Source organism: Strongylocentrotus purpuratus, unplaced genomic scaffold (assembly GCF_000002235.5).
Source record: "Strongylocentrotus purpuratus isolate Spur 01 unplaced genomic scaffold, Spur_5.0 spur5_scaffold_21, whole genome shotgun sequence".
Classification (NCBI taxonomy): domain Eukaryota; kingdom Metazoa; phylum Echinodermata; class Echinoidea; order Camarodonta; family Strongylocentrotidae; genus Strongylocentrotus; species Strongylocentrotus purpuratus.
The window spans coordinates 25,757,661-25,894,486 of record NW_022145607.1 but is presented as its reverse complement, the minus strand read 5'-3'; the positions used below and the strand labels follow the sequence as shown (position 1 = coordinate 25,894,486).

The 136,826-nt window shown below is 38.3% G+C and overlaps 6 protein-coding genes across 6 annotated transcripts; 2 read left to right on the top strand and 4 right to left on the bottom strand.

Annotated features, from left to right (window-relative positions):
- The first annotated feature begins 10,505 nt into the window (after nt 1-10,505).
- On the top strand, nt 10,506-17,780 carry LOC115928339 (cleavage stimulation factor subunit 2 tau variant-like). The gene is given in 9 exon segments (XM_030995501.1): nt 10,506-10,670; nt 10,673-10,810; nt 11,448-11,479; nt 12,376-12,483; nt 13,235-13,354; nt 13,913-14,966; nt 15,387-15,649; nt 16,190-16,258; nt 16,941-17,780. Coding segments are annotated over 9 exon segments (2,055 nt in total). The 5' UTR covers nt 10,506-10,528; the 3' UTR covers nt 17,070-17,780.
- Nucleotides 17,781-19,508: 1,728 nt separating this feature from the next.
- LOC591458 (bifunctional peptidase and arginyl-hydroxylase JMJD5) lies at nt 19,509-31,822 on the bottom strand. The gene is made up of 7 exons (XM_030995500.1): nt 31,596-31,822; nt 27,878-28,008; nt 27,377-27,508; nt 26,882-26,960; nt 25,957-26,179; nt 25,099-25,210; nt 19,509-20,958 (listed from the first exon to the last, which is right to left on the bottom strand). Exons 1-7 carry the CDS (start codon nt 31,705-31,707, stop codon nt 20,680-20,682), a joined length of 1,068 nt encoding a protein of 355 aa, XP_030851360.1. The 5' UTR covers nt 31,708-31,822; the 3' UTR covers nt 19,509-20,679.
- Nucleotides 31,823-49,910: 18,088 nt separating this feature from the next.
- On the top strand, nt 49,911-58,459 carry LOC581857 (UDP-glucuronosyltransferase 2B1). Its single transcript, XM_781836.5, has 4 exons — nt 49,911-50,880; nt 56,921-57,152; nt 57,757-57,976; nt 58,116-58,459. Exons 1-4 carry the CDS (start codon nt 49,978-49,980, stop codon nt 58,387-58,389), a joined length of 1,629 nt encoding a protein of 542 aa, XP_786929.5. The 5' UTR covers nt 49,911-49,977; the 3' UTR covers nt 58,390-58,459.
- Nucleotides 58,460-72,228: 13,769 nt separating this feature from the next.
- Nucleotides 72,229-74,387, bottom strand: LOC115928337 (UDP-glucuronosyltransferase 2B1-like). The gene is made up of 3 exons (XM_030995498.1): nt 74,335-74,387; nt 73,139-73,358; nt 72,229-72,999 (listed from the first exon to the last, which is right to left on the bottom strand). The coding sequence occupies exons 1-3, from the start codon at nt 74,363-74,365 to the stop codon at nt 72,726-72,728; spliced, it is 525 nt and encodes a 174-aa protein (XP_030851358.1). The 5' UTR covers nt 74,366-74,387; the 3' UTR covers nt 72,229-72,725.
- A 510-nt stretch (nt 74,388-74,897) lies between these two features.
- LOC115927918 (UDP-glucuronosyltransferase 1-6-like) lies at nt 74,898-75,737 on the bottom strand. The gene has a single exon (XM_030994270.1). The coding sequence runs from the start codon at nt 75,735-75,737 to the stop codon at nt 74,898-74,900; it is 840 nt and encodes a 279-aa protein (XP_030850130.1).
- Nucleotides 75,738-77,815: 2,078 nt separating this feature from the next.
- Nucleotides 77,816-105,115, bottom strand: LOC762955 (sialin). Its single transcript, XM_030994269.1, has 10 exons — nt 105,088-105,115; nt 102,400-102,641; nt 95,286-95,522; nt 94,369-94,456; nt 93,628-93,714; nt 92,250-92,371; nt 85,336-85,491; nt 84,524-84,656; nt 83,826-84,070; nt 77,816-79,150 (listed from the first exon to the last, which is right to left on the bottom strand). The coding sequence occupies exons 1-10, from the start codon at nt 105,113-105,115 to the stop codon at nt 78,908-78,910; spliced, it is 1,581 nt and encodes a 526-aa protein (XP_030850129.1). The 3' UTR covers nt 77,816-78,907.
- Between the last annotated feature and the right edge of the window lie 31,711 nt (nt 105,116-136,826).

Here is a 136,826-nt window from a genome sequence, read left to right as displayed (position 1 = left end):
CCATGAAAACGATAGATTTGTCGATCTGGATCTGGATATAATAGTCTGATATTGATGACCTCAACTTGAGCATCTACATGGGTCTACATGAACTTGTGTTAAAGAAGTGATTAGGAATTCTTTTGTTACAATTTTTCTTGTGGTCACAAACTTAAGTTTGATTGCCTTTCTCCTTTTATTTATCAGTTTGCAGCATCATCGAACACAATGACCAGTGAATCAGAAGATGACGTAGATGTAACTAGAGAGCTCTTTCACAATGGACAACAGAAGTGCTACGTGACTTTCTACAAGGAGGACTCAAACTTGTAAACCGAGGAGTCATTATTTTAATGGGTGTTCTCTGCCGGCTGCCTTGACGCTGGGGTAGCTTTTCAGCCATCCGAGGTTAAGACTGAGAGGAACTGGACAATGATGATAGGGGAGGACGGGGGGGGGGGGGGGGGGGGGGTAGGAAATGCAGAACTGGCCTACTATGTATGTACCTACTTGGATAAGGACCCTCCATCACTAGAGGGAAAAATAATGAGAGACTTCAAAGAGGGAAGGCATATAGTTATTTTGCCTTGTGAAAAATTAGATTTAGCCCCTAAAAAAGCGTTCTTCGGGTATCAAATGATGACAGGTGAAACCTCACAATTGTAGAATTATTATCTGTAATGTGATTTCCAAACCATGTGACAGCCAATGGTGTATGTTGTAAAGGTATTGTAAAAGGCATTGGTTTAACACCAGGCCCCCCCCCCCCCCCCCCACTCCGAGAACAGACGGACCCCATGCGTGTTACCAAAATGTCCGGTAGAGGGGTACTTTTCGTGTGACAAAGTCCGGCCCCAAGAATTGTACAAAAAGGGGTGTATTAACTTTTCACCCGGAGATTTCTTTAAAAGGGGTATTTTTTGGACTCCTGAGAAATTATTCTGAATTTAGGGGGTACATTGAGCATTTTTCATGATTTAGGGGAGTCTCCAAGGCAGGAAAAGCCCGCGAAAGGGGGGTCGGAAATGTTGGCGGTCCTCAGATAGGGGGTGCTTTCAAAAAGAGGGAACAAGCATATGCGTACCTAAATGACACTGAGTGGGGGGGGGGGCCGGGGTTTAACATGTTTAATTCGAGATTGACGTATGGCCCTACCGCGCTAGCAGTGTCTGCGATATGGTGTATTAATACTGAAGCCCTAACAAAATTGCGCTTCAAAATGATCAAGAAGTGCCTCAAAAAAGTAAAAATCTTTGACCCCTTTTACCATACTCGTTTTCCCCAATAGACTTGTAGTGTTATGAAAAGGGTTTGACAAACACAAAATTTGGTTTCGATTTCCAATCGTAAATATCTTGATAATCAGACAGGTGATCGGATTGTAAAAGTCATTGAGTTCTTGACTGACCTAAAATTATCATTGCAGCATGAGCTAAATCCAGGATTTTGTTTCAGAATCTGAGATAATGTTACCGGATCCCTTTAAATGCGTTTGCATTAAAGGTGGTACCCCCCGCCCCCAGGATTTTGTTTCAGAATCTGAGATAATGTTACCGATCCCTTTAAATGCGTTTGCATTAAAGGTGGTACCCCCCCCCCCCCAAACTCAGTGGTTATTTAGGGTACCCACATGCGTGTTCCCAGCACCCCCCCCCTTTTTTTTTTTAGCATAAGTCCCCTGTGTTAAGTCAATACGGGTAGATTTTGTTTCTTTGTTATACAAGCCTTTTCAGCACCCCCCCCCCCCCCCCCTTCTCAGCAAAAGTCCAGTGTGTGTAAGTCAATACGGGCAGATCTTTTTCATTGCAAAACTCCAGAGAATCCAAAACTCTGCTGCCAGGCTCTGTTCACTTTGATGTACATGTACGGTATATGTATTGTAATTTGTAGGTTTATTCACACTTTTTTTTTTTGTTTAATAGTAATTGTTTATCAGTCTATTTTTGTTTGTTATAGCGCTTAGAGATTTTGGTGGTAAGCGCTTTAAAAGTAGCATTTTTTTAAATTTTAATTTTTGTAATTTTGTTACGAGCCAGAGATTTTGGGAACACGCATGCGGTACCTTCCGTTCCCTGTTGATATTGATCTCATGGTATATTTATTTTATAAATAAAATCAAACAACACAGTGAGGGTTGTAGATGACTACTAAGCAATCATTACTGTATGTGGACGCTGAGTTGAAGTTATTCATGATTTATTCAAGAGAGGAAGGTCAGACAGACCTGATGTTTAAAATATTTAACAAGAGAAAATTCATAGAAACAGAGAGAGGCATTGAGAGAGATGTCGACGCTTAATGAAAGAGAAAGAGTGATAATAAGGAGAGAGAGAGGGGGAGAGAAAGAGAGAGAGAGATGGAGAGGGGTGGGAGAGATAGACAGGGAGAGCAAGAATTAGGTGTGAAGAGGAAGATCAAGAGAATGAGAGATTAAATTTTACAAATGTACATGTTTCCATGTACCTTTTCTTAATTTATATTATAATGTGAACGATATAGTGATGGTCTTTGCTTAATTTTAGTTTGCATTCTTTCCTCTAGCCTTGTATTCTAATTTTTATTTTAATTTAGTAATGTTGTATAATATAATTTTGATTTCTATCTCTTTCCGTATGTCATAGCCTTGTTCTTGCTCTTGCTCTCCCTTCCTTATGTTAGTTTATCTCTCTCTCTCTGTAATGATAACCCTCTATCAATCTTTTCTTCATCAACTCTTGATTTATTCCTCCTCTTCTCCTTCTCGTTCATCATCACGATCATCATCATCATCTCAAAACTGTATTAATCAATCTACATGTATAAGACTCCTGAGATTGATCAATACAGTTCTTATAATATAAGACCATTATGTACAAACAATAAACCATATGGTCACAATCATTTAATAAACAGTGGTAAGAACAATTATTCCAACTTGATGGGCAACAACGTAATCTCCATTTTCTCCTCCTCGTTCAAATATTGGCTTCTTTTTCATTCTTTACTCGTGTTACTTCTCTATCTCTCTGACTACAGTGTATACTCACAAGAAAGTAGAATCAACGGTTTGACATGAACCAGTCTAGAAAATGAACTAAATTTATTCAAGTATCAAATACATTTTGAATTTTCAGACAGCTTTCTCCCAGGAGATGAAAAAAATGTCTCCCTAACCAGAAACTGGCAAAATAACTAAATGCCTTCCCCTATTTGTAGTCTCTCATTATTCTTCCCTCTAGTGATGGAGGGTCCTTATCCAGTAGCACACAAATGTCTCTATACATAGTAGACGGCCATCTCTGCATGCCTTTCTCCCCCCCCCCCCCCCCCCCCTCCATCCATCGTCCAGTTCCTCTCTACCTCTCTACCTCGGATGGCTGAACAGTACCCCCAGCGTCAGGGCAGAGAACACCCATAAAATAATGACTCCTCAATTTCAAGCTTGAGTCCCCTCCTTGTAGAAAGTCTATCTCTTCTGTTGTCCATAGTGAAATGAGCTCTCTCGTAGCATCTACGTCATCTTCTGATTCATCGGCCATAGTGTTTGATGATGCTGCAACTGATAAATAAAAGGAAAAAGACAATCAAATTTAAGTTTTTAACCTCAAGAATAACGGTAACAAAAGAACCCTCTACGCACTAGATCATGGGGAAACATTTTTGTGCTAAAGGGTGACCCCAAAAAGGTGACCTTACCACCAGCTGAACGAAATATCGGTCTGCCAAATGTTCATATTTTCGGGAAAAAATAGGTGCTCTAACCTAGACCGAAAGCTTCAGTCTCTATAATCGTCGGTTGTTCCACTGAGACTACGTCTGGCTCCACTAGACCTCCAGTTATAGAGACTGAACGATCGCCTATACCATCGTATGTTGAAGATATCACGGCTAGATTTTAGCCGTTAGGCCCCTCCCACAAACATGACAAACTTGCCACGGCCGTATTGTTATGCCCCCAAAATCCCCCAAAATGTCATTTTACCTCGTGTATATCCAATTTTAAATTAGGCCTAGGCTATAATACATTGGTTCCACTTACTAACTTGATTGAAATAATCCGTTTAATGGTCCCTTTTAAGGAAATTATGGGTCAAAATCGCATCCATGTTGAAATCTTGCAAGCCGTGTTAAACTCTCGCTGCCGTCAATCTCATCCCTTCTAGTCTACGCCGAAGGCAAAATGATTATGAAGGAAAAACTGTGCGCATCTCACGTATCGGCACGGCCGGTATTAGATGGGCGCGGCCATTTTGCGCACTAAATTTCACATTTCTGTGCGTGAATACGTTCTTTTTCTCTTCTCATCTCATGCATATTCATTCCCCCTGAACAACTGTCGAATCGATAACCAGGATTTTTTGATTGTACCTCTAGGTTCAGTTAATCAAGCTCGTTCCAAAACTACATTATTTGTCCATATTTGTTTTTGCCAAAATATTCTAAATGCGATCTGAAAATGACCTTATTTGTCACTTTACGACACTTAAAATTCAAGGTTTTTTTTAAGTTGTCATGGCAATAAAATACAATTTTTTTTAATGATCTCATGTATATATTTTGATTGCTCATCATTTTCTCCTCAAATTGATCATTTGGTTTTACAAGTCTCGTTGGGCAGATTTTAAGCTACGAGTCCTCAAATACCCCATTCACAGTGGTTTTGAAATTTGTAGCGGCGTTGTAGCGGAGCTGCGACACCGCCATAACACCGCTACAAATGCATTCACAGTAGAAAAGTTATCCCGCTGCAGCAGCGGGATAAATATCATGTACCCATTCACGCTGCAGCGGGTGATTTTTATTACCTCCGTAACAAACACGTGTATGCATGGCTCATGATCCGCGAGTGACCCCGATATGACCGGAAATACTTCAGCGCGGGGTTTTCGATTGCTTGAAATTGCGCGCGCTAGCTGTACTTTACACACTCTTCCTCATGTAGCTAGCTCGATTTAGCTATGGATCTATCTATACTTTTATCGATCACATTACTTTTTAAAAAACTAGCATTTTTATTGCTTCCAGTCAGAATATTTTAATTTTTTTAAGTGTGAAATATTTTTATTTGGATAATTATAATATCTACATAATAATAAAATCAATTTGAATCCACTGGTTACTTTATTTCTATTTCACTTTATGTTCCTTCCCCATGCTGGAGAAAAGAGGTCAGTGATAGGTAAGTAAACAAATCACACGTGTTTGTCGCGGTGTTATAGCGGAGAGCCTTCACACTGAGTAAACACCGCGACAGCAGCGGGACTGTCCCGCTGCTGTAGCTAGGCGAACCTAGCGATAGTTTGTCGCGGCGTTATCGCGAGGCGGTGTTATCCCGCGATAGTTTATAACGGGTCCGAGCCTTCACACTGAAGACAACACCGCGACAGCAGCGGGACAGTCCCGCTGCTGTCGCGGTGTTTGAGGCCACTGTGAATGGGTAAAAGATAAGGTAATTTTTTTCCAATTTCTCCTAATTTCACACCTTTCACCCGAAATCGTAGTACATTATTGAATATGGAGCAAGATACGAGAATTGATAGTTATCATACAATTTATTATGATATTTCTGATGATTTAATTACCTAGTTTTGCAGATTTATAACGTGAAACAAATACTAAACTGAGTTTGAAAATACAACAAAAGCAGCTGATTTATATATTTAGCGTGTACGCGAACACGTGTAGCCCGCTTCGGTCAGGGTAGTGTAACGCCTCCCTACCGTTGTGTGAACAATCCCACATGCAGATAAATGCGTCTTGCGCACATTTGGAAGCATAAACACAAGTTTTAAAAAATATTAAAAATCGCTCGAATTGAATTTTATCATGACATTTTTAGATTATGTTTCTTTAGAATGTTGTTTTTAGATATGCACATGTCACAAGATTTTTTTTCTATTAGATTAAAAGAAAATCAAATATTTCTTGAGCATGGTCAGGGGAAATTTTTTATCGCCTGATGAGTGATGTGTGTTATACTGAAGCTGAGCCAGGTGTAAACCGAAAGCTTCAGTCTCTATAATCGTCGGCTACACTAGACCTCCGGTTATAGGTCTAGTGGAGCCAGACGTAGTCTCAGTGGAACAACCGACGATTATAGAGACTGAAGCTTTAAGCATAAGTCTCATTTTTACTGTAAATTTGGTTAACTTCTACCTAAAAACACAAGGCAATCAGTCTACTTAAAATGCACACACATTTAAACATACGGGACTAGATCTAGGCCTACATTTACTAAAGTACGTGGACCCCGGCCCACTCTCATTACGTCGTATTATCAGCTTTATTCGTCACAAAAATGAATAAACACAAACTTTGGTTTCTTACCGTACAAATGATACTGGAGTGAAAGAAAATCACTGCAGAATAGCGGATTATGTACAAGATTAAGATGTTGCTTCGATAAGAATCCCGTTGTTTGCAACTGGACAGCTGATCACGGCGAAGGTAAAAATATCCCGGCATGCTTTGCGATGAAACAACCGTGAAGGCACGTATTCTCGACGGCTTTTTTTTTTTTTTATTCTCGACTGCTTTTTTTTTTTTCTCGACTGCTTTTTTTTTTTTTTTTCTCGACTGCTTTTTTTTTTTTTCTCGACTGCTTTTTTTTTTTTTTCTCGACTGCTGCTTTTTTTTTTTTTCTTGACTGCTTTTTTTTTTTTCTCGACTGCTTTTTTTTTTTTTTCTCGACTGCTTTTTTTTCTTTTTCTCGACTGCTTTTTTTTTTTTTCTCGACTGCTTTTTTTTTTTTTTCTCGACTGCTTTTTTTTTTTTTCTCGACTGCTTTTTTTTTTTCTCGACTGCTTTTTTTTTTCTCGACTGCTTTTTTTTTTTTCTCGACTGCTTTTTTGGAAACTCGATTGCTTTTTTGTAAACTCGTTTGCTTTTTTGTAAACTCGATTGCTTTTTTGTAAACTCGACCAATTATGACGGCTGTGGCGTGCCATATAAAGGTACTATGTCCCATTTGCAGGCCAAAAAAATGAAAAAGTTAAATTCCAACTGCATTTGAAAGATAATACTAATTTAGAACTTCCCTAAAAAAGGTGGGGCTAAAATGTCTTCAAGGGGGAAAATAACGAAAGTTAGTTGTCAAATCGACTGGGCTATAGACTCTAGATCTAGAGCCCAAAAGTAATAGTCTTGATTTTCAGACAATTGTACCGAATGGTCATACGTTTTATGCTGCGCAAAGATTCAATCAGTTTAATCTTGGCCATCACAAGAAGTGGGTTATTGATGTAGACAAATGCTCATGTATCCTTTATAACTCTTTTCATGCATGTTATTACCAAAGAAGAAAAAAAACCCAGTCAGTCACTCAATAGTGTCTGACAGTGAAGTCTAGCAAGTAAATGGATTTCCTTGCATAATTTGAATATGAGGACACTGCTAACGTTTGAATTTCACAGATAGGACATAGAGTAAAGGAGCCCGTTTTCGGCCACTTAAGACAAAATCCTATTTTTAGGACTATTTACTTCCTATTTATTATCATTTCTTGTTCAAATCATGAAGCAAATATTATTATTATTTAAACAAAAAAAGAATCCCAGAAAAAATCACGAATTGCCATGACAATATTCATTTCAATTTTCACTGTTTTGGAGCCCGTTATCGGCCGAGCGTTTCAGTTTACGGCCGCATGTACAAAGTCAATAGGAAGCGCTCGCGCGCGCCGTGCGTTTCCGCGCTGATGTACAGCACAAGCGGGCGGAGCAGGTATCCCACGCCGGAGCTCCCTGGTGCTCGCCTGGCCGAAGACAGGCACAGCGGTGATCGGAAGTTGGAATCTGAATTAGACAGAGATACTGTATCGTGTGTGCGTCGCGGTGTGCGGCTGCATTGATTTAATACATGCGATGACATACTTTTGAGCTTGCGACTAGCACAAAATCGGGCTTTAAATCTGAAAAATACTTGAAATAAAGCTCATTTTATGGTACCCATATTTCTTACAGACACGCGTAAGATACTCGATTTTTCAGATTTGGGGTAGCGGGACCGGCGATTACATCGCTAAAATGTGATATTTTAGGATATATTTTCCATTGCAAATGTGGTTCTTCAGTGACACTGGCATGGTATGGTATGTGTGGGATATGTGTTATGCTATTATGCGATGTATTTTAGAGTGATTTTACCTTGCATCCAACCATCGGCCGAAAACTGGAGCTGGCCGATTACGGGCTCCTTTACTCTACATGACATATTCATAATTCCTGCAAAGTTCTACAGCATTTGAGGTTGGCTGCAAAAGGGACATAGTCTAGTACCTTTAAGGCTTATTCAGGGCGAGGTTATAATAAAAAAGAGGTATTAATTATGATGATGGGCTGCCTCATCTATGCTGTGCTCAGGCACAAATCATGGTCATGGAGAGAGAGAGAAAGAAGAAAAGAGGAGAGCTAGAGTCAGAGAAAGGCAAAGAAAGAAGAGGAAGAAAAAGAAAATAAAGGGTAAAGAAGAAGATTGGGGGAAGGCAATAAGGCCCTGCCTCCCCCATCAAAAAAATAAGAGAGAAGGAAGGAAAGAGAAGAAAAAAGGGAAGGAAAAAAAGAGGAAAACGAAAAGAAATGAAGGGAGAAATCAGTTGAAATTTTCCTGCCATCAAGTTGTGGATCGGCGGGGGGAAGGCCCTTGCTTCTCCCCACCCGCCCTCGCCCCCAAAAAAGAGAAAGTAGACTAGAGAAGAGGAGAGCAAAAAGGGAACAAAAAAGAGGAAGAAGAAAAGAAAGATGGGGAGATCATTTGCGTTTAATCCAGTGAAACAAAGCATCAGGGGGGGGGGGGCGAAAGGCACTTGCTTCCCTCCCCGCAAACCTTAATGAGAGAGAAGGAAGGGTTTGTGGGAAAGAGAAAGAGGAGAAAAAGGGGGGAAAGAGAAAGAAGAAACTAAGGCCATAATGTAGGGGAGATCAGTTGCGAATTTCCCTGCCAACAAGGTGTAGATGGGGGGGGGGATTTCTAAATTGATACCGGTGATTTACAAATGTTGCTGAAATGACAAAATTTTCCAAGATTTTTCCTCACATTTTAATAAATTATAATTTTGTATGCGTTTTGTTGGAAAATGACAAATTCCTAATGTTACAGTCAGGAACGAAATATGCCATTAGAGGCCTACATTTATGGCCTAAACAAAAAAGATTTTTTATTGCCCTTTCCGACCGACCCAAAAATCTAAGTTGAAATCTATTGTCGACTTTTTAAAGGTAAAGACCAGTATTGGAAATGCCCCAATTTTAAAAAATGAAATGGAAGCTCTCGTTACCAATCATGTGAAAGAATATGTTTTGACTAATACATGATGATAAAAATTTTGCCGGGAAACCGCCTACTAATTCATATATTTGGTAAATTTGTTTCTCTCATGGTCTGTGAGAGATATAGGGTAGTCCCATATACATCTTTCTGTGTATAGTGCTTGTAACTTTATGAAGAATGGGCCAAATTTCTTATCATTTTGATGATTCCAGAACCTTGCAGATGCTAGATGCTAGATGATCAACCTTTTCTGATCGATTCCACAACGTTTCTTTCACAATGCAATCGCATGACCATAATACTGGTCTTTACCTTTAAAAGAGGTTTTGTTTTTTTAAACCGTTTTTTTTAGCATTCAAAAAGAAGATAAAATTATTTTAAAAAATAAAGATTTCTGACCGACGGACCGACCCATGTTTTGGCATCGAAAGGGCAATACAACCAGTGAAAAAAATACACGAGGGCTCCGGGCGAATTAGCCCCCGAAATGCCCAAAAGAGCCCCCGAAAATCAGAAAAGAGCCCCCATGAATTTGTATAGAGTTCAATGCAAAAACAAATTTTAGAATGTTATTTTCATGTAGGCAAGCTTGAAAAGTAGCCGCAAAAAATAAATACTAATTTTGTCCCTGAATACTACACCTTTTTTTTGTAGGCCTAATGTGATTTACTTGCATAAATTTAATGAAGATCCGAGATGGAGATTAGAGTCGCTAACTTCACGCAGGCACGTGTGACAATGTGAAAATAAATGTTTTCACATACATTTGCAGCAAAACCAAGATTTCGCAATCTCGTCAGAGGTCAGCGTTTTTGTAAAGTAAGGAGTATGTTATGTTATGAAAATAAAATATTATCAACGTAATCATGTTATAGGTGCCTGGTGCCAAGGTGTACTGGCGACAATGCTGTGAGTTTGTGTGTTTAGAGTCGTAATTTAAACCTTCAGGCCTGAACAGAACACTCACCAAAAAAATGCTAAAATTTCAAATCTTAAACTGAGAGTCCTAAAATGCTGCTTAGTGTTTGGAACCATAATTATTGCCTTACGTCAGTTATGGACATGCTTAACAGGGGTGATAGTGAGCACTAAAAAGAAAATAGGTTTTTTGTTTTTCCGTTAAACACGCCCCCCCCCCCCCCCCCCCCCCCCCCCCTTGAGTAAAAATAGGGAAGAAAACAAAAATCAGGTTAAAAAAAAAAAATCTGGATTTTTTTTTTTTTTTTTTTTAATCGGGAAAAAAAATCAGGAAACCAATTTAAATCGGGTTTTTATCAGGCCTGGCTTAAGAGTTTAAGTTTTAATGCTTTTTTTTTCTCAACATCTTTTGACCACAGTGGGGAACATTCCCTATGAGATAACAGAAGAGAAACTGAAGGATATCTTCTCAGAGGTCGGCCCTGTGATCAGCTTCCGTCTCGTCTTCGATCGGGACACTGGCAAACCCAGGGATATGGGTTCTGCGAGTACCAGGACCAAGAGACGGCGCTCTCAGCTATGCGAAACCTGAACGGCTACGAGCTGAGTGGGAGGAGTCTCAGGGTTGATAATGCTACCAGTGAGAAGAACAGGGAGGAGCTTAAAAGTGAGTTTTGCTGAATCACTTTTAGAAAGAACATTTTTATCACCACTGTCCTTTGATTACATGCTTTAGTGAGTGAGTACATTTATTTCTGATCTAGGGGAAAATGCCAGCAAAACACAATGTTTCATTTCAAATAATTGAGGCCTAAAATTGAAAATGATACAATTAATTAAAAAGAGTTACACAGATTAAACAGGATGTATTTCGATTCACAAGAGCATCAGCTTTTACATGTATACTTTAACACAAAGTTACTGCCCTTGTGACTGTAAACCTCCAAACAGACGATACGTTTATAGTCTAGATACTTGTCTTTTGATGTCTGTTTCACAGCTGCTTTAATTCAATTTGATTTGAATTATTTTTTGTATACATTTTTGAAGGATTATTTCTGTGATTGCTAAAGATTTATATTATTTTCATCAGACGTATTTAAAACATATTTAGTCTTGGAAATACATGTACTATCTACTGTACATGTTGTCCAGATATGCCGTTGTTTGAGCTCTCTGTACAATGTAGGTGTTGAAAAATAGGTGTTAGTAGACTCGCTAAAATAATGCATAGTATTTATCATTGAAAGAAAAAAAAAAATTATTTTACTTTGACCGTGTTTCCTCTTTCCATTCTATTTTAGCTGCATTACAGCAGAGTCAGCCACCTCCTGAAGTAAGTACACATTCTGTGATCGGTTTTCATCACCTTATTTTTTTATTAAGGTTCAAAGATTTTATTGATTTTTTCTTAGTCCTGCTCACTCAATAAATAATAAATGAGGATTCCTATTTTATGATCAATTGTTCAGAATAGTTGAAAGATTTAATCTCTTCAGATTTATTTATTACCCAAGCGAGGTAATATGAAATGAATGCAAGTAAAGTCTCATTTATGAGGGCTACAGAGTGTGTTCAGAGACCTTGTATTGTATGCAATATATGATTGCCAGAAAGCTTGTTGAAGGTAGCTCTCTCAGTGGAATGCAATGGCACGTGTGGACTGAATCTGACTTATTAACTCTTGCAGTACCAGAGGTGCAAATATGCACAAAGTAATACACACAATGTCCATAGACCTCCAATCTCTTTGGCACCGTAAGAGTTAAACCTTGTCCTTGTCCTATCTGGGATCTTGCTAGCTAGGGCAGTCATACATTAGCAGGAGTAATTCATACACTTACATATATTGTGTAATCGTGGTGCTGTCGTCCCGGCTTTTATTTTGTGTAAGGACATTGCTTCACTTTATGGCTGCTGGGACAACGGCACCACAGCGCCTAGAAACAATGTATTAGACGCGTTATAAATGTGATCTACCGGGTATTATTATTATTATTATTATATATATATATATACAGAACAAGATAATTGACTATTTATTACCTAGAAACACTTCTTAGCTGGAAAAACTCCCATGGTTTTACATGTCATTTTAATTCGCTAAGTTGCTCAAAAGTACCCTCTTTTACGGGTGGCTCGAGTTAGGGACGGACACAGTTTTTATATTATATTGCTGCTGAGAACTTGTGTTTACCCGAATTTGTAATTGCCTGTCTTTCAACTCGACAGTCCCCCTACGGTGATTCTGTAGCACCCCAGGAAGCCCCAGAAGCCATCTCAAGAGCGGTGGCCAGCCTGCCTCCTGAACAGATGTACGAGGTCATGAAACAAATGAAGGTAACCAAACAAGAAAGCTACATAGTTTGTAAAGGGTTTTTAGTTGTATCTAGTGATCTTTGATGTTTCAACGATTCTTGAATTTCTCATACATGTATTTTATTTTGATACTTTGTTAAAATTTCCTGGGGAAAGGCATCCTGTTGAGTTAACAAAAGAGTACTACTGTAAAAACCATATATTTTTGCAAAATGAGACTTCTTAAAAAGAGGCCTCTTTCAAGGCAACCATCTAAATTTCGCAAATTGCAACAATTTAGTTTCATGTAAGACCTTGATTTAATCATATAATAATAGTTATAAGATATTTCCATACCGCAAATTGCATAATGCGTATAAGTGGTTTAGACAGAAAATAGTTGATGAGTAAAGAAACAGAATTTGCATTTCAAATTACATCAAATCAATTAACATTAAAAGCTTTGCAAATGAAAATAGTACATTTAGTTAGTTAGTATCGTGACAGGAAAGAGTAATGAATCAGATCCACTTGTGAAATTCGCAAGTGTTTCATGCACACTAAAGTCTGCTGTTTCATAGTAAATGACAAGATTAATTGTGCACGGCAACATGATACATAGGCTTGATTAAAAGTCAGCTGTGTTACAGGAAATGACAAGATAGATTGTGCATGGCAACATCGTACAAAGGGTTGATTGCCTGCTGTTTTACTTTGGTAATATAGTATAATAAAACTACCTGTGGTGAATAACAGTCACATTATTATTATTTGTGTCTTCTTTGCATTGTAGATTGTGATTCAGAACAACCCTGTGGAAGCCCGTAACATGTTACTGCAGAATCCTCAACTGGCTTATGCCTTGCTTCAGGCTCAGGTCGTCATGCGCATTGTTGACCCTAACGTTGCCATGGTGAGAGAAAGTTCTGTTAAATTCAATTGTTTTCATTGTTCAACACACGATAATTGACTCTAGAATCACAAGATAGTGATGATGATGATGATGTAACTGATTGTGTTTATGATGATGATAACTGTTGATGATGAATATAATTCATTTTGGTGTATATTTAATTATTGAATGACATGTTGTATTTTTGCACTGTGGGGAAAACCCTGGATTCAGTTTCTGCTGTGACTATCGGCTCACAGTGCATAGCAGGTTCCCAACTGCTTGAACGTGGGTCGGAAAAGGTACAATGTAGATACAACAGTGCCATGTCTAGTGATATTGATGGCAAATATTAAAAGACATTGTAATTTTTACTTTTAGTTGATTTCAAAGAATTGGTTTTAATTAGGATTATTGAGTTCATGTAGGAAGGAGGTAGCATTTGTGTCAAGTAATTTGTTTCAATTTTTATAGCATCTTATATTATTAGTGTTGTGGAAATTGACAGTTTAGTGACCCTGGCAATCGAGAGATCAATGTTGATCACCAATCACTGAATTTATGTGGTTTGTATTTCAGACTTTGCTTCACAGGCAGACAGATGCACCACAACCTCTGATTCCCCCTGAAATGAACCAAGGTCCTGGTCCTCACCCTGGGCAGCACCAAGGCCCAGGACCCCAGGGAAACCAAGGCATGGGTATGGGTGGACCAAGACCGGATCATCAGATGGGCCCGGGTGGTATGAACCAGAGGGGTATGAATCCTAACATGGGTCCAGGAATGAACCAGGGCTCCATGGGACCAAGAGGGATGGGTCCACAGGGCATGGGACACCAGGACATGGGTAGGGGCGGTATGGGCCCTCAGGATAGGAACATGCAGGGAGGTATGCAGAGGGGTGGAATGGGGCCTGGAGATATGAACAGGGGCGGTATGGGCCAAGGAGATATGAACAGGGGCGGTATGGGCCAAGGAGATATGAACAGGGGTGGAATGGGCCCAGGGGATAATATGAACAGGGGTGGTATGGGACCCGGGGATAATATGAACAGGGGCGGTATGGGCCAGGGAGAAACAAACAGGGGTGGCATGGGACCAGGGGAAATGAACAGGGGTGGTATGGGCCAGGGAGAAGCAAACAGGGGTGGTATGGGCCCAGGAGAAGGTAATCGGGGCAATATGGGCCAAAGCGATATGAATCGTGGCGGTATGGGCCCGGGGGACATGGGCCGTGGGGGAATGGGGCCTGGAGACATGAACCGTAGTGGCATGGGCCCAGGGGATATGAACAGGGGTGGTATGGGCCCAGGGGATATGGGCAGGGGCGGCATGGGGCCAGGTGATATGAATCGGGGTGGTATGGGGCCAGGTGATATGAATCGGGGCGGTATGGGCCAGCAAGATACAGGCATGGGAGGTATGGGTCAAGGTCGAGGGCCAGGGATGGGTATGAATGAGATGGGTCGAGGGGGAGGTCCAGACATGAACAGGGGTATGGGTTCCGGACAGCAGGGTCCACAGGGCAGGGTACATGGAGGTATGGACCAGGGCCGAATGAACATGGGTCAAGGAGGAGGAGGACCAGCTGGACCAGGAGGACCTGGAATGAGCCCAAACATGATGAATCAAGGTAAGCTACAGATGCGTTATTGCTTCTCTATTCTCATGGAATCTGTACATTGCATACCTAGCAATGGTGGAGAGGATTTATGAGGCTTCAAACAATTCAGAAGTATTTATCCTAGTAAACACTTTTCTCACTCAAAAAGAAAAAAAAAACAAGAATATTTTGTTGTTATATATTAATGATTCAGGAGTTAATTGATCACTACATGTATGTGAGCTTTCAGAATACCGATTTGGAGTTCCATTAGCGCTCAATTTACTTGAGGACTTGAAAAGTTGAGGGAGCTTTCAAATTACTGCCCCAGGTCCACAGATCCCATTTAACACAATGACTCCTGAATTCCCTTTAATTTCCATAGTCATAACACGGGTAACATTTGGTTTCGAGCTTAAAAGAGACTTGTCACTTTATTTTGTTCTTCAGACATGCAAATGAACCGTGGCGGTATGGGACCAGGCCCAAGAGGCGGTGGACCTCCGGACAGCATGGTCCATGATCCCCGCAGACAGGACCCCAGAGGACCAGGAGCAGCGGGTGGGCCAGGAGGAGGAGGAGGGGTAGGAGGGGGCTTTGAAAGGGGTGAACCTCATGGCATGGGGGGCATGAGGCCCGGTGGTATGGGAGCCGGTGACCCACGCATGACCGACCCCAGAGCAGCAGAAAGGTCACCCATCACAGCATCAACCGTAAGTTGAACCTGCCCAATCAAAGTCATATCTTGTGTCAAATGTTCTGATGTACATTGGTGAATATTCCTGTTATTTAGTATGCACAAACCTCACAGATAGAAGATAGTGAAAGCAAGTCGGAAATGAGGTGGCCCTCTAAATGGATGCCAATTTTTCAGAGGCTTTTATTTTAAATTATAGATCATACTGCATCATCACTTTGACACTGCCTTCTTAACAATCAATATATCGGTCGTTAAAATGAATTCACACTTTGTAATTTATTTCACCTCTTACTGAGTTTGATGATTAGGTTACATTATTCTTTTCTCATCCAATCAGCATTAAACCATGACTGAAGCCGTGGGTTAAAATCTAGGTTTTGACAAATGGAAAGGGAAAGGAGGTATGATAAAGTTGTGATCTTTTGTCCTGAGATGATTTTTCTGATCGTTTTCATTGCTTTTACATAGCCTCAATGTCATAGCTTAGTAAACTACAGTACTAATGTTTATTAACAATTCATTTATTCTCATGTAATTTTTTTTCCTTTTCCAGAATCTTTCGCAGCTTGCCCAGAATATCAACCTATCACAGACTCAGCCTACACAACAAGATCAAGAAAAGGTACAAGTTGTACAATATTTCAGAATATCTGAAGAATCTGAGAGCCATTGAAACATGGAAAGGGGGTGGGGTGGGGGGGGGGGGGCTTTTTTAATATCAACTTTTAGCTGTCCAACTTTGCAAAAAAGCCAGAACATTTCTGACACTTTATTGTAGTGACAATGTAATTTTTTACCAATTATATCTGGGTAGGAAGATTAAAATAAACAACTCCAAGTAAACCACCTCACTGCCTGAATTGCTTACATATGGGTAATTTCAAAATTTTCAGGGGCTTTTCCCTCACCCACCCCTCCATCTTGTATACCTCTGTAGTACCCAATGCAAAAATATGTTGAATAAAAATGAAATTTGCTATTGGTTAATGACCCAGCTAGGACATATTTGTCGGTCTATTTATTTACAAGGAATGTAGCAAGAGATACCTCGCAATGTTTTCTGGATAGATGCAAGTGTAAATAGCATTACAAACTATTTATTGCTGTGAATTCAAATTTTTCATGAACCTCAAATTGTATTTGAATTGTTAATGCCATACGAGACAAGAAACTCAGAAGAAGTTTAATGTTGTATTTCATTATTTGCAGCAGGGCACTCTTACAAATCAGGACCGCTGAAGAAATATTGCAAAGGTTTCTAGTTTTTAAGTGTACTAACATCTTTCTTGTGTGTTAACTTGCAGGCTGCTCTGATCATGCAAGTGTTACAGCTGTCGCCGGAGCAGATCAACCTCCTTCCCGCCGAGCAGAGAGCTAGCATCATGGTTCTCAAGGAGCAGATCTCTCGCAGTCAGGGAGGGGCGCCATCTTAGATCAAACCATCCCTGCTTTACTCACACAATGTCTGAAGTTGTTTTCATTATTAGGAGTAATAAATAAATAATAATAATAGGCATTTTAGTAGCGCCGTCTTTCTTGACAATTCTATTCCGAGGCGCACATGAAAAATAGAAATAATAAGAGGGTTGGGATGAGTATTAAGGTATTGTTATGATTTTATGCAGCTTTTGGAGGGTGGGGATTGTTATTGATGTAACACTGTTCAAACACAGAAAAAATGTGTACCAACTTGTACAGTACACTTTGTATTGAATGAAGGTTGGGAATTACCTACGCCCACTTTGTTTTAGGTATATCATAAATTTCTGACACATACAATATGTTTCTTTTTAGGAAAACATTTCATATGGGTACACTTTTTGTTTAATTTGTTGCTTTTCAGTAGTTGAGTAATTATAAACATGAAGAAGAAAAAAATATTGCACGTTTTGTGTCAGCAGATAGATTCATAAGTTTGAATTTGAATTCACCTCGAGCAGTCTTGTATGTTTATGTTGCAAATATTTTGATGTGGGAAGTCAAAATTTCTGTAATATGTTTTTTGTATTTTTTGCCTGTTTCAGCATACATATATGCATTGCTTTTAAGATAAAGTTGAGTTTTGGTCATGTGATTGCATTGTGAAAGAAACGGTGTAGAATCTATCAGAAAAGGTTGATCATCTATTATATAAGTATTCATGTGTATTGCAAGGTTCTGGAATCATCAAAATGATAAGAAATGTGGCCAAATCTGGGCAAAGTTACAAGCACTGTACAAAGAATGATGTATATGGGACTACACAAGCACGTGGCGAAAAAACCTACCCCCCCCCCCCCCCCCCCGATTTTTACGATGTTCATGTCATATTTAGAATATGAAGGCATTTGAAGAGCCATGCTTTTCAGGGAACATGATTAATCTGATGTTCTTCCACCCTTGCATAATAACAATGATAACGCTCACAAATTATCTTTTTACCTCTTCCCAGAACTCAACCTTCTCTTTAAGGTAGTGTTTGTAAAGAAAGAAGGATCATCCCCCAAATTGGCAGTACCATTTTTGCTTCATTCGTAATACACTGTAGTACATCTTAGTTTGCTTTTATAGAGCTACCATTGCACTACTACTGAAAATATGATAAAATTACAGATTAATGAACTTTTTAACAATGTCCCAATTTAACAAGGCATTGCAAGTCAAAAGATAACTCTCAAAATTGCATCTACAAGTTTGTTTGAAAAAAAAACGTAGAAAAAAGTAGCAGAGAAAACAATTACATTCTAAATACTGATTAAGATGTGTAGGCCTATTGTGATCAGCGGAGTTAAACCATGTCACTTTTTATGATGAATTTGTCAACTTCTGTTCTTGTCATTCCATACTCTGATTGTTAATCTTGAATAAAGGCATATTTTTCTCCTTTAAATTCAACAGCCTTCTGTGTCTATCATTTCAAGAATATATGTGTAGGTGTACACTTCACTTGACCATTTAAAAAATTACATGTACAGGTATGTGAACACAAGGTCTTTACCCTTTTATATAACTTGAATTGAGGCGAAGAGATGTTGCTTTTGTATCCCGTGTTCAAACTTTGTTATTGTTTTTGCTGGTTGTGACGGTGGCGTCTTCATCACCATCATAGTCATCTTTTCAGTCATTATCATCATCATTACCTGTACAGTCTCCATTATCACCAGTGTGGTGACAATCTTCAGCATTATCAAAACCACCAACATCATTACTATCAACATAGCATGTTGATGCATTCTCCAGACTTTCATGTGCCTCATGTGCAATATTCCCCTTGTCCAGCATTAAAGATACTATGTCCCTTTTGCCAACATCAAATTCTGTAGAACTTTGCAGGAATTATGAATATGTCATGTATTTCCTATCTGGAAAATTTAAACATTAGCAGTGTTCCAGTATTCAAATTATGCAAGGAAACCCGTTTACTTTCTAGATTTCACTGTCAGACACTATCGAGTAACTAACTGACTGACATCTTTTTTTCTTTGGTACTTGTAATAACATACATAAAATGAGCATGAGCATTTGTCTACGTCAATAACCCACTACTTGTTATGGCCCAAATTCAACTGATTTAATCTTTGTGCAGCACAAAATCAGACTATTTACATAGGTGATTGCAATAACTCAAGTCAATTCGATAACTAATTGTCTTTCAAATGCTGTTGGAATTCAACCTTTTCATTTTTTGGGCCTGCAAATGGGACATAGTACCTTTAAAGGGGGAATGTTGTCTAGAAGCATTTGGGGAAAGATTTATTTGTAACTTTGAAAATTATATGAGAATATTGAGAGAGAGAGGGTTTTGGATAAATGGGGAAAGAGACCCTGAAGGGTCGGGTTCAAAGTGCTGATTTACTCTATAGAGAAGGTTCAAAGAAATGTGTATGATGGGATTGAAATGCATTAGAGATGTTTGCAATAAATTTATTTCAGATGCTTGTATTTACACAAGTTTAAAGATTATCTGATTACAATAAAAACTTTTGTTTGCCATTAAATCTCTTAATTGCAATACAATGTATATTGCCTTTAATAGTGTGCTTCCTGGCACCATTGAGACAAAATTTTAAGTGAAGAGTTCTTTAACAAATGTTACTCCCCCCCCCCCCCCCCCCCACCCCCTCCCTCTTTTATGCCAGCAGTAGTTGTACATGTATAGTGATACAGAACTTGTATTGCAAATGTTTAATAGTTGGTTTGTTAGAACAGAAGCTTAGAATAGCCACATGTATATACATGTACATGTATTTTATATCACCTCTGTATCCAGCTTGATCGACTAGGTGGTGGTTTTGACCCATAATTTTAATGTTGTCTCTCGGCTCGCTTGTCTACTTCCTCTGTAGTTTTCCACTAGGTTTTGACAAATAAAATCTTGAAAAATAAGCCCTTGATGAGGTTCTTCAATCTCTGTACAGAATAATCCTTAGCTTCTACTTCATCCCTAGTGAGCCCAACTAACTCTGTGCACTCCACATGAAACCATCATGGGCAGCCTTTCTATCATTCCTGAATAATCTCATGACAGTAGCCCCAGATTGCCAAATGCTCATGACGGTCTTGTCTGACCCTTGGAACGTCGCCTGTAAATGTGTGCTCTTCTGCAGTTCTTGCAAGATGCATATGTGGCCATTTAAAATGGAAGCTTTTCTAAATGCAACAACATAGATCTCCAGCTAACGATCACTTGTTCATTTTTGCCTCTATAGAAATCTAATTTCTATACTGACAGGTGCTTACTCGTCCCAACTGAACCTTGATAAACGAAGTTCAAATGTAAAGATGTTCTCTTCTGCAGTTCTTCTAAGACTCCTTCACGAGCATCTTGAAAAGGATGCTCGTGATATGTAGGTCTCTGTATACTCATTGGCCACTAGCATAAAACTGAACTCATTTTTACCAGAGTACAACAGAACTCTTTTATCATCGGTGGATGTTTACTCGACTGAATCTTGGGGCCTGTTGTCCAAGTTGAGGTGTTCTCTTCTGCAGTTTCTGAAAGACTCCTTTAACGACATCCTATGGGTCTCCATTCAATTTTTAGACACTTTCATTTAACCCGACTCATTTCCGCCAGAGTAGACCCCTGATTTTCATGACTGGCGGATGTTTACTAGTCCTGGCTGGACCTACGGGAAGGGAGTCCAACTGAAGGTGATCCAGGACCAGTTTGACTAGTCTGTCCAGCTGGTCCTGTGATGGTTTCTCATGCCATGTCTTGAGGAAGAAGCTCCTGAGGCTGTCTGGGAGGTTCTCAAGGACACGCTGGAAGGACTCAAATGGTCGGTTCTGCTCCACGATGTTGAGAAACCAGTGGGAGTAGGCTTGCCATCTCATGGGTTCCTGATGTCATAAATCAACAAAACACGCAGTCAAAAAATGCTTCAATCATCTCAGTTTCGACATATTGTCACTGTTTTGGTTAAATTTTGGTTGTTCCAATGCTAAAAAAGGAATAGAAGTCCTTTTCATCTGAAATCAGATCAAAATTTTGTTGACTTAAAGGTAATACACAGTTTTGGTATGGGGTCATGAATTTGAGTCAAATGAACATATTGGAAGCATATGCGATCCTACAATATTCAGTGATCGTTGTCGCGGTTGAAATTGAATCTTAAGTTGTGGAATTGTAAATAATAAACTCTTTATGTTGTATAGCTCCCTCTCAAGGTCAAGATATTAGTTAAGCCATAAACAATGTTTCTTGAATAAAATCGACCGATTGGCTATTTCCGTTTGGAAATTAAATATCACAACTACATATTCTGAGATTTTCATGGTCCCAGCTACAACTGTATCATGTAAGCGCTATTTGAAATTTATCAAAATTTACTGGGAGCACCGGTAAATTTTTATATTCAATTTTAATCGAAAGCAGAAGTGTTTTAGGGGCTAAATTTTCTAGTGCTTATAATACATCCACAGAGGCTTCCAAATATATCAAATTTGTAAAGAATCACTATCCAACCAATTTTCAAAATTTCCTAAAAGTTTGTATTACCTTTAAGAAGAAAATAAATGACTTGAGAGATTCCCATAGACTTTACACAGGACCCACTTGGGTTGACAGAGTGAACCTTATTGAATCATATGTAATATTATAATTCAATCTTAGAACCTTGCACGTTTCAGGTTTCAGTTTCAGTTTAATTAAAATCTAAAACATCTCACGTTCTAAGCTCTTAAATTCTCAAAATGAATAAACAGTTTGAGTCAAGTCATGAAATAAAATGAAAATGAGAAATTAATGTCATGACACAACTTTGGTTTATGAATTTTCTTTTTTATTAACTCATATCTTGCCATGAGACTGCTAGCGCGCTATTGTTATAGTGCCGTGTGCACGCGAGCGCGCTATCGATTGATTGCTACCAGGGCTCAAATTAATTTTTTGTCCACGGGGCTCTTCCTCATGAGAAGGCTCACGGGGGCTCTTTTTTATACAAATTTCCATTGAATTGGTACCTATGATAATCCTCAATTATTTGCTATTTCATCATTATCATTTTAATCAGCATTTTCCCTCTTACAAATTTACAAGCTACATAGCTGTTACTGACTTTCATCCCGTGATGACATTCTCTCAATTTCTTCCCGTTCTGCACATTATTTCCTCATTATTCGGAGCGGCGAGGCGATTCTGTTTTTGGTGCTCTTTTTTACAGGCGCGGATCCACGGGCCGATTCTAACGGCCCGGCCCCCCTAGCCTCCCAAACCGGTAAAAATAGGATAATAACGTAAATTTAACCTTAACATAAAAACAAATTTAAAAAAAAAAAAAAGCCCACCCCCCCCCCCCCCCCGACCTGCCAGTGACATAAATGCGGCATCAAAACATGTGTGCTTCTCTGACCGTAATTAAATGCCTAAAACCCCTAAGCTTCCGGGGGCTCCACCCCCTGAACCCCCCACACCAATTTACGCTCGCTACCCTCTACCTGATCGTAAATACTTTAATCCCCCCCCTACTTTGATAAACGTTCCGCGGGGCCTGTGTATATAATATATATGCAATCAACACTGATCTTTATGATGTAGTGCGGTATGGTATGTAATCCCGTATGATTTTGTGCCAAAATAGATTATTGTTTGCTGTTTTGGCTTCAAAAGGGTCCCAATTGGCCAAAAATGATGGGTTTCAAATTTTCAGACCCCTCCTTCATTTCCTGGGGGGTCCATATTGGCGCCAAAATGGCTTATATATAACTCCATCAGTTTCTGATAGCTTGGACCCCAATGAATCCACACCAAAAAACAAAAAAACAAAAAAACAAAATTGGCACAAAAGTCCTACGGGAGCTGTTTCAGTGACAAACCGTATCACACTATCTTCTTCTCCCCTTGCAAACGAGAAAGAAAACAAGGTCATTAAAAGGGATTAAGCGACAAATAATGATTGTGATTCAAATTGATGCGAATATTTGTTTGAATAAGCACTGCTATTCACCAGAATCTTCCTTGTAAAAACAACTTTTACAAATCTCAGCCATGCCTACTGAGTTGAGACGTTCCATTCAATTTAAAATACTCATTAAAGAATACACTTCTCCTAATGTGAAAGTGATCTTACAACACAGTGGCAGAATTGCATGGCTGAGATTCTTAAAAGTTGTTTTTACAAAGAAGATTCTGGTGAAAAGCATTGCTTATTCAAAAAAATCCTTGCATCAATTTGAATCACAATGATCATTTTGTCCCATGATCCTTTTATTAAATAACCTTGTTTTATTTTTTGTTTGCAGGGGGAGAAGATTAGAAGCTATGTCACGTTAAGAATTCACAAAGATCAGTTGTATTATGCGTATATACATATGATAACAGAACAAAATCAGAATGTCATTTTGGAATACCTCTATACAAATACCCGATCTTACTGTGCTGATACCACATTGTCTTTAGCCCATATCAGTATTAGTATGAGCCATTATAAAGTTATTATTCTTTATTCAGTTCAGTATAATGCTTTTTCTCAAAAATAGTTTCGCTATTTTTTTAGGGTTGAGACGGTAAGAAATGGTTTCAAATGTACATAAAACAAACCCTGAACCATTGCATAATGATGGTGGTTCTCTCTCTCTCTCTCTCTCTCTATCTATTGTAATCATGCATTATCATCTACAAAGCAGCAACACAAAACTTAGGGTTACCTGGGACAGGTGAAAGTGAGAGTTTAAAAAAGAAAAAAATTAGTGGTCCTCCTCTCCAGCATCCCCCCGCTTTCATATTCACCGGCCGCCTGAGTCGGCGCAAAAATGTTAAACCTTAAAAGGAGGTCACACGTTGCAGTCCACGTTCTCGTTGTGCAAATCTAAGAGTCCCTAATATTGATGTACTGGTCGAGGTTCACTATTTGCTGGTCATTTGAAATCACCAGATTTCAGCGGGTTTACGCTTTTCACGACGAAAAATTTATCCATGACCATGTTTCTGCCCTTGCGCGATCGCCTCCAGCCCCAGCAGATATGGAGCGGGAGCGTGAACACGTACCGTTACTAACGGCGCAGTAGGCCTATAACCACTGCTGACGGCGGCACTGCACTGCGAGCTGAATTGGTAATAATACTCATAGAACGAGAAATCTTGCACGCTAATCTAAGTTCCATTTCATTGGTTTAAGGTTTGAAAATTGAAACTCAATATTGTGTTAAAGTTATAACAGAAAAAATAATCTTTATTTTATAATTCCACGGGGGCGATTTTTAATTTTGCAATCGCCCCCGGGGGAGATTATGTACCTCACGGGGGCGAATTGCCCATCGCCCCTGTGTATTTTGAGCGCTGATTGCTACGTTCATGCTAGCGAGCTACCGCTTGTCTGCTTTGTGCACGCTAGCACGCACATGTAATAACAAGTATTGTTCATGCCCATTGCACCGTGCTGAGTGCCTTTGCAGCGCTATTGAAAGTACCATCGCGTGCATCAGATTATCGGCTTTCGATTACGTCTACAACAGTCAGATTGGATTTTCTCGAGTAATTTAGCGATTTGTTTTTGATATCATATATCATCATTATGCCTCCCCATCGCAAGAAACGGGTATGCTTCATTGACCCGGATCTGGTGCGAGAGATGCTTATTTACCTCAGCAAAATTACAAATTCATGAAATGATATTGGTATAAATGGAAAGAGGGTGAAATTTCCTACAACTTTCATGTACAATGTTTGTTTATACAACATACGAATGAGAAGTTAGCGTGGATCAAACATAGTAAAGATTTAAAAAACACGCACTTGAACCAACACTAAAATTAACTTGGCACACAGGGGGATTTGTGGCTGGCACAATAGGGATTAGCACTGTGGCACTGGGTGCATTGTATGGGTGGTAGCTTAAGAGTTAATGGAGAATTTTTATTTTATTTTATTTCAAAACAGTGAACTAACTTTATGCAACTTGCAAGATTTTCTTAAAACCTGGGCTAGCCTGAGAATTTGAACACTTTTATGAATATAAAAGACATCAAAATAAAATATCTCACCATGATCTTAGTAAGGTACGTATTATCTCCAGCATCTCCGTAGAAGAAATTGATTGAGATAGTCATCTCTAAAGCTGTTACCTGATGCCACCAGAAAGCAGGGATGAATAACCTAAGGAAACACAAAAATATTTCTATTTATGGATACATTGAGGCTTGAGAAGTTTAATTTGCAGCTAATGTTTTAGTTTTAGCACTTGCCTACTTGCTGTTGGGCAGGTAGATCTATTTGAAAAAGTAATGGGAGTACCTTGAGAGTCAATATGTAGCAAGGACTGAAATTGTTTTAGAAGACAACTTGATTTCAATATTGAAAAAGGACTGCATGCCTTGAAGCATACTCACAAATATATTACTTACTCTTGCTTATGTAATACACAAGGGTTCACTATTAACTTCCCCCACATGACATAATACAAGTTTCCTTTTAATCTGAAATGTTTCTAATGACCTCAAAAGTTTAAAATGTTGAAAAGCATTTTAAGAACAATTTTAAGATCCACATCATTTTAAGACACACATTGTTTAGATGTTAAGGTTTTGTAACAAAACAAGTAAAACAATTAAAAACAAGTAAAACAATTAAAAACAAGTGCATTTCCATACAATAAGTATCTATTCTAACCAAATAACTTGGCAAAGCCATTTTCATTAAACTTTTAAGTAAAATGTCTGATTGTTTTTAACATATTAATATCTTTTGTGAATGTTATGGATTATGCCAACATTGCAAGGCAACATACATGTTCCAGCTTTGGATGCTTTTCATGGAAAATGATTTGTACAAACATGTTTTGATTGCCTTTTAAATAAAATTAACCATTATTGAAAATTAAAATTGAAAATACATGTACTTACATTTCCCCAGCATTCAGTACACACTCGTGACACTGCGCCCCTTTAAACTTTGGGAAGGTTTCTAGATCAGGTGCATCACAGTTGACCTGTGCTTGGATGGTGCGACCTCTTGACCCCAGAGGATTAGGGTACAAAGGTTGAATGTCACAACCATATAGTTTGACCCTCTTAGAACCAGATAAGATGACTAGGAGACCATCGTCTGGATCGAAGTGGCAGAATTCTGTGAGGAATTTGGGGGTAATTCATCATACATGCAGTAAGTCATATTTTATTCAGCTTTATAAACAAAATAAACCAATGTGCTCACATTAATTACATCTTGATATTCAGTAAATGGCAAATGGCAATATTGAGAATAGTTGTGATCTTGCATTAACATAGTCACAGTAGCATTATTTCTGCATAAATAACCTTCATATTGGTCAGTTGTTGGTTCCAAAATTATCAATTTTATGCATCTTGTGCGAATGTAAAATGTTGGTTGCTTATGGTTTATTGAAAAGCAGATAACTATCAATAGAATACGGTAGGTGTTAAATGGGTACCCGGTAGGATGCCAAAGCTAATTTGGTTAGATTAGCAAGTGTGCGCTTGTAAAAATGATGCCTGGCTGGAATGCTCCCCATGGAGTGGAGAATGTGCATACATTGTGTGCGGGTAAGCCTGAATCCGGTGATCGGGGTAATAATATACATCTGTATAAAGCGCTTTGAGAAGGCCTTCACTCCTGAAAAGCGCTTTATAAGAACTACCGGTAGCTATTATTATTATTATTATTTACAAGTTTATCAATCAATCGATTGATAGTTTGGTTGATTGTCAGTTAGTTTGTTGATTGAAGGACTGCTGAATTGATTGAAAGCATGATTTTTTCATTGACTGGAATATCAACAACAAAAAAGCAGTAGGAAAGTACGTTTACCATAATGCCCTTTCATTGCGATCCAGAGATAAGGTCCTCCATGTAGCTTTTCAACATATCCTGGTACATTAATATCAGCCTGGTAAAAAATAAGCAAAGAAGAGAAATTAAGAGCAGAAAAACAAACAAAACTTAAGAAATTATCGCTCTTGACCAGGGGTGCTAGTGAGCACTAAAAATATACAAAAAATCCGGGGGGGGGGGGGGGGAATGGCATCTAACAACATTCCCCCTTCTGAGTAAGAAAATTGGGGGAAAATATGGAAAAATAGAGAAAATAAGGGGAAATCATGAAATAGTGATAAAATCTGGAAGGGAAAAAAAATTTGGGAAACCAATTAAAATTTGGTTATTATCAGGCCTGATCTTGACATAAGAATTATTTGAAGCTCATATTTTCAATTCAAGTAATGATAGATACCAGCCTGAAACCCAGAATATACAAAAGTTCATAGAACATTTTCAGTTTAGGAGATTGGTCCACTTTAAAGTTACCTCTAACTCTGGAAATGTACTGCGAATATTCTGTACTGCCAGGTAAGAACTCCTTGCTCTGCTGTTGTCAGCTCTGATGTCATCGATGTATTCCTTCAGGGGGCTTTCTCTTATGCTGTAGGATTTACCAACCTATCATAAAATGTACACAATGTATATATTAGAACAGAATATTATTTCATAAGTTTGACTACCGGTACAAGTCTGTAATCACTTACGATATACCTGATTGTTTCTTTGTCAGATTTTAGTATGCCAATCAGTAGGCAATAATACAAGCCATGCTTGGTTTTGGCCAGAACAGTGCACCCCCCCCCCCCCCCCCTCCATTAAATCCTCTACTGCTATAAACCTTAAAAGTTACACAATTGTTTGTCAGTTTGTTGCCTAATAAATGTCTTGATGTAGTACAATGTGATGCCACAATTGGTGTGTAGTAATGTATGCCAATTGGTTTGTTCATGGCCCCTCCCCCCACATGAATCCTTTACTAGTACATACCTTATATGATTCCTTGTCAGTTTGTTGCCTAATAAATGCCTTGTTGTGTCCTGCCTTTCTGGTCAGTTCATCCAGCGTCCACTCTGCTGCAGGCCATTTGTCTGCTACATCTGTTATAACTACAGGGACACCTGCAGAGTAGATGTAATGCACAAAGTTAAAGGTAAAGACCAGTATTGGAAACGCCCCAATTTCAATAAATGAAATGGAAGCTCTCATTACCAATCATGTGAAAGAATATGTTTTGACTAATACATGATGATAAAAAATTTACTGGGAAACCGCCTACTAATTCATATATTTGGTAAATTTGTTTCTCGCATGGTCTGTGAGAGATATAGGGTAGTCCCATATACATATTTCTGTGTATAGTGCTTGTAACTTTACGAAGAATGGGCCAAATTTCTTATCATTTTGATGATTCTAGAACCTTGCAGATGCTAGATGCTAGATGATCAACCTTTTCTGATCGATTCTACAACGTTTCTTTCACAATGCAATCGCATGACCATAACTGGTCTTTACCTTTAAGTGGTGGAAATCAAGAGTGAAATATCGTGGAAGAGGTAAGAAAGACAGAGAGAGAGAGCAGGCAGTGGAGATTCATGAATAAGAAGTTATGGCTTATATTATAAACAGCAATAATGTCATTACAAGTCTAAGATATTCAAAGATCACAGTAGCTGATGAAGCTGACAAACCACATCAATGACAAAATTACTGAAAACCCTGCAGAATACAGTAATCGGCAATTCAGAAATACATACAGAGATTGGAGAGCATATGAAGAAGGAAAAACAAGGACAAAAATTAGGAAAGAGAAGAGGATAGATCAAAGGAGGAAAAAAAGTCCATAACGAAGGAGGAAAGGAAAGTTTTAAGGAAAAACAAGAAATATATGACGAAAGAGAAGATGGATTAAAGGTGAAAAAAAAAACATAACGAAAGAGAAGAGGATAGATTGAAGAAGAAGAAGAAAAAATGAAAGAAAAGATAGATTGAAAGAAAAACAAATAAATTCAAGACGAAAAAGAAGAAGATAGATTGAAAGAAAAACAAAGAAATACATAACGAAAGAGAAGTGGATAGATTTAAGGAAAAACAAAGAAATACATAACAAAAGAGAAAAGATAGATCATTGAAGGAGAAACAAAGGGAAAAACAAAGAAATACATAATGAAAGAAGAGGATGGGGAAAAACAAAGCAATATATAACGCGAGTATGTACCGCTCCAGGGGCCCATTCCTCGAAACCGTCATAAGTCTTACTTCTTGACTAAATCAACGTTAGTGAGCTACTTGTCCGCACATGTTTCACTAAGCCCTCTTTGCCAAGATCAACGACAACATCCTGATTAAGTAGCTATGACGCCTCCGACCCCATCATATCTCTGTCATAAATTTTTAGTCGATGGGCAGCGCCATCACATGTCATTTATTGGGTAGACTAGATTTATTTTGCTATGGCTAGCAAAAAAGGACAAGAAATCCTCCAGCTATGATCTTTCTACACATTCACTATTAAAAACAGAAAGTTATCATTTCTTTATATTAGAAAATCTTTTGAAAATATGCCATGTTTATATCTGAAGCTTTTCCCACTTTTACAAACTGATTATACGCGTTTATTTCCGTATCGTAAAATTCTCGGAGGGATGGGTATAATCTGCCACGGCAGGCAAGCCATAGTTTGAAGTGTATTCTTTAGTTTTCAGACCCCATATAGCTTTCGAGATAAATTCTATCTTCAAATGTGTAAAATGAATAGTTTAAAACATATGTTTTTAACGTCTGGAATGTTGTAGTTTTGTCATTTGAATATTGTACTGACGCCTAAAACATTGTACAAAACTTTCATAACTTTGTATTTTTACTAATAATAATAAACGGGTGAATTTTTATAAACTATCAAATGAAAATATCAGGGGGGACCCATCTCAAAACAAAACTGATTCACCGGTCATGAAATGAAATACTCATAATTACATTTTACAAGTAATTCTATGGTATAATTTACTCAAATTTTGAAGTATAATATCTGTTATTTTCTGGTACCATTTTTAATATTTTTAAATCTGAATTCATTTAAATAATAGCAGTTTTCCTAAAATTACTTTATTTTTAATCCGGTGGAATTGTGACAAAGGCTATGTCATTGCTCCTCATCTCACTAATAGTATCGATTTCACGAGACGTCTAGCTAGTAAGCTCTTCGTGAAACGGTTTAGAAAGACATCTCCGTAGTTGGCGGATAAAGTTATGATTGTCTTGTCGTTGGTTTCAAGGTAAAGGCACCCAGCAATCCAAAAATACCACAAAGATTAACGTTACTTGTTAGACTACGTCTCCTCTCGTTCGTACAGTATTTTTGACTGACCTGGCAAAACAGTTGTGTAAAAAAAATATGCGCAGCCCAGCCACATTTTTTAAAATCCTAACCTAGCCATCCTACCGCTGCATTTGATTGGCTCAATATACATGTACATCATGCGCTTGTCATCAATATTCATGATACGCACACACACAGAATCTGATCCGATAATTTATCAAATATGAGATTTCATACAAAAATTACAAGTGCAAAGCTAAGTTTACTTAAAACAAATGACAATGCGAGAAAATTGGGAGGCTAGGCTTACCGTAAAGCTTACACGAATGACTAACCCAGATCATAGAGTAAAGGACCCGGTTTTCGGCCACTTAAGACAAAATCCTATTTTTTGAACTCTTTACTTCCTATTTATTATCATTTCTTGTTCAAATCATGAAGTAAATATTATTATTATTTAAACAAAAAAGAATCCCAGAAAAAAATCACGAATTGCCATGACAACATTCGTTTCAATTTTCACTATTTTGGAGCCGGTTATCGCCATAGCGAACCAGTTTTCGGACGCATGTACAAAGTCAATAAGAAGCGCTCGCGCGCGCCGTGCGTTTCCGCGCTGATGTATAGCACAAGCGGGCGGAGCAGGTATCCCACGCCGGAGATCGGTGATTGGAAGTTGGAATCTGAATTAGACAGACATATTGTGTGTGCGTGGCGGGGTCCGGCTGCATTGATTTAATACATGCGATGAGATACTTTTGAGCTTGCGATCAACACAAAATGGGGCTCTAAATCTGAAAAATACTTGAAATAAAGCTCATTTTATGGTACCTATATTTCTTACATACACGCGTAAGAAACTCAATTTTTCAGATTTGGGTAGCGGGACCGCCAATTACATCGCTAAAATGTGATATTTTAGGATATATTTTCCATTGCAAATGTGGTTCTTCAGTGACTCTGGCATGGTATGGTATGTGTGGGATATGTGATATGCTATTATGTGATGTATTTTAAAGGGATTTTACCATGCATCCAATGGATCGGCCGAAAACTGGAGCTGTCCGAATACCGGCTCCTTTACTCTACGTCGTACATGTACTTGTCCATAATATAGTCATCGTGACATAATCTAGATCTAGTCTAGACCAGTACCAGAATCTGTCCGATTTAATTTTGATCTCCACCACACCGTACCAAGGCAAATATTCATTTATTCAAATATTGATATGCGGCGTAGGATGGCTAGGTTACGTTTAAAAAAAGACGCTAGGCGTACGCGTACAATACAGCAAAACATTGGATCAGACTCAACACGAATATGCGTGATTGGGACTAGCATGACAAGAAATACACGCTAAATGAACTTTAATAATATTAATAACTAACCTTTTCGTAAATGGTTTGCTCTGAAGTTATGATCAGATGGTGCTGATATTCGTGGAATTTGAAAAGTTTCAGAAGCCATGACTATGACTCTACCGTATTTTGATAGATTCATGTAAGATTCATGACGTTTTATGATAAATTCTCTTGCTGATAATCTGTTATTAGTCTTCTCCCAGGCTAGGCGTAAACTTCTATGCTTTTACTGGAGTCCCGCATCTTAATTGCCCTAGCTTGCTTGAGTAAAGTGAGTGTTCATAGCTTCATATAGCCTCCGGCAGGAGAGGGGGCCAAAGAGGTGGCCCAATTCGTGAGTGAACAGCCAGCCGGTGAATAAGCGGAGGGGGAGGGGGGGGGGGACTCTCGAAAATTTGAACAATCGCACCCCCCCCCCCCCCCCCCCCCGTCAGGGGAGGAGGTCCATCTATAAAACAAATAAAACAAAAGTAAAATTAACGTGTTTGTACCTGTTTTTATTCTAAGGGGAGGGGGCTGGGTCCCCCCCCCCCTCCTGGACCCGCCACTGGCCTACGGCTACATCCACAATACAAATGCCTAAACAGATGTAGGTAAATTACGGTTTCCAGCTCTTGTGGTTTTTTAAGGAATTAGAGCCCGACTCAGTATGCCCAGATCGACTTCGATCAGGAGACATAATTCTTCAGCTAGCGGTGGTGGGGGAGGGGGCAGGGGCGGATCCAGCCGGCGGCAGAGGAGGGGGCCCAATTCGTGAGAAATGTTTATTCCCCTGGGTACGCCACTGGGGGGGGGCGCTGAAGAATTGTGTGTCTAGATATTCATGAGCGAGCGCGAGGCGCCCATAAAAAATCCAGACAATTTCGTATCATCATAAAATGTTTTTTTAAATCAAATATTCGGGTACCTCGGCTACCCGAACGACACAGTCTCGTTTCTAAACTTTGCAAGCGAAGTTGAAGCGGGACAGCTATAGCAAAACTCCGAGAGTTATATCGGCCGGGGCACTTCGATTGCTGCCCACTAATAGGAGCTAGCAAATGATGGTTTTACAATTCATTTATATTTTAATCCGCATCCGCCTATTCTCTAGCTCTCTCCTATACTTTCTCTCTCTCTCTCTCTCTCTCTCTCATTCAGTCTCTTCGTTTATCTTACTTCTAATTTCCTCATTTCTCGCAACATAATGAATCCCTCTCTCTATCTCTAATTGTGTATACCCTATTCTTCCTCTATAGGGTATGGGGGGGGGGGCTGGGGCCGATTGAGGTAATAAACTGGTAAAATATATATATAGTAGCATCCCGGGGATTAAAAACGTCTAATTGCAAGATTGAGCCATTCCAGGCCAAACAGAGTTGTTAAATTAAAGTCACAGATGGGCACAGTTTGGATTCCTTCTTGACCAAAAATGCCAATCGAATAATACAGAGACGGATGTGCCTAATTTTTATCCATTTCTCTTGCATTTGGGGAACTCGATTCCTTCCTCTCCTCGTGAGTTTGGCATTTTTATAACGTTATTTCAAATTAAAAAAATGTCAAACTATTGATTTCATGGGAGCAGCCTGCGCCTCGGAAATGTTTTTAACAGAAATAAGGCGCCATTATAAAGGATGCATGTGAATGATCGTCGTTATTATCATCATCCTCATCATCATCACCACCATCATCATTATTCTACCAAATATTACACATAACGACGATGTTTCAAAACGAATAACTCGCAACACAGATAAGAAGATGTTACTTGACTCCATTACCATACAATGCTTACCCGCCCGGCACCCCATCCCCCCCCCCCCCTGGGGAAAAAAGAAGGGGAAAAAAGGGGGGGAAAGAAGGGGAAAAAAAGGAGGAAAAAAAAGAGGGGAAAAAAGAAGGGGGAAAAAAGAAGGGGGAAAAGAGAGAGAGAGAGAGAAGGAAAAGAAGGGAAAGAGTAGAGAAAGGGAAAGAAAGAAGAGGAAGAAGAAAAGAAAAGGGGAAGAAGTGATCGGGGGACGAAAGAGCCTCGCCTCCCAGGCTGTCGCCTCCCCCCCCCCCCCCCCTCCTCTAATAAAAAAAAAAAGAGAGAAGGAAGGAAATATTATTTTTTGTATGCGTTTGTAAATTAACAGCCAGGCAAGAAATATGCTACTTGAGATGCCTACATGTCAGGGCCCGCGGAACGGCGGGGATCGGAGCCTCCAGCTCCCCCCCCCCCCCCCCCAATTTTTTTTGGAAAAGCATTTTAAAGAAAAATAGAAAGAAAGAGAGCAAGAAAGAAAGAATAGTTAACTTCCAGTGTCACAACAAAATAAGGTATCAAAAATTACTCATCTGACCGTTATTAAACGCCTAAAACCCCTAAGCTTCTGGGGGGTCCGCCCCCTGAACCCCACTGGATGCTAATCTAACGGTAATGTAATGCCTAAAACCCCTGAGCTTCTGGGGGCTCCGCCCGCTGGACCTCACGCCAATAAGTGTCCTGCCAGTGTCACAAATAAGGTATAAAAATATGTTCATCAGACCGTAATCAATTGCCTGAAACCCCTGAGATTCAGGGGTTTCCGCACCCTCGACCACACCAGGTGCCCTGAGGCGGGCCCCTGAATGCTTATCTGACCGTAATTTGCCTTCAACCGGGGGCGGACAAGGTATCAAAATATGTTCATCTGACCGCAGGCACGTACCCAGGGGGGGGGGGGGGGGGCAGTGGGGGCGGTCCAACCCCCCCCCCCCCCTCCCCCCCCCCAAAAAAAAAAATGCCGGCCAAAAAAAGAGAGGAGAGAAAAGGAAAAGGACGTATGAAGAAAAAGGAGCAGACAAAAAACATTTTTGAAATTCAGACAAGGATTAAGAGTCGAAAACGGTACAACGAGTCGCCTTCTTTCTCTAATGATTTAATGAAACGTAAAAGCTTCCGCGCTTCGCGCGAGAGGGGGAAAACTACCCTCCCCCCTTCGTTTTTTTTTATGTGTGTATTTTGGAGCGACACCCCCCCCCCCCCCCCTTTTTGTGATTTTTTTTTTTTTTTTTTTTTTTTTTTTTTATTAAAAAAAAAATTATGCCAATGGCTGACCTAATATAAGGTGATCTCACCCCCATCCCCCCCCCCCCCTAAGAAATCCAGGGGCGGTATTCTGAACATTGTTGTAAGTATTGTGTTATCTTTTGTTGTATCTTCCAGAGATAACACAGCGCTAATATTGTTGTAAGTTGGTATTCTGAACATTGTTTTATCCCTGTGTTATCTCTTGAAGGACCGCCTCTATCTTATCTTTCACCACTGTTGACACGCCCATTTTTATGGACCCTACCAATAAAAATCTATTTTATATAAGCATGATAAGTAGATCAACCAATAGGAATACTTTATGCCATATCTGAAGATGCGCCTAGCGCATACTAATCTTGGGCGTAATTAGTTATTTGAGCACTTATTACGCGCGTCATCATTATGCGCTGTTGAATGTGGATCATGAAGACAAATCACGCTTTCACTATATTGGTTAAGATGAGAGCATTAAAAAAGTCCTATCCAGTCAGACCGCAGCGTGCGCGATAATGAGGCTATACGCTGATTTTTATTCAGCGTCTCTTTGGTTATCTCGTACATTCACGTGTGCTGAAATCATGACGAAAACAGTCCATTTAAACTTCACCCCACTTTGGACCCGAAAGTGGGGTGTATTTTGGTGGTAAGCTCACCACAGAGCAAGAGTCCCTAATCTGCAGCATAAACAAACTTTGCCAGGACATCGCCAGCCCAACCTTGATAAGTACTGCTTGGAACTCCTCCATGATGTTCTAGTCTTATACGCAGTCTCATATAGGTTCGGATTATGTCCATTCTCATAGCTACCGGTATACATGGGAGATGCCAATTTTTATCTTCCTTGCTTCACTTTATAAGCATAGTTATATCAGGAACTTCCTGGTTATAATTATGTTCCTTTCAAGTTTCATCATAATTGTCTAGTTCGATATAGTACATGGACACAATTAAATATGATATTGTCTAAAATTGTCAAAAATATTTTAACATCGAAATGATTTCTGGTCATGTTTAACTATTTTAATTGAAGCCTTTTTACTTGATCTAATACTTTTATGAGGATGACATAGTCCGCAATAAACTTGACAAACATTATCATCCATACTATATGTCGTAGTTTATAACAATAATTACTCATGAACCTCACACTACAAGGACAACATTCATCCAGATTCTGAGATTGCTCATTCTCACGAAGCTTGGTGTACGCGAAGATATCGGGAAAGAAAGCGGTCTGTAATACCAGACACGCAAGTGGGGTATTTCGGTCCCCGTTCACCGAAAAGTGAGATTCTCCATTTGAAAGTCGGGTAAGGTCGACAAATATAGCCGCTGTTAAAGGCGTTACTCCGCCACCAAATTTATTTGCATAGACGAAATAAACTCGAACGCGTTTAGAAAAATGGTGTAGGCCTAGGCCTATAAGGAAAGGCCGGGAAAACATACATTTTGTTGGTTTGACCGTTAAATATTTTTGAGGTATTAAAGCAAGAATAGAATGTTGTAAATATTGTTTTCGTTACATTTATTCTGTGCGTAATCTCAAAGTCTACTCAACTTTCTTTGCCTATTTCTTGCCCCCCCCCCCAAACGGCAGATCAAGGATTTGAAAATAGGGAGTGGCCGGGGCTCAGACGTCAAATTTGAAATAGGGGGGGGGGGGGGTGGTTGTTTAGGCAGACAGCATATTTCTTGGAATTCGTTATAAAGACGGTATTTAAAAAAATGATGATTCTGGCAAGATAAGAATTGAATTTCATCAAACTTTTATTCGATTTAATATGATCTGTATACGTATAGGATACAATATTTATTTCCCCACAACACATCAAGCCGTGATGATTGAATGTCCATTGCATGTAACACGAAAGAAACAGAAACTCTCAAATCTACAATCCTTTAGAAAGATAATAATTAGCCGAGTAATTAGGGCATTACAAGACATCGAAGGACTTAATCTATTTTACAATAGTTGATGCAACCATAATGGAACATTATGCTTCTCGATACTGAGGATATGAAATTTCAGCACAAGTGTATTTGGTTTCAAAATTTTATAGCAGTTCGTTAAAGAAACATTTCGATGCTCACTTGTATAATAAATTTCTATGACAAGCTCATTTTTATCACGACAGTTAAACCTTTTCACTTTTTGATATTAAAGATTGTTGAAGAATTGCCTAATTGACTGCTCGGATGATTTTTTACCTTTCTCCGAAACCTCTTGGTTTTTTGCTCATGATTATAGCGCATTATTCTTTTTGTCACTGTATGTATTAATAAGCAAATACATATCTGCACAACGAACGTCTTTATGATTATGATGTCCTCGTTTCGTTGTATGTTATAAATTCAATATCATGACGAGAAGTGCGTCAAAAATATCTTAACATCAAAATGATTTCTGGTCATGTTTAACTATTTTAATTGAAGCCTTTTTACTTGATCTAATACTTTTATGAGGATGACATAGTCCGCAAGAAACTTGACAAACATTATCATCCATACTATATGTCGTAGTTTATAACAATAATTACTCATGAACCTCACACTACAAGGACAACATTCATCCAGATTCTGAGATTGCTCATTCTCACGAAGCTTGGTGTACGCGAAGATATCGGGAAAGAAAGCGGTCTGTAATACCAGACACGCAAGTGGGGTATTTCGGTCCCCGTTCACCGAAAAGTGAGATTCTCCATTTGAAAGTCGGGTAAGGTCGACAAATATAGCCTCTGTTAAAGGCGTTACTCCACCACCCAATTCGGAACAGCTTGCCACATGCAGTATCGTGAATGCGCCCGGCACTCTGAGCGGCCGTTTTTCAGTGTATTTTCTTTTAGTGTTCTTAAAAATTCGCCGTGTCGTTTGATCAAAGAGGTACTGGGCAAGCTTGCCTATTAATGATTTGGTTCAATACATAAGCCATCTAACCTTTATGTTTTAAGGTAATGATTATATTTATGCAGAAAAACTAAAATACTTGTGACAGTGGGATTATTTCAAGTCGCCCTTTTTGGGTTATTATGCAGCAACATGACCAATCAAAGTTTGGTCCAGTTAACGCTTGTTGGTTGGTGGTTTTTTTTAAAGTTTATTTGTCCAATTAACTTCTTTATCTTCTCAATGTTTCCTTTCCATGTTTCCTTTCCATCTTTCCTCATGTTTTTCACTATTATCACCTTTGTTCTATATACCTTTCGGCTGATATTATTCTTTATTTTTCTCCTTCTTTCAACATCTCTTTTCTAATTTTCATTATATATTTCTTTATTTTTTTCTAATTTTATCTTCTTTAGCCATCTTTCCTTATGCCCTTCTTTATTTTCTCCGTCTTTCTAATTTTCATCTTTCCTTATGTATTCCTCTATTTTCACCTTGTTTTATTCTCTCTATCTTTTCTCATGTATTTCTTTATGTCTAACCTTCATTATCTTCTGTTTCCATCTTTCCCTGTGTATTTCTTTTTAAACCTTCTTTTATCTTCCTTTTCCATCTTTCCTTATGTTATTCTTTATTTTCTCCTAATTTTATCTTTTTCATCTTTCCTTATGTATTCCTCTATTTTCACCTTGTTTTATTCTCTCTATCTTTTCTCATGTATTTTTTTTTCTAACCTTCTTTATCTTCTGTTTCCATCTTTCCTTATGTATTTCTTTTTAAACTTTTTATCTTCCTTTTCCATCTTTCCTTATGCTATTCTTTATTTTCTCTTCCTTCTTTCCCTCCATTTCCATCATTCCTTATTATCACCCGTCTTTCCCTATTTTATCCTCCCTTTATATTTTCCTTCTGCATTTTTCCATTGCCAAGCACATCAATGTTCTCTTCTATACGTAAAAGAAACTTAAATAGCTAGTACTTGCTAAAAAAACACAATATGAAGTGAGACTTTAGACACACTGAATCCAGGCCTATTATAAATATAGGTGTAGGGTCTGCGATGAGAAGACTATGAATCTGGACTGGATATCAGATACCAGCTGGTAATCCCTTTATCAGTAACTAGGCTATGATTGACCGCTGTCTCTCTCCCCATGGACCCTACTGGTAATCCCTTTATCAGTGGTCAGTGCTCCTATCAGATTATGGTAGCTCCAGGAAAAGTGGTGAACTGGTGAGCAGCGCTCAAATGAGATGTTTTCCTAATGTTCACGAGATTTTCTGTGAGATTTGTAAGGGTGTACATGCAGCTGCTTTTGTGGTCGATAACTTCTGTCAACATGGCAGCACGCAACGGTAATTACTCTCGAGATTCTCAGCTTCAGTTTGATATGAAACTTGCCATATTTCACAATTTTGAAACGATCCTTTTTCACCACTTTTATTGTCGTTATTTTTGTAACATTTCAACAGCTATTTTGTACCCGAAATTTCGCTTTTGGTTCCTGACTTTGGTACATAATTAATTTGTTTACTTTGAGATTCGTTGGAAAGATGAAAAGTCACTGATCAAAATAATGTCAAAACCTAATTGACGCAAAATCTTGTTCTCTTTATAATCATAGTAATTAAGACCCTAAAAACCCGGAAATTACCAATTTGTTCTTTCTATATGATGGCACGAAATTGTGTGATTTCGTACTCGTGCACGCTCGCCGTTTGAGCAATGGCAATGCATAACTGATTAGTAAACTCCAGGGAGCTCCGCCGCGCCACCGACTGGCCGAAAAAATTAAGAAAAATGATTAAAAAAGAAATAATGTAGAAAAATATTATTTGAAAGGCAGGTGACGTAATTGATCCAGGGTCTTCAGGTTGTTGTCATGACTGCTTGCGCGCACGTGCATTACAGGCGCACGCCACAAGGAATGCTTACTCAAATTTGGTATTTAGAATGTTAATAAACCAAAGCGGAACATATGTGACGTAGTTGACGTATTTGGCCAATCAGAACGCTCTATTATCACATCGGCAAAGTTGACTACTTTTTTTAATTATTCATGAACATTCGCGTGATTTTTCTTGGTTCCTGACTTTGGTACAGCGTAAAATATAATAATTTTGATATCATTGTAAAGAAAAATATTTATGCTTTATGCTGATTATAACATCTTCTTGACGCAAGAATGATTTCTATGTGAAAATCAGCCCTACTCTTTAGATAGATTTATCGTCGAAAAACCCCATTTTCAAGGCGAAATATCTGTTTCCAAAATATATTAAACATGATTGTCATATAAGTATATAGAGAGTGCAACTTCTTATCTTTGAAATAAGACCCATTTCATGAGAAATGAACAATTATAAAGGCAAAAACTGCCGATCGGGAAGACCGTCTGCACTACTCATTACGTATGCAAGACACGTAAATTCTTGCATACGTGCTGAATAAAATAGAGGGTTTTCGCACCGGCTGCGGTCTGACTGTATCCTAGCATGTAATATCTTAGAAAGTTCTCATCTGTGATGTTTCCGGCCAACACACAATCTTCTTCTAACTCGTCTATTGGCACGAAGTTGGTTCTGGGCAAAAAATATTGCCGCCATTATATCACCACGAAAGATACAACAACCCCCTACCTGTTGTAAATATTGTTGTAAATACCATGCAAGATTATAGTATTAATGACTGCTTTGAGAGAAATAGTTGTTTTATTACGCTCAAGGGAAGGTTAGAATTGTGCTATTCCCCGAGGCTTGCCGAGGGAATAGCCCAATTGTAACCTTCCCGAGAGCGTATGAAAACAACTATTTCTCGAATATTAAAGCAGTCATTAATACTTTTATATGCCGAAAAAAATAGACTAAAAATAAAAAATAAAAAATACTTTTTTTTTTGGTCGAAGATGAGATTCGAACTCTTGCGTACAAAAGGTGAGGTACCTAAAGTCAGCGCCTCAGACCTCTCGGCCATCGCGCGTTGTTAACATGCATGGCAGTTTTGTACAATATATACATTAAAATAGATTGAAACCGGCTTCGCGTGTGATGAATGCTTCGCAAAAGCTCCATATACGGACTCTTCTTTTACTTTTGCAATGCATATTGGCACGAACTTAGATCAAGATCTATCGGCAGATGTTGTTTTTTTTTTTTTTTGAGTTAATTTTCGTCTTCATGTCAACAATGCAAGATAAAATTGTCGGTAAGATCGATCGAGATTCAATTGTATTGAAATTGCCGACCAATTTTTCGCACACGTATGGTATCCTCCATCGCTCAAAACCATTTTTTAACATGTAAACCTATGGGGTAACCATGGAGACTGACCTATTTTTTAATAACCATGGTTATTAAAAATATTGAAATGTTTTATGCATGGTTACCGGGAATTTTACAGGAACAGTTGAAGTTTATGAATGCAATTCGACCAATCAGATGGCTGGATTTCTTAAGTGAGGTATATAAAAGATAAGATAAAAGATACAACAACTTTCAGAATACCAATTATCTCGACATATTATCTCCCGTGCGCATATGCAAATGAGAATTAAATGCCACTTTATTAATAATACGCACAATTACAAGCGCACCAAAGTATGAGCGCAGGCGCGGCCAATAAGATGAGAGAAAAGATACAACAAAAGATAACACAAAAGTTACAACGATGTTCAGAATACCAACTTTATCTTATCTTCAAAGATACAACAATATTAGAGATAACACAGGGTTCAGAATACCGCCCCTGGATCCGCGCCTGGTGCCTTGCATACCCCGCAAGCGTATTTTTTATTTACACGGTATCGAGGGGAGTTTCTTGATTAATTCCAATGAAACCGCTCGCGAAGAGTCTAGGACTGGATCGGAGAGCTCGCGAGTGCTACACGCTAGTGTGAATTTACATCGAAGACAAAGTTTGCATAACTTTGTCTTGAAACACTTGAATGGTTATGGAACCTGTTTGTGTGTTTCTAATCTTCAAATATAACAAACACATCAACATATTACCTAGACATCTCATAGCCATTGTAAAACCATATATTAATGATACATGTAAAATATAGATTGAAGCAATTCTCGTCAATTGGCCGTATCCTGAGTGTGATTTATAATAATGGATTTTGAGTAATATTTGCATTGATATACCCGAAATTGAAGAATAGATACAGTGCATAAACTGGAATATATGGAGATGTGGAGAAATCAATTAAGTTGGAGATCAATTGGAAGGAAGTAACGAGGAATATAAAAGCAAGGGAGACTGGGAGATGAGGAAAGCAAGAAGTTATTGACATTGAGAGATGACTCGCCAAATAGGCTTGCATTAATGAATCCTTTATAAAAATATAATGTTGTCTTGAGAGAAAGTAGACCATTTTTGTTTTAGTTGGAGATTAGTGTGAGTATTAGAAATATCGCAAATATTATTAATGAGATTTAAAAAAAAAAAAATCGAGATCAATACATATAATTCGACGGAGAATCTCCGACTGGCATTTATGTGCGATGTCACACGTGGGGGGTAACGCATGTCACACACATAAATATGAGAAGAGAGAGAATAATGTAAAAGAGAAGAAAAGGAGAGAGACAGAGAGAGAGGGAGAAATAGAGAGAAAGAAAGAAAGAAAGAAAGAAAAAAGGAAGAACATGAAACTTAAATTTACACTTAGGCTGAGTTGGCTCGACATTGTGCCTAAAGCAAAACAATACGAAAACAGAAGTGATATATAATTGTCTTTAAAAGAGAGAAAGATAGGTTTTTTCTAAAATGAAATGAAAGGGGCTATGTGACTTTCAAGGAGGAAATTACAATTTCTATTGCTCGTAACGACTATTTTGAATTTCCTATTTTGTTTGTATAATTCAAGACCTTCCTGGGGCTCCGCCCCAAGACTCCCGGCAAAGGCAAATTATTTACACAATTTCTTGCTGTCTGCTGCCTCGAGATCACTGGACTCTGACTGGAGCGAAGAAAGGTAACAATGTATAGCAAGAATCCCTATTCAGTGAAGAATTTATCCTTTGTATTATTAAAGACTCCCGGCAAAGGCTCTCCCCCTGCACCCTATCCGTAAAGATAGAAGTGGTTCCCAAGACAACCTTTTGTGGTATAAAATTGGAGAGAGTGTGAGTTTTGTGTAGTTTAAGCTTCTATAACAACCACTCCCGTGGACCTTTTATTATTCATACGTCTTGCTGTCTGCTGCCTCGAGAATCGAGATCACTGGAGCGAAGAAAGGTAACAATGTATAGCAAGAATCCCTATTCAGTGAAGGATTTACCCTTTTTATGCAGATGCATTATTCTACCATTCTTGACCAGAAGTGCGTTTCAAACTCATTGACATGGGCATCATCCCATTGAATGTTGTGTCCATAAGGGCGTGCGATATGTTCAGCTATTTGCTGCCTAATCTGAGGGCTTAAAAAGAGCAGACAATAGGGGCAGTGCAATTAAAAGGGATGGATTAGAGTCTATTTCTAAAATGAAATGAAGGGTCTATTTGACTTTTAAGAGCGATAAAAACTCTAATCCATCCCTTGAAATGTAAATTTCATTGCCCCCATTGTGTGCTATTTTCAAAGAGCACGTAAAGCTTTCAGATTGAACATTCCATCTCATAAAATTGTCTATAAGAGAGAAAGAAATAAACTCACTTTCTCCCTTCAAGACAATTTTCTCTCTTGAAAGTCAAATAAACTCGAGAGCATCCTGGGGCTGTGCCAGGCCCCTCAAGCTCTGCCATGCACGGATCCATTAGAAGGCAAAATAAGCCCACTAAATAATTAATATGTATTCAAACGTCATAGCGATTCATCCAAATAAAAAATCTACGTAAGAGGCATTTTGATAGTTTTAAGAAAATTCCTTAAAAATCCAGGAAATTGGGTTTTCTTTTCGGAAAACTCTATTTAAACGAGTGGAAGCACTGACGGCTTTGTTTTTTTAAACTGTAACAATTCTCCTTGGATCAGATATTTGACCAAAAACAAGCCTCATTATCTTTAGTATGGCTAGTGACATTTCGGACCTTACAGCTTTCAAAGAAAAAGTTTGAGAACCCCTGGCCTACACATTATACACATCAGGACCAACTTGACAAGGAGAAAGTTATCGATCTCGAGTGTCAATTTTCATGACTTTCTTCTTTGTTCGATTTCTATAATCTCCCCTCCCTGGATTTGTTTGTTTCCACTAAGACCAACCTTTTTTTTTTTTACAAAGGGGTGCCAAAAAGTACGCGTGAAAGGAGAGAGACGGAGAGAGAGAGAGAGAGAGAGAGAGAGAACGATAGAGGAGATACAAATTATAAGGTCAAGAAAGAGACTAGAGAAAAAAACGGGAAAGGTGAATTAAAGGGAACATTTTGCCAAACACATATAGAGAAGGAAATGAAGAAAGACATCAAAAGGAAAACAAAGCAAAAGAAGAAAATAAAACAGATTGGGAAATAAAGACATACACGTTAAAGCTGGGGGGGGGGGGGCTTTTCATTAATTACTTTATTTCCTTCTTATAGAGGCCGCTTTTCCCTTTTTCATCTTGTCAAGTCGACTTAATATCCATATCATGTCGACATGTAAATATATTTAACTTACCATGTCGACTTATCAACTTTTATTAGTCGACATGGCGAAATAAATTATTTTGCCAAGTCGACTTCACAAAAAGTTCATGTCGTCATGGCGATATGTATCTTGCCAAGTCGTCTTCACAAAAAGTTCATCATGACGACATACTTTCTGAGAAATCGACTTGGCAAGATAATTTATTTCGCCATGACGACAGATAATTTTTGGGAAGTCGACTTGGTAAGATAATTTATGTCGCCATGACGACATGAACTTTATGCGAAATCAACTTGGCAAGATAACTTGTGTCGCCATGACGACCTGAACTTTTTGTGAAGTCGACTTGGCAACATAATTTATTTCGCCATGTCGACTAATAACTGTTGATAAGTCGACATAGTAAGTTAAATATTTTTACATGTCGACATGATATGAATATTAAGTCAACTTGACAAGATGGAATATCTCGTCATGTCGTCAAGTAGAATGGCACTTTAACGCTTCCGTAGAAAACATCAAGGAAAAGCACGACCAGGCGCGTACACAGAGGGGGGGGGGGGGGGGGGGGGGGGGGGGGGGGGGGGGGGGGGGGGGGGGGGGGGGGGGGGGGGGGGGGGGGGGGGGGGGGGGGGGGTGGGGGGGGGGGGGGGGGGGGGGGGTTTTAGGTTAAAAAAAATAATTCCCCCCCCCCCTGTTTACCAAAAAAAGAAAAAAAAAATTATTCCCATCCCCCACCTAAAAGCTGAACCCCCCCCCCCCCCCCCCCCCCCCCCCCCACGAAGCAAATGTCAAATTTTCAAACTTCGAGACCAAAAAAAAAAAAGTGTCCTCTTACCCCCCGCTTATTCATCGGCTGGCTGAGTCGTTGCGAAATTTTCGGCCCGATTTATAAATGTTAAACCCCCCCCCCCTTGAAAAAATCCTGCGTACGCGCCTGATCGGAGCACGACATAAAAGGTCCTTGGCCTTTTCAGGTGTTTAATGAATTTCCCGGCCCATCCCCTTTGGAGGAGGATTTTCTTCAAATGAATGTCTCATATATACAAGTATATTTATTTATTTTTGGTTAAGTGGAAGCTTTTGCATACTGACATTTATCTTTCATTTCACATTCTCATCCAGTAAATGGTTCTTCACACATAAATGTAGTTGGCATTCCGTTCATCAACAAAACGAACTATAATAACATCGCATGATTTCAAAATCCAGACGACCTAAAATTATACATCATCATTCTGTACACTTCACATATATACCTCAGCATGTATTTGTTATCAATTTTTAAGCCAGTGAATGCAGTGTAATTTTGAATTAACATTGTCATATTTCTTCCTTCAGGAAGAAAAATAACCCACATCCCCGTATACCCTATTATTAAGCGAGTACTCTCCCCCCCCCCCCCCCAAAAAAAGTAAATAAATAAATAAATAAATAAATAAATAAATGAAAAAAATCAAACATTTGAAAACATGTCAATACTAATTCAGCACTGGAAATAAAAAAAAGACATATATCTTTTTTTTTATCATTACAATGAATATTTAGGGACTCTAATTCTGTAGGCATATTCTTAAACTACCATTGCATTGCTAATACAAGAAATGTTTTCATAAAAAGTTCTAATTACACAAAAATTACTCGAGTCTTGTCGGTACGGAGCCACTGATCTCTACATAGATCAGTGTACATTGTACGTAAATTCAAGAGAATTGCATACGATCCTTACAATAATATCAAATTGGCAACGCGTTTTTCTTTAGTTTTCATTAGTTTTAGCAGTTCATATTTGCAAATCATATTATTTACATCAGCAAATGTGATTAGCTTTGGGAAATATTCGAATGGATTACATAATTTCTTCGTACGACGGAGACGGAGATTGTGCTGTTTCACTCTCGTCGCACGGTGAGGGTACACGCAGTGGCGGATCCAGGGGGGGGGGGGGCCGGGGGCCGGGGGCCCCCCCCCCCCCCCCTTGAGAAAAAAATCATGTAAAATCACGTGATTTTTACCTTTTTGGGGGGGGGTTGGGCCCCCCCCCCTGGCGCTCAAGGGGGGGGGGGTGCAAATTGAAATTTTTGTGAGGATCAAAAAAAAAAATGTGCTCCGCCCCATGCAAGACTCCCGGCAACAGCAAATTATTTACACAATTTCTTGCTTTTTTATTTTTAAATTGGAGATTAGTGCAAGTATTAGATATATTGGAAATAGAATTAATGAGAAAGTTATTTTTTCAAGATCAATACATGGGGGGGGGGGGGGGCACCATAAAAATAGGGCACTTTCTGGAATATAAGGTGCACCTACAAAGGGAAACATCAAAATGTAAATCTACCATATTGAGACATTGATAGACGTACGCGTAACGCATGTCACACGCAAAATAAATGAGAAGAAAAGAAAGAATAATGTTTTTAAAAAAGAAGATAGAGGAAAAGGAGAGAGACAGAGAGAGGGAGAGAAAGAAAGAAAGAAAGAAAAAAGGAAGAACATGAACACTTAGGCCTACATATTACAGTTGGCTCGACATGTGCTTAAGTAGTCTGCGGACGAAAGTACAACAATACGAAAACAGAAGTTATATGAAATTGTCTTTAAGAGAGAAAGAGAGGTTAAATTCTAAAATGAAATGAAAGGGGTTATGTGACGCTCAAGGAGGAAATTACAATTTCTATCGCTCATGACGACTATTTTGGAATTTCCTAAAAAATTTAAAGTTCAAGAAATTCTTGGGGCTCCGCCCCACGCAAGACTCCCGGCAACAGCAAATTATTTACACAATTTCTTGCTGTCTGCTGCCTCGAGATCACTGGAGCGAAAAAAGGTAACATAGCAAGAATCCCTATTCAGTGAAGGATTTATCCCTTTTATTATTAAAGATTCCCGACAAAGGCTCTCCCCTTGCAAAATTGGAGAGTTTTATGTAGTTTAAGCTTCTAACAACCACGCCCGTGGACCTTTTATTATTTACACAAAGGTAAAAGTGTATAGCAAGAATCCCTATTCAGTGAAGGATTCATCCTTTTTATGCAGATGCTTCTTCTACCATTCCTGACCAGAAGTGCGTTTCAAACTCAATGATATGGGCATCATCCCATTGAATGTTGTGTCCAGTGTTACGGGTTTGTTTTGCTACTTGCTGCCTAATCTGAGGGCTCTGTTGTGCTCTTTAAAAAGAGGACACAATAGGGGCAGCGCAATTTAAATATCAAGGAATGTATTAGAGTTTACTTCTAAAATGAAATGAAAGGGATATTTGACTTTTAAGAGCAATAAAAACTCTAATCCATCCCTTGGAATTTAAATAGCACTGCCCCCATTCAGTGTGCCATTTCAAAGAGCACAAAAAGGCTTCAGATTGAAGATTCCATTTCATAAAATTGTCTATAAGAGAGAAAGAGAGCCTTATTTCGAGAGAAAAAATGAAATGAAAGGGCTATTTGACAAGAGCCCTTTTATTTCATTTTAGAAATAACCTCTCTTCCTCTCTTATAGACAATTTTCTCTCTTGAAAGTCAATAACCCTTTCATTTCGATTTAGAAAATAACCTCTTTTTTCTCCTAAAGACAATTTCTCTCTTGAAAAGGCTCTGCCAGGCCCCTCAAGCTCTGCCATGTTGTATGGATCCATTAGAAAGCAAAATAAGCCCACTCAATAATTAATACATATATTAAAACGTCATAGCGATTCATCCAAATAAGAAATCCACGTAAGAGGCATTTTGAAAGTTTTAAGAAAATTCCTTCAAATTCCAGGATATTGGATATTATTTTTCAGGAAACTCTATTTAAACGAGTGGAAGCACTGGCGGTTCTGTTTTTTTTAATTATCTTCAGTATACAAGTGTCATTTCGGACCTTACAGCTTTCATATAAATCGCTTCTGGACCGTCAAAGAAAAAGTTTGAGAACCCCTGGTCTACGCATTATACACATCAGGACCAACTTGACAACTTGACAAAAATTGAGGGGGTTCGACCCCCCTCCTTTTAACGACTCCCAAGCCATCAAGAATGACCCCATAATTTATAGATTACCATTCTGCCGTTCTTTGGAGGGGCCGGGCGCGGCCTTTTCGGAAGTGTTTCTACACTAACCTTTTCATGCACTACGGCTTAACATAAACAAGCATGCTAAGATTTTTTTGAAAAGAAGCATAATTTCGACTCAGTTTCGCATAACCTAAAAATAAGAATACGGCCAGTCACCCCTCCCCCCTCCCCTCAATGCATCCGCCTTTACGCACCCCCCCCCCTTCCCTTGTCTTTCCCTTATTCGTCGTTACTGTCACTAATTTTTAGTGCCATTTCGTTGTCTTTCTTTCTACCCGGCTCCTCTCTTCTTTTTCTTTCCTCTTTTTTGAACTCTCTCTCTCTCTTTTCTTTACTTTTTTGTTCTCTTTTCTTTTATCTTCTCCTTCCCCCCCCCCCTTTTTTTTCTTTTTTTTTTCTTCCTCTTTTTCTTTCTCAATTTTTTTGCGCCGCCAATAGGGGGGGGGGGGGGGCCGCGGCCGTTTCGGCCCACCCCTGGATCCGCCACTGGAAAGTGTGCGTAAAAGAACTTCAATCGAATTTCGCATTCTAAACGGTTTTCTATTCACTCAATTGATGCTCAAAACTATCTAAAACCCATTATTGAGCTATTTAGTAAGGCAGCCAAAAGTTAGGATTTCCTTTCGCTTAATATTGTAAAACCAAGGTTTGTCGACAAACCTCCTTTGTGAATTCGGGCCTAATTGTTCTCTGGCATGCGTGACGGAATTATTCAATTCCGTTGCGTCGAAGGTGTTTCATTTGAATATGAAAAGAGATGCGAGATAAGGGTGTGGTGTGTGGAGGGAATTAAGTCATTCTAGCTTTCCAAGGACCGCACACAGCACTTTTTTTTTTATATGGAGTTCTTTTTAAAGAGTGTGTAGGAATAAATGCTGTGGATGAAACTAAAATCTGATTTGCGATAGAGTCCTAAAAAAAACGATGCTGATGAAAACTCACTATTAATGTGAAAACCAATGAAATAACGCTTGTTGTATAATCCGAACTCTTCCTATACAAACGCGTCCGAGTGTCGAAACTGAAGACAGGAGAAGTTAGTAAAATTCGTGTGTGGAGACTTTTCCAAGTGCGCTAAAAGTGTGTTGATTGGCTTATTAAAACAATAAGGTGCGGTCCGATTGGAGTAACTAAAATAACACTCTGCTTGTTGCTGGGTGGTTCCATGGATGAAATTAACTAAGAGAATGTTTAGAATGTGCAGCTGTAGATTGTTATTGTTATTGAAGTTGGCTGAACGGAAAGTACTAACGAAAGGAATGCTTAAAATGCTGAGTATTTACAATGTTGATAAACATTTGTGACCTTAGAAAAGTTCAAGTCACTACAATTGAACTAAAAAATGATAATAGGTAGGAGACGTTGTTGCATCAAAGTTTAGGTTGTGGTGGCTATAGGGTCTTTTCAGAGTTTAGTGCTGATTCAGTTTTTTCTCTGTTTTTTTAAACCCGGGCATAATTAGGGTTAGGGCATAACAGTTTAATTAGTTATGATTTCACATGATTAAATGTTAAGAGGTATAAAAACATTATATATGTATGATTCTCAGACAGAATTTGTTGGAAGTTGTTTTCATACTTTGAAAAATGAAAGTGTTGATAATTTATGTGAAATAAATGCTGTATCTACTGCTAGTAGCTCGGCAGGCTATATCCCAAAATATTGTATATTCTGTTATTTTGTCAGAGTGACATCTGGATGTGATGGTTGCTATGGTGATATTATGTGATAAACGATGTTAGGATGAACCTATCGTGCCCCATTGCGCCCTTCGCGCCTGAATGCGTCTAAACGCGACCTATATATTTATCGTGCCACGTACGCGTCGGGGCGCAGTCGCAACTTTGGAAAGCTCCCCTAACATGGCTGTTAATGTATCTGGTGTGATTTCTACCAGCCTAACCTGGTTTTATCTTCTTGTAATGTTCGTATCATGTTGTGTGTCCGGTAGTAATGTCTTGATATCATCAATGCATGGGGAAGGGAGTCACTTCTTCCTTGGTGCCGCCATTGGTGAAGGCCTAGTCCAACGAGGACACAACGCCACACTTCTCATCAGCAGGGCATATGAACGTCGTACCAGGGAACCAATGTACTCCAATCTATCCTTCGAAGTGTTTGACCATCACAAGAGGTCCCTTCAAGAGGTCCGAGATTTCTGGAAGAACTTCGGTGTTCTTTCGCTTGGGAAAGGTGATGATGGTCTCATTAAGACTGTGTACTACTTGATCGAATCGATGGCAGATGACTGCGAGGATCTCCTTCTCGATATCGAGCTCATGAAGCGCCTGGAGGACGTCGACGCTATCGTTGTCGATATGACTTGGATATGTGGAATAATGATCAGAGCCGCGCTGGAACGCAACCTGAACTACTCGAAGAAGATAGCCCTGGTGACTCTGACACCTTTAACACCTCATCTTATGGCGTTGTTTTCGTACGGTTCCTCGTACAATCCAGCCTACCAACCAGAACTCAACACGGGCTTTACCAACAGGATGAGTTTCTTAGAGAGGACAGCCAATCTCCTGCAGTCTGTTGTATACGCGGTGCTTGGTGCTACTCTGATACCGCTCTACATGCGCGTAGGGGAGAACACAGGACTTGAAGATGTCATGAGCATAAAGATGTCTCTCATGAACGATCTTGCCGACTTACACCTTCAAAACTTTGATTTCGCCATCGAGTTCCCGTTCCCGATATCACCAAATGTGATTCCAGTCGGAGGTGGGCTGACAGCATGGCCACCTACACAACTTGACCAGGTGAGCAACTTTATAATTACTGGTCTATATTCCTTCTACGTACTAGACGATTTTTGTTTGTTTTAATCTTTTGTTAAAGATGAAGTTGAGTTCTGGTCATGCGATTGCATTGTGAAAGAAACGGTGTGGAACCGACCAGAAAAGGTTGATCATCTAGCATATAAGTATTTGTGTGTATTGCAAGGTTCTGGAATCATCAAAATGATAAGAAATTTGGCCAAGTCTTGGTAAAGTTACAAACACTGTACACAGAAAGATGTATATGGGACTACACGAACACGTGGCGTAAAAAGCCGGCCCCGATTTTTACGATGTTACATGCATATTTAGAATATGAAGGCATTTGAAGAGCCATGCTTTTCAGGGAACATGTCTTAATTATCTGATGTTCTTCCACACTTGCATAATAAGAATGAGTAACGCTCACAAATTATTTTTCACCTCTTCCCAGAACTCAACCTTCTCTTTAAATCCAGTAATGTCTTCGCCATTATTTAAATGTCTAGGACCTTTCACGCAGTAAGAGCAATTTTGTTGGGCTTGTTTTGTTGTTATTATTTTGTTTGCTTGATGAAAAATTGATTGGTCAACAAACTTGTCAGCATCTTTTTTTTTTATATAATAAACGATTTGCGCAGGTCCCGTGGCAGTTGCAAATTTACAGATAGGGGGGGGGTGCCCGCCCCCCACCTACTCAGTGTTATTTAGGGTACGCTTATGCTCGTTCCCTCTTTTTGAAAGCACCCCCTATCTGAGGATTGCCAACATTTCCGAACCCCCCTTTCGCGGGCTTTTCGCGGGCTTTTCCTGCCTTGGAGACCACCCTAAATACGTAAAAATGCTCAATGTACCCCCTAAATTTATTTATTTATTTATTTATTTATTCATTTATTTTGTTTTATTTACCCAGGGTAACCCCACCAGTGAGTAAAACACTGTTATACTCGGGGGCCCTGCAATAGTAGAACACAAATTACAAACATGTAAATGAATACAAAACAACAAATATTACTATGACATCAGACCTGCACGAAATATTAAACTTTTAAGAAAAAAAGAAAAAAAAAAAACTATAAGGCTCTCACAATGCCTCCGCTTGCCGGAACCAACTGGACAGCAGGGTCTGAGGCACGTACTACTCCAAACACTACTCTCCCTCGCCACGCCATATTGAATTTTTATTTTCAGGTGGGCTGTATCTATACAGACCACCTTATAATTTTGTTAAAATTGCCTTTATTATCAGGTGGGCTGTATCTATACAGACCACCTTATAATTTTGTTAAAATTGCCTTTATTATTATTTATTTATTTTATTTCTAACCACTTTTTTGTTAACAAGATAACTTGAAAATGGCTAAATCAAATAACTTGAAATTTGGCACACATATGTATAGGCATATGGAGAAAACACGGTAAGGTTTAAAACCTTGACCTTGACTGATGACGTCATCTAGGCGCCATTTTGTGAAATTTTCTGAAAATTTACTCATGATCATATTTTCATAACGGTAAATCATTTCTCATTCATATTTATCATGATCAAGGTCAATATCAGTCCGGTCAATTTCATGTCAAAAAACGCGCGCGTGCGCGTACGTCCGCGCGTTAGTGCGCGCGCAAAATTTTATAATGCTGAGAATCGTTTCAAATTTATTTTGCATACGTTTAAGGCCATTTTAAGCATTTTATAAAAAATCGCGCACGCGCGCATGCGCGCGCGTTTTCGCGCGTAACACCATTACAAAGCATAGAATCGCCATTTTTTTTCTTTTATGATATTTCTCATATTTTTTCGAGGAATTTGATACCATGTTTATCTCTTTATGACCTTTAATAACAAGATGAGCGTCAATTCAAGATAAATGTCCGTGCGCGCGAGCTCTTTTAATACATAGCATATATGGGCAAAAACATGCCTATACAAAATCCATTATAGCTCTTTGAAATGAACGGTGACCTTCAATTTGTTTTCTTATTTAGATAGAGTATGAGTCGGAGATATGATTCCACGTCTCATTTGCCCATTAAGTGTATCGTGACATCATCATAATGGCCTTGGAACTCAAAATACGTATTTGCATATTATGACGTCAGCATATTTATGTAAAATTGACTGTATCCCTGTAAATATTGATCAATTTTCTTCCAAATTTCGATATGTTGTAGCTGAGATAATTCTCTACAAGTTTAATAATAACCATTTTTCATTTTGATGACATCATCAGAGTAAAAATTACGATTAAAGGGCACATATCAGAAATTTCTTAAGTTGCATGTCATGACTATAGAAGGTGAATTTCGTTCACGTAATGAATCTACATGATATTGTTTTAAAAAAAAAATTAAGCAGTATCTCGCTTATTTTTGCTCTATTTTGTTTTTCAAATTTTAGTTGACCAGCCCACCTATACTTGTTCCAAACAAGTATTATATGTCTAGTTATTTATTTATTTTATTTCTAACCACTTTTTTGTTAACAAGATAACTTGAAAATGGCTAAATCAAATAACTTGAAATTTGGCACACATATGTATAGGCATATGGAGAAAACACGGTAAGGTTTAAAACCTTGACCTTGACTGATGACGTCATCTAGGCGCCATTTTGTGAAATTTTCTGAAAATTTACTCATGATCATATTTTCATAACGGTAAATCATTTCTCATTCATATTTATCATGATCAAGGTCGATATCAGTCCGGTCAATTTCATGTCAAAAAACGCGCGCGTGCGCGTACGTCCGCGCGTTAGTGCGCGCGCAAAATTTTATAATGCTGAGAATCGTTTCAAATTTATTTTGCATACGTTTCAGGCCATTTTAAGCAATTTATAAAAAATCGCGCGTAAGAGCATGCGCGCGCGTTTTCGCGCGTAACACCATTAAAAAACATAGAATCGCCATTTTTTTTTTCTTTCATGATATTTCTCATATTTTTTCAAGGAATTTGATACCATGTTTATCTCTTTATGACCATTAATAACAAGATGAGCCTAAATTCAAGATAAATGTCAGTGCGCGCGAGGTCTTTTAATACATAGCATATATGGGCAAAAACATGCCTATACAAAATCCGTTATAGCTCTTTGGAATGCACCGGGATCCTCAATTTTTTTCATATTAAGATAGAGTATGAGTCGGAAATATGATTCCATGTCTCATTTGGCCATTAAGTGTATCGTGACATCATCACAATGGCCTTGGAACTCAAAATACGAATTTGCATATTATGACGTCAGCATATTTATGTAAAATTGATTGTATCTCTGTAAATATTGATCAATTTTCTTCAAATTTCGATATGTTGTAGCTAAGACAATTTTCTACAAGCGCAGTAATAATCATTTTTCATTTTGATGACGTCATCATAGTGAAAATTTTGATTAAAGGCCTCATGTCAAAAACTTCATAATTTGCGTGTTATGCCTATAGAAGGTGAATTTAGTTCACGTTATGAATCTACATGATATTGTCTTTTAAGAATTTGTAAGCAGTATGTCGCTTATTTTTGCTCTATTTTGTCTCAAATGTTAGTTGACCAGCCCACCTATACTTGTTCCAAACAAGTATTATATGTCTAGTTTATTATTTATTTTTCTTAATTCTACCCACTTTTTTGTTAACAAGATATCTTGAAAATGGTTTAATCAAATGCTTTGATATTTGGCACACATATGTATAGGCATATGGACAAAACACAGTAAGGTTTTCAACCTTGACCTTGACTGATGACGTCATCTAGGCGCCATTTTGTGAAATTTTCTGAAAATAAACTCATGATCATATCTTCATAACCAAAAGGTATTTCTCATTCATATTTATTATGATCAAGGTCAATATCAGTCCAGTCAATTTCAGGTCAAAAAACGCGCGCGTGCGCGTACGTCCGCGCGTCAATGCGCGCGCAAAATTTTTAAATGCTTAAAATCGTCTCAAATTTATTTTGCATACGTTTCAGGTCATTTTAAGCATTTTATAAAAATCGCGCGTACGAGCATGCGCGCGCGTTTTCGCGCGCGTAACACCATTAAAAAACATAGAATCGCCATTTTTTTTCTTTCATGATATTTCTCATATTTTTTCAAGGAATTTGATTCCATGTTTATCTCTTTATGACCATTATTAACAAGATGAGCGTAAATTCAAGATAAATGTCAGTGCGCGCGAGGTCTTTTAATACATAGCATATATGGGCAAAAACATGCCTATACAAAATCCGTTATAGCTCTTTGGAATGCACCAGGATCCTCAATTTTTTTTCATATTAAGATAGAGTATGAGTCGGAAATATGATTCCATGTCTCTTTTGGCCATTAAGTGTATCGTGACATCATCACAATGGCCTTGGAACTCAAAATACGAATTTGCATATTATGACGTCAGCATATTTATGTAAAATTGATTGTATCTCTGTAAATATTGATCAATTTTCTTCAAAATTTCGATATGTTGTAGCTAAGACAATTCTCTACAAGCGCAGTAATAACCATTTTTCATTTTGATGACGTCATCATAGTGAAAATTTTGATTAAAGGCCTCATGTCAAAAACTTCATATTTGCGTGTTATGCCTATAGAAGGTGAATTTAGTTCACGTTATGAATCTACATGATATTGTCTTTTAAGAATTTGTAAGCAGTATGTCGCTTATTTTTGCCTTATTTTGTCTCAAATGTTTGTTGACCAGCCCACCTATACTTGTTCCAAACAAGTATTATATGTCTAGTTTTGTTTGTTTGTTGATGTGTTTGTGTTCATACCAAACCATCTACTGATTTCTAATTCTCCAATATGAGGTAGCAAAGGACTGACTAGAAACAGCGCCCCGAATACCGCTATCCAGCCGATTCCAGAGAACGGAAGCACAACGGGAAAAGGCTTTTTTACCAGCCTGTGTGCGGACAAGTGGCACCACAACACCATTGTGCACTGCATTTCTTGTCCGGTGTGAATGATACTTCCTGAACGTATAAAAAGTTCAATGAGGTAAACTGGGGTTTCCCCGCGGAGTACACTATGCACTGTTTTGCATTTATGGAATTGCCACCTTTCTTCAATTGAAACCCATTTTAATTTGTTATATGCCTGTTCAATGGGAGTAGAATAATTGACTTTTAAGATCAACCGGGCCATTTTCCTGTGTTGTCTTATTAAACCGTCTTTCAAATATTGTGCACATGTGGACCATGAATTGCTACAGTAGTCAAAGTAAGGTAATATAAGTGAGTTAGCTAAGACTTTAGAGCTGTCAACCGTGAGGTATTTTCGGAGTCTACCAAAGAGTGCAAGTCGGGAAGCAATCTTTTTCATTGTTTCTTCAATATGTTTTTGCCAGGTTAATGTCTCATCCATCCAAACTCCAAAATATTTATAGGTGTTTACTCTTTCTAGCTCATGGTTGTCAACAGCCAGATTTATATCACCACAAAAACCATATATTGAGTTTTTGATAAATTCAACCTAAGATGATTTTGTGTCAGCCATTTATTGACTATCTCAAGCTCCTTATTCAGTACAGATTCAATGTCTTTAATTATCTTTCCCACTGTAGTACAATATTGTATCGTCGGCGTACATCATAATGTGGCACTTTTCAACAATCCCTGGTAAAGCATTTACCATTACCGAAAAAAGAAGGGGCCTGATGATCGAGCCTTGCGGAACGCCAGTTCTGACATTAGTAATGTCAGACAATTCGGAATAATTTCTCAGGAGTTCAAAGAGATGAGAGAAAAAAATGAGAGAAAAAAAAAAGAAAAACACTCCCTTTTTAAAGAAATCTCCGGGTGAAAAGTCAAATACACCCCTTTTTTTTTTTACAATTCTCGGGCCGGACTTTGTCGCACGAAAGGTACCCCTTTACCGGACATTTTGGTAACACGCATGCGGTCATTCCGACCCCGGAGTGGGGGCCGGGGGGGGGTGGGGGCGTGCATGACAAGGTTATACTAAAATTGGCTGAGGGTGCTTTTTTTCTCGAAAGTCTTAGCGTTTTTATTTCATATCCTAATTGATACGTGACCAATGTTTACGTCATCAGGAACTGGAAGATTTCATGGAGAGTTCAGGCGACCATGGTGTCATTCTCTTCACCCTTGGCACGTACTTCGGTGAGATAACGATCATTCAACCGGGATTTGCTGAGCAGTTTGCCAAAGCTTTCCGAAGATTGCCGCAGAAGGTGATCTGGCAGATGAAGGATCCACTCGGCGAAATCGACGTTTCTCCAAACGTGAAGGTCAAGCCCTGGGTACCTCAGAATGATCTACTGGGTGAGTTTCGGGAATATAATACCTTGTGGTGCATGTACGTGGTGGTGGTGTTGGTGGGAAGTGGGGGGGGGGGGGGGTGGGGGGCAATGAGCCGAAGTCATACGATATTGCATATCAAAGTAAAAAAAACAACAACACATTTCAGTGCTTCAAATGAGGCAGAATAATCGGTATGTTGTAGGTTTTGAGTCAGTTTGGCTGTGTGACCAGATTAAAAGTGAAAAGCCCCTGGTGTGAGCGAGGTGTAGGCAGTGTACACCATTCAAATCGACGATATACGGACTCGAGACCAAAAACAAATCACATTACACAGAGTTCGCGTCGGTTGGTGGTGCGTATTAACCGTCAGTCCCTTTTAAAGACCTCTTAATTATTGTTTTAAAAAAAGATGACGTCGAAATATATATAGTGATATTGCACTTTCCAATCCAATATCGAAAGATTGTTTGGAAATACCATCTGAAAGTTAGCTTAGATCAATACATTCCAAAAACAAGCACAAAACAAACTATTCTATATCCAATATCATACATCTATCTTATTTTTTCCGTATCTTATATAGTTATCCATCTAAACAAAATATTTCTATCCCTTCTACTCAAAGGTCATCCAAAGACCCGAGTATTTCTTTATCAGGGAGGCAACAACGGGTTCCAGGAAGCCTGCTATCACGGTGTACCCATAGTCGTCGTCCCGCTCCACGCGGACCAGTTCGACGTCGCCGCCAGGGTCGTAGCTCGAGGGATGGGCAAGAAGATCGACAAGATGGCTGCCAGTGCTGATGTTATCTATGATACCTTACAGGACGTCATCAGTGATCCAAAGTGAGTTTGTAGAGCAGAAAGTGGGAGTTATGTCGAGGTGTCGTATAGTCGAGTGGTTAATTAAGCACTTGACTGGAAATGCAAAATCAAAAGAAAGAAAGAACAAATTTTAACTAATAACATTTTCCTCTTCATACAGGTACACTGCAGTGGCTAAAGAGGTTTCTACCATCATCAGAGAAAGGCCCATGCAGGCACGAGAACGCGCAGCATTCTGGATTGAACACGTGATCAAATATGGCGGACAGTATCTCAAAACATCTGCAAGGGATCTTTCCCTCATTGAGTTTTTCATGATCGACGTCCTCGCATTTCTTCTACTGCTTGCCACAGCGTTTCTTCTTATAGTTATATTTGGGGTTCGTTTATGTTGTCGAATGGTTTGTGGAAAGAGGAAAGCAAAATTAGACTGAGATCATATAGGGTGCCTCTAGATGGAGGGCGTGTTGCGGGGTATGCATGCCCTCCCCCCCCCCCCCCCCCCATAATGGACGTACGAGGTGGGATGAGGGCCTGCTGATCTTAAGCTCCTCAAGATTGGGTAATTAAAAACACCTTGCAATCATATTTCGGCACCAGTTGCCTCATATCAATGGCACCTATAGGTAGTCTATTAGAATATGTTAAAATCTCCTTTATAATTAGTACATTGTTATACAAAAAATGAATCTACAATACAATAAGTGTCAATTTCGCTCACTTCCATACTCACAAATTTAATAAAAAGGGGAGAGGGGGATCGAATATTCGACATTGTGACACCCCTCCCCTTGTATATTTTCTGTTGGTAAATCTTCAAGAGAAAAAAAATGTATTTAGCATTATATCGATAAATCCTCTAATAATTTGATTATTAATTTATTTATCCTTGCATGTGGAAGATAAAATGATCCGATGTGTTTCAAATTTTAGATTCTGATATAGTGTTGTTGTTGGTGCTTTTTTTTAATTTGTCCGAAAATTCAGGTTTAGGTTGATGGTCTTTGCCACCTTTCTGGAATAATGGCTTTTCTGTATCCTGAATCGTATAATGAAGCCATTGAAAATAAAGCCACATAATGTAAGCTTTTTTATGCATCGGTCCAAAAATGCATAATATGTTAGAGTTGAAGATCAGAGCGATTGTAACTATGGCAAAGACGAAGACTATATAGAAGTATTCGAAAATATGAACAGGGGGGGGGGCGGAGCCGTTCATTGTGTGTTTTGTGAGATGGGAGTCGCAATTTATCACAGTAGCCCTTTGCCATCAGTATATAGAAATTTGTTTAGGGCTAATAATTAAATTCCTACATGTCTATGCACAATTACCAAGCGATTCAATATTTCTTTTCCCAAATAAACATGAATTTCTAAAGGAAATAACTTTTCTACTTATGCTGCTGGATTCGAAGATTTTTCAGCAACTCCCAGGTAAAATTCATAGGCCAAATTGTTGATATCATTAACAGTTATTACGACCGATGTTATTCGACATTTCAATAGCCTATTCTGCAAGGCATGATTAAAATATTACCATATAGTCTAGAGTGTTTTTGTTAAATCAAATTAAGAAATATGCTATATATACAGGTAGATGCAAATGTTACTCAAAATCCATTATATAAATCACACTCAGGATACAGCCAACTGACGAGAATTGCTTCAATCTATATTTTACATGTATCATTAATATATGGTTTTACAATGGCTATGGTGATGAGTTGTCTAGGTAACATGTTGATGTGTTTGTTAAAATGTATTACCATGGTGCACCTTCTTGGTTACAAACAAAAATATGTGTATGTATTAACGTAAGTTCGTGCCTTTACATATCACAGTAGAAATCAGTGTTTTATATTTGATGCAGAATAATATTAATATTTGGAGATTAGAAACACAAACAGTTTCCATAACCGTTCAAGTGTTTCAAGCAAAAGTTAAGCAAACTTTCTCCTGGATGTAAATTCACACTAGCGTATGGCACTAGCGAGCTCTCCGATCTAGGCTAGACTCTTCGCGAGCGGTTTCATTGGAATTTAAGCGGTTTCATTGGAATTAATCGAGAAATTCCCCTCGCTAGCGTATAAATAAAAAATACGCCTGCACGGAACAAATCGCCTATGACACCGGCCGGCCATACGTAAATAGGGACTTTTAGATTCGCACGAAGACAATGGGGATTGCTACGATCGACGTCCTTTTAATGCACTGCCTTGAATGGACGTCACACGTATCAGTCCACGCAAATCTAAAAGTCCCTATTGGCAGTGACGGTAACGACGGATTAGGAGGAAGGGGTGCATACGTGAACTACAAGCGTATTGGGATGATCATACTATCATTTTAGAGTGTGCAATCTGGGTCGGAATCCAGCATAATATATTTATAAAAAAGAGGTTCACATAAAAGCACTCATGATAAAGCCGCGCACGGCCCCTACAACATCATTTTGGATTTTCAGATGATGGGCCGGGTGGCAGGGGTAGGGGGCAAAGTTCGCCCCACTCTTAAAGTACCCCCCCCCCCAAAGGGCCACTTTTACTTTGTAAACAAGTGCCCCTTCCCCTTTTAAACTCGGATAAGCGCACATTTCATCAACACATGTGCCCCCTTTCCTATCTGATAAAGGCTATTTAGAAAAATGAGGCCCTTAATAAATAAAAAGTGTCCCTTTTCATCTCTGGTAAATGACCATTTTCATATAATTATGAGAAGTTAATTCTTGTCACTTCAGTGCGCTCTTCACCTCCGATAATTGCCCCTATACAAATCTGAGATGCTCGTTTTACTTTGAAAATTACCCCTTCCCCTCCTGATAAGTACTCTTTTCATCTATGATGGGTGCCCATTTTCACCTTTGCTAACTGCCCTTTTATTTAGAATCGTGCCCCTTTTCCTTTCTAATAAGGGACCCATCCCCTTTTCATAAATGCCCCTTTTCACCTCTGATAAATCAATTTCTGATGGATGCCCCTTTTCCGTCAACAAATGCCCATTTCCCATACCCATAAGTGCCCTATCTCATTTCTGGTGAGTGCCTCCTTTCAGGTGTAAGAAGTGCCCCGTTTGAACCTTTGATAATTACTCTTTGTACCTTGACACATGCTCCTTTTCTTTTCTAATAAGTGTCTTTATCCCTTTCGCACTTAGGCACAGGGGGGGGGGGGCACGTGCCCCTAACCTGCTCATCATTAGTCTTGCACCTAATTTAAAGCGACTAAGAGTAATTTCCCCTAAAGGTCGCTCGCTCGCTCGCATTTATAGATGATATGTCACTTTAAAACAAATGTTTTTTCAGTCTTCCGTGATGCTTATAACCCCATCATGATTTGGTTTTTTCCTCTTTATAAGATGTAATTTTTCACTCTGCGACCTCACAGATCTTACATTTTTTCTCGCTCGCTTTGCTCGCTCGCAAATGAATATTCAGACAATCACACCCAGCCGAAAGTGTGATGCTTAAGCAATATCTTGTATGATATATAAAGAAAAACAAATATTGAAATCGTCCCTGATAATGGAATCACAATGAAAGAATATATACCAATGTCTAAACAAACGTATGTTTTTGCTTTAAGATTTCGCTTTGTAGGTGCCCTTTTTTGTTGGTGCTTTCCACTTTGGAAATAGCTCCGCCGCCCCTGCTTACGCATTAGCGCCAGCGTTAATTTCACGCTTGCGCGCACAGGGAGTGTCTGTGTGTGTGTGTGGGGGGGGGGGGGGAGGATTCCTCTCTAGCTCTGAAGCTGATTTTTTTTGTTTTACCTGGATTCGTGCGATTCGGTTAATACTTTTAGAGGGAGTCTGAGGGGTGATGTGCCCCCCTCTGAAGCTGACATTTTTTGGATTTTTGAAACAGGATTCGTGCGTTTTGGTTAATACCTTTTGGGGAGTCTGATTTGATTTCAAAACACCTGCATTTAATGCGGGATGGGGTTGCAGCCTCTCTTTCCCCGAAAATTTAAAAATTACCAATATGCATTTGTTATATCTTATCTCTTATATTTTGGTGACAATTAACACTTTTCACAACATACATAAGCTCAAATTTCCGCTCACTCGCCAAATTATTAATCCAGGAAATAGATATTGGGGCAAGAGGCTTCAGCCCCCACTGAGGGAAATGTCAAAAACATTGCGCGCGAGCATAACTTGAAAACGGGGAATGTTGATATCGGACAAGAGATGTGACGTGAGCATGTCCCCTTTCCAAAATAATTGTGTCCGCTTGTAGGTACCAGTACACTATTAAAGTACAGTGCTTCTAATATGACCTTGTCAGTATTGGTAAGTTTAAATAACGGTCTGCGCGAATTTCGAATTTCCGGCCCCCCTATTGGAAAATCCTGGATCCGTGCCTGCTTTCCCCGTGAAATGCATAAGAAATTCGTTTTCGAGGATTGGCAATGAAAATAGATTAAACAGTAGAAACAGACCCTAAATAAAGAAATAAACAGCTTGGTCGATTTGTTTTTAAGCATTATCTTCAAAACCCCGGACAGCTTAAACTGTATATCCTTAAACATAACGTCTATAATCACTCTGAGATTGAAGATAATACCAATACGAATTGCATTATGCAACGTCTATTATTCTTATTCTTCTTTTACATTTCGAAGTGCAAATCTAAATGGTCCCTAATGTCCCCACTTAAGCATACTTAGAATCTGGTCACACTTCGAATAGTTCGTGGCCTATAGAATTTTGTTTCTGTTGATGCTACTTTTTAGGTGATTTCAATCTAAACTTACTGGATCTACACTCTGACCAACATGTCAACTCTTTTTTGGAAATGGTTTTTTCTCACTCTTATGCCCCTCTCATAACAAAGGCGACAAGAATAGTTCAGTCAAGTTCAACTCTTATTGACAATATTTTTGTCAATGACACAAGTCTAGTGTTAAAAAGCGGTATTTTACTGGCAGACATTTCAGACCACCTTCCAATTTTTGTTTTCAATCGGTCAAAACGTAGTGATTGGCTTAAAGGTAAAGACCAGTAATGGTCATGCGATCGCATTGTGAAAGAAACGTTGTGGAATCGATCAGAAAAGGTGATCATCTAGCATCTAGCATCTGCAAGGTTCTGGAATCATCAAAATGATAAGAAATTTGGCCCATTCTTCGTAAAGTTACAAGCACTATACACAGAAAGATGTATATGGGACTACCCTATCTCTCTCACCAGACCATGAGAGAAATAAATTTACCAAATATATGAATTAGTAGGCGGTTTCCCGGCAAATTTTTTATCATCATGTATTAGTCAAAACATATTCTTTCACATGATTGGTAATGAGAGCTTCCATTTCATTTTTTGAAATTGGGGCGTTGCCAATACTGGTCTTTACCTTTAAGCGCGATCAATGCAATAAAACTTATACAAGAGACATGTCTCGCTCAAACTTTGAAAAATTTAGGGTTGCCCTGACTGAACACCCTTGGGAATATGTGATGCATGAAGAGTCATGTGACAGAGCTTATGAAGTATTTCTCAGTGAATTTAATATCATACAGAATTCTTGTTTTCCTTTGAAAGAAAGGCGTTGCCGAAAAAGGGAATCTAAACCATGGATTACAATAGCAATATTGAAATCATGTAAGAAAAAGATAGAGCTATACAAAACGTATTTGAAGAACCCTTCTGCATACAGGAAAAAAGTATACCGACAGTATCGAAATACTTTAACTTCAATTATTCGAAGGTCAAAAGAATCTTACTATGCAAAGCAGTTTGAAGAAAGTAATTGTAGTAAACGAACTTGGAATATTATTAACAATATGTTGAATAGGGGAATCAAAAGAAAGAACCAAGACTGTTTTCGTGATGAAAATAATAAGAAACTTACAGATCCTGTTGATATTGCAAACAAATTCAATGAATATTTCATAGGCATTGGGACAATGTTCACAGATACAAGTAATATTGACATGCTGAAGTGTAGATCTTACATGAATGGTCAATATCAACAGTCAATGTTTCTGAAACCAATAGAAGGTCATGAAATTATAGATATAGTGAAGGCACTGAAAATAGGTAAAAGTCCTGGAGGGTGTTTCACAAAGATCCTAAGTTGAACTTATCTCTAAGTTGGACTTAACAATTATGGAAAGCCATTAGCATCCTTGAAAATATTTTGTAAAAGTTATTTTAAAAGGCATAAATGTTGATTCAAATCATTCATAGTTCCTACTACCCTGGGAGATTTCATGTTCTTGGCGTGGAATTTATGAAAAGTCTAAATTACTTGAATTTTTGCTTTTGAATATATTTCATTATGAGGCTACAAATGGCTCTCCATAATATTTAAGTCCAACTTAGAGTTAAGTTCGACTTAGAATCTTTGTGAAACACCCCCCTGGTCATGATAATATAACTGTTTCTGTCATTAAAGAATCAATCTATTTCATTCTTGCTCCACTGGTACATATTTTTAACCTTTCCCTCTCCACTGGTAAATTCCCTCACAGTATGAAGCTGGCGAGGGTGACTCCGATCTATAAGAAAGGCTCCCTCGAGCAGTTTTGTAATTATAGACCGGTGTCACTCTTGCCCGTTTTCTCCAAAATCTTGGAAAAATTATTTTACTCTCGATTATTGTCTTACATTGAGAAACGAGAGATTTTGTCGAATTTTCAATATGGCTTCAGATCTGGTCATTCAACTATATTGGCCTTGACTTATTTTTTGGACCAAATACTTACTTCCCTTGATGATAGCAAACATTCACTCTGTTTGTCATTGGATATCTCAAAAGCTTTTGATTCCATTAATCATCAAGCCTTATTATCCAAATTGGAGTACTATGGTGTGAGAGGTTTGCCATTACAGTGGATAAAGGATTATTTGAAGGAAAGAAAACAATATGTTGTTTATGATAATGCAACTTCATTTGAAAAAGAAGTTATATGCGGAGTGCCCCAAGGGTCAATAATTGGGCCACTGTTGTTTATTCTATATATAAATGATTTGCCGAATGTTTCCTCAACTTTGTCATACATTATTTTTGCAGACGACACCAATGTCTCTTTAAGCGAGAAGAAACTAGATACTCTTGTCCATAATATGAATAAAGAAATACAAAAGGTTAATATTTGGTACAAAGTGAATGGGTTAAGGATAAACATTGAGAAAACAAATTTTATGCATTTTGCACCATTGAATAAACAATATGATAAGAACTTACTTACTCTTAAGTTTGTTGATTCAGTGGAGCCCTTAAAGCAAGTACATAGTGCCCGCCTTTTGGGAGTTAATATTGATGACAAGTTATCATGGTCTTTACATATTAATGATATTGCATTAAAGATCTCGAGAATTACTGGAGTTATGTCAAAACTGAAATTTGTATTACCGTCAAAGGTACTGCTTTTGCTATACAATTCATTAATTCTCCCTCATTTACAATATGGTAATATGCTATGGATAAATGCATCAAATACATTGTTAAATCGTTTACATTTGTTGCAAAAACGTGTAATACGCATAATTGCCAAGTCTCATTATTTGGCCCATACCAACAATATCTTTAAACAATTAAGGGTTTTGACTGTATATGAATTAGGTAGGTTACAACTGGGAGAATTTATGTACAAGTCTGAAAAGGGACTATTACCAAACTCACTTCAAAACTGGTTTAGATGCAACAGTGATGTACATTGTTATAACACTCGAAACTCCAAGAATTTGCATAGCATTTATTACAGAACTGCTACTGGCCAAAGAAGTGTTAAGTATCAGGGTTACCTTACATGGTCTACTTTAGATAACAGTCTCAAACAATCTGCATCATTACGACAATTTAAGTATAAATATAAACAATATCTCTGCAATTCTAAATAGTCAAATCAATTTAAAAACAATTATTATTATGTTTCAAATCGCAATTATGTTATCATCGGGTCAATTTAATCTAATTATAAAACCAGACATTTGAAGGGAGATTCCACCCTGAGGATGGGTTTACTCCGCCTTTACTTGGCCACACACATTCTCAGGGTGGACTTACCCTTCATTGCTACCGGGGCTAGACTCGACAAGCTTCGCTTTTTCTAGCCCCATCTACATTACTCACCTTTTTATGTTTTAATGTTGATGTTTTTGTTAACTGATGTAGATTTTCATTGTTCTTTTATGCTTATGTATCTGTTTTCTTTTGCTCTATGTGTCAAATGTGTATAATGAAATCTTTTACCTTGTATATTTATCTGGTTTTTAATGTGGAAAATAAATGAAATGAAATGAAATAAAGAAAGCACCCTTTATAGATCAGGGAGAGTGTGAACAAAAGCTCACAGTAGGAGCAGTGCAATTTAAATATCAAGGGATGGATTAGAGTTTATTTCTGAAATGAAATGAAAGGGCTATTTTACTTTCAAGAGTCCTTTCATTTCATTTTAGAGATAACCTCTCGTTCTCTCTTACATTGTTATGTAACTCTAGTTTGGCCCCAATGATTTATAACATTAAATTAATCATTAAGAATCATTAAAAATAATCATTGAATAAAAAAGACATATTTTGATATTTGCACTAACCTAGACAATTTTGATTGAATTTTGAAACTTTGAAACGCTACTATTACGACTACTCATATTATCGCCTAATTTAGGAGCGCTAAAAACAAAAGAACCATCGCAGAATTCGAAGAGAAACTTAAAATGTCTACGTGATCAATTAACATACCATTACAATGAATTTCGGCGATTGCACTCTCTTTTAAAGATATTGGCACACAAAATGCTGGACTTAACTCATGCTGCACATGACGTGTACAAGAGCAGGCGCGGATCCGCGGGGGGCGACGCCCCCCCCCCCCCCCCACCTGGCAAAAAAAAATTAAACACAATTACTTATTCACCGGAGGGCTGAGTCGCCGCTAAATATTTCCTGAAAAATGGACCAGAAAAATTATTTTGAAAGTGCTCTTACCCCCCCCCCCCCTCCCGCTTAATCACCGGCTGGCCGATTCGCCACTAAATATTTTCTCACGAATTAGCCCCCCCCCCCCCCCCCCCTCCCCCCCCCCTCCCCCCCCCCCCCCCCCCCCTCTTGCCGCCGACTGGATCCGCCACTGTGTAAGTCTCCTCCTATGGAAAATTTGATGAACTTAACACGCAAGGGGGACTCGCACCACGAAGAATATTATAGACAGTTATATAGTGTTTCTCTTAATAGGCCTACTAGATAAATTGGCTTGACTAAATAAATCAGTAATATCATTTAAAACAAAATTTAATGAAAGTTATATTTCGTCTTTAATAATCGTAAAGGCAATGTGAAATTAATAAATGTAATATTCATTCATTCAGCCTAATCAAAGCTTGACTAAATAAATTATAGTCTAGTATTAATGACTGCTTTGAGAGAAATAGTTGTTTTTATACGCTCAAGGGAAGGTTAGAATTGTGCTATTGCCCCGAGGCGTGCCGAGGGCAATACCCCAATTGTAACCTTCCCGAGAGCGTATAAAAACAACTATTTCTCGAATATTAAAGCAGTCATTAATACTTTTATATGCCGAAAACAAAAGAGTCAACTAATATCACCACCTTGGCCTTTCTCTAGTTTATCTGCGCGGTTGTTTTTTATGAGTGTATCTTTGAGAGTAGACTAGATCTAGATTCTAGTCTAAGACTAAGCAAGATACTTTTACAATTTTGCGGGTGGGCCGGCTCTTTGGGAGATATGGAGAAGAATCTGCGCTTTCATATGACACCTCACTTATTGAGTATCACCTTCAGGATCACAACAGATAAAGGTTTGAATCTCGAATTGAAAAAAAAACTTGACTTTTTTTGCATGGTCGCGCAATGCACGTAGACTACATAGAGACTGCATTGCGTGCAATCTCTATGGGAAGAATTTCTGCACACGACATCGGGTGCGCGATCAGACACCCAGCTGGACCTATTTTCGTCTACGTCTATGCTGGTACTCCATTTTCAGCAACTAAACGAACATGTTTATGGATAATTTCACGTACCCTTTTTGTTGTTCTTGCTGTCAGCGAGTCTTGCATTTGATAAGTTGAAATCTTGAGAGAGTTTCTTTAGCCATTTTTGTCTTGTTTGGAATTGTCTTGTCTTGTATTCTTGTATTCTTCGCACACGTACGATATCCTCGATCGCTCAAACCATTTTTTAACACGTAAACCTATGGGTAACCATGGTTACTGGGATTTTAGAACTATTTTTAGAACTATTTTCCCGGTAACCATGGTAACTGGGATAGAACTATTTTTTAAAACTATTACATGGGTTTGGAATTTTACCAGGAATTTTACAGGAATAGTTAAAGTTTATGAATGCAATTTCGACCAATCAGATGGCCGGATTTCTTAAGTGAGGTATATAATTTGCTTTATTTTAAATAGTGAAGGACTTTAATAGGCCTACTAGATAAATTGGCTTGACTAAATAACGTAATAATCTATTAAACGCGCGCTTTGGAGGGTACATTTTTGGAAGTTAGGGGGGGGGGGGCAGGGTAAAAAGTGTCAGTGGATCCGAGTCCCTGGGGACTTGGATCGGGCTTGGATCACGATAATGCTGATAATACTTTACCGATGATCAGATTCCAAGTAAAGTTTACTATAAAGAACCAATTCCTACATTCAGAAATTATTTTTCGGTGACTGATGTGTCAGATGTGATCATTCACAAAGGAAATGCCAGCACACAAACAAATAACAGTTCCTCTGTCAGCTCTCTTTATGTTCATGTGACCTTTTGAAAAGTTCGTTCCCGATTTCGGCGCATGCGCAGTGTGCAATTACGACCTCGCTTATTAAGTATCGTCATAAGATGTAAAAATCAAATCGGGTACCTTAAAGGTATAGACCAGTTCTGTGCTGCGATTGCATTGTGAATCGATCAGAAAAGGTTGATCATCTAGCATATAAGTGTTGATGTATACTTGAAGGTTCTGGAATCATTAAAATTATAAGAACTTTGGCTCAGTATTGGTAAAGTTACAAGCACTGTACACAAAAAGATTTATATATTGGACTATGCGATATCTATCCAGTCCGGATAGATATGATGATTTACCAAATATATCAATTAGAAGGCGGTTTCCCGGCAAAATTTGTATCATCACGTAATAGTCAAAAATTATTCTTTCACATGATTGGTAATATGAGCTTCCATTTCATTTTTTGAGAGGGGGCGTTTTAAAAACTAGTCTATATTTTTAAAGCTACCCGACACTGTCCCGTTTTTCGATCCCTCTCTTTATTTCTCTCTCTTCCTCTCTCGCTCACCCAATCTCTTCTTTTATCTTCCCTTCCCATTCCTCATCTCTCGCAACCTCCCGAATCCCTACCCCCCCCCCCTCTTCCGCCCCCCTTATCCTCCCCTACCCCCTCTCCTTTATACCACACACTCTCTCTCTCTCTCTCTCCCCCCTCTCTCTCTCTCTCTCTCTCCTTCCTCTCGCTATTTTTATACTTACATGTAATTATAAAAGTCGCTGCGTAAATTATTCTACGTAGGTATTATACCCTATTCTTCCTGCATTCGGTATGGGGCGGGGCGGGCTAGGGCCGGTTGAAGTAATAAACTGGTAAAATATACATATAGTAGCATTTCAGGGGATTGTAACTTCCAATTACAAGATGGAGCCATGCCAGGCCAAAATAGGGGCAAAATTCAGATTCCTTCTTAATCACCAAACATGCGAATTGTGAGAATGACAGTTTATAACACTTCAAAATGATCCCTCAAATTTACCTACTTCGGAAAATTTCAAACTACTGAATTCATGGGAGCAGCCTGTGCCTCGAAAAAAATTTCAACAAAAATATGGCGCCATTATAAAGGCTGCAAGTGAATGATCGTCGTTTATATCATCATCCTCATCATCAGCACCACACGCAGGATTTTTTCAAGAGGGGTGTGTGAAAATTTGGAAATCGCGCAAACCGATATTTTGCTCAGTGGGGGGGGGGGGGGGGAGTGAGAGAATTACTTATTTTTGCCCTCGCAAATGTGAAAGTCGCCCCGCCCGATATTTTGCTCAGTGGGGAGGTAAGGGGTATTCATTTCTTTCCACAAACCAAATTGAGTGGGTAACCCCCAAAACACCCCCTGCGTACGCGCCTGATCACCACATCATTATTCTGCCAAATATTACAAATAGCCACATGATAATAAGTTTATCAATACATAATGTTTTATTTTCCACGTATTCTGGACTGGTAACTATAGGCTTATGCTATAATATATAGCATATTTCTTAATTTGATTTACAACAAAAACACTCTAGACTATATGGTAATATTTTAATCATGCCTTGCAGAATAGGCTATTGAAATGTCGAATAACATCGGTCGTAATAACTGTTAATGATATCAACAATTTGGCCTATGAATTTTACCTGGGAGTTGCTGAAAAATCTTCGAATCCAGCAGCATAAGTAGAAAAGTTATTTCCTTTAGAAATTCATGTTAATATGGGAAAAGAAATATTGAATCGCTTGGTAATTGTGCATAGACATGTAGGAATTTAATTACTAGCCCTAAACAAATTTCTATATACTGATGGCAAAGGGTTACTGTGATAAATTGCGACTCCCATCTCACAAAACACACAATGAACGGCTACGCCCCCCCCCTGTTCATATTTTCGAATACTTCTACAAAGTTAACAATTTTGTGAACAAGTTGTTTAAAAGTTTAAACAACTCTTGATTAACGGGTGACCTGATCTGAAAGTTGTTTAAAATGTTAAGCATCTCGAGTTGTTTAAAGTTTAAACACTTAGTTGATCAACATTTTGAACAACTTGTTTAAAATCACAATTTAAACAACTGGTGTTGTTTAAAGACGGTTGTTTAAAATGGAGCTGTTGTTCAGTGGGGGTTGTTTAAAGAAAGTTGGTTAAAAAGGAGCTGTTGTTCAGTGGGGGTTGTTTACACCAACTGGGTTGTTTAAAGAAAGTTGTTTAAAAAGGAGCTGTTGTTCAGTGGGGGTTGTTTACACCAACTGGGTTGTTTAAAGAAAGTTGTTTAAAAAGGAGTTGTTGTTCAGTGGGGGTTGTTTACAACAAAAGGGTTGTATAATGGCGTATAATTTGGGTTTGATACTCTGAATAAGTGCACCACTACTTCTGGGTCTCTATGTTATAGGTATATAAAGACTAACAATATGGTAGGGTAATTCTGCAATTCATGAATTAGCGCCAAAACAGTGCCCATTTTGCATGAGCGCGCATGCACGCACGTATAAACTGCATTATATAGGGATGCATGCAATCTCTATGGCAAGGAATTTAGCACAATATAACCGAGTGCGCGATCAGTGCCGCACTGCATGACGCGACGATTTTTATTCTGACATTTGCGTACAGATACTGAAAATTTTAACTGTGATATAAGTTAAAAACTTCAAATTGGTTAATAGAAAAGTGATTTCAATTACTGAAGCCATTGAATCCCCAGTCACTTAGAAGCGCGTCGGTAGCTTGGTAGGCCATGATGTGTGTTGTGTTGTGGGTTGGAAAGTAATAACTATTAAGCTTAATAAATGTAAGTATAGAGACAAACAAAATGGAGCCTGCAGAAACACATGTGGTTGCTTTGGTAGTTTAATCCAGACCCAATATCCATGTGCTTTTACATAATTATGTATCAATCTGTGTAGTCAACAGAAGACCCTTGCATACACTTGCATTGTGTGTATGCATCTAATATGAATAACAATGAGCTGTGCCCAAACAGCTGCACTGCATTTCTAAGTGGCATGTTAATTTCAATTGCATGTTAGTTTCAAGGAACCTGTTTCTAAACATAACAATGTTAAATAAAGCTTTTAGCCAACGCGCACTTTACTGGCACGAGACACATGACGTCATATGTAAACAACACTGTCTAAAAGCTCTCGTATAGTAAATAAAGCAGTCATTAAATTTTAAACAGCGAATGTTTAACAAAATTACTTTCGTTTCGAGCAACATTGTTTACAATTTGTTCAACTGTGGTTTAAGATAGTGTACAACTGTAAGTGAACATCACTTTTTAAGCAGCGTTTTTACTGTGTATATAGTCTTCGTCTTTGCCATAGTTACAATCGCTCTGATCTTCAACTCTAACATATTATGCATTTTTGGACCGATGCATAAAAAAGCTTACATTATGTGGCTTATTTTCATTGGCTTCATTATACGATTCAGGATACAGAAAAGCCATTATTTCCAGAAAGGTGGCAAAGACCATCAACCTAAACCTGAATTTTCGGACAAATTAAAAAAAGCACCAACAACAACACTATATCAGAATCTAAAATTTGAAACACATCGGATCATTTTATCTTCCACATGCAAGGATAAATAAATTAATAATCAAATTATTAGAGGATTTATCGATATAATGCTAAATACATTTTTTTTCTCTTAAAGATTTACAAACAGAAAATATATATGGGGAGGGATTTCACAATGTCGAATATTAGATCCCCCTCTCCCCTTTTTATGAAAGTTTTGAGTATGGAAGTGAGCGAAATTGACACTTATTGTATTGTAGATTCATTTTTTTGTATAACAATGTACTAATTATAAAGGAGATTTTAACATATTCTAATAGACTACCTATAGGTGCCATTGATATGAGGCAACTGGTGCCGAAATATGATTGCAAGGGTGTTTTTAATTACCCAATCTTGAGGAGCTTAAGATCAGCAGGCCCTCATCCCACCTCGTACGCCCATTATGGGGGGGGGGGCATGCATACCCCGCAACACCCCCTCCATCTAGAGGCACCCTATATGATCTCAGTCTAATTTTGCTTTCCTCTTTCCACAAACCATTCGACAACATAAACGAACCCCAAATATAACTATAAGAAGAAACGCTGTGGCAAGCAGTAGAAGAAATGCGAGGACGTCGATCATGAAAAACTCAATGAGGGAAAGATCCCTTGCAGATGTTTTGAGGTACTGTCCGCCATATTTGATCACGTGTTCAATCCAGAATGCTGCGCGTTCTCGTGCCTGCATGGGCCTTTCTCTGATGATGGTAGCAACCTCTTTAGCCACTGCAGCGTACCTGTATTAAGGGAAAATGTTATTAGTTAAAATTTGTTCTTTCTTTCTTTTTGAATTTGCATTTCCAGTCAAGTGCTTAATTAACCACTCGACTATACGACACCTCGACATAACTCCCACTTTCTGCTCTACAAACTCACTTTGGATCACTGATGACGTCCTGTAAGGTATCATAGATAACATCAGCACTGGCAGCCATCTTGTCGATCTTCCTGCCCATCCCTCGAGCTACGACCCTGGCGGCGACGTCGAACTGGTCCGCGTGGAGCGGGACGACGACTATGGGTACACCGTGATAGCAGGCTTCCTGGAACCCGTTGTTGCCTCCCTGATAAAGAAATACTCGGGTCTTTGGATGACCTTTGAGTAGAAGGGGTAGACAATATTTTGTTTAGATGGATAATTATATAGGATACGGAAAAAATAAGAGGGATGTATGATATTGGATATAGAATAGTTTGTTTTGTGCCTTGTTTTTTTTGGAATGCATTGAGCTAACTTTCAGATGGTATTTCCAAATAATCTTTTGATATTGGATTGGAAAGTTAAACATCAATATATATATTTTGACGTCAGTTTTTATTTGACAAAAAGAGGTCTTTAAAACCAACCGACTCGAACTCTGAGTAATGTGATTTGTTGTCGGTCCCGAGTCGGTATTTGAATGGTGTACACTAGCTACAAGTCGCTCACACCGGGGACTTTCCACTTCTCATTTGTATGAAACACCCCCCTGGTCACACAGCCAAACTGACTCAAAACATGCAAACAAAACATACCGATTATTCTCGCTCATTTGAAGCACTGCAATTTTGTTCGGTCTGTTTTACTTTGATATGCAACATCATATTTTGATTTCGGCTCATACCCCCACCCCCGGCCCCCCCCCCCCCCCCCCCACTCAGGTTTCGAAATGACCGCATGCGTGTTGCCAAAATGTCCGGTAAAGGGGTACTTTTCGTGCGACAAAGTCCGGCCCGAGAATTGTAAAAAAAAGGGGTGTATTTGACTTTTCACCCGGAGATTTCTTTAAAAAGGGGGTGTTTTTTCTTTTTTTCTCTCATCTCTTTGGACTCCTGAGAAATTATTCCGAATTTAGGGGGATACATTGAGCATTTTTCCTGATTTAGGGGGGTCTCCAAGGCAGGAAAAGCCCGCGAAAAGCCCGCGAAAGGGGGGTTCGGAAATGTTGGCAGTCCTCAGATAGGGGGTGCTTTCAAAAAGAGGGAACGAGCATATGCGTACCCTAAATAACACTGAGTGGGGGGGGGGCCGGGCCCCCACCCCCTTCCCTCCAAGGAAAAGGACAAGGACATCATCACTCCCCCAAACTCACCCAGTAGATCATTCTGAGGTACCCAGGGCATGACCTTCACGTTTGGAGGAACGTCGATTACGCCGAGTGGATCCTCCACCTGCCAGATCACCTTCTGTGGCACTCTGCGGAAAGCTTCGGCAAACTGCTCGGCAAATCCCGGTTGAATGATCGTTATCTCGCCGAAGTACGTTCCGAGGGTGAAGAGAATGACACCATGGTCGCCTGAACCCTCCATGAAATCTTCTAGTTCCTGATGACGTAAACATTGGTCACGTATCAATTAGGATATGAAATAAAAACGCTAAGACTTTCGAGAAAAAAAGCACCCTCAGACAATTTAAGTATAAACTTGTCATGCACCCCCCCCCCCCTGTCTGTTGTAAATTCTCAACTGCCATGGAACCTACGCAAATCGTTTATTATATTAAAAAAAGATGCTGACAAGTTTGTTGACCAATCAATTTTTCATCAAGCAAACAAAAAAATAACAACAAAACATGCCAAACAAAATTGCTCTTACTGCGCGAAAGGTCCTAGACATTTACATAATTTGACAATAGATTAAAACAAACAAAAATCGTCTAGTAGAAGGAATATAGCCCCGTAATTATAAAGTTGCTCACCTGGTCAAGTTGTGTAGGTGGCCATGCTGTCAGCCCACCTCCGACTGGAATCACATTTGGTGATATCGGGAACGGGAACTCGATGGCGAAATCAAAGTTTTGAAGGTGTAAGTCGGCAAGATCGTTCATGAGAGACATCTTTATGCTCATGACATCTTCAAGTCCTGTGTTCTCCCCTACGCGCATGTAGACCGGTATGGTCAGAGCAGCACCAAGCACCGCGTAGACAACAGACTGCAGGAGATTGGCTGTCCTCTCTAAGAAACTCATCCTGTCGGTAAAACCCGTGTTGAGTTCTGGTTGGTATGCTGGATTGTACGAGGAACCGTACGAAAACAACGCAATAGGCTGAGGTGTGAAAGGTGTCAGAGTCACCAGGGCTATCTTCTTCGAGTAGTTCAGGTTGCGTTCCAGCGCGGCTCTGATCATTATACCACATATCCAAGTCATATCGACAACGATAGCGTCGACGTCCTCCAGGCGCTTCATGAGCTCGATATCGAGAACGAGATCCTCGCAGTCATCTGCCATCGATTCGATCAAGTAGTACACAGTCTTAATGAGACCATCATCACCTTTCCCAAGCGAAAGAACACCGAAGTTCTTCCAGAAATCTCGGACCTCTTGAAGGGACCTCTTGTGATGGTCAAACACTTCGAACGATAGATTGGAGTACTTGGGCTCCCTGGTACGGTGTTCGTATGCTCTGCTGATGAGAAGTGTGGCGTTGTGTCCTCGCTGGACCAGGCCTTCACCAATGGCGGCACCAAGGAAGAAATGACTCCCTTCCCCATGCATTGATGATATCAAGACATTACTACCAAACACACAACATGATAAGAACATTACAAGAAGATTAAACCAGGTTAATCTGGTAGAAATCACACCAGAAACATTAACAGCCATATTAATTGATTTCAATGTTCATGAATTTCGATCTTACAGTGCTTCTATAAGGAGGTGACAGCCTGCAAGCCCTGCATGTAAGTCTGTGATGAGTCACTTCATATCTGAATCTGGAGAAGTTTCACAGAAATATCCTTCACTTCTTAGCATACTTTGAAATACACACAAACTGGCAGAGGTTCGTGGAACAATATAATGGTGTTTTTTTCCCCCGACAAGATAACATGGCAAAGTCAATTATACCAGACCCACCGTTCAGTGCCGATATTTACCTTCTCTATTTGATTATGATGTAACGAGTTTGCTAATGTGTTTGTTAAACTGACTGCCGATATCTGATTTCCAAAAATGGACAAAATGTACCACCTTTATATCATTATCTGTTTTTGGATAATGTGAGACCAAATTAGGCTATGAATATTATTGATCTAGTTCGTTAATTGGCAAATGATGCCTTTGAAATGTTAATGTAGCGTCTTTCAAGAAGTTTGAGCAGCTTTTGTCGTCATGATATGAATATCAGCCCCTCCGATCCCCTATCTCTCTCTCTCTCTCTCTCCCTCTCTCTCTTTCTTCTCTCTCTCTCTCTCTCTCTCCCTCTCTCTCCTCTATCTCTCTCCCGCTCTCTTTATATACATTATATGTCTTTATCTCTTCCTCTGTCTCTCCCGTTCTGTCTCTCGCCCCGCCTCTTTCTCAATCTCACCATCTTTTATACCCCCCCCCTTCTCTCTCTCTCTCTCTCTCTGATCATTTTGGTCAGACCCCTTCTGAAAATTGGAAAACTTGTATGGATCATGTGTACTGTGCTATCAATTTGCCAATTTTCCGTTCACTGTTCTAAAGGTCTAGGTTTTTATAAACGTGTCTAAATGTTGTACTTGAATAAAACCAAAGCAAATCACTTTCTGTCACAAATTTTCCTTCCATCTAGCTGTCCCTTCTCGTCTTTCAAAATGAACATTTTATATGAAGTCCGAAATGCATGGATGATCAAAATATAACATCAATTTTCTTTGTTGTTCCTTTTTTTTTTTAGTAATTCAAACAAAGCACTAAATGTTGAATTCAAGCTTGATATGTTCTTATGCGCGCCCATTTCGGACGACGACATCGATATTTAAGTAGAGTACGTTATTGTTATAATTAGTAGTTAGTATCATTATTATAATATTATTATCATAATTATGGCGACCCCCCCCCCTCCCCTTTCCTACTCCACCATCCCTGGATGAACAAAAATTGATATGCCCCAGATTTCCCCAGACTAAACTTAGTTTAGACCAACTGTTCATTTATATTAAATCCGAAAAAAATTATCTTTGAATTTGCATAAAATTTGCATAAAATAGTGGTAGTGAAGTCATGGTTGGTGGGAGCTAGACGATATCGACTGGGGATGGCACTGGACTTGCTATGCCGGGTCGTGTTTTCGTGTTCTCACTTTCCCATTTTGTTCACGTACCCGACCTCCCCTCGGCTCGTTCTCGACCCCAAGCGCTGTCCTATTCCGTGGATAAAGATTCATAATAATAAGATCTTTAAATTGTTTTTCCCCAACCTCTTTCCACCTCCGCCCCTCCCTTTTCTCTCTCACTTTCTCCCTGTGATGAAATTGTCTTCTCTGTCTTCTCTCTCTCTCTCTCGCCTTCCCTTTTCGTTTTCTCTCTTCTCCGTCTTTTTTGTTCTTTTCTCTTTCTCTTTCTCTTTGGGCCCTCATCAGGCTCCACTCTGTGTCTCCTCTCTCTCTCTCTCTCTCTCTCTCTCTCTGTCTCTCTCTCTCTCTCTCTCTCTCTCACACACACACACACAATACTCGATCTTGCTCACTACTACATGTACTGTATTGTTCAAGGTCTTTCCAATTAATTTCTTCATTACATATTTATCATTGTAAAGTCTAATGGATGTTGTTTTGAAATGTCATGCCAACACGATCACAGAGACTTTAAAGAAATAAACTAGATAGATAGATTTTTTAAATTTGTATTGATCCATATTCAAAACATAGAAAATTGGCCTCCACCATTCGCTTGTATAATTTGCATATCTATATCATGCTTATTATATATCAGATATGCTTTACATATATTTTTCGTATTTTGCACGCTGCTCCGAATATGAAACCGGAGCAGGCAATATTTGCCATATTGCCCTCTTCCTGGTTTCCCCGTAAACCACTGTACTAAATCAGAGGGCAATAATAACGGATGGCCTTGAGTACGATACAAGAAAACATAATGCAAAGTGTCCTGGTTCACTTTTCAAAATTAACGAAAAACTTTAAGTTCTGTTAGTAACCGTATCGGTAAGCCAAATTTCACAGATCAAAACAAAACTGACACCGAATGGAACTATTTAAATATAAATGAAATAAATATAAGTTTTTGAATAATACCTGAAATTTAAATAAATTTTCATCATGTTAAACAAGTTTCTATATAAGTCTATTGGCTAAGCCAAAGAACTTATTATAGTGATACACAATATGTAGCTCTTCACGAAATGCAGTTCCACCATCAAAAGTTGACTTGTTCTTTAAGAAAGCATTTGTTCCCGCACCACTGATAAAAAATGGGAAAACGGTGAGAGATCGGCTGGAAAAGTGCCACGAGTCTCGGGCAATCCTGTAATGCATGCTACAGCACATTCAATAGGATAGGGAAGAGTATATTTTAGCTAAATAGATGTTGTTCAAGGTGGGGTAATACCTGAGATCCCATGAGTCTGACAAAGCAAAGATAGACATAAATGAATATAAAATTTTGTTTTAATGGTCACAAAAGGACAACGAGACCAACGGAACAAAAGACCGACATCCCACGAGACAAAATTAATGACGGTCTGGTTGGAAAGTTATCGGTCCCATACAAGCGTGCGTCGTAGGTCTTGAACCCTCTGAAAAGTGGCTAGACTGCCCATGATCGAGAACGACACGGTTGGTATAGTTAGTTAGCTGTTGGTCCTGTGGGCCGTCAGTCTCTCTATAACGTTGTCAGTGCAGGCCTGCGAGACCAGCAAGGTCGGTCTCGTGTGCTTTCGGTTTCTTGGACTACAGTCGTTCAAGGTAATTTCGTTAAGCATATTAAACGTGGCTTAATAATTATTTTCTCCATCATCGCTGCATTTTCCTCAGGATCTTTAATACTGAGTGGTTGGTTCTTGTCCATTCTATGCACATCAGCATCTATTGGGATAGCCCAGGGTTGGACATCGCCTGAGCCGAATACAAGAAAGACGAGGGCACTGATGAGAGTGATTGCGGCCGTGATGATAAATACAGTCCTCCATCCCTCAGGGTCGGCCTGAAAGTATGGGAGAGAGAGAGAGAGTGGATGTTCGACAGTAATTAAAAAATTAATATGCATTATTTGGCGTCATTCAATTCCCTCCCAAACTTTAATTTTTTTATGTGTGAAAGTGTAGCGACAAATGTTACAGTGCATTCATTTATAATTCACTGGTATACATATTGTGTTTTTAATCCAAAATGGCCGCTTTAGAAGTCATTGAGAGTTCGAGGATTTGGTATTACGCCATGTCCTCAGAACTGGTTTTAACTCGATTTATTATATAACGATGTTTATTCATTAGTATTTTGATCACATGACCAATTAACATAGATGTACGCGTATTTATTCATAAGTATTTAGATCACGTGCCTTATTAACATACATGTGCGCTTGTTTTGAACCAATCGCGCTGTAGTTGATTGGCGCTTTTCTGATTTTCCTGTGCGGGAATCAGTGAGCTGTTTTAATATTGGTATACACACATGCTGTTATTGTGTTGATATTTGTACCTAGAAAATTGTATCCAACGAGGATTGAACTGCTACGTCCCCGGACCATTCCCGGTGGACGTGCTCACCTATTTACATCTTGTACGTTTTGCAAGATATATTTTGACTCTCTCGATGTTCAACATTGACGACACTTTAATTCACCAGCAGTGAGAATAGAACATTTAATATGATCTAACGTTTTTCTCACCTGCATTATTGTTTGACAACCTTTTATCATCGACTTCATATATATTGTCTCGACATTTGATTCTTCGACCTGCATCGCAAGTCACTGAAGTTGATCTATTGACATTGACTGCATCATCATTGTATTCATCTGTTAACTGATTCATCATCGTTGTCTTCATCACCGTTGTCTTCATCATCGCTGTCTTCACCAGCGTCGTCTTCATCGTGGACTTCATCATCGCTGTCTTCACCAGCGTCGTCTTCATCATTGTTGTCATCATCGTTGTCTTCAACATCGTCTTCATCATCGTGGTATTCACCTAGCGTCGATCATCGTCTGCATATCCTACGCGATCGACAACCAGCTCGTCGACCACTGTTTTCGACTAGTTAGTTTCTACATCTACCTAGAACTTGAAGAAGATCTACTTTGAATTCAACTCCAATGACTCACGTAACGTTAATTATATCGTGATTTATGCTTTGCATTGTTTATCATTGTGAGGCCTTATTTTGACTGACTGAGTGCCTGTTGTTGAGTGCGTACGCTTACTAACACATATTTTACATGTTTATAATTGCACTAGTTCTAGGCCTATGCCTGGTCTACTGATCTAGATCTGCTATAGTCTAGATCCACCGATATATTGTTGTATTCTCGTGTTGTGCATTCCGTACACATACACAAGTAGAGATTTGTTTAGCGGTTTCTTGAACCACAATATTTCGTGCCTATGTAAGTAAATCTAAACGCTGTCTAGCTTAGATTTGAGTAGTATTTTCTTGACTGTTATTATTCATGCAGTGTGAATGATATTTAACTGACTTGTTTTAGTACTGTTTTAAGTTGTACTGAACAGCTAGACTCCTGATATTTCGAGACTTGTATTCAGCGGTAATCATTAATACCATAGTGACTAAGTTGAGTCTCCTTTACATTAATGTGCTGTTGGAAGTTATCTATGTTTGATTATTAATAGTAACTACCAAGGGCCTAGTGATAGTTTAATTGTCTGTCACTGTTGAGATAGACAGAAGAGGTTTCTGATAATTCTGTAATCATTGTATCTTATGTGAAATTATAGAATATAGAACCAGTTTTTAACCATAATCAATTTGTCTGGATGTGATCATTTATTAAGTGTTTTCTTGTCTGGAGGGATACTGCTTTTAGTAGTTTAATTAAAAAAGGGAATTATGTGGGATTACTAGTTAACACGCAACATAGTCCATACCCCATGTAGTTTTCTAAAAAAGCATATTTTCCTCTCTCCTGGAATGATGCCTTATTATTTAGAAATGTTCAGGGATTTGAAAGAAATTTTAATACATGTACATTTCTTTTTAAATACGATCTAATTTACTTTGTATTATGGTAATTTTCGTACAATCCATGCAATCAAATAACAATTGAGTCACTTCGATTGCGTTAAACCTTCCTCATTCTAGCATGTATAAAAGACAATGAGCCCATACGCCAGTTACTACAATTATTATTCACATTGTTCATATTTTCACTTATCTTTGGTACGTCAAGCATGACGCTTTATGAACAATGAGATTTGGTCCTGTACCGCTAAGTAAAATTACTTGATTATGATAGAACACATTGTGCATGAGGTGTCTTGGGTTGACGTATGACTGCGTCAGCGACGTGCACGGCATTTGACGAGTCATTAGTATTGACGTACTGGCGCATGCCTCCATAAGCTTGATAAGGGTAGGTTTATACACTCTTAATTTCAGCGAGTAAATATTGTGCCAAGTAAAACAAGCTGAGTAACAAATTGAGCAATTCAGTACTCAAGCTGGAGTAAGAAATAAATTTTAGTGGTACTCGTCATCCGAGTAATTTGTTACCTTCGATAAAGAGTAAATCAATGACTCAACATTGAGTAAAGCCTCGGTCACAAATGCCATTACGAACTGCTACGAACGCCGTACGAACGATTTTCAGACAATGGAAATTCGAGAAGACAATGGAAAACCAGGGAGGTTCGTACGAAATTATCGTTCGTACGAACCTTTGTGACCGTAGCACAAGAACTTCGTTTGTTTCAATTTTGAGTAAACTACGGTTGGATATTAGCTGTCTCGTGCATGCATGTGCGCGTGCAGAATGATGCAAAAGAACTGAGATAGATGTGACACATTGGGAAGAAATTCTGAGCTCATGGATCGAGCTTTGAAGAGCTCCAACCGACATTTCTAGGTAAGAAATCCTCATGATATTAATATTAAATGAGCTACCGTGTGATATTTAGTCAAGTCTCAAGGACACTGTGTTGATCAAGATTGTGAAATTATTGTTGTCACTGTCGATGACATTAATTTGATTGTGAACTTGGGCAATTCTCTAAGGGCGAGCGTGCATGTATTAATTTAGTGACCGGTAATAGCTAGCCTATTTGTACTAAACACGTATTTGCCTGGGGTAGACCTATTGATGCAGATGGTTCTAGGACAAATCGGCCAATTACCAGCGGGACAATTACCCCCCCCCCCCCCCCCAGAAAATATCCCCTTGGAGACAACCACCCCAGATGACAATTACCCCTAGAAAATTACCCCCAAGGACTCGGAGTAGGACAACTTTATCAAAACCAATTAGTTGTTATCATCCTATCGAAACTCAATGCACATAAATTAACCTCTACCTTGTTAATCCCTACCATATTAACTACATATCAAAATGTTATCATTTTAGGAAGGAACTGGATTTGATTTTTTTTTTCTGGCCTCCTTCAGAGGAAGGAGCCAACTGTTTTTTGTTGGTGCTTTGAGGAACACCAAGGAAGCCAGGATAGTATTACGTAGTCCTCGAGAGAAGCGCCTATTCATGCTCTGCATTGACAGCAGCAATTGCTACAAGATATTTCTAGTACTACAGCTGGATTACCCTGCCCAGTCAGCTGTCATACGGGACTTCTTTGATTGTCTCATTTATGGAATTCATACCAAGGATTTTATTAACCATGGACCCTAGTACAGATGGACTAATAATGAGAATCTTTCTTTGATCACCTCATTACCACCGCCACCTGATAATGTGTATGTTGATGAGGACATTTATTTGACGCGACAATGTTTATTATGTAATCACGCATCACCACAGACAAAAGAACTTTCACGTTTCTTTGAAATTCAGATACCGTCCGCCTTATGACTTTTTGGTATCCTTTCTTCAAACTTTGAGTTTTCACTGTGATTCAAACTGATTTTGGAAATTAAAGTCCACAAATTATGTTACTGAATTTAAAACGTCGTGGACTTTATACTATTTGCATAGTGTGTGAGTGAAGAACTTCATATCAATGCTAAATTTAGAAATCAGGCAAAATTATGGTTTATATTCTCTATTGACAAATAATGGTTACTTAACAGCTGTTAAAAAAAACACAATATTAATCAGCGGTTTAGTTAAACCCTTAGTCAAAAAGTTAAAACCCTAGTTGAATCCACCTTTGTTTCAATCAGTATTGAGTAAAAACATGTACTTAACTTAGTACATGTTTTTACTCAATATTGATTGAGCAACTAAGCGTTACCCAGAAAACATCATACTCAATATTTGAGCAAAAAATTGCTCAAACAATTTGAGTCAAAACATGTACTCGTTAATTGAGTAAAATTTGGCTCAACTCATGAGCAGTTTCTTACTCGACATGAGTTGATTACGTTTCTACCCAGATGCTGAGTAAAAAAGGGAACCGCTCAACAAAGGAGTAAATATTGAGTAAAGGTTGACTCATTCAAAATGAGTAGAGATTTAGTCCTTCATTGAGTAATATTTTTACTCAACAGATGAATAGATTTGTTACTCAACGCTCGAGCGCTGTAATGGCAACCCTGCTAAAGATAGGTCCAGTGATTGTAATATTGAACGGAGCACCGTGAGTGGCAATGTACGTGTTTAATAGACATGAGCGCTACACAAGACTCCGCCATTTGTTATCTTCGTGTGCAAAGGATCTTGAATTCTAAGAATAGTTACGACCGGATCGCACCTGATCCTCGGTAAACACTGCCGTCACGAGAGGGGCAATGAACCCCGATGTGACAGCGATGCCGTTGCCAATGCCGGTTACCGTGCCGGAGAAGCTAGGCGCGATGTCCAGAGCGTTGACGAAGGCAGCTGAAAACACCAAGCCCATTGCTCCATACATCACACTCATAAGTATAACGATGAAAGACGTGTTCCTTTGCACGACGAAAGAGATCGTTAAAAAACAAGCGGCCATTATCAGTGCTCCTGTAAAACAAAATAGAAAATGGGTAAGTTATGTTGGTGGAAAATGCTAAAGAAAGATTGTTTTAACTCTTTAAAAATGCAAAAAAAGTGTAGGCCTACTTGACTGCCATGACTGGGATTGAAAATTGAAGAGAGAGAGAGTGTGTGTGAAAGAGAAAGAGAAAGAGAGAAAAGAGAGAGAGAGGGAGAGAGAAAGGGAGAGAGAAAGGGGAGAGAGAGAGAGAGAGGGAGGGAGAGAGAGAGAGAGATAATTATATAGGACAGAGTGTGAACATGGGAAAGAGATATGCAGACGTACACACACAAACATATATATTGTTTCTTTTATTTTGTGTATTTTCTCAAACTCCGAGCAGCACACTATAATTTCACAGAATGTCTGAGTGTGCGTGTCTGTGACACAGAGAGAGAGAGAGAGGGGGGGGGGGGGCAGGGGAGAAGAATCTACTTTACCTGAACAAATTGTAAATTTCCGCACCGATGTTCTACTTAGGATATTTCGACCACTCAGAGCGTCTGCTATGGATGACGCAAGCAGTGAGATTATCCACTGACACACATATGGAATAGATGTTAGAAAGCCGACCTGTAGAAATAAAAGTACATGGATGTGGAATGGATGTGGAATGTAGGTTTTCATTCTCCAGCAGGCGCGTACACGGGGGGGGGGGGGGGGGGGGTGTTTGGGGGGGGGTTAAACCCCTCTTCCCCCCCCCCCCCCCCCCCATTTGTATTTTTATGTGTATAAACCCCCATAAAAATAAAAAAAAACACCCCCCTTTGTTTTTTTTTTTTTTTTTTTTTTTTAATAATAAACAAATTTCGAGACCAAAAAAAAAAAAAAAAAAGTGTCCTCTTACACCCCCCCCCCCCCCCCGCTTATTTGAGCCGGCTGAGTCGATGCGAAATTTTCGGCCCGATTTAAGGCAATCCACTCCAAAAATAACTTACTTTCAATAGGAGCAGAAAATTTCAGACAAACCAATCAAAAAAAGTTTGAGCAAAATCGGATCACTGATAAGATAGTTATGAATTTTTAATGACATTGAAAAAACTTTGAAAATCACAAGACAAATTTGCAACTCACTCATGAACCTGTGACGTCACTACCTCACTATCCACTACTAGTGATGGTTTTCTTTATATTTATATATTCTTAAACTGGCGGATACTTTAGTTACACCCGAGACCACCCCCCCCCCTTCTTTCCATTTAAAAAGTCTGGTGACAACCCTGATATCAATGACAGAAAACATCGGACTTACAGACAAAATCTCAAACCCCAATACGTGTTTGAAATAGATAGGGAGACTGCATGCTAAGCAGAAGTAAACAAAACCAGGAATGCCGAACAGGACTACGCAGAAGGCGATGCACGGTAACGAGAGTAAGATGGACCGGATAGGCACCTTCTTCGTACCCTAGAATATGGGAAGAAAATTCAAGAAATGAAGGTGATTAAGTGATAACACTGATGATGGTGATGCCGATGGTGAAGACGATGATGGCGATGGTGATGGTGAGGATAATGACGATGTTTTGTTTTCTTTCACATTTTCCATATTTTTCTGAATCTAATCTGAGGGCAAATTGTAAGCTTTTAAACTTTTCCCGTCTGATTTTACAACTTTGGTTTTTCTTCATGAACATTTCTTTTTTAAACCTTTCATGTATAGATAGCTGGAAGGTCGAGTGTTATTGATACGGAGTAAAACCTCAGTCTCATCGCAAACGGACTCCACAAACCGATTTAAAACGGACCAATCCTTTCCATTCGCGTAATATTTTGTTCGGTCTGTTTTCGGTCTATCGTCAACATAAGGCTCAATCACACAGGGAGTTCTCACCTCCCTGTATTTACACATCCCAGACACAAATTTGAAAAAAAAACGTAGATTTTTTTGGGGGGACTACCATTAACACTACTTGGAAAACCCACAAAACCGTCGAAGTTTTCTCATACCAATTTTGGGGTAAGTAGTGCGCATGCGCCACTTATTGGTGCCCTCCATGCGCTATATATAGCGCGGAAGCGTAATGAGGCATGTGAGTAAAATTTACTGAAGTTTGCATTTACACTGCAAAAATTCGTTGAAAACTCGGCAGTCGCCAGGCGTGTTTGCCGGTGAAATACCGGAATGTGAGAAAATCGACGATTATTGGTTGCAGTGTAAAAGCAGCTTATGTCTCATCAGTGTGACTTGGGGGTGCAGGGCGATCGCTAGACCTTTTTCATCGGAGGGGGGGGGGGGGTGTGGTGTAGAGCGGCCATCGATTACCGACAAATACATTAATGCCAATGTGCTAACTTAATGTCTACCAATTTAACCCTATAAACCCGAGGTCCGGGGCGCTAATTTTCCTACGGCCTATCTATACGTGCGCATGCGCACATGGTCATTTTCCTTGACCTAATAAATATACGGTTTATTTCGTCAAGACTAGTCAACATCGTAGCTATATAATAAAATGTGCAACCTCTACATGTATGTGCAACTATTCGGTGTGGCGTGGTCGAAAAAGCGCTGCGCTTTTACACAAATCTCCCGGGGTCGGTCCGATGGGGCGATTTTTTAACCCTTCTTTTCCTATGCTGATATTGGTGAAACTTCGAGTAATTACAAGTGTTATAGTTGTAGTCTCTCTCGAAATCGTCACATCGGATAAAAAGTCAAAGTTCGTAGGAAAAAAAAATTCGCTGGCCGACCGACCGACATTATACATTTAAGGTGTGTATTTCAATAACTCAACTCATTATCTTAGTTTCCCCCCCCCCCCTCCCAGCTTTGTTCTTCTGATTTTTCATTTGATATGTGTTCATTAAGTTGTGTTTGTTTCAGTACTATTATTATCTGCAATCAAATAAGCATGCTGTTTGTCACTACTATCCTTTCCTTAGAGAACTTTAAACTATGTTTTAATTGTATGTATCCCTCTTTTTGCATTCGATAATGTTAATAGTATTTTGATGGAAGAAGTAGAGAATGGCTCAATGTATATGACTCCTGAAGAATTTTTGAATCAAGATTTAACCAAAAGCAATGCTTTTTCATTGTTACATATAAATTGCAGAAGCCTGCCAAAACATTGTGATGACATAACATCTGTACTCTCAAATCTACACTGCAAAAACCAGGGTGTTGAATTTTTAACACCAGTATGGTATTGAATTTTTTGACACCATTGGTGTTAATTTTTAACACCGGTCAGATTTAAGCATGCAATAATAATTACTTGGTATTAAGTAACATGGTGTTGTTTTATGCTCGGTGTTGAAAGTATTATCACGTGATTTCGTTTAAGGTGGTTGATTGGTCGAATAAGTTTTCACAAAGTGTACGCGCGCTTTATGATTACTTTACACGTGTTCACAGAAGAATACATTTATCATGATTTGTTAAGCAAATTATGACTATGCACATCAATTTTGTGATTTGTATTTTCCTTAGGCAATTATTGACCAATAGATTATTTGTCCGATCTTGTTAAAATTGCATTAACGTTTTAGCAATAGATATATTGATTATAAGATTACTAACCAAGAAACAACATTCATATTTATTATATATATTTGTGTACGAGCCTGTATCATTTAAATGTTAATCTTGAAATTACTTCAAATGAACTATGTGATGGAGTTAATGCAATGGAGATTATAATATACCTATTGGGGTGGACACCGTGGTCGATAATGGTCGATAATAGGAAATATGGAATGTGGGACCATTGAATCAACAAGAATATAAACATCAAAATCGGAATGGAATTTGTTATGATTCCAGATATTGGTGTTAATCTACACCAGTAGGAGTTGTCAAATATTAACACCAAAAGTGGAATTGAAATTATCTAATTCCACAAAATGGTGTTAAGTTACACCAGAGGGGTTGTCCGATATCAGGCGCGGATCCAGGATTTCTTAGGGGAGGGGGCCCACTTTTTTTTTTTTGCTCCCGAAAATTTGAAAATCGCGCGGGCCGAAAGTCGCTCAGGGGGGGGGGGGTGGGTTGGGTCATACAGAGCAAATTTTTTTTTTTTTTTTTTTTTTTTTTTTTTTTTTGCTCCGGAAAATTGAAAAACGCGCCGGCCAAAAATTCGCTCAGTGGGGGGGGGGGGGGGGGGGGGGGGGGGGTAGTGAGCACATTTTTTTTTTTTTTAAACCTCAAAAAAAATTCAATTTGCACCCCCCCCTTGAGCGCCAGGGGGGGGGGCCCAACCCCCAAAAAGGTAAAAATCACGTGATTTTACATGATTTTTTTCAAGGGGGGGGGCCCGGGCCCCCGGCCCCCCCCCTGGATCCGCCACTGTCCGATATAGATACCAGAAGTGTTAAATTGAACACCCTTGGTGTTAATTTTAACACTCTGGTTTTTGCAGTGTAGAACACTCTTTTGGTCTTGTAGCATTTAGTGAAACATGGTTAGATACTAAGGTAAGAAAGGAGTTTTATATTGAAGGCTATAATGTGGAGATTAAATCCCGTAACGACAGGAGAGGAGGATGAGTTGCATTTGCAATTAGGCATGACATAAGGTACATTGTACGCAATGACATTTCGGTCTTTAACCCTCTTTGTGAGAGTCTTTTTATAGAAGTTTTTAAGCCAGGTAAAAATGTTATTGTTGGTGTTTTTTTATAGACCTCCAGATCAATCACAGGCTAATTTCATTGATATCATTAGGAACATATTGTGCAAAGTGTACATAGAGAAAAAGGAGTGTATATTTCTTGGAGATTTTAATTTTGACTTGATGAAACTAGTGCAAAACCTGTGTAATGAGTTGGTGGAACTTTTTTATTCATTTTGTTTTGCTCCTCTAATTACAAAGCCAACAAGAATAACAGATTCCACAGCAAACTTGATAGATAATATATTTACAAATAGTATTTGCAATATTTTTTCTGGTATATTGACCTCTGAAATATCTGATCATTTACCTATATTTGGAGTTTTTGATTTTAAAGGTATTCATGAAGAACAACCAGTGGTATACAAACATCAAATTAATGATATGAATGTCAATTGTTTTCTTAGAGATCTCTCTACAACTGATTTTACCTGTTTGCTTTCTATTTATCATGAGGAACCAAACCTGATGTATGAAAAATTTATGGAGGTTTTTCTGAGATCTATCGGACTTGTTTTCCACTAAAAAAAATAATTTATAAGAAAAATCATGAACCATGGTTTACTAAAGAACTGAAAAGGATGTGTTCAAAAAAAATTACCTTTACAAAAAGTACATTAAAAATACTACTGAACTCCGAAAAGATTGCTACAACAAATTCCGTAATCTTTACACAAACCAAATTCGTAGTGCCAAAAGAAATTATTACTTTTCAAAGTTTCGTACATTTAAAGGAAACATTAATAAAACTTGGAGAACTATTAATGATATTCTCCAGAGAAAGAAATATCAGAAAAATTCCTCTGTGTTTAAGTGTAACAATTCAGTTATAAGTGATTCTAAAGAAATTGCTGAGAGCTTTAATGATTATTTTAAAGATGTTGGTCATAAATTAGCTTGTATGAACAGGAACGTAACGAATATTAATTGTACCTCTTATTTAAATAGCAATTTTCCTCATACTGCATATTTCTTACTCATCACTGAAAAAGAAATAATTAATAATGCTCTATCGTTCAAAAATGGTAAAGCTCCTGGTTTTGACTCCATTGATTGTTCGTAGTGAAAAAGGTTATTCATGTCATATGTAAACCGTTGTGCAGTATTTTTAACTCATGTATTGAGCAAAGTGTTGTACCTGTTGACCTGAAAATTGCCAAAATTATTCCCATTCATAAAAAGGGACCTAAAGATATATTCTCAAATTACAGACCCATTTCATTACTTCCACTCTTCTCTAAAATCTTTGAAAAATGCATCTATACCAGACTACACGGTTTACTTGATAAACATAGTATACTTTATGATAGGCAGTTTGGATTTAGGGCCAGGTATTCAACTGATCATGCTCTTTTAGATTTTTTAATACAAGTATCAAAAACAATTGAAAACAAAGAAATCATTGTTGGTATATTTTTGGATTTTAAAAAAGCGTTTGATTCAATTAACCATGATATCCTCCTTTCAAAACTTTATTATTATGGAATTCGTGGTGTTACTCTTGAATTATTTCGCAGTTATCTAAATGATCGCAAACAATTCACTGTTTTAATTCTAAAAATTCAAGTTTACAATCAGTTTCCTGTGGTATTCCGCAGGGGTCAATTATAGGCCCACTGCTCTTCTTAATTTATATAAATGATTTACATTCAGTCTCTCCCATTTTGAATTTTATACTGTTCGCGGATGATACAAATATATTTTATAAGCATAAAGATGTTGAATGCCTGACCAAAAATCTAAACACTGAGCTCTTAAAGGTTAGTGAGTGGATTAGCGCAAATAAACTGCAACTTAACTATGAAAAAAACAATGTTATGTTATTTAACTGTCCAAAGACGTGTGCTAGTGAAGTAAAAAACTATATATGAATGGAAATCTGATTGAACATACGAGTTCAACCAAGTTCTTAGGCATTAATATTGATAAAGATCTTAAGTGGAAAACACACGTCTATGAAGTTCTACGTAAAGTGTCTAGAACAATAGAAATTATGAGTAAACTTAAAGACATCTTGCCAACCAAAATTCTTATAATGTTTATACTCACTAATCTTGCCTTAAATATCTTATTGTAACATTATATGGGGTTTTGTAAACAGCATTTAGTTAATCGTATTTTCCTCCTACAAAAAGAGCAGTTCGTATAATTTGCCAAAAGCCATTTTCAAGTCCAAGCAGACCTCTTTTCTTGAAACTGAATACATGATTTTCAACTCTGTGTTTTTATGTATTCATATTATCATAACCTATTACCAGAAATTTTGTGTAATATATTTCAGAGCAATAACGATATTCATAGATATAATACCAGGACTTCAGCAGACACTCGTGTAATATATGGTCATTCTTCATTTTCAAATAGTATCTTTTTATGCCAAGGACCCACTATTTGGATCAAACTACCCCCTAAACTTAAACAGTGTGCATCTTAAAACAGTTTTAAGCATCATTTAAAACTTCACCTGATACAGCAAATTTGAATTTGACAAACGCAATTTTTATGGGTGTAATTACCATTGTAGTATTGTATTTTTTTGTCCCCCCCCCCCTTTTTTTGTGTGTACATTTCTAGGATCATCTACTTATAAGTTTTTGTAACTTTTTTAATGAACCAACCACTTCGTAATTTCCTTTAGTGTATTTTCCATTTTAGTGGTTTATCTATGTTTGCAAGAAACTATTGTATTCTTTGCCTTTGTATGTTTTTATGAAAGTGGTGAATAAATTCAATTCAAATTCAAATTCATCTGACCGAGTTCAACTTAGGCATTAAGTACACGAGAATCGAGCGAGAATACCGACACAGCTGACCCGACAGTTATGTCTCTGCGTATCTTTCTTGCTCCCTCGACGAGATGACTCCACCCAACAGCCCTCCTCTCTCTTACTCCCACCCCTCCTCTTTAATGCTCTTACCTCCTCTCTCTCCTATCTTTCACGCCCCGTTTCTTTTGTTTCATTTTCTCTTTTGTTTTCTTCCATTTTTCCTTGACTTTTCTTGTCTTTCTTTTCATCCTTTTAAATTTTTCCTTTGTTTTCTTTTCCTTTTTTCCTCTCATATCTCTTTCGTTTTTCTTTCTCTTCTCTTTTCTTTCTTTCTGCTTTCTTTCCTTTCTTTCTGCTTTCTTTCCCTTTCTTTTTTTTCTTCTTTTCTTTCCCTTTCATTTTCCCCTCCCCATTTTCTCATATTTCTCGACGGCAGCGCAATTGTACCGATAATATCCTGATAGGTGGGTGAAGTGTGGGCACCCCCTCTAGCGACGCCCCCGCTTAGATTTACATAATAACGTTGAGTTCTGGTCATGCGATTGCATTACTTGTAAAGAATAAACTGGGTGGGAGTGTTTGGAAAAGGTTGATCATGTAGCAGATAATCATTGTATATTGAGAAGTAGGGGAGTCATCAAAGTGATAAGAAATTGGCCCAGTCTGGGTAAAAGTCACAATCACTGTACACATAAATTTGTACATGGGACTACACGTGGCATGAAATTGTGGTCCACAACCATTAGCTGTTACGTGCCATATAAGTTTAATATACTATCATACCGATCTTTTGGATCTTGTTGTCTCGATATAGACCCGTTCTTTTCTCGTAATGAATGGATGTCGACTAGGATCCTCATTCGTCGTTACTGCCCAGAAAAAGGCCCATGTGATGGTAAGACCGCCTTTGACATTAAAAACAATGATAGAAAAAAAACTGGCATTAATTTTAGTAAATTGATAAACAATTGATCAACAAATTAATGTGTGACAATTATATATAATATATATATATATGCGAACCTTTATTTAAAAGTACCATGGTAACCATGGTTATTTGGCCAAATTACCATCACCATTCGAACCATGGTAACCATGGTACTTTGTTATTAACTGCAAACAATTTTAGGTTTTCATGATTGGTAGCCTTATAGTCAGATACACGCCTTTTCATGAAATAATACACTGTGGCATTTTCTTTCGGAACTACTCTACAGATGAATATAATTGTTCTTTTCAGAACTACACTCTTCACTCTGCAACTCTTTTGATGTACTCACAACCTTTTCGATCTTGCCAACTCATTCCTTCCTTTTCTCCTCATTTCGGAGGGTACAAACACCGAGAGAAAAGGGATTCTCGTGTAAGTGTTTAATCAAACAGCGGCTACAGTACTTACGTCACTAGGTTAGGAAAGCAGGATATTTGGAATTATATAATACTAGGTTTCAGAATGCGCAATAATAAGTTTCATGTGCCTTTCCAATGTATTTGCATCATTTTATAGGCAATCCAACCCTTGTACTAGGTTAATTTGTATGATTTAAAGTAGATATATAGGGTAAACAGAATGGTGATAGTTTCAAATAAATCGGACGAATACTATGAGAATTAAGAATGTTTGAAATATGAGATCACTAAATACGTTCAAAATTCACATTGGTAACTCAGTTTGTGGATTTTGACATAGACACGGACAACGCTCACGCGTGTACACAAATATTGTTAATTTCTGTTTTTCTCCTAAGTGCCATTGGAGCACTACTCAACATATTGCATGGATACCATAATCACTGTAGGTCATCGACAGCATTACATTTTTTTGAGTTGGGACACATGGAAAAGTAGTCGGATACTACATCACAGAGACATTACCCATTCAGCGAATTTGAAAAGCCTGTTCCTGTACAATTTTTAAAAAAAATGTATAACTTTTTTTTGGTTCGATTTCATTCAAAACTTCACCAGTCTAATTTACTAGAGATTTATTGTAAGCTTTTTTCCTGTTTCCTTTTTGATTTACCGGTATACAACGTCGCATAACTTTATGGTTTGACCATTACATGATAGTGATTAACGCAAACAGCTTTTAAGTGCTTTATACTGATTAAAAAATATATGGTTCATTATAATTCATATTAATTTATCACTGGTCTCTTACCGAAAAAGTAGAAGCTGGCGGGCCATCCAAGGTTAGCACAGATTATTCCAGAAAGTGACTGACCAATGGCAGGTCCAAAGGCCATCCCTAAAACATGAATATTCAGTATACATCATCATGACCATGAATAATATAATTATAATAATAATAATGTTATTTTTTTTTATATAGCTCACATGTCCGTCGCGTAGTGACGCTCCTGGCGCTGCCCCGGTTATTACCCTGGATTTAGCAAGGCGGCCATTACGGCGCTCGAGCATTTCAAGGAATTAATACCTGCCAGGTTCCCATTTACATCACCTGGTGAGTGTGGCAAATGTAGATCAATGTCTTGCCAAAGGACATTAGTGCCGCGGCGGGACTCGAACCGCGTACCCTGTCCCTATGATCGACAGTCCGGTGACGTATCCACTCGACCCACAATAATATTTTTAGTACACAGCAGCTGTGGACCCGAAGTTGTATCAAACTTGCTAGGGGGTACAGGAAAGGAGCTCTCCGGATATATTTATTGAAACCCTGTCTTGCGCGGATACCGCCGCTCTCCTTTAGCAATGTGTGGATACGCCACTGGGGGTTTGCATAGCTAGGTATTTGTAGGGTAAAAATAGTCAATTGTTTAAATTGACAGTTAACAGAATTATTTTCTACTTTGAGCTTTGAGAGTCTTTGCCATCATGTGTTTCTATTCAAAGGACGTAAGTACTGAAAAGGAGAGCGAATATAATCGTATATTCCCACCTGCTACAATAAATGTCATCATTCGCGTTCTCTCGTTGACTGGTGACCAATTATTCACCATGGTGTTAACAGCCGGAAAGATGAAACCCTGTTTGAGAAACGACAAAAACCGCTTTTAAATTCATTACAGGTATTAGATTGTATCGGATCTGTGGAGGGAGACTGTTCTTAGGATGTCCTTGCCGATATACGTCTGTGTAAATGCGTTTTGTACAGTGACAGTGTGAAATCAAGTTTCCTGTCACCTTCAAATTTGTTGCAAGTGTCAGTTATTGATTCTTTCCAGCAATTATTTGATGTGAGAGAGAGCTAAGTGGGTGATCCCAGTTGCACAAAACACATTAAATTTTTGTGAGAAAACCAGCGTGACGAGGTGGATGATTGGCGAGAACGTGGACCGGATTCAAGAGAGATTGCTTGGCAGTGTGCTACCCATGCCAGGGAGAGCCCAGTTGCGCGATATTAGTATTCCAGTTGCCTTTACCAACTGGCTTTTCTGTATTTACTTTTACAAACGATCGCAAAACCTTTAACAAAAAACAACCCTTACAATCATTGCTAAGCCTTATGCACTATCTTTTGAAATTTGCGAAATGACAATGACATATTATCCGAATATGGCTTCAATAGGCATACAACAAGGTAGTTCAATTGCCCCCCCCCCCCCACTCAGTGTTATTTAGGGTACGCATATGCGTGTCCCAAGCGAACCTCCCCCCCACCCCCCCCCCCCCCCCTTTCAGCAAAAGTCCGGTGTGTAAAGTCAATACGGGTCGACCTTTTTCTTTTGTTACGAAAGGACATTTTGGTAACACGCATGGGGTCCGTCCGTTCTCGGAGTGGGGGGGGGGGGGGGGATTGCTCTTCAGTTTCTTTTTGAAATTGCTTTTCAGCGATCGTGTTACTATTAGACAAACCTCTGAAATACCGGCCAGAAAACGTGTTGCGAAGAAGAGTGCAACGCTGGATCGAGCCGCTAGCGGTCCCAAGGCATTAAAAATGGCGCTTCCACAGGCCCCACCAAAAATGATCCACTTTCCTCCTAGCTTGTCTGCAAGCCATCCCGCTGGAATGTTACCTAAGGTATACCCGATGAAGAAGGCGGCTAGGAGGAGCCCTTGGGTGTGACTGCTCCAGTTAAACTCGGTCTCTTTTCATCACTATCCTAGGAATCAGAAACATGGACAAAAAAGCGCAGGAAATGATCCAGGATAAAGGAATAACGGATTGTGTAAATTGGGTCCAATAATAATAATAATAATCTGGCTTTATATAAATAGCGCGAAATACGAAACACCATCTCTAAGTGCTTTACAGATTATTACCCTGGTCATCGTATTCATCATGCAAAATGTGCACCATCTCCACTCCCTGGGGAGTCTTTCTACCATAATGGTCACCATGAGGGAATAGGGCAATTAAACAAATACACTTTCGTCATACTACCAGGTCCCCATTTCTCTCCTGGGTATGGAGTGGCAAATGTAGATTAATGCCTTGCCAAAGGACATTAGTGCCCTCCCCACAAAGTCTGATAATATTGTGGTATTGATGAAAGCTGCATCGACATTTTTCTAGGGTTTCTAAATTTGTAAACTACAGTATCTAGGTTATTAACATCAAGACCGAACGATCGCACTGAACGACCGCACTGAAATTTGAAGCAAAAACTGCATTTTATGTACTGATTTACTGGAATTTAGGAATTATTTTGACTATATATCTGCAAGTGCATATTTTTGATACTTTCTGGACGATTTTCTGGACTTCTAACCTCGGATTTATGGATTTGATGTGGTTTCGTCAAAGTTTTGCGACTACCCCCAGATAAGTAGGCTATGTACACCGTACAGCTGTCGTAGACCCGCACTTGACAATATATGTTCGGTACAAAACTTTTGAACCTGGCCTGTACATCTTGATATAATGTGATATAATTTGATATTTTGACAATTGCATCTTGGAATGCACCTAAAGATTCTTATCTTTGGTCAACTATATTATCCGATTTTTCACCTTTCTGGATATTTATGCTTTTAATGAACCATTTCATGACACCGCTTATAATATCTCTGCTATCTCATACTTCAGCTTCCTGTGACTTTTATGTTACATATTGCAACTTTGGATGTACATAGGCCTTGTCCGTCGTATGTGTATCGGCTTCATTTTCCACCATATTATCATATTTTCCTTCGTTTTTGCATCTAAACTGCAAAGCTTCTACACCCTCTCGCATTTTACCGCCATCATGCCTTCAGATCCATCACGTGATACGGAGGAATCCGTTGCTAATGACGCTATCCAGCGGTACATAAAGGGAGAAGAATTTCTTAATTCAATCCGACAAACAGACCGTCAAGCCTTTCATGAAGAGATCAACGTGATTTTGAAGAGAATTGATATAAATGAAGGGAAGATCATGGACCTTGAATGTCGTTTCATTAGGGACTTTTAGATTCGCACGAAGACAATGGGGATTGCTACGATCGACGTCCTAATAATGCACTGCCTTGAATGGAAGTCACACGTATCAGTCCACGCAAATCTAAAAGTCCCCATTTTTATTTATTTATTTTTTATTTTTTTTCATAGGTTTTTATTCGTTTCTCTCAAAGAAAAATTGTACATTTATAACATTGGATACAAAATAACAAAATAATTTAACATAGGTCTTTATAAATTTACCAATGATCTTTTACATTTACATACAAAAGTTACACCTCTTCATTTTCCTTTGGAGACAAAAAAAATTATATATATAATGAAAATTATATATAATGAAAGGGAGAAGGAGATCGTCGATCTAAAAAAGTTGATTGAAGACCAACAATCATCACTGACCAGGGTCCAGCGCACAGCCAACATCCAAGAACAATACTCGCGACGCAATTGTTTGCGTTTTTTACGGTGTCGCACACAAAGAGGGAAAGGACACTGATGACCTCATTTGTGAGCTTGCTCGAGAAAGGCTTAAAGTGACCTTAAAGAAAGAAGACATCGAACGATCACACCGCCTGCCTACAAAGACTACGGAATCTGTGAACCCCCCCTGCCCGTTCGACAAGAAGGAAAAAACGCAATGACGAAACAAAACCTGACGTCATCATCGCTAAATTCGTGTCGTACCGTATGCGGAGACTTATCTTGTCAAAGCGACGCGAATTGAAAGGCACAAGAATGGGGATCGACGAGAACCTTACCAAGACAAACGCTAACTTACTATCAGAAGCGAAAAAATGTGAGAAGACACTTACTGCATGGTCTTCCGATGGCAGAATACTCGGCCTCTTCCCAACGAGTGGAGGCAAACAAATTAAAAGATTAATTACGAGCGAAAATGACTTAAAGTGACTATTAAAGACTTTTCTCTAGCACTGAAGCTATCACTGACTCTACAGAGACCCATTTCTCCATTGTTATCAATCATGCAATTATTGTGGTGCATTCCAAATCTGCAGTATTTTTGTACTCTTTGAACTTTTTTTTTTTCTAATTCCTTTTATGTAATAGTAGTAATAACTTTTTTTCAAATTTGTGGTAAAGGGTTTTTTATTGTGTAAGTTGCTGTAAGCCTGTTAAAACTAATCAAAAAGGATACAATGTACAAAATGTTGCGAGTGGGTACATATTGCCTGTGTCGGTGTCAGTGTTAACCCTAATAAGGCCGGGCTATTTGAAGTCTTAGTAGGGCCGGGGGGGCCATTATGGCCCCCCCCCCCCCCCTCAAGATCTCGGCCGCGAAGCGGCCGATCGCCGCGAAAATTTGCACGCATGTCAAGTGAAATGTAAAGAATAATATGATCATTTCAATTTTTTGAAAAATTCACTCATTTGCATATTTATGGTAATTTATGCAAATAAAGTCATAAAAATCACATTTTTACCAATAAATCATATTATTCATATTTAAGCATTCTTTTTCACTAGATATATTCATTAGACCATTCTGAATAATAATAAGACAAAAAAATTGGAAGAGCCAGCTTATTTCTTATGTTATCCCTTGTTTTGATAATTTCTTATGTATTTCTTTGTTTTTTTAACTTATGTATTTCATTGTTTTTGTTGTTTTATTTTATCTTTTACTACAATTCAACTATTTTGACTCCCAAAACAACCACCTAAGCTTTAAACAAGACCCAATAACCCATGTTTGATCTGCTTTTAGGAAAAATGACTTTGCCATACGTTTTTGTACACAAATCACGAAAATGAGCGATTTTCAGGCTGACATGCGAAGACAAAAGGTCACGTGACCTTGTAACCGTAGGTCCGATTTTCAAAAAAATTATTTTAAAAGTTGCGCAAGAGACTCGAAAGAAAAGTCAGCGAGCGGCGGGGCGCCATCCATATGCGTTCCCGAGCAATCGGGATAATCCTTTATATGAATTCTTAAATTGGGAATCTCCAAAAATGTTTATTTTTGTACTTGCCTCACTTCATATATGAAAGCAATGAAAGTACACACAGCAGTGATGATACTACAGTTCATTTACCTTTCAGTGATATAAAGAACCTAGAAATAAATGCTGATTTAAAGTATGAAAAATTACAGCAGAAGGGTCTAAAGATTTTACACTTGAATGTACGGAGTCTACTAAGAAACATTGATGAAATTAAATTATTATTGACTAATAATGTTGTACATATATTTTCCATTAACGAATCATGGTTGGATGAATCGGTACCAGATATCGAAATATATATTGAGGGCTTTCGTGTAGTTCGTAAAGACAGAAATCGTAATGGAGGCGGTGTTGTAATATACATAAGTATTGACTTGAATTTTAAAGTATTAGATTATCGTTCTTTAAATGATATTGAAGCACTGCCACTTTTGGTAGATACTAACCATGCCAAACCGTTTATTTTTATGTCTTGGTATCGTCCTCCAAACAGTCCAGTTAGTATTTTCGATTACTACGAGGAATTGCCTTTATTTCTTGATAGTTTTCATTACAACATTATTATCATGGGGAATCTAAATTGTGACATAATGAAGTCGACGTTATCAAACAACACTAAACGCCTAAATCAAATTCACACTTTTTTTTCATTACAACAGATCAACTCTTCAACATGTACGAGAATTTCCGGTGACTCACTAAGTCTAATTGATCATATGGTTTGCAATGCATTGGATACAGTCAAAGCATATGGTGTTGTTCACATTGGGATTAGTGATCATTCCCTTTGTTTCCTAATTTGGAAGTTACATACTAAAGAAAAACTAAAGACTTTAATTCAAATCTATTTATTGATCATTTAAAGTCCCAGCTTTGGCAAAGAGTATTCGATGTCAATGACATAGATGATAAAGTTAAAATCTGGGAAGAATTGATCTTAGATAATACTAATAAGCACATGCCAATTTGCCATAAACGCGTTAAGAGTAGATCTTCCCCTTGGGTGTGTTCTCAAATTACTAACTTGATTAAAGAAAGAGATAAATTAAAAAATAAGATATATAAGTTGAAATTTGAATTGCTTGAACAAAATAATGCAGTTTTAAAGAAATCGAAAGAAGAATTATACGAACAATCATGGATTAGTTACAAGAAACCTAGAAATTTAGTCACGTCTAAAGTAAGGAAACGTAAACGAAGTTATTATTCTGAGAAATTATCTTCTGCAAATTCATCCTCTGATGTTTGGAACGTTCTTAAATCTATTTTGCCTGAAAGCAAATCTAAACAATCTGACATTTCAGAAATCTCTCAAGGCGTAGTAAAAGCTGAACAATTTAACAAGTATTTTGCAAAGGTTGGTGAAGACTTAGCAGCTAATATTCCTCATGTTCCTCCTATTCCTTTTCATGGAAATGTTAAATCCTTTTCTCTTAGACAGGTTACTGAAAATGAAGTTATAAAGGTATTATGTGGTATGAAAAATAAGAAATCTATCGGGACTGATGGCATCCCTATGAACATTTTAAAATTATCTGCTCCAGTGATAATTCCTTCTTTGACTCACATTATAAATACTTCATTGTCACGTGGTGTAACGCCCCTACATTGGAAACAGGCCAAAGTTGTACCGATTTTTAAATCTGGTGACAAAACACATCCCTCTAATTATAGACCAATTGCAATTCTTTCATCCGCTTCTAAAATCATTGAAAAACTTGTTCAAATTCAATTAACCAATCCTTAAAAATAAACAATTTACTTTCATGTGAGCAGTCTGGCTTCAGAGAAAAGCATTCAACTGTTATTTCTCTTGTTAGAGTCACCGATCATGAATGGCTTCGCGCTACTGACAATGGCTTATACACTGGAGTAGTCTTCATAGATATGCATAAGGCGTTCGATACTGTTGACCCATGTATTTTGTTTCAAAAACTCAAATCTTTTGGTGTGTCAGATGATAGACTTGTCTGGTTTAAAAGTTATTTAAACAACCGCAAAATATGTACATGTATGAAACTTGCTGTGTCTGACTTTTCAGAAATCCACTACGGTGTGCCCCAGGGCTCAATTTTAGGTCCAATGCTATTTACTGTTTACATAAATGATGTAATTAATAATATTGATCAATGTACTATCCATTTGTACGCTGATGACACAGTTCTTTATTTTTCCCATAAAAATGTAACAATTATAGAAAATACACTGAACACTCGGTTAAAGCATATTTACAAATGGATGTGTTCTAATAAGCTAAGTCTAAACTTTGACAAAACAGAAAGTTTGTTGATTGGGTCTCGTAACATGTTAAACAAGCGTAATGCACTTAAATTAATTATACAGGGTAAGTGCATCCAACCACAAAAAAGTGTAAAATATCTTGGAGTTATTATAGATTAGCAATTAAAATGGGATAAACATATTGAACATACATCTGCAAAAAAATAGTAAGCTTATAAATTTTTTGGGCCGGCTTCGTCATTATTTGAATGAGTCTAGCTTAAAATTGATCTATCAATCCATTATTCTTCCTATGTTTGACTATGCTGATGTAGTGTACGACTCAAGTAATAAAAAATATAGCACTCAATTGCAAAAGTTACAAAATAGAGCAGGCAGAATTATTCTTGGGATAAGTCCTTTCAAACACATATCAAATTGTAATATTCACCAGATGTTAAATTGGGAATCATTGGCCTGTCGTCGTTTAAAACATACAAACTCCATGGTTTTTAAAATCCTTCATGACCTCAGTGCCCCTTACTTAAAGGACTCCTTTCACTTTGTTAATCACCAATATTCGTTACGTTCCATTGGAAATTTATCTTTACCTAAACCACATACCGAATCATGTCGTAGAATGTTTTCATATCGTGGGGCATCACAGTTTAACGTTTTACCTTTTACTTTAAAATCATCCCGAAATTACAATGAATTCATAAGATTACAAAATAAACATACGTTGAAAACTATCTCCCTTTGAAGTAAAATAATTTTAATATTGATAAATAATTGGGTGGGTGGGGGTTTTGGGTTTTGCTCTTGGGTGGGTGGGGGCATGATACTGTGTAAACGATGTTGTTTTTATATTTCACCAATATGTTAAGAATTTAATTTGTGATATATCATTTTTTCTCATTTGTTTTGTATTGTAAACTGGACCCCTCGGTAGAACAGCTGTGCTGTACTGGCACATCTGAGCAGGGCGATCTATCCAATGTTATTTTCCCATGTTATCATGTATATTGTTATTTATATGTTTTTATATTGGTCAATAAAATAAAATAAAATAAAATCAATAGCACCCAGATAATTAAAAAGAAGCAGATTTCACTGTTAAAACATTGAATGATCAATACAGAAAGCTTTGCACAATAATCAATAAAGCACTACCCTTTCACTATTTCTTGTTGTATATTATGAAAATAGAATAAATGAAATAATTTAAAGTAAAGTAAAGTAAAATAAAAAAAAAGTATAGAACAAAATAAACTGAAATGAAATGAAATGACATGAAATAATACGAAACAAAGCAACGTTAAATAAATTAAAGTGATAATTAAAATAGAGAGATAGATAAACAAAATGAATAAATATGAATGAACTAAATATACAATATTACCTTTGAGTCACTACTTTCACTTATGTTCCTATCATGCATCTTCATGAGTGCGTTGTCGGAGCTCGCAAGATAAGATTCATTCATCGGCGTTTGCGAGGGTAACAGGTCCGATGTTGTGATGTTGAGATGACCGCTCCCAGCCATTATCGCCATGGCAACGCTGATGTTGAACCGCATCATCTGAACGGTGGCTATCCCCAGAAACATCATGCAGGCAAAGAGGAAGCGGATGGGGATAAGACCTTGTGGAAAGAACAGAAGAAGAATATAGACCTACTGTTATACGGGCAAGTCCAAGCTATTTTGTCCTATTTGTTACCGACCACATTGAGGATTTGAGTATTTTTTAATCATTGCACAAATTTGATATCACTACCAGAACTATGCCCCCCCCCCCCCCTCGGAGGGACCGCATTCATATTACCAACATCTACTGTAAGGGGTACCTATTACGCAACAAAGTGTTTTCTTTGTATTATTCCTTATAATATTGTACTAATTTATGCAAATGAAAATGCGATACGTTTTATTCACCATGCCAAATGGGAATACTAACAGTAAATGTGAAAAGATGGGTATACAACTGCAACATAAAAGATGCATCTAAAAACTTTGTATATATAATATGGGAGAGTTCTTTAAAAATCGAATTTTCAGTGACACACGGTCGCAAAATGTTGCATAACATCCGGACCGAATTCGATGCATACGATATATATCTGAACTCTGCATAGGCCTGGGGGGGGTGTTGAGTGAAATATATCGGCGGTCGCGATTTTTTAAATTTCCGGGGGAAAAAAAGAGAAAAAAATTAGTGCTCACTAAATATATAACAAAAAATAGTTTCCTTATTATGGGTATACGCAGACAGATTTGGAATACCGATGAATACTAACGGAAAACGCGCGTTATCTCTTTTTTTTTTCTTCAAACATAGGCCTAAAAATAAAATTGTGGAGGCGAGATTCCCTCAAAAGCTCGAGGCTTGTGATTTGGACCTCATAAAGAGCAAATTAAGACATACGTTACAAAACATAACAAAATAGTGCATATTTCATAATATAAACGAAAATAATAAAAAGGAAGAGAGAGAGAGAAAGAGAGAGAGAGCAGGTGGAAGGGGGGGGGGGAGCGACGTTTGTAATATGTGAGTATAAGGACTACATTCACGGTAGAGGTTTACGGTACACCATGTGTAAAGTCCTAGAAGGACTAAGGAAAGTGGATAGAAAATAGAAGTGAAAATAGAAAGGCGAGAAAGTGGAGATTGGAAGGAAGAGTATCTTTCAGAAGTGAGTATAGTCCTGAAAAGGACTGTAAACCAGAAAGTTGTAGATAGGATGAGAGGTTTGAGTAGAAGACTGGATTGAGTTGGAGAGTTGAGTAGAGTTGCAGAGCAGGAGCAGAGAGTAGACTCGACGTTTCGGACAGGTTGACTGTCCGTCTTCAGGAGTGAGTGACTCCTGAAGACGGACAGTCAACCTGTCTCCAACTCAATCCAGTCTTCTACTCAAACCTCTCATCCTATCTACAACTTTCTGGTTTACAGTCCTTTTCAGGACTATACTCACTTCTGAAAGATACTCTTCCTTCCAATCTCCACTTTCTCGCCTTTCTATTTTCACTTCTATTTTCTATCCACTTTCCTTAGTCCTTCTAGGACTTTACACATGGTGTACCGTAAACCTCTACCGTGATTATTCATACCACCATGCAAACCTTCAAACATCAAGGACTACATTAAAAAGAAAAAATATGGTACGATTAAATAAATAGATTAAATGCATATTAATAAGAAGAATCGTGATCGTTTCAGAGTTATTAGAGAAATAGATAAACAGAATATTCTCGGTTGTTAAATATAGCGTTTATTGATTTTCACCATTGGTGTTTGTAAACGCCTTTCCAGATATAAGCCTTCCATTGTAAATTGTGCAGACCGAAACCATACACAGATCTTTAATGCAAACTCTAAGAATAAGCACCGGTTATTTATTAAAGATAAACTTACATTTTCAAATAGCCTATATATGAAAAAAAAAAAAAAAAATTAAATGAAAACCAAGCATGCCAACCGTGAGGGAAAGATGATAAAGTGAGCAGTTCAGTTTAATAACTGGGGCGCCTTTTTCAAGTTTGGAAGAATTGACGCTGGTTCTGAATAATAATGTCTTCACTAGCCGAAGATCCGTATTATATCGGCATAATCAAACCAATAATCACGGCAGTAACATTTATGGCATAAAACACCGACAAGAACGACAACAGACCGTAGATATAGACCGACAAAACATTACATTACCCGTATATCTGCCTAATATACAGATTGTTTCTTAAACAAGGAAACCCAACTTTCTCCAGCAACATCTCTTTCATATCATGCATATATATGATACCATTATTGTGTTAATTAAGCCTGGGACCATTGAACTATAACCATTTAAAACCAAATAAACAGTTATACATTAATAACTCCTTGAGCCAACCAACAATGTAAACTTGATTTGCGCACCAGAGTATATATATATAAACATACACAACGAATGATCACTAACAGGCCATTTTCGTAATGTAACCAAATATAATGCATTCGTCTTTGTGGAGTGCCTCAATATTACTCCATTCACATGATAACAATACGTGTATAATTTCAATTCAATAATCCGAGTGAAAACTGCGTGTACTTACCGTCCGTTTTTAGATGGGGGCAAGCCATAACGTTTCTCCTATCTAGCAACAAATATGTATGAAATTTGAATTCTGACTATAACTATAGGTCGGGAATTAAATAATTCGTATCGAGACGCAATTGCTTATAATTCCCAAAAGCATATGCATACATTTTATGTTACATTACGAAAATGGCATGCCGCATAGTAGGCCTGTGCCTATAGGATTCCGTGTAAGCAAACCAAAAGTTGGCAAGGCATCTTCATGACATAATTACCTTCCATACTAGATCGAGAGCTGTGATCTAATTTATACCAGCGTGTAGAATATATCAATGGTAGACCCATGTAGATATAAGATAGATATCTGCATGATATTACCGAGCTTGGCGGATCTACGTTGCAAGTTTTAACACTGTTTACTTCCCAGGCTTTTCCAAGAGACAACGCGGTGTGAGAGAGAGGCCAATGATTATCTAGAAAAAAAGCTTTCTAGATAATACTATAGCTATATTTATCTAGATATTTCGCTGTCTCTCATCAATTAATAGCGAGTTTTCTCTCAGCGAGTGACAGACCTTCTACGACGCGGGAGCACCCGGAGCTACGGCCGTCGCACACAGACTGCCCTTGTTGCAATAAGCAGTTTCACTTTTAGGTAGTACGTATAGCACAACAACATCGCAATGCAATGCCAATGAATGCCCGGACTGCACGAATAATCGAGAGGGAGAAAGAAAGAAAAAAAAATCACCGAACCGTTCGCTAGACATACATCAGCTTGCCTTGACCTGTATACACGTGCAATATAATATGGCTATTGTATTGGTAATAGGAAACTACTCTAGAGTAGGGTTGCTCAAACTTTTTCTTTGACGGTCCAGATATGATTTCTATGAAAGCTGTTAGGTCCGAAATATGGGATGCCATTTGCCTGAAATTTAGTTATGGTCGATTGTAAACTTAAGTAGAACATTGCTACTCGTCAATTTAACAATAATGACACTTGTATAATGATATAAGATAAGATAATGAGGGTTGTTTTAGATCTATATCTGATCCAAAGGAACTGTGACAGTTAAACCAAACAAAGCCGCCAGTGTTTCCACTCGTTTAAAGGGATAGTTGAGTTATGTTGCAGAGGGCGCTACACCCTCTAACAGTGATTAACAGTAAATTCTCCGCCAACCATTTTTGAATTTTCCCAACCGTCTTTCCATGAACATTTGACATAAGACATGCTTTTAAAAATCTGTCAACACCTAAATGTCTGGAATTTAGAGCCAATTCATTGCTTTGTGGAGATTTAAATTCACCTAAAATGTAATTAAATTGTAATAATATAGCACGAAAAATAAAACACCTAGTTTTGTCAAAATTTAAAAACAATTTATTGCAAGCATACCATTTATTTAATTTGTCTAGTTCAATATTTGCTGATGATATAAGATTGTCAATTTTGTTATGTGATAATGAAACAGTGGTATCATCAGCAAACAAAGAGAAGTTTAGAATTGAAGAACATTTAACAATATCATTTATGTAGACGAGAAAAAGGAGGGGCCCTAACACAGATCCCTGAGGAATTCCACAGGATACATTTGTTGAGATTTGACACCATCGATCACCACATATTGATTTCTATGTAACAAGTAACTGACGAACCACTGAAGTGGAACCCCTCTAACTCCATAAAATTCTAATTTTGTTAACAAGATGTGGTGATCAATGGTGTCAAATGCTTTTGACAGGTCCATAAATACACTAAGGCAATAATTACCAACATCTATTTCATGTGATATAGTATTAACCAAGTTCAGTACGCCAAGATCAGTAGAAAAATTCTTTCGAAATCCAAATTGTTGGGGTATCAAAATATCATGTAATTTCTGTCCACATCACTGAAAACTGACTTGAGAGTATTAGGCGTATTAACAGGAATAACGGCAAGGACGTATAATGTAAAGAAAAAATAAGACATGATTGGCATTGAGTTTCATGGGTATGGTACATTGTGCTTTATACCACGCCCCAAAGTGGAGAGGGGGAAGAAGAAATAAGAGAAGAAAAAGAAGGAAAAAAGAAAGAAAAAAAAAAAGAGAAGAAACAGAATGAAAGGGGGAAAAAAGTAGAAATGTGTTTTCCTTTTCACTTTTTTTTTTTAACTCTTGCCACTTCTTTCTTACAACTGCTTTTGACATTTGACACTAATAGAGTAATCTGCTAGTGTCACAAATTATGTATCAAAATATGCTCATCTGACCGTAAATAAATGCCTTTAAAAAAAACCTGAGCTTTCGCGGGCTCCGCCTAGAAGCCTCGGGCCAATTTACGCTCCGTGGCTACGCTCTGCTTGATCGCAAATACTTTACCCCCCCCCCCCCCCTCCCCCCCCCCCCCCACCCCCACTTTGAAAAAAGTTCCGCGGGGCCTGATTTATGTGTGCTGTATATCTCTGTTTGTCACTGGCTGCCTTCCGTAGCAACACAGAGTTGACAAAATGATGACTGATCGTAAAGTATGCATGAAGTCTTTCGTCTCTTGTTTTCAGGGCAGGCAGCAACGTTAATGGTTGTTACTCGCAAGATGACCATCAATATAAACATTTTGCTATCTCATTTTCATAATACATACATATATACGAAGTAAATAAGACAACCGTACATGTGACAAGAATAAATTGAATTCTCGCTCATACGGCTTCATCAGGAATTAATGAATTTATTCAATTTGTTCAATCAACAGCATCATAGAAATGAAGTGCGCCAAATGCAAAGACGCAGCGTCAAAAAGCAACGAGCTAAATGTTAAGCGCGAAGCGCAAAAATAGCAATCTGCAATGCACATCAGACAATCCTGGACAGTGTAAACATAGATGAACTCTGTGACGACATTCGTAATGAGATCGGAGACAAGGAGAAAGATTTTCGGACATTAGTATGACTTATAAAATAGTTCTCTAGTTGTTATGTTGTTTCCGATCACCCTTTTTACAATTCACGTCATTGTATCTTTATTTTTTTTATTTTTTTTCACTCATTTTATTTCCTGGTATTTCTTAAAAATCTAATAATTCAGTGAAAAGGGCAAAGCTGGTAGGGGGCAACTGAATTCAGACGTGGATTTAGCGTAATAATCAAATAAAACGTAAAAATACACGATACAATGAAGCGTCTTCTTTTACGAATAATTTAATGAAACGTGAAAGCTTCTGCGCTAAGCGCGGAATGGGCGAAAATGAATACAGACAAGGATTAAGAGTAATAATTTATTGAAACGTTAAAGCTTCCGCGCTTCGCGCGGTAGGGGGGAAACTGAGTTCAGGAAGGACACGATACAACAAATAGTCTTCTTTCACTATTGTGAAAGCTTCCGCGCTTCGCGCAGGAATGGGCGAAAATGAATTCAGACAAGGATTAAGAGTCGAGAATGGTACATCAATCGTCTTCTTTCTTCAATAATCTGATGAAACGTCAGAGCTTCCGCGCTACGCGCGGAGGAAGAGGAGTCGAGAACGGTCCAACGAATCGTCTTCTTTCTCTGATAATTTAATGAAACGTCAAAGCTTCCGCGCTTGGCGCGGTAGGGGAGAAACTGAATTCATGAAGGACACGATATAACAAATCGTCATCTTTCTCTAATGTGAAAGCTTCGCGCAGGAATGGGCGAAAATGGATTCAGACAAGGATTAAGAGACGAGAATGGTACATAGGATCGTCTTCTTTCCTTAATAATCTAATGAAACGTCAGAAGGGGAAGGGGAACTTGATTCAATTATTAAGGATTAAGAGTCGAGAATGGTACATCGAATCGTCTTTTTTCTTTAATAATCTGATGTAGCGTCAGAGCTACCGCGCTATGCGCGGAGGAAGGGGAACTTGATTCAAGCAAGGATTAAGAGTTGAGAATGGTACATCGAATCGTCTTCTGTCTTTAATAATCTAATGAAACGTCAGAGCTTCCGCGCTATGCGCGGAGGAAGGGGAACTTGATTCAAACAAGGATTAAGAGTCGAGAACGGTCCAACGAATCGTCTTCTTTCTCTAAGGACCGCGCTTCGCGTGCTCACTACCGCCCCCTAAAATGAAATCCTGGCTACGCGCTTGGGAGAGGTGCAACTTGCCACACGCTTCTACCTCTTGATTGCTTTGATCCATTGCCGAAAATATTTTGGCACCTATCATCCCCCCCCCCCCCCCCCCCCCAACCACGGATACAAATCGACACCCTTGCCTCTATCTCAGGTGTGTAAAGTCAGTAACGTCCGGAATTGTGTGTATTACGGGCCGGACTTTGTTGCGTAAAAAGGATTTTGGGAACACAAATTCGGTCCATCCGGCCCCGGAGTGGGAGGGAGTGAGGGTGAGCTTTCTTCTTTATCTTTTCTCCTTTTCTCTCTCTCTCTCTCTCTCTGTTTCTTTTCTCTTCTTTCTTTTCTCTTCTCTTTTTTTTTTCTCTTCTCCTTTCTTTTCTCTTCTCCTTTTTTTTCTCTTCTCCTTTCTTTATTCTTTTCTTTTCTTCCTCTTTTTTCCTTTTTTTTGCGCCGCCAATAGGGGGGGGGGGCCGTGGCCGCTTCGCCCCCCCCCCCCTGGATCCGCCACTGGAGTTTGAGTTCTGGAAAATAAGATTGGGAAAAGCCCTACAAGACCCGTGTTTGATCATTCTAAACGCGACCGGGCGTAGCCCTTGATGAGAGAGTGGATTGCCATCAATTTCTCGCCAACAACACTGTAAAGATTATTGTTAACATGAAACGTAACTGCCCTCCTTTGGCGGAGTAGGGGGCTGGATGGAGGGGACATTTTTTTACAGTGTGACGACTCCGAAATACCATGGACCGAATGATTGTCCTAAAGAATTCCGCTTTAGGCAGAGAAATGAGGGGAAAGTTGAGGGCTGACTACATGTTTACATCACTGCGACTTGTTTCTTTCACTTTCCAAGATGTTTATCGCACAAAAGACCCCGATTTGCGTTAATAACTTCCTCCCCACCAAAATAAAAGCTGATTTGTTCCTGGTGGCTGTCAAACTACTTTAACTTCCTCTGCGCTGGTCAAAATTAATCATTAATTGCGCTATCCAAACAATGACCAAAATAAGGAAATTGACAATTTGTTTTTTTCGATTGGCCATTGTATTTAGTACTTGTTACAGAAACTTTCAATCGTTATTGGACTTAACAAAGTAATAATGAAAATGAAAATAGGCTGTTAACTTCACAAAGAACAACATTACCAGAAAATACAAACGGTAACGTTACATAATTAAACGCGAGAGTAAACAGTCTAAATTGGTTTAGGGACCCGGCCGGGATTTGCAATTGATCGTTCCCTCCCTCCCCCCCCCCCCCCTCGAGCAAAAAAAAAACAAGGTAATGTCTTCTTCTTTTTTTGCACCAAGGGGGGGGGCAAGGCCCGCTCGGCCCCTGGACCCGCACCTGCAGGAGAACGTGGAGAGAGAGAGAGAGAGAGAGAGAGCGAATGCAGAAAATAACAACAGGAAATTTGTTGCGTTAAAAATATTTTAAAAATTCAACAGACCAAGAAGTGATATTTCGGTAACATCGGAAGGTTGATAAAAAAACTGCTTCATTTTGGTATGAATGTTACTTATTATATTTATTCTACTGTACTAACCCTCTAACATGCCAACAAATCCTGAACAAAGTCTCAAACCACAAAGATATTTATGGTTTTCTTTGAAGGCGTCACTGTGCGACACCCTCTAACAGTAAATTCTCCCATCCAATTTTTTTTTTCCAACCGTTTTTCTATGAAAATAAGACACAAAACAGGCTTTTTTTTCTTCAACACTTAAATGTCTGGAATGGTATATAGAGCCAAATTATTGCTTTGTTACGATTTACATTCCCAATATGTAATTAAATTATGATAATGCAGTTGAGAAAATTCAGGAATCGATCAGTTCGTTTTTTCCAATTTGTATCATTAATAATGGTCTGTTTTCACTCAAACTTTCAGATTATCTTTAATTGTACATCTAGCATTGAATTCACTACCTTAGCACCATTTTATCTCATCTTAATAATATTACCAAGTCCCTTTAAAGGTCGGGTGAAATCCAAACATAAGTTGATTCCTGTTGATGTGCAGGGCTGCTAACAACTCATATTTTGTTATTCAAACATCTAAATATATTTCATAATTTTTTCTTAGAATCATTTTTTTTACAGACCTGCTAAACCTCACCCTTAAAAAAAGTGTCGAACATGTGCTGAGCTGGGATAATTACATACCTTTTACAAACATTTTTTATCGAACATAAATATTGTGCAATAACACGCTGGTGGATAAAACTGCCTAAAATTGCAATAGATATGACCTCAGAACACATTGTTTGATTATTGTTGTATTCAAACTTGTAATATTTTCATCGTCATCATTCTGGCATCTACCTGCTTTATTTATAACTTGTCTGTGTATTAACTTCAGCTAGATTTCGTATCGTTTGATAGGTTGAGTAGATACCACAGCCTGCCGGTCTTTACCGACAAGTCAACGCATTAATGTAAAATGAACGAATCAATCGACGTCAAATAATTGATTTATCATCGCTCTATAATTAATTTTTCCACATTTTAACATACCTGCATTCGTATCCATCACAAATTAACATTTAGCAGGTATCTTAAATGTTCGATTTGAATGATTTCCTATCCACTTCTTTTCCCTGTTTGATACTGATAAAATGTTCAAGTTTTCTTAATCAAAGCAAAAGATTATATTCATATTTTCTTTATGCAATAGAGAGAGAGGGAATGAGAGAATTATGGGAAAGTCTAATTCCACCCAAAAAATAATTTGCTTTTAATAGATGCAGAAAAACAAGAAAAACAGAGCAAACAAAATTTGAGCAAAATCGGATAACTAATAGGGAAGTTATGAATTTTTATGAAGTATGAAAAACTATGGGACTTAGAAAATCACTACACAAATTGCCAATTTGGTTATCAGTTTGTGACGTCATTTCCTCACTATTTATCAATTGCTTTATATATTGTCCCATTCAAAATCCCCCAAACTTGATTTCCCCATGCTTTTTACCAGGTCATATGATTTGTATCGTACTGCTTGCATACATTTCACAAAATCTTTCATGAACTTTGAAGAATTGATACTATTTTCTGAATATTGTATATTCATAATCATTGATTTGTATTTGTATTTATTGGAGTGGCGTACCATAATGGTGGGGGGGGGGGGTAATCAATACTCTATACATTGATTTATTTTTTATGTTTTGTTTGGTTCGATGCTCGTAATCTCTTTGAAGCCATTTATAGTTCTGTAAATTATATTTAGTCTGTATTGAACATGTTAAGAACAATCAATATGAGTATCAGTTCAATCACAATCATAATCACATCAAAATCTGAATCACCATCACACTGAATCACAATCACGATCGTGATCACAGCCATCTGTACCATCTCAGTCACAATCGTAATTGATACCCCCCCCCCCCATCATAATGGTACGCCACTCCAATAAATACTTTATAAAAAAAAAATTAAAAAATAAAAAAATATTCCCATGGCTGACTAAAATAGCTGACCTTACCCCCCCCCCCCCCCCAAACGAGCCAAATGTCAAATTTTCAATTTTGAGACAAAAAAAAAAGTGTCCTCTTGTCCTTTTGGGTAATGTGACCATAGCATTAAATCGAGCGAAAAATTTGCTGATGAAATTAAGAGCCCGATACCGATATCAAAATCGACAGCTTAACACCAGCTGTGACGTCACCGCATACTTGATTTCACGACGATGATTTAAAAATAGTACATAAAAACTAAAGTTAATATCATGAAAAGTACAGAATAAATTTACACCTATTTCTCTGGTCTAATGAAATAACTCATTTGACACAAAAAAATATATGAATTTACCTGTTTCACATATTTTTATTTGATCGTCAGACAATAAATTGGCGTGACTGTTGTGCGGTAAAACACTAACACCGAACTGGAAATCAACATTCACTTAATCCCTAGGGGCTAGTGTTAGTGAATAGGACATTTTTGCAAAATCGATAACACTAGCTACCGGAAGTTGACGATATTCAGAGGTCATAGCCTTAACACCAGCTGATTTCCATTTCGGTGTTTAGACTGGTGTTAGTGTTTATTAAACACTAACACCAACCTGAAACACCCAACTTGAAATCACTCTATGTCCCATTTGCAGGCCAAAAAAATGAAAAGGTTAAATTCCAACGGCATTTGAAAGATAATACTAATTTAGAGCTTCTCTAAAAAAGGGGGCTTGAAAATGTCTTTAAGTGGGAAAATAATGACTATTAGTTGTCAAATCGACTTAATAGCCAAAGAGCCAGTAAGTAATAGTCTGACTTTCAGACCATTGCGAATGGTCGTACGTTTTATGCTGCGCAAGATTCAATCAGTTTAATTTGGGCCATTAAAAGAAGTGGTTATTGATGTAGACAACTTCTCCTGTACCCTTTACAGCTCATTTTATGTATGTCACATGTATTACCAAAATAGAAGAAAAAGCCAGTCAGTCACTCAATAGTGTCTAACAGTGAAGTCTAGCAAGTAAACAGGTTTCCTTACATAATTTGAATATAAGAACACTGATAACGTTTAAATTTCACAGATAGGACATACATGACATATTCATAATTCCTGCAAAGTTCTAAGGAATTTGATATTGGCTGCAAAAGGGATATAGTATCTTTAAATTGAATGAAAATTTAAGAAAAAGAAACACGTTTTAATAATTCGAATGAAAATAAAATGTTTTTGAATGACCGTTTTATGAATTTAAATGCTAAAAATCGAATTTGAACGAAAAATAACAGCTGCGGTGACAGAATCGGCGAAATTGAATGAACATAAAATGAATTTGTGTGGCCAACTTAAGAAATTGACCAAGAAATCCTATATTTGAATGAAGTCAAATATACCATGCACTTAGAAGAGACTTCAGTCGAAATCAAAATTTCTCTGAGACTGGCTTAGCACTAGCTTCTGAGGAACCAGTCACTGAAGATCAGGCGCGGATCCAGGATTTCTCAGGGGAGGGGGCCCAATTTTTTTTTTTTTTTTTTGCTCCCGAAAATCGCGCAGGCCGAAAGTCGCTCAGTAGGGTGGGGGGGGGGGGGGGGGGGGGGGTAAGTGAACACTTTTTTTTTTTGGCCCTCGAAAATTTTGAAAATTTGCACCCCCCCCCCCCCCCCCCCCTTTAACGCCACTGCTGAAGATCCATAATTTTACAGGTGCCTCGAAAAGAATGCATGGTACATGTGATTGATATCGTTCATCAAGAAATGAAAGACTAAGGAATGTAAACTAGGAAGGAATACATCAGAAAACAAGTATCAATTCACATCTTTCTCCAAAATACACCCGCCCACACACACACATACACTGTGCTTGCGAAGAACGGTTCCCATTCCACTATGGCTGGCGTAATCTCTAGAGGTTGGGGGGCATATATTTTTTTTTGTGGTGTTGTTGTGGAATGTTGTTTTATTCTTGTTCTCTTTAAACAACAAAATCGAATACATTAATTTTTAAGATTAAAGAAAAGGAAAAGGACGAGAGATGTATCATGTCCCATACACTCCCCTACCCCTTCCATTGTATTATCATGTATGTTCGTATTTCGTATTTTGTGTGAAAGAATGTTGAATGGTTCTTAAAAGATACATCTCAAATATTAAAGTGATTTGGTAACATTGTTGAAGGTTGATGAAAAAATTTGCTAAATTATTATAATGTTACTTACTATATTCCTTCTACTGTACTAACCCTCTGACATGCAAAAAATCCTGAAAAATTCTCAAACCACGAAGATATCTATGGTTTTCTTTGAAAGGTCGATGTATGACACCCTCTAACAGTGATTAACAGTAAATTCTCCCAACCATTTTTGAATTTTCCCAACCGTTTTTCCATGAAAAAGAGACATAAAACAGGCTATTAAGGATTATCTTTAATTGTACATCTAGCATTGAAGTCACTACCTTAGCACCACTTTCATCTTAACAATGCTACCAAGTCCCTTTAAAGAAAAAATGTATTCATCTGGTCTATTTCCTTTCCTAATCGATGTGATAAACATCGGCAAGACGCAATTAACATTTTACGTGAACGTGCATGATGTAGTTCTCTCTCTCTCTCTCTCTCTTCTCTTCTCTCCACCCCTCCCCTCTCCCTCTCTCCCTCTCTTAAGCAGTTTTTGAATATTTTGTTTTATCATGTCTGCCTAATTCACAATATATCTACAGTTTCATGTTTCATATCTTGGGATGATTACGTCCGTGAATCAACAGATCAACAAAACCAGTATCATCATCATCATCAACAGAATAAGATGGACGGGTATAAATTTAGTTTACCCTAAGGTTGTGTCTTGTCTGGCCGGACAGGTAAGTTATCTACACAGAAGTTTTTTCAACACAAAATCGAACATTAATTATGCATGCAATTCTTATGAAATTTTCAATTTGAAAACTTTGAAAGGCTTCTACTATTGTCATCAAGTATCCAGTGAATGAACCGATGTTTAATTTTCTTGCATATCTATCCTAAAACTCAAAGACACAAGCGAAATATCAACAAATAGTTTGTGCTATTTAAACCCGACACTGGGTTAAAGGTACTTTGTCCCATTTGCCTGTAGAATCGCCCCGTGGATCCGCGCCTGGTTTCAGGCATTTCAGCCATGAAACTTCGCAACTTGGCAACTTCGCAACTTGATAGCGGCCATTCCAGGCCCCTAGCTCTCTAACCATGCGGAAAATTTGTCCGACGATTATGTTGAGTCAGCGGATGACGTTGGCTCGAACGATGTGGAGCAATACACATCGGAGGCTTGCGTGCCCAGGTGGCGGATCCAGGTGGGGGACGACGTCTACAAACACGTTAATTTTACCTGTTTATTGAGATGCCCCCCCCCCCCTTGTCGCTCAAGGGGGGGGGGATTTTTCAAATTTTCGAGGGCCAAAACAAAATTGTGCTCACTCTCTCCCCCCCCCCCCCCCCCCCCCCACTGAGCGAATTCTCGGCCTGCGCGATTTTCAAATTATTGGGCCCCTCCCCTGCCGCCGGCTGGATCCGCCCCTGTGCCTAACATTGCAGCCAAGTTCGCTGTACCCACGGGAGTATTTGAGAATCAGTTGATGACGAGATTGCAAACTCAGCCTCATATTTAAATCGATTGGAAGACAAAGTTTTTCCAGATACTTCTGCTAAGTACTTGCCTCCATTTCGCCCCCCCCCCCCCGGTCATGAAAAGAAACCGCCGCCCATGGCTGTCCCATACTTAAATTGTATGGGCGGCTCCAAATCACTTGGATGTGACAAAGTAGCGCACAAGATATTGGAATGATATGGTAGAAACATTTGGATCAGTGTAGCCCACGTACTTACCAGGCCTAGAAACTACAGAAGCTGACCGAAAGTCACGCAAATTTAATGACAGAACCGAATGGATGCGACTGGTTTCTTTAACTTTACAAGATGTTTATCGCACAAGTGACCGTACCAGCTTCCTCCCCACAAAAGATAAAGCTTCGTCTCTGGAAGCTGTCAATAAACTATTTCAACTTCCTCTGGGCTGGTTAAAATTAATTATATCTCAGGGCCGACCTCTAGTACTAGTTTCGCTCATGCAACCCTCTAGTTCATTTCAATTTCGATTTTTGTTCTATCCCCTTTTACAGATTTTTATGGTTTTTTGTCGTCCATAATTTATTACCTTCTAGGAAACTGCTTTAATTTTTGACCTTTCATTCCATGTAATTGAAAATAGCATGCTTACATTTTTTCTTTCCACCTATTTTTGCTTTTATGCAGCATTCAACGGCATCATATATGCAAATAAATTTCGCCAGCCTAAAAAACTAAGGAGGACAACCAATAACATATTTGGTTAAGTCTTATTATTTCGCCATTTAATTTCTTACTATGATTAATGGGTAAGGCATTGTACAGATAATGAGTGAAGTTTTTGTTTGTTTATTGTATTCATTGATTTTATTTCTCAAAACTCTTTTTCCATGAAAGTTTATACAAAACTGCAACATAATATAACAAAGCCTTTTTATCTTTCGATAAACGAACACAAATACAGTACTCATTGTTCATAAGTTTACAATGTATATAGGACTAAAATACATCACAATCACATAACATGAAGATATTACCGCACTTCACCTAGACACCTACAGTTATTTCATCCCCAAAACTAGAACAAGCATTGTTGTTTTTAGAATGAGACTGAATTATTTACTTAAAGGCTTAATAATGTTAAATTTGAAATGCACGGCCCTACGTGTTATCAGTGTCTGTGATATGGTGTAATATTGAAGCCCTAAACAAAAAAAATCGCGCGTCAAAATGATCAAGAAGTGCCTCAAAAACGTAAATATTTTTGAATGACCGGTTTTACCATGCTCGTTTTCCCCAATAGACTGTAGTGTTACGAAAACCGTTTGGAAAACGCAAAATTTGGTCTTGATTTCCAATCATAAATATCTTGATAATCGGCTTGTAAAAGTCATGGGGTTCCTGACTCAGTGACCAATTGAATAGACCCGCACCCATAATGTTAGAATTTCGGATGATAATTAAAGGGCAAGTCCACTAAAAAAAAAAAAATTATTTTCAATAAAAGTAGAAAACTCAGACAAACAAATCAAACAAAGTTTGAGCAAAATCGGATAACTAATAAAGTTATGAATTTCAATGACATAAAAAACTTTATCCGATTTTGACTCAAATTTTCTTTGCCCTGGTCAAATTATTATTGGATGGGGCTTTTCTTTGTACTTCGATCGTATAACGTTTAGAACATCAGTAACAATGAAAAAATACCTAGGGCTTGCTACACTTGCCCATAGTGATATCAATCCGTAATTAATTTTTTTTTTTAGCTCCCGAAAATTTGAAAATCGCGCCGGTCGAAAAGTCGCTTTGTGGGGGGGGGGGGGGGGTAGTGAGCACATTTTTGGGGGGAAGGCCCTCAAAAATTTGCACCCTCCCACCCCCTAAGAGGACACTTTTGTGTTTTTTTTGGTCTCGAAATTTGAAAATTTGACATTTTGCTCCGTTGGGGGGGGGGGTAAGGTCAACTTTTTTAGGCCAGCCATGGGATTTTTTTTTTTTTTTTTTTGTTAAAAAAAAAAAAAAACCAAAAAAAAAAACCAAGGGGGGGGGGGAGGTTTACACACAAAAAAATACCAAAGGGGGGGTTTAACCCCTCCCCCCTCCCTCCAGGGGGCAGGGCCCCCGGAATTAGCTCAGGGGTATGGGCATTTAATTACGGTTACATGAGCATACTTTCTTTTCTATTTCTTTCTATTTAATTCTCTTTAATATACTTTTTCAAAAGTGTGGGGTGGGGGGGGGGGGCTTGAGCCCCCAAGCCCGCCGTTCCGCGGGACCTGACATGTCGGCCTCTAAATAGTAAATAAGCACATTTCTTGCCTGACTGTAAATTGTGATATATGTCATTCTCCAACAAAAGCATAAAAAGTATAATTTACTAAAAAGCGAGGAAAAATCCCGGAAAATTAGGCCATTTCAGCAACATCTGTATATCACTGGTATCAAATTAGAAAAAAAAAATAACTTTTAAAGTTTTTTTTGGTGGGGGGGGGGTACGAACTGGCTGAATACTTACACCTATGGTGTCGAGGGGCTCTTTCTTCATTTTTTGTTCGGTAATAAATAAGGTTAGTTTGTGTGGGTGTCACTCAGGCGCGGATATATGGAGGGTGATGGACCGCCCCCCTCCCCTCTTTGCAAAAATAAGAAAGGAAAGGAAAAAGTAAAGAAAGAAGGGCTAAAAACACGAGTTAGAAGTAGACCCATCAGGGCACTCACTTATCCGTATCAGGAGGAAAAATACACGGGGGCTTGGGGTGAATTAGCCCCCAAAATGCCAAAAAGAGCCCCCGAAAGTCATAAAAGTAACCCCCGAAATGTTTAAAGTATTTTTTCTCTGATCCGTATATAGGACAAGGTCCTGGGGCAGCTAGCCATACTCCGATATTTGGGTCGTTCTCCGATCAGAACTAGCCCTAACTATCATTCCAGGATTTTTTGTTTCAGAACCTAAGACAAAGTTACCCAATCCCTTTAAGTTTCAAAAAGTAGACTTCATTGAACTGTAATTAGGCTTAGGAACCGGGGGGAGGGGGTTGGGGGGCACAGCCCCCCCCCCCTCCCCCAACAAAAAAAATATTGGGGGGGGGGCTCAGAGATCATTGAGCCCCCCCCCCCCCCCAATATTTTTGGCGGGGCTTATAGATATCATTAATTGAGCCCCCAATCTTTTGGTGGGGCTTAGATATCATTGAGTCCTTAGGGGATAAGAAACCATTGAGCCCCCAATATTTTAAGTGGGGCTCAGATATCATTGAGCCACCCCCGAGACTTATTGCGGGGCTCGGATATCATGAACCCCCTCCTCCCCAATGATTATATTCTAGGCATGGAACTCATGTATACCTATAATCTACAGACGTACCATTCAAATATAAACATTTTATAAATATTTATTTAGGGAGAAGGGAGGGGGGCTCAGACATCGGATCTCGCATATCATTGACCCAAAAAATTCATTTGGTGGATCTCGGATATCACTAAACCCCCAAATATTTTGGCGGGACTCTGATATCATTGAGCCCCCCCCCCCCATATGTTGGTGGGGCTCAGATATCATAAGCCCCCCCCCCCCCTCAAGTGTTTTTGGTGGGGCTCGGATAACATCACGGAACCCCCCGATATTTGTGTGGGGATCAGATAACATCACGGAGCCCCCCGATATTTTTGAGGAGCCCGGATATCATTGAGCCACCCCCCCCCCCCAAATATTTCGGACGGGCTCAATTATCATGAGCCCCCTCCCCAATATTTTGTTCGTGCTGATGAGTTGAGGGAAGTGTATGCCGCAGATATTGAATTTGTAGCATTAACTCGGCAGCTAACAAGCCTCCAAGACGTGTGTGACGATGAGAGAATACCTATCAAATATACATTGAAACAATCTGTGATATTTTCAACAACAGTCAAATCTATAAGAGATCATTCTCAGAGGTTCACATCCTTCTTCTCATTTACCTTGCAATCCCGGTTACAACGGCAACTTGCGAGAGAACATTCTCTGTCTTGAAACGGATCAAAACTTCTCTGATAAGTACAATGACCCAAAGAAAGCTCAACCAAAGCTTAATATTACATATATATAAATCTCGTAAAGATAAACTGAACTTGAAAACTATTGCCCAAACTTTGTTTCCAGGAACACAAGAAGACAAAATTTCTTTGGATTTTGTCTGAGGCTGCATGAAAAGAAGAAAAGTCTGAAATTTTTCGCCGCGATGACATAGACGAGGAACAAAGAATTTATTTTCAGGTGCAAATTAAAGACAAAAAAGGATCTCAGAATTATATTTTTGGGTGGTGCCACATTTCAGTTTTTAAATATGTCAGATTTTAGGCATGTGTGACAATAAAAGTTTTGTTTTTCACGTTCCTGGGTATTATTTTTTCCAAAGGTGTTAAATGTGTGTTTTGTCATACTTAATAAAATAAACTGAATATCTTATAATTCAACGATTTCTTCAAGTAGACCTACTTTTATTAATTTCTTCAACTGCTTAAAAGTAAGGCTACAAATGCTTTGTTATTGTAGAGCTGTAGTGTGAACAGGCTACTTAGTAATTCACATTTATAGATTGGTGCACATCATTATGCTTGATCATCCTCTCCTATCTGTTTGTTCATTCCTCTGTTAGTCATCCTTTATTTGCTACCTATGATATTTGAATATTCATTATTTCCTTTTATTATATAAATGATCATGTAAATCCCTATATATGCAAAATAAACCCTGGAGGTTTAAAGTTGTAAAGCCCATGGCAGTTCAACACACGCAATCATTAAATAAGGGTGTCTTCATCGAAGTGTCAATGTAAGTTTAAAACCACGCCCTGTGCCTACCCGCTCAGGCCACTCTACATTCAGGGGCGTCGCTAAAGGGGGGGGGTGGGGTTGAAGTCGGTGGTATTTTTTATGTCGGTCGGCCAGCAATTTTTTACCCTTAGAACTGTGACTTTTTATCGGACAAAGAAACATTTTTGAAAATTCAGACAATGATTTAGAGTCGGTTCAATGAATCGTCTTCTTTTTCTAATAATTTAATGAAACGTCCCCTCCCCCACCTAGGGAGCGCTTTAAGTGATTCGCTTGCTCAATACCGCCCCTCCCGAAAATAAGATCCTAGCTACGCGCCTGCATTAAAATATATAGCTATGATGCTTACTAAGTTGACGAAATAATTTGTATATTTATGTCGTCGACGAAAATGATCATTTGCGCATAACAATTTAGCCTTTGGCCCCGGAATTATAGGGTTAAATTTGTAGACATTGGAACATTTGATTTTGTCGGTAATTAATTGGTGGCTTGTTTTGTCGGGAATCGTTGGCCTCTATACCCCCCCCCCCCCCCCCCCCCCACTGAAAATAGGACTAGCGACGCCACTGACGACACATCAGGCCTATACTTGCGTTTTGTGAGAGGCTCAAGTATCCGGGCCAGCTATTTATAGTTGAGTAAGTTTTGAAGAAAAACAAAAACGAGTACTCGCTCTCCAATCGTATTGGTTATTGGGGAATTTCGAATGTCATCAAATATGTTTTGTTCCTTTTAACATAATAATTGTTTTGCGACTCAATTCAGGCCTGACTAAATATAAACTTTTTCGTAAGGCAACAGACAAGTAATTTAGTCATATACCTGATTAACATTTGAAGATTTCCTACACTAGTGCCTAGCCGTGCGTGTTCCATATTTGAACACTAAGTTGCACCTGAAATTGCAACATTTGCATTGTAGGCTCCAAACGCTTTCTTTCATACAAATACACCAACAAAAATCCTCAAAGCTTGAATGCATACTATTTCATAAGATGTAATTAAACAATATGAATTATATTAATGATACACTTACATGTACATGCAAATGCATGATCATTTTTGCGCTTCTTGCTCCTACATTTAATTTTGTTGCTGTTATGAGTTTATGAGTTTATATTCATATTTTTGTTATCAAACAGGAATAAATAAATGAATATATAAATACATTTGTACAATGATAATTGTAAAATGATGATAGAAGAACCAATGAAAATCGCAACTGATCTTCCCTAATTCCTTTTCTTTTCTTCCTCTTTGTTTTCTGTCCCTTTCTCTCCTCTTTCCCTTTCACTTCCCTTACTTCTCTCTCTCTCTCTCTCTCTCTCTCTCTCTCTCTCTCTCATTTAAGTTTGCTGAGGGTGGCAGGGGCCCTTCACCCCCTTCCCCCGATCCACGCGACTTTGGTGGGATTAATCGCAAGTGATCTCTGCTTCTTTTCATCCTTTTCTTTTCTTCTTCCTCTTTTGTGTTCCATTTTAGCTCTCCTCTTTCCCTTTCCCTTTTTTTTTTTTTTTTTTCTGGCGGGGAGGGGTGGGGAGGTCAGGGAGGGGCAGAGGCAAAGGCCTTTCTCCGCGATCCACATCTTGTTTGCAGAAAAATTGCAACTGATATTCCTTCTTTTCTTTTCCTCTTTTGTTTCTTTCCCTTTCCTACCTTCTCTCTTGTTTTGCGCGGGGGAGGGGGGAGCAACAGCATGGGCGGCAAGGCCCTTCTGGCCCCCCAATCTCCTTCTTTTCGCCTTTTTCTTTTCTTCTTCCTTTTCTCTTCTTTCCCTTTCCCTTCTTTTCCTTCCATCTCTCTCTCTCTTTGCTAAGGGGGGGGGGGGGGGGGGGGGTACAAATCGGGACAAATTGCAACTGATCTCCCCTACCTTTCTTCTTCCTCTTTTTTCCCCCCTTTCCCTTCCCTTACTTCTCTCTTTTGTGTTCCATTTTAGCTCTCCTCTTTCCCTTTCCCTTTTTGGGGCTTATTTTGCTTTCTAATGGATCCGTACAATATGGCACAGCTTTAGGGGCCTGGAAGAGCCCCTACCAAAGGTTCCAGGGCGGAGCCCCAGGATGCTCTCGAGTTTATTTGACTTTCAAGAGAAAGTGTCTCTAAGATATGAGGAGAGGTTATTTCTTAAATGAAGTGAAAGGACTCTTGAAAATAAAATAGCCCTTTCAGTTTCATTTCATTTTAGAAATAAACTCTAATCCATCCTTTGATATTTAAACTGCACTGCTCCTACTGTGTGCTTTTTTCACACTCTCCCTGATCTATAAAGGGTGCTTTCTTTATTTGATCATCAACAGAAGCAAAATGCTAGGCCACGAACTTTTCGAAGCGTGACCAGATTCAAAGTATGCTTAAAGGTAAAGACCAGTTATGGTCATGCGATTGCATTGTGAAAGAAACGTTGTGGAATCGATCAGAAAAGGTTGATCATCTAGCATCTGCAAGGTTCTGGAATCATCAAAATGATAAGAAATTTGGCCCATTCTTCGTAAAGTTACAAGCACTATACACAGAAAGATGTATATGAGACTACCCTATATCTCTCACAGACCATGAGAGAAACAAATTTACCAAATATATAAATTAGTAGGCGGTTTCCCGGCAAATTTTTTATCATCATGTATTAGTCTAAACATATTCTTTCACATGATTGGTAATGAGAGCTTCCATTTCATTTTTTGAAATTGGGGCGTTTCCAATACTGGTCTTTACCTTTAAATGGGGGCATTAATGTATGTAGAAAAAAACAGGATTAAGATCCCATGCAACGCTTCGAAATTTAAAAGAAGAATAAGAAAAATAAAGTTGAGATTTAACCTTTATGTCTAGACGTTGCATAATGCAATTCGTTTTGGTATTTTATTCCATCTCAGAGTGATTATAGAAGTTATTTTTTTAAGGATAATAAAGATAAAGCTGTCCGGGTTTTTAAAGATAATGGGTCAAAACAAATCGAACAAGCTGTTTATTTCTTTATTCATGGTCTGTTTCTACTGTTTATCTATTTCCATTGCCAACCCTCGAAAACGAATTTAGTATGCATTTCACAGAGGAAGTTTGCATAGGAGAACTATATATATATATATATATATACAAATTATTTTTTGGGCTTATTTTGCTTTCTAATGGATCCGTACAATATGGCACAGTTTTAGGGGCCTGGAAGAGCCCCTACCAAGGGTTCCAGGGCGGAGCCCCAGGATGCTCTCGAGTTTATTTGACTTTCAAGAAAAAGTGTCTCTAAGATATAAAGAGAGATTATTTCTTCAGTGAAGTGAAAGGACTCTTGAAAATAAAATAGCCCTTTCAGTTTCATTTCATTTTAGAAATAAACTCTAATCCATCCTTTGATATTTAAACTGCACTGCTCCTACTGTGTGCTTTTTTCACACTCTCCCTGATCTATAAAGGGTGCTTTCTTTATTTGATCATCAACAGAAGCAAAATGCTAGGCCACGAACTTTTCGAAGCGTGACCAGATTCAAAGTATGCTTAAATAGGGGCATTAATGTATGTAGAAAAAAGCAGGATTAAGATCCCATGCAACGCTTCGAAATTTAAAAGAAGAATAAGAAAAATAAAGTTGAGATTTAACCTTTATGTCTAGACGTTGCATAATGCAATTCGTTTTGGTATTTTATTCCATCTCAGAGTGATTATAGAAGTTATTTTTTAAGGATAATAAAGATAAAGCTGTCCTGGTTTTTAAAGATAATGCGTCAAAACAAATCGAACAAGCTGTTTATTTCTTTATTCATGGTCTGTTTCTACTGTTTATTTATTTCCATTGCCAACCCTCGAAAACGAATTTAGTATGCATTTCACAGAGGAAGTTTGCATAGGAGAACTATATTTATATATATATATACAAATTATTGTTTGGGCTTATTTTGCTTTCTAATGCCTGGATCCGTACAATATGGCACAGCTTTAGGGGCCTGGAAGAGCCCCTACCAAAGGTTCCAGGGCGGAGCCCCAGGATGCTCTCGAGTTTATTTGACTTTCAAGAGAAAGTGTCTCTAAGATATGAGGAGAGGTTATTTCTTAAATGAAGTGAAAGGACTCTTGAAAATAAAATAGCCCTTTCAGTGTCATTTCATTTTAGAAATAAACTCTAATCCATCCTTTGATATTTAAACTGCACTGCTCCTACTGTGTGCTTTTTTCACACTCTCCCTGATCTATAAAGGTAGCTTTCTTTATTTGATCATCAACAGAAGCAAAATGCTAGGCCAAGAACTTTTCGAAGCGTGACCAGATTCAAAGTATGCTTAAAGGTAAAGACCAGTTATGGTCATGCGATTGCATTGTGAAAGAAACGTTGTGGAATCGATCAGAAAAGGTTGATCATCTAGCATCTGCAAGGTTCTGGAATCATCAAAATGATAAGAAATTTGGCCCATTCTTCGTAAAGTTACAAGCACTATACACAGAAAGATGTATATGAGACTACCCTATATCTCTCACAGACCATGAGAGAAACAAATTTACCAAATATATAAATTAGTAGGCGGTTTCCCGGCAAATTTTTTATCATCATGTATTAGTCTAAACATATTCTTTCACATGATTGGTAATGAGAGCTTCCATTTCATTTTTTGAAATTGGGGCGTTTCCAATACTGGTCTTTACCTTTAAATGGGGGCATTAATGTATGTAGAAAAAAACAGGATTAAGATCCCATGCAACGCTTCGAAATTTAAAAGAAGAATAAGAAAAATAAAGTTGAGATTTAACCTTTATGTCTAGACGTTGCATAATGCAATTCGTTTTGGTATTTTATTCCATCTCAGAGTGATTATAGAAGTTATTTTTTTAAGGATAATAAAGATAAAGCTGTCCGGGTTTTTTAAAGATAATGGGTCAAAACAAATCGAACAAGCTGTTTATTTCTTTATTCATGGTCTGTTTCTACTGTTTATCTATTTCCATTGCCAACCCTCGAAAACGAATTTAGTATGCATTTCACAGAGGAAGTTTGCATAGGAGAACTATATATATATATATATATATATATACAAATTATTTTTTGGGCTTATTTTGCTTTCTAATGGATCCGTACAATATGGCACAGTTTTAGGGGCCTGGAAGAGCCCCTACCAAGGGTTCCAGGGCGGAGCCCCAGGATGCTCTCGAGTTTATTTGACTTTCAAGAAAAAGTGTCTCTAAGATATATAAAGAGAGATTATTTCTTCAGTGAAGTGAAAGGACTCTTGAAAATAAAATAGCCCTTTCATTTCATTTTAGAAATAAACTCTAATCCATCCCTTGATATTTAAATTGCACTGCTCCTATTTCGTGCTTTGTTTACACTCTCCCTGTTCTATAAAGGGTGCTTTCTCTATCTGATCATTAACAGAAGCAAAATGCTAGGCCACGAACTTTTCGAAGCGTGACCAGATTCAAAGTATGCTTAAATGGGGGCATTGATGTATGTAGAAAAAACAGGATTAAGATCCCATGCAACGCTTCGAAATTTAAAAGAAGAATAAGAAAAATAAAGTTGAGCTTTCTACTTTATGTCTAGACGTTGCATAATGCATTTCGTATTGGTATTATCTCCCGTCTGACAGTGATTATAGACGTTATTTATATGGATAATAAAGATAAAGCTGTCCGGGTCTTTCAATATAATGCTTCAAAACAAATCGAACAAGCTGTTTATTTCTTTATTCATGGTCTGTTTCTACTGTTTATCTATTTTCCTTGCCAATCCTCGAAAACGAATTTATTATGCATTTCACAGAGGAAAGTTTGCATATTGATGAAACATGTGGGCGCAGGCCAAGATTTAAACCCACTCAAGTGTGAATTTGGCGCATCTTCCCTCATCTTCTTCAACCAGGAAATGGACTTCATTGTAGCCTTAGGACAGGATGGTGAAATAAAATTGATAAAAGAACATCATAATCAGATTATCCGACCCCGGAAACCCCATGAATTCATCAACTTTTATCATACTGGTCCTTTTCCTTTTAAAACTACGCTTGACCTTTATTGGCCATTTTTTATTTGGCCAATATGGCCAGCACGACAGCCCCAAGGAGACCTGTAATTGATACAAGCAACATCATAATCAGATTCTCTGATCCAGAAAACCCCCTTTCTATATAATTGTTTTTATCATTTTAGCTCTTTTCCTTTTGGAACTACTATACACCAGTTTACAGTTGTATCAGTGCGCATGCCCAGACAGTTGACCTCGGGTCATTGGCCCCGGAAGCGGGGCCAATGACCTTTGACCATTGGTATTTATGCGTAAATTAAGATTGCGCCCATGCAAATATGATGTGCGCGCACAACGCAGTGATATCATCAAAATTTGCATGGGCGCAATCTTAATTTACGCATAAATACATGACCTCTAGGTCATTGGCTTTATTTAAAATGGCGCACACAACTGTAAACTGGTGTATTGATCAGTAACTATCAGATGGCGGCCGTTTTGGATTTGACCAATATTACCAGTATGACCCGAGGAGATCTCAAATCGATGAAAGAATATCATAATCAGATTCTCTGACCCCGAAAACCCCATAAATATATAAACTTTTATCATACTAGCCATTTTCTTTCATAACTACACTTGAACTGTAACTATCAGATGGCGGTCGATCATTTTGGATTTGACCAATATGACCAGTATGGCAGCCCCAAGGAGATCTCAAATTGATGAAAGAATATCATAATCAGATTCTCTGACCCCAAAAACCCCATAGATATATAGACTTTTATCATTCTAGCCCATTTCCTTTCGTAACTACACTTGACCTGTAACTATCAGATGGCGGTCGATCATATTGGATTTGACCAATATGACCAGTATGGCAGCCCCAAGGAGATCTCAAATTGATGAAAGAATATCATAATCAGATTCTCTGACCCCAAAAACCCCATAGATATATAAACTTTTATCATACTAGCCCATTTCCTTTCGTAACTACACTTGATGTGTAACTATCAGATGGCGGCCATTTTGGATTTGACCAATATGACCAGTATGGCAGACCCTAGGAGACCTCAAATCGATGAAAGAACATCATAATCAGATTCTCTGACCCCCAAACCCCATAAATATATAAACTATTATCATACAACCGCTTTTCCTTTTGGAACTACGCTTGACCTTTAACTCAGATGGCGGCCATTTTGGATTTGCCCAATATGGCGGACCCAGAGGGTGCCCTTCTTGGCGTCCGGAAGAAATCGTAAAATTATGGTATAATCTACCTCTGGAGCAAATTTGGTGCTTTTAGAAGAATCTGCACCAAACAACCCATATTTAGCCCTAACAGCCTCCACTATATTGACTATCACTGGCGTACTGGTGGGGGGGGGGGGGAAGCCAGCCCCCCCCCCCCAAAATAAAATTGAACCATGACTTGTTTTCACAAGTAATGTATAAATGTTCGTGATATCACATGATTTTCAACAAAATGCTAGTTTCTCCATTATTTCTTGCAAACTGACCCATTCCCAAATAGCCAGGAAGAGCATATGTTTTTGTTATAGTCACTAAGGGCCTTATAGTGGCCACTAACTAATTCATTTCCAGAAGCTACAGTGCAAAGCACTGCAGGGAGATAACATGCTACCCACCACTCGGACTGAGCATGCAAATATTTGCAAACGAGCGTTCCATACTTACATCATGTAACACTGCACATATACTGTTAAGGGGCCCAGTGGGGGGGGGGGGAATTGAATTCAGACAAGATTAAGAGTAGAGAACGGTACAACGAACGTCTTCTTTCTCTAATAATTTAATGAAATGGGAGGGGGGTTGGGAACTAATTTCAGACTAGGATTAAGAGTCGATAACGGTACTAGACTTCTCTCAAGGCACAATGATTTTTTTTGATTAACTGTCAAATTAGGGTCTGTGCCTGCAGACTAGACAGACTGTGTGCGACGGCCTATTTAAAGTAGTCCAGCCTCTGTACCGTTTTCGTTTAGCGCACCCAATCAGCTGATAAAATAACACACCCTCAACGTTGAAAGTAGACCTAGCCTTTCCTCTAAATCTGGGTCCTGTACCGTTTTCGTTTAGCGCACCCAATCCATCGAAATCCAAGTAAGTTTGGTTTGAGTTCGTTGACCCAATCAGCTGATAAAATAACACACCCTCAACGTTGAAAGTAGACCTAGCCTTTCCTCTAAATCTGGGTCCTGAATATATACGGTCCAGACGAATCTGCCATTCTCCATGTCTCCCCCGGAATTCCGGGGGAGATTAACTCCGCCCACAAAGCTAAACACGTTCGATGTACGCTGATTGGACGAGAAACCTGACAATCACTTTGGCGCATTACGTAATTCTCAGCCACCGTCACGAAGCTACTATTCTCATTATAAGGATTCTATACTCATTTTACATTTTTAGGTTGGAGTGTTTATTACGTTATTGCATTTTGAATGTGTATTATGTGGACGGAAATTTGGGGATTGCGCGATCAGTGGAGAGACCGCGCTGTGTGTGGGGGATAAAAAGAACGAACGGACTGAATCTGGACTACGGCCTAAGCTCTGAGTGCTCCCCCGTCTGTACGGGTAGGCAATCTTTTGGAACCTGTAGAGGTTTGCGCACGTCACTACGTAAAGGAAATGTTGACGCCCCCTAATGAATATGCATTATGCTTGTGCCGACACGGCGTGTGTACTGTCCGTACACGCTGTGCATGCATATCTATCTAGGCTATGACAGCACATCTGCACTACTGATTCAAGCAAGAGAATAAATGTTTTTCACTACACTTGTATTGTTTTCAATACATTAATTGCATCTATACTTGCATCAATTAAGTTAGTGCATTTCTAAATTTGTATTGTACTGTTGTGACTTCATACTTGCATCAATATAAGTTGTTGCATCTAACCTGTTCCAAACTGCATTTTGCGTGTCCCAAATTTATATCTTTGTCATGGTTGCATTGTTTGCATCAATCAAGTTATTGCATTGTACATGTTCCAAGCTGCATTCTACGTGTTTCAAAATTTCTATCTTTCGGTAATTGTATTGTTTTGACTACACACTCCAATTATTTAAGTTATTGCATTGTATATGTTCCAAGCTGCATTCTACGTGTACCAAAATTTCTATCTTTGGGTAATTGTGTTGTTTTGCCTACACACTCCAATCATATCCAAATTATTGCATTGTACATGTTCCAAGCTGCATTCTACGTGTTCCAAATTTTCTATCTTTGGGTAATTGTATTGTTTTGCCTACACACTCCCATCATCCAAATTATTGCATTGTACACGTTCCAAGCTGCATTCTACGTGTTCCAAAATTTCTATCTTTGGGTAATTGTATTGTTTTGCCTACACACTCCCATCATCCAAATTATTGCATTGTACACGTTCCAAGCTGCATTCTACGTGTTCCAACTCTTTAGGTAATTGTATTGTTTTGACTTCACACTCCCATTATTCAAATTATTGCATTGTACATGTTCCAAGCTGCATTCTACGTGTTCCAACATTTCTATCTTTGGGTAATTGTATTGTTTTGCCTTCACACTCCCATCATCCAAATTATTGCATTGTACACGTTCCAAGCTGCATTCTACGTGTTCCAACTCTTTTGGTAATTGTATTGTTTTGACTTCACACTCCCATCATTAAAATTATTGCATTGTACATGTTCCAAGCTGCATTCTACGTGTTCCAAATATATCTTTGGGTAATTGTAATATTTTGACTACACACTCCCATTATTTAAGTTATTGCATTGTATATGTTCCAAGCTGCATTCTACGTGTTCCAAAATTTCTATTGTATTGTTTTGCCTACACACTCCCATCATCCAAATTATTGCATTGTACATGTTCCAAGCTGCATTCTACGTGTTCCAAAATTTCCATCTTTAAGTAATTGTATTGTTTTGCCTACACACTCCCATCATCCAAATTATTGCAATGTACATGTTCCAAGCTGCATTTTACGTGTTCCAAAATTTCTATCTTTGGGTAATTGTATTGTTTTGTCTACATACCACTCAGGCGCGGATCCAGGATTTTCCAATATAGAGGGGGCCGGAAATTTAAAAATTGCGCAGACCGTTTTTGTCCAACTCAATATACCAATACTGACAAGGTCATAATAGAAGAACCATACCGGTACATCGGGGGGGGGCTATAGCCCCTTGCCCGAAAAAGTAATTTTCTGGTTTCACAATTCGGCTAGTGAGCGAAGCGAGCGAGCAAAAATTTGAGCATAAATGTATTTTGTGAAAGTATTATTTGTCACCAAAATAAATGAGAAAAGATTTTTTTTTTTAAATCATATTCGGGCAGCTCGCTGTTCCCCCCCCCCCCCCATTACTGGCGAAGCGCATAAGCTTTGATGCTTCATTAAATTATGAGAGAAAGAAGATGATTCGTTGTTCCATTCTCGATTCTTAATCCTTGTTTGAATTCAGTTTTCTTTAAATTATTAGAGAAAGAAGACGATTCTTTGTACCATTCTCGTCTCTTAATCCTTGTTGAATTTAGCTTTCCCCCTTCAGCACGAGGCGTGGAAGCTTTTACGTTTTATTAAATTATTAGAGAAAGAAGATGATTCGTTGTTCCATTCTCGACTCTTAATCCTTGTTTGAATTTATTTTTCATAAAATTATTAGAGAAAAAGGGTCTAGCGACGCCCCTGTGCGTACCCTAGATAACACTGAGTGGGTGGGGAAGAGAAAAGTCGGGTGAGAAAGGGGGAAAGAAAAGGAAATGGCGCTAAGTGACAGTAACGACGAATAAGGGAAAACTGTAATCCGGAGATTTGGGGTCATTCCTGAAGGCTTGGCAAACGTTATTGAATAGAGGGGGCCGGGCCGGCCGCATAAAATCTCGAGCCGCGGATTCAAAGTTAAACGTTAAAAACAGCCCCTGCGCTACAAAGGTCATCACTCTTTAGTGAGAAATTTGAAAAGGGCACAATATGTTGGATCTCTTTTAAATAGAAGCTATACACTCAACAGTCAGATTTTAAATAAACGGTAGGGCGCTTCACAACTCTTATTTTGCCCTTCATTTGGATTCAGCTCACAACCAACTCGCTTGTGTTTGTATTTGAACTCATGTTGGTAGTAATCATGGACAGGGGCAGCAATCCTGGATCCGATACGGGGACACGTCCCCCAGGAAATTTAGTAATATAGCTAGAAAGAAATCTAGCGGAAAGAACGTACATATTGAGCTTAGGAATTTTCTAGAATACATGATTTCAGCATTCAACATTGCAAAATCTCGCTTGGTCGCTACGTACACCCCGGTCCTCGCCCGATAACACAAAACTATGATATGACGCTCCCGGGCCGTGATTTATCCATGGTTGGTGTAATAGATCTGTTTTTTCTTTCATTTCTACTAACCTAATATTATTATGTGCTATCACAATCATGATTGTTTTACTTTCCCTTTAAAGCAGGCACATAGCTAGGGGCGGTAGGGGTAGTAAGAGGACATAGGACGAAAAAGGAGCAGACAAAGCAACATTTTTGGAAATTCTGACAAGTCGAGAACGGTACAACGAATCGTCTTCTTTCTCTAATAATAAATGAAATGTCAAAGCTTCCGCGCTTCGCTCACTCGGGGGCAACTGAATTCAGACAAGGATTGAGAGTCGAGAATGAAACAACAAATCGTCTTCTTTCACTAATAATTTAATGAAAACTAAATTCAAACAAGGATTAAGAGTCGAGAATGGAACAACGAATCATCTTCTTTCTCTAATAATTTAATAAAACGTCAAAGCTTCCACGCCTCGTGCTGAAGGGGGAAAGCTGAATTGAAACAAGGATTAAGAGACGAGAATGGAACAAAGAATCGTTTTCTTTCTCTCATAATTTAATGAAGCGTCAGAAGTTTACGCGCGGGCGGGGAAAATTGAATTTAGACAAGGATTGAGAGTCGAGAATGGAACAACGAATCATCTTCTATCTCTAATAATTTAATAAAACTACAAAGCTTATGCGCTTCGCCAGTAATGGGAGGGGGGAACAGCGAGCTGCCCGAATATGATTTTTAAAAAAATATTTTCTCATTTATTTTGATGACAAATAACACTTTCACAAAATACAATTTATGCTCAAATTTTTGCTCGCTCGCTTCGCTCTCTAGCCGAATTGTGAAACCAGAAAATTATTTTTTCGTGCAAGGGGCTATAGCCCCCCCCCCCCCCCCCGATGTTCCGGTATCGTGCTTCCATTATGACCTTGTCAGTATTGGTATATTGAGTTGGACAAAAACGGTCTGCGCAATTTTTAAATTTCCGGTCCCCCCCCCCCCCCCAACCCCCTATTGGAAAATCCTGGATCCGCGCCTGAGTGATGTGTAGACAAAACAATACAATTACCCAAAGATAGAAATTTTGGAACACGTAGAATGCAGCTTGGAACATATACAATGCAATAGCTTAAATAATGGGAGTGTGTAGGCAAAACAATACAATATTATTACCGAAAGAGTTGGAACACGTAGAATGGAGCTTGGAACATGTACAATGCAATAATTTGGATGATGGGAGTGTGTAGGCAAAACAATACAACTACCCAAAGATAGAAATTTTGGAACACGTAGAATGCAGCTTGGAACATATACAATGCAATAACTTCAATAATGGGAGTGTGTAGTCAAAACAATACAATTACCAAAAGATAGAAAATTTGGAACACGTAGAATGCAGCTTGGAACATGTACATGCAATGCAATAATTTGAATAATGGGAGTGTGAAGTCAAAACAATGCAATTACCAAAAGATAGAAATTTTGGTACACGTAGAATGCAGCTTGGAACATATACAATGCAATAGCTTAAATAATGGGAATGTGTAGGCAAAACAATACAATTACCCAAAGATAGAAATTTTGGAACACGTAGAATGCAGCTTGGAACATGTACAATGCAATAATTTGGATGATGGGAGTGTGTAGGCAAAACAATACAATTACCCAAAGATAGAAATTTTGGAACACGTAGAATGCAGCTTGGAACATATACAATGCAATAACTTCAATAATGGGAGTGTGTATAGTCAAAACAATACAATTACCAAAAGATAGAAAATTTGGAACACGTAGAATGCAGCTTGGAACATGTACATGCAATGCAATAATTTGAATAATGGGAGTGTGAAGTCAAAACAATACAATTACCAAAAGATAGAAATTTTGGTACACGTAGAATGCAGCTTGGAACATATACAATGCAATAGCTTAAATAATGGGAGTGTGTAGGCAAAACAATACAATTACCCAAAGATAGAAATTTTGGTACACGTAGAATGCAGCTTGGAACATATACAATGCAATAATTTGGATGATGGGAGTGTGTAGGCAAAACAATACAATTACTTAAAGATGGAAATTTTGGTACACGTAGAATGCAGCTTGGAACATATACAATGCAATAGCTTAAATAATGGGAGTGTGTAGGCAAAACAATACAATTACCGAAAGAGTTGGAATGCAGCTTGGAACGTGTACAATGCAATAATTTGAATGATGGGAGTGTGTAGGCAAAACAATATTATCCCCTAAAGATAGAAATTTTGGAACACGTAGAATACAGCTTGAAACATGTACAATGCAATAATTTGAATGATGGGAGTGTGTAGGCAAAACAATACAATTACCCAAAGATAGAAAATTTGGAACACGTAGAATGCAGCTTGGAACATGTACAATGCAATAATTTGAATGATGGGAGTGTGTAGGCAAAACAATATTATCCCCTAAAGATAGAAATTTTGGAACACGTAGAATACAGCTTGAAACATGTACAATGCAATAATTTGAATGATGGGAGTGTGTAGGCAAAACAATACAATTACCCAAAGATAGAAAATTTGGAACACGTAGAATGCAGCTTGGAACATGTACAATGCAATAATTTGGATGATGGGAGTGTGTAGGCAAAACAATACAATTACCAAAAGATAGAAATTTTGGAACACGTAGAATGCAGCTTGGAACATGTACATGCAATGCAATAATTTGAATAATGGGAGTGTGAAGTCAAAACAATACAATTACCAAAAGATAGAAATTTTGGTACACGTAGAATGCAGCTTGGAACATATACAATGCAATAGCTTAAATAATGGGAGTGTGTAGGCAAAACAATACAATTACCCAAAGATAGAAATTTTGGAACACGTAGAATGCAGCTTGGAACATGTACAATGCAATAATTTGAATGATGGGAGTGTGTAGGCAAAACAACACAATTACTTAAAGATGGAAATTTTGGTACACGTAGAATGCAGCTTGGAACATATACAATGCAATAGCTTAAATAATGGGAGTGTGTAGGCAAAACAATACAATTACCGAAAGAGTTGGAATGCAGCTTGGAACGTGTACAATGCAATAATTTGAATGATGGGAGTGTGTAGGCAAAACAATATTATCCCCTAAAGATAGAAATTTTGGAACACGTAGAATACAGCTTGAAACATGTACAATGCAATAATTTGAATGATGGGAGTGTGTAGGCAAAACAATACAATTACCCAAAGATAGAAAATTTGGAACACGTAGAATGCAGCTTGGAACATGTACAATGCAATAATTTGAATGATGGGAGTGTGTAGGCAAAACAATATTATCCCCTAAAGATAGAAATTTTGGAACACGTAGAATACAGCTTGAAACATGTACAATGCAATAATTTGAATGATGGGAGTGTGTAGGCAAAACAATACAATTACCCAAAGATAGAAAATTTGGAACACGTAGAATGCAGCTTGGAACATGTACAATGCAATAATTTGGATGATGGGAGTGTGTAGGCAAAACAATACAATTACCAAAAGATAGAAATTTTGGAACACGTAGAATGCAGCTTGGAACATGTACATGCAATGCAATAATTTGAATAATGGGAGTGTGAAGTCAAAACAATACAATTACCAAAAGATAGAAATTTTGGTACACGTAGAATGCAGCTTGGAACATATACAATGCAATAGCTTAAATAATGGGAGTGTGTAGGCAAAACAATACAATTACCCAAAGATAGAAATTTTGGAACACGTAGAATGCAGCTTGGAACATGTACAATGCAATAATTTGAATGATGGGAGTGTGTAGGCAAAACAACACAATTACTTAAAGATGGAAATTTTGGTACACGTAGAATGCAGCTTGGAACATATACAATGCAATAGCTTAAATAATGGGAGTGTGTAGGCAAAACAATACAATTACCCAAAGAGTTGGAATGCAGCTTGGAACGTGTACAATGCAATAATTTGAATGATGGGAGTGTGTAGGCAAAACAATATTATCCCCTAAAGATAGAAATTTTGGAACACGTAGAATACAGCTTGAAACATGTACAATGCAATAATTTGAATGATGGGAGTGTGTAGGCAAAACAATACAATTACCCAAAGATAGAAAATTTGGAACACGTAGAATGCAGCTTGGAACATGTACAATGCAATAATTTGGATATGATTGGAGTGTGTAGGCAAAACAACACAATTACCCAAAGATAGAAATTTTGGTACACGTAGAATGCAGCTTGGAACATATACAATGCAATAACTTAAATAATTGGAGTGTGTAGTCAAAACAATACAATTACCGAAAGATAGAAATTTTGAAACACGTAGAATGCAGCTTGGAACATGTACAATGCAATAACTTGATTGATGCAAACAATGCAACCATGACAAAGATATAAATTTGGGACACGCAAAATGCAGTTTGGAACAGGTTAGATGCAACAACTTATATTGATGCAAGTATGAAGTCACAACAGTACAATACAAATTTAGAAATGCACTAAC

What these genes read in the sequence shown, in the direction of transcription:
- LOC591458 (XM_030995500.1), bottom strand. Translation starts at nt 31,707, where the DNA reads ATGAATCTATCAAAATACGGTAGAGTCATAGTCATGGCTTCTGAAACT. An exon ending in CTGACAAGGAATCATATAAG is followed by an intron (nt 27,509 to 27,877) that starts GTATGTACTAGT and finishes ATTTTATGATAG; the next exon opens with GTTGGTAAATCCTACAGCAT. An exon ending in GTACTGAATGCTGGGGAAAT is followed by an intron (nt 25,211 to 25,956) that starts GTAAGTACATGT and finishes GTGTTTCCTTAG; the next exon opens with GTTATTCATCCCTGCTTTCT.
- LOC581857 (XM_781836.5), top strand. Translation starts at nt 49,978, where the DNA reads ATGGCTGTTAATGTATCTGGTGTGATTTCTACCAGCCTAACCTGGTTT. An exon ending in ACCTCAGAATGATCTACTGG is followed by an intron (nt 57,153 to 57,756) that starts GTGAGTTTCGGG and finishes TTCTACTCAAAG; the next exon opens with GTCATCCAAAGACCCGAGTA. An exon ending in GACGTCATCAGTGATCCAAA is followed by an intron (nt 57,977 to 58,115) that starts GTGAGTTTGTAG and finishes CTCTTCATACAG; the next exon opens with GTACACTGCAGTGGCTAAAG.
- LOC115928337 (XM_030995498.1), bottom strand. Translation starts at nt 74,365, where the DNA reads ATGCCCTGGGTACCTCAGAATGATCTACTGG. An exon ending in ACCTCAGAATGATCTACTGG is followed by an intron (nt 73,359 to 74,334) that starts GTGAGTTTGGGG and finishes TTCTACTCAAAG; the next exon opens with GTCATCCAAAGACCCGAGTA. An exon ending in GACGTCATCAGTGATCCAAA is followed by an intron (nt 73,000 to 73,138) that starts GTGAGTTTGTAG and finishes CCCTTAATACAG; the next exon opens with GTACGCTGCAGTGGCTAAAG.
- LOC115927918 (XM_030994270.1), bottom strand. Translation starts at nt 75,737, where the DNA reads ATGCATGGGGAAGGGAGTCATTTCTTCCTTGGTGCCGCCATTGGTGAA.
- LOC762955 (XM_030994269.1), bottom strand. Translation starts at nt 105,115, where the DNA reads ATGGCTTGCCCCCATCTAAAAACGGACG. An exon ending in TGGGGTTTGAGATTTTGTCT is followed by an intron (nt 84,657 to 85,335) that starts GTAAGTCCGATG and finishes TTATTTCTACAG; the next exon opens with GTCGGCTTTCTAACATCTAT. An exon ending in CAGTGTTTACCGAGGATCAG is followed by an intron (nt 79,151 to 83,825) that starts GTGCGATCCGGT and finishes CCATACTTTCAG; the next exon opens with GCCGACCCTGAGGGATGGAG.